This window comes from Juglans regia, chromosome 12 (assembly GCF_001411555.2).
Source record: "Juglans regia cultivar Chandler chromosome 12, Walnut 2.0, whole genome shotgun sequence".
Lineage (NCBI taxonomy): Eukaryota > Viridiplantae > Streptophyta > Magnoliopsida > Fagales > Juglandaceae > Juglans > Juglans regia.
In genome coordinates, this window is record NC_049912.1 from 11,894,074 (window position 1) to 12,026,727 (window position 132,654).

The 132,654-nt window shown below is 37.5% G+C and overlaps 3 protein-coding genes, 1 long non-coding RNA gene and 1 other non-coding gene across 8 annotated transcripts; 4 read left to right on the plus strand and 1 right to left on the minus strand.

Annotated features, from left to right (window-relative positions):
* The first annotated feature begins 17,380 nt into the window (after positions 1-17,380).
* On the plus strand, positions 17,381-30,172 carry LOC108992448. 3 transcript variants are annotated; one of them, XM_035683552.1, is made up of 6 exons: positions 17,381-18,257; positions 18,338-18,490; positions 18,591-19,302; positions 19,637-19,972; positions 20,295-20,386; positions 29,144-30,172. In XM_035683552.1, the coding sequence occupies exons 2-6, from the start codon at positions 18,342-18,344 to the stop codon at positions 30,009-30,011; spliced, it is 2,157 nt and encodes a 718-aa protein (XP_035539445.1). In that variant the 5' UTR covers positions 17,381-18,257; positions 18,338-18,341; the 3' UTR covers positions 30,012-30,172. The 3 variants fall into 3 exon arrangements, with proteins under 3 accessions (XP_035539445.1, XP_035539444.1, XP_018822545.1); XM_035683551.1 differs by having other exon boundaries at positions 17,381-18,490; XM_018967000.2 differs by having other exon boundaries at positions 18,338-19,302.
* Positions 30,173-32,401: 2,229 nt separating this feature from the next.
* On the plus strand, positions 32,402-33,220 carry LOC108992416. Its single transcript, XM_018966974.2, has 2 exons — positions 32,402-32,839; positions 32,930-33,220. Exons 1-2 carry the CDS (start codon positions 32,402-32,404, stop codon positions 33,218-33,220), a joined length of 729 nt encoding a protein of 242 aa, XP_018822519.2.
* Positions 33,221-54,206: 20,986 nt separating this feature from the next.
* On the minus strand, positions 54,207-56,532 carry LOC108992451. Its single transcript, XR_001996324.2, has 3 exons — positions 56,502-56,532; positions 55,368-55,406; positions 54,207-54,220 (listed from the first exon to the last, which is right to left on the minus strand). It is a non-coding gene; the product is annotated as an uncharacterized LOC108992451 (long non-coding RNA).
* Positions 56,533-62,565: 6,033 nt separating this feature from the next.
* On the plus strand, positions 62,566-87,385 carry LOC108992449 (probable hydroxyacylglutathione hydrolase 2, chloroplastic). 2 transcript variants are annotated; one of them, XM_018967001.2, is made up of 8 exons: positions 62,566-62,705; positions 63,833-64,015; positions 83,967-84,170; positions 84,752-84,875; positions 85,753-85,853; positions 86,279-86,362; positions 86,462-86,560; positions 87,012-87,286. In XM_018967001.2, exons 1-8 carry the CDS (start codon positions 62,658-62,660, stop codon positions 87,156-87,158), a joined length of 990 nt encoding a protein of 329 aa, XP_018822546.1. In that variant the 5' UTR covers positions 62,566-62,657; the 3' UTR covers positions 87,159-87,286. The 2 variants fall into 2 exon arrangements, with proteins under 2 accessions (XP_018822546.1, XP_018822547.1); XM_018967002.2 differs by having other exon boundaries at positions 62,567-62,705; positions 86,288-86,362; positions 87,012-87,385.
* Positions 87,386-100,922: 13,537 nt separating this feature from the next.
* Positions 100,923-101,030, plus strand: LOC118344124. The gene has a single exon (XR_004797889.1). It is a non-coding gene; the product is annotated as a small nucleolar RNA R71 (small nucleolar RNA).
* The last annotated feature ends 31,624 nt before the right edge of the window (positions 101,031-132,654 follow it).

Consider the following 132,654-nt stretch of genomic DNA (forward strand, 5'->3'; position numbering starts at 1 on the left):
TGAAACAAAATAACATGGAGTGAAACACGATTGAGTCCGTGTTTCACTTAACTTGTGGTTAACCACGCTTGAGTCCTTAGCACTATCTTTAAATCTCTTTTATCTTTCTAAATGCATGAGAATTCATTAGGCTTCCTGAACTTTTCTTAACATGGCATATTCTTGTTCATGACATAACATAACATGACATATTCTTGTACATGGCAAAGCATAACATGGCATTTTATTGTACATGGCATAGCATAACATGACATGATATAACATGATTTGAACATTTTATGACATTCCTGGACATACATGATCTAAATGTTATATGAACATGGCATACATCATCTAAGTATTACATGAATATGGCATACATAATTTGACTATTCTATTACATGGCATACTAGACCTAAATTACCGCATGAACATCTCATGGCTTCCATGTGATTTTGGTAACATTCATTCATTCAAGCATAATCTCATATATCAAAGATAGTGAAAGGAAATCTAACCTTGACTTGTCTCTTAGCGTAGCGTAGATAACCAACATAAACACATCATATTTTCATACATAACAATAATGTTCACAGTATGCATGCATTTATATGATCATACTATTTACCTCTTAGCTCTGCTTCTTGATTTCCAACTTGTAACGCGTTACCTATACAAGGTACTAGATGTTACTAATTTCTTAGTGAACTTGTCTAGCTTTCTAACTACTTAAAATCATACCGTAGAGATAATATAATACATATTCAATTAAAAATTACTACAGATTAATATTATTCAAGACCCATAATATAACTTAATAACTATATTAAAATATAGGAAGGCCCAAGGCCAATTGGGGAAAACAGTCCACTTTAAAAGAACAAGGTTTCATCAAGAGGGTTTATGGAAGCCTGTAAAAAAAGCTATCAGATGTTTTATGGGTATTTTGGGAAATTATCTTAATGGGCATGGGTATTTTGGAAAAATTGGGTATAAAGGAAGATATAGGCTTATGAGGGAAAGGCTCTCATCGTGTAACATAGGGATAGAACTAAGAACAAAGGGAGTGGTTGTGCGATGCTCACCGAGAGAAGGAGGCTAAGGCGACGGGCGGCTCTGGGGTGGTTGGAAGCGACCGGTGACACAATTGGGTCATCTGGGCAGTGGTGTGATGCAAGTGAGAGAGAGAGAGAGAGTTAGACCGAGAAGTGAAAATCGCGAAGAGAGAGAGAGAGATCCCTTCGGGGACTTACCGAAAATGAGTGGGTTCAACGGGGTTGGGCTGGTTGGCGATTTCTGGGCAGCCGGGGTAGTGCTTCAATGTCCTAGGGTGGTCGACGGTGGCTGGGTAGAGTATATACGGCTTATGCGAAAGTGAGTTCTATGTATTTTTTTGTGTGTTTAAAATAGAGGGTTTATGTGGGATTTTATAGACGATGGGGAGGAAGTTGGCTACACTTGGAAAATTATTCATACGAGGATATGGATTTTGAGAGGATTTTGAAGAGTCGAGTTGTAGTTTAAAACTAGGAAACTAATCTAATATGGAAACTAATGGATAACTATACAAAGGTTTTGATAGGGAAAGAATCATTGTTTTAATTTATCAGATAGCATAATTCCTAAAATGATAATAAAAATAATAAAGACAATAAAAAAATATAAAATATAAAATACTAGTTTTAAGCCCTAAATTTGGACCCGTATGTTACAACTAACCTTAGGGTGCAAATCGTTTATTAAAATTTGACTCAAAATTCCTCGAAATAAACAAAACGCGTTTTCAAACAGACGTTTCGTCCATAAATTGAAAATGGTTTTATTGTGCTATAAAGTCCTAAATATTCAATGAAACTAATGGCGCAGACCATTTCCCATTCTGAAACTTCTAGGTACCTCAAATAAATAAATCACACTTCCGGCACCATAGTGAGTGACTATACTATCTATGCTGACAAACTAAAACCTATGCGATTGAGTCGATTCGTGAAAACTTTCAAGTTTTTATGAAATTCCTAAAGCCTAAAGAAATTCATCCCTTAGATTTTTGGCTGGCTATTACATCTTATAACTGACTTTTTAATTCCTTCCACTCCAAGGGTGTCATCTTATAAGGTGTCTTGTGTACTAAAGTTGTCTTTGGCTCCAATTCGATCGATAACTCAACTTCCCGAAATGGGGGTAATCCCAAAAGATCATTAGCGAACACTTTTTGGGAATTCCTTTACTATAGGGATCTTTAACACTTCCTTATGTTCTCTTGGTTTCACTACTACTTGTTTTAAATAAGCTTCTACTCATTTCTCCAAATTCCTTTTTGTTTGCAATGCCGAAGTTACTCCAGGCATCGTCATTAATCTACTACCCTTAACGTCATTTCTTCTTCCCCAAGCGGTTGAAAATTCACAATCTGCCATTCACAATTAATGCTCGCATAGTGTTCGAATAATCAATCCATTCCTAAGATGATATCAAACCCAAGTAGATCAAACAAGATCAAGTCTGCCTTCATCACCTTCCCCATATTTCAAAAAGACAACTCAATGATACCCTAGTGTAAGACACTACCTCTCCAATCGATAAAATTATTGTTTTGCTTTGCCGCATCAGTTCCACCGGTAGACCACATATCCTAGCAAATGTGGTAGATACAAATGACTGAGATGCACCTTATATGAACCCGTGGGGATGGAATCTCTTGAACCCACAATCAATTTGAAAACTCACCCAAGAAAGTCAAAATCAAGCCAATGGAAAATTTAAACCCGTTGAGGAACTCATTTCAAGAACCTAGATTATATGAAAATCTAGACTCGTTGAAGAACCTGTCTCAAGAATGTAAATTATAAGGAAGAACGCCACAAAGGTTGTAATTTGCCTTTGATAAGTTCAAAAGTTAATTCAAGAACAAGAGAAAATAAACTCAACTCACAATGAATAAATTCATCAAATTTCATAAATTGATTAAAATGAAACTACAAAGAGTATTAGACCAAAACCTAATTAAAACCCTAACTAAAATAAGTCTCCATCTTTCAAAAATATCCCTGAGTGAATAGTGTCATGGCTACAGTAACTTACATATCTCAATCCCCCAAAAACCCGAGGTTAACATAAAATCCTTTCTCAAAATACCCTTGGGTTAAATACAAGGCATTCTCAAAAGAAATCCTAGCTGTAAATTAAAACAACCCCTAAACTACCCTTAAAAACTTCTCTTGAAATCCTAGTTCATAAAACATATGTGGGCCAAACATCCTCAAGCCCCATTATTCTAGACTAATTCCTATAACTAATAAAATAAGCCTTTTTAATAAATTAAACAATGTCCGAATAATAACTCTAGCTCATGTTTTTCATAGCTTGTATCAAGTGGATCAAAATTGGATCTCCTTCTATGAAGCCCATCTTGAGTGTTGGAGTCTTGCTAGCTTCATCCCAAGTGGATTGCACTAATCCTTGCATTGTCTCCTTGATTTTCTTGGTTCTTGTCCTTTTAATTGGCTCATCTGGAACTTGCAAATGATCTTTAAAACTAGGTTCATCTTGGTGCCCATCAGCACCCAAGTCAAAAGAAGTGAGTGCGTAGTACCCAAATATCGAGACTCTATAATAATCAAACCTTCTGATTTTTATAGCTAAGTTTCTAGCACTTACTATTGGCCTATCTAGGTCTAGGGGTCTGTACCTATAATGATGCCTTCCTCCTAGATCTCTAGAGCATCTTCATTGACTTTCCCCTGAGTGTTAAAGTGTATACCCTTGCTTACATATAATACCTTTTGATCCTCCATGCAAACGCACACTTCAAAGGTCTTTTCAATATCCGTAATCCATCTTTCCACCTTTGTCGCTACTTCATTACCAAAGAAATCTGGATACCGATAGCCTAAGAATCATTCATGCATACATCCTAGATGTTCGACACGTGCGTGGTTAACTTGTTGTATCTACAATTGTTGTTAAAACAATTCCTACCATCGCTACAGCATGTCCGTCATACAGTCAATCACTCAAGCCATTACATATTCTCCATCATTACGAGGTTAATCCTTTGCGTGATCACCTCTGAGTCATCCGTTACTTGGAACTCTTGACTGCACCATAACGTAATATTGCCGCACAACCTAAGCCTATCACTCTCTAGCTTGATTCCGCTCACTTACCACACAAATCAAGCCAATAACACTTAGAGATTCAAGCCTATTACGCCACAAATTGTATCATATTTTTCTGGTACTGTACCTAAGTGACATTATGGATTTATCTAGAGCCGTGAAAGCTCTTATACCAAGTTGTGGTGCCCGCGGCCCTTAGTAGTTCTCTGGCGAGGGAACCGCGATGCCTGAGATGCGAACTAGTCGGTCATATCCCTTTCGATCGAGTGAGGGTTGTGTGCTCATATGCAGATCACACGTGTGTAACAAGAATTGTAGCGAAAATAGTAAGAGGGATTAGCCAGAGACTAATCTAGTAATACCATATAGGTACACAGTTGCACCATCATTAATAGTTATAATATCCACATGTCACTATCATTTTATCTCATATAGTTGCAAACCATCATAAGCTTACATCAAAATATACTAAACCGTAAAGTGTTCGTCACCTAATTACAATAAACATCTTAAATTACAAATTATAAACTAAACAATGTCAGTCCTCCTAGCTATTTCTCAGGCCAGGCTGGTATTTCTTCCTCGAGATAATTCTCCTAGGCTACATTTGCATCAAAGTATATGGTTTCAAAGAATGAAACTGCAAGGGGACCACCATAGTGAGATTTCATTGAAATCTTAGTTAGTAAAACCCATATCTTAGTACTCAAAATAAAAGATGATGACAATGAATATGCATGCACCAATTCATGTAAATAAGGCTAAGAGCACACATATTTCAAGCATGGCAAGAAATCACTCTCTAAGCAAAACACATATATTCATAAGTATGGCGAGGAAGAAATCACCCTCTAAGCAAAACACATATATTCATAAGCATGGCGAGGAATTACCTCTAAGCAAAACATATATCCAGGAACTTTCATAAGAACACCAAATACGAGGAGCCATTCGATATAGGGAATCTCTCCACTCAGTCAACACATGAAACATATTCAGCAAAACACAAAGGAAAATCACTCCACCCGTTCGACATGGAGAATCTCTTTACCCAGTCAACATGTGGAACACCTCCACCAAATCACTACCAAGAACACTCCACCTGATCAACACTAGGACTCTCTCTAACCATGATATCATGCAAGTCCATACAGAAATGCCCCACCCAGATCATCACAGAAAAGTCCTATACCTGTATGAAACTCATGTTAACGTGGCGCCCAGGAATGATACGAGGAATCTTCAACCAGATCCCATGAGTACATAGCACATTGAAAGCACATCACTTTAAATCACATCATCTTGAAATCACATCATCAAAGTAATCAATAAATATAGTGAGAAAAGTATGCACTTTCATATGAGAGAGAGAGAGAGAGATGGGAAGTAGAATATACAAATTCTGAACATACAACATTTACCTCACACTTCTAGTATAATAGTAAGAGTGAGGATAGTATTCTAAATACTAATGGTATGGTCGCATTGGAGTGACAATCCTTAGATTCATGAAGACTTTAAGCTTTCAACATCCTTAAAGTCTTCAAATAGAAAAGAAGTAAATAGTGTTGAAGTCTTTTATTATCTCTAGGGTGGGATGTTTACTATTGTTCATTGTCTTTTATATGGTAGGACTTCCAATTATAGCGTTGACGAACATGACGCTCCCTCTTATCTCTATCTTTCTTGAATAAGAGATCTTCAATTTCGGCCGTCCATTTGCCCTTTGGACTTGAAGAATGGTGGAGATTGAGTGACTGATGGGACAAGGCACGCACATCTCTACTCAGCTTGCTGGGGACCAAACCCGCAGTCTTTCTCCTCATGAGTCTCCCATGTGGCATTAGGCCATACTTTTGAGGTCAGACAAAATGGCTTGCAGGTCCATATTCCCCCTTCCTAGGCATGCTCCTGCTATGCCATCTTTAATGGAGCATAGGACTTGGGTATGACACTTGTTGCCCTTTAAGCTCCTTCATGTTATCTCGAAGTGCTTCCAGCTTTGCACTAGACTTTTCCTCACCCGTTACTCGACTTTCATACAATCAACAAATTCTTTGCTCACCTGATGTAGGGTGAACCTTCCTTTGTTGTCCTGTGTTGTCCCACACATGCCAGGCTCTTTACAATGTGTTGTTCACCTTACTTCCACTATGGTCGCAAGTTGCTTACCCAGCTACCTCCTTGTTGCCAACATTTTACCTGTGCGAGGGGATTCATTCCCTCATTTTGGTACAATCCTCACACTTGTTGCTCTAGAGAATGCTTTAGTGCTCGCCCATGAGCTTTGCACCTTTCTTAGGTCAAGCTTCATTACTCACTTGTGATTCTTGTCTCTTAAAGAGAGCATCGTTAGTCGCACGAGATTTTTGTTGCTTTGAGAAGGGTTTTCTTTTTGCCCAGAAGCTGTGGTCTTTGCTCGGGGGAGCTCTATTGCTCACCCGTGATGCCTATTGTGCGAGGCAGGCTAAGTACTCACCTCTCTTGCACTCGAGGGTGAGCTACATTGTTCACCCACAATTATTGTCGCTCAAGATGGGTTGGTGCCTTCCCTGCCTATTGCTCACCTGAGCTTTATTCCGAGGGCGGGCTAAGTGCTATCATCTTGCTTGTGCTCAAGGACGAAACATTGCTCACCCAGGATACAAACGGGCTAAGTGCTCGCCATGCCTTTTGCTCAGGGCTAGCTACATTGCTCACCCTACGTGTTGCTCGCATGAGCTTCATGCCTCCCATGCAGTGTATGCCATATCACTCTCCACTTGAAACTATAAATCATAAAACAATCAGAGAGTGGTGAGGGATTTATTTTGGTAGATGTCTTAACACATTTTCCTTTTCTATCTTAAACTCTCTATTCATTCTCTCTCATTATAATCCATCGTTGAGTGTAGTGCCTCTTTTAAGTTGAACTAGCTTTCATTAGGTCATGCGACCTATTGTTCTAAGAGTGATTTGTCATGTGACGCAACCAGATTCTGCTTTGGATTTTACGGACTCTGAAGCGTCGGGACATGCAACACAAAGTCACCTGCCATCGTTCATGATAAATAAAGATGCGATGCATCTAGCATGCATCTAACAATATGCAATATTCACAACGGATAATTTTTTTCTTAAAACATACCATGTACTAGAAGTAACATATCTCAAAGACATAAACATACTTCATAAAACCCACATAACAGATGTCCAAATGTTACAGTGTATGTCCAAAGATTAGTAACATCACGAGTATTAGAGATAGCTCCTTAAGTACATGTAAAGACTACTAATATATATACTAGGCTAGTCCTTCAAGTAGCTCTCGCAACTCAACAAAGAAGCCAACATACTATTGATGAAACGGAGCATCGAAGCTACAAGCTCTGTGTCGTTGCGTTGATGCCTAATCGACCCCCTCCAATTGATCGTCAGTTGCGTCTCCTGATCCTGACACATGATCTACCATTCTAGGGGGAATGGTAGTTGGGGCTACCAAGTGAGATTTGATTACAAATCTCAGCAAGTTAAAAAATAACTTTAACTAGTAGTGTACAAATGCATGCATGACAGGAAAAATATAAATGCTAACATGAACATGAATAAACGTGACGTAACTCGACAAATAACGTGACATGAACTTATATAAATTGGAACTGACGTGAACTGAATTGACATGACATGAACTTGGACTGTACGTAAGATGGCGTGACATGAAAATTGAACATAACGTGAACTGATCTTGAAACTAAGCATGAACTTAGAATCTTGTTCCCATAATAACTTCTTGATTAAACATGAATTGTGGATGCTACACAGGCCCTCTTGAGCCGTGCACCCTACCGATACCGCATCACATCACAGGTATCTCCACCAACTGTGAGTACGTAATGTACGCATCTCATGATAGGTATCTGCACCTGCACAAGTGCGTATAACATGAACGTGAACTGTGATTGGTACCATCGATGCTGGCGCCTGACTTCGCTCAGGCGACCAATTACTTTGTCAACCGAGAGAATTTCACACCAGTTTAGACACCCCAGCGAGAACAATAGAGTTCCATTAGGATATTGCCCCAAGTATTTTCTCACAAAGTACTCTTCACAAAATTTGTTCATATTTGAGTCTAGTTTCTATTGGTATGTTTTGTGTTAATTCTCAAGGTCATTTGGTAGGTAAAAAGTTGGTTTAATCATAAAGAGATCATTATGGACTATAATCTAGACAGTGTGTAATATTTTGATGATTTTGACCAAGTTATTGGCAAGATCTTGGTTTATTTTTTTATGGAGTATAGTTAACATACTAATATATAAGTTTGATGAAGATTATTTGCATGTTATAAGATTTTGATGAGAGTTTTACTTAGATAAAAAAAAAAAGTTAAAAACTATAAGGTTGAAAATAGATTCTATTTTGACTAAACTTGAATCTTTTGTTGTGAAAATATGCTTCAATGGCTTTAATATTTATATACGATGCTCCTAATACTTTGATTTACATGTTAGGATGTTAGTTTAATTAAGGATTTATGGTGTTGATTTTAAAAATATGATTTTTTATATATGAAAAGGTTCATATAGGTCATGTATTTGAGGCTTTCGGGTAGATTGATGTTTTGATATAAATTTGGCTATGTGATCTTGAGTTTCATTCTTGGATCTATTCTAGGCCTAACCATATGACGTTTTTGATTTGTAATTTATTTCATGAAATATATTAGATTAAATGGTTTGATCAAAACTAAACCATATAGGAATCTATTTTGGTGAAAGTGTTAAGGCCGAATGCTTTATGGAGGATTTTTGTGGTTTTGACTTGATGATTCAAAGCATAATAGTTCTTAGGAGTGTGTTATGAATGTATTAGAAGTATGTTATTAAACTTTTGGAGTTCTTGAAATTGTTTTGAAAAGAGATAAAACCTTGATCATCAAGGGTTGTGCTTAAGGGTAAATACTTGAACTTTTGTATTGAAAGAAATTGTGATTTTTGTGATGAAACTTTTGTTGGTTTTTTTAATATGTTATTTGAGCATAGGATATGATTGTTTCTTATGTTTCAATATTTCAGTTTAAGCATGAGAAATGAGGTTTGATAGAATTGCAACAAAAATCAAGAGATTTGGCCTATGTATGTTTTGGCCTAGGCATGTTTGACATAGTTGTGATATGTTTTAAATTTTTTTTAATTAGATATTTAGATTTATGACAAGATTTTGATGAGTTTTGGAGTTAAGATATTAAATTCTTAAATTATTGGTAAAATAGTCATTTTTCTACATGTAGAGGGGTAAAATGGTAATTTTAGTCTAAATCCGTATTTTTATGTTTCTAAATTTTTAGTGATGAGTTTTTGACGTTTAGAAATATTTCCTTACAATTTTACTCTACAATCACTATGAGTTAGTTTTTAACTTATTGTATATATTGTTTGTGTGTTGGTAAAAGAATGGTTGCTCATGTTCATATCTTCTTATATATGTCATAATATGTCATGTCACAAAATGTTTATTTGTTATTTCACATTTTGTCATGTCATTAAATGTTTATCTGTTGCACATTATGCCATGTCAAGAAACGTTTGTATGTTGCATGTTATGTCATGTCATTCATCTCACGTACATGTCACATTACGTTACATCAGGTCATCTATAATTTTGTTTCATGTCACATCATATCTTGAGTACCGAATGTGTCTCGAAAATAATTTTTCCACTTCAAGTCAAGTCTATATATAGTTTCATGATCCTAAGTGCTAGGATGGGGTAATATCTTAGTGGAACTTCTTTGTTCACGCTGGAGTGTCTAAACTAATGTGAAATTCCTTGGGTTGACAAGGTAAAGATCAATAGGCTTCAAATTGGGCCTAATTAACTGGTCATCGGAGCAAAGTTAGACACTAATGCCGATAGCGCCTCCCACACTTTCAATCTCATGTTATAAGTACTCGTGTTAGTGTAGATACCTATCACGGAATACGTACATTACATTTTTTATAAGAGGTGCAAATACCTGTGAACTGATACGTATATTAACGTACTCATAGTTGGTGCAGATACCTATGTTGTGATGTGATAATCGATAGGGACACATTGCTTAAGGGGAACCGTGTAGCACCCAATTGGTCACTTTTATTAATCATGCTTAATTATTGAACAGGATTCCAAGTTCATGTATTTCACGTTCACGTTCATGTTATTTAACATTCAATTCAATTCATGTTCTATCTCAATTCAATTCACGTTCAGTTCAAGTTCAATTTATATTCAGTTTCATGTTCAGCTTTATGTCATGTTCGTTTCACGTCAATTTAGTTCTTTTCATATCAATTCAAGTCATGCCAGCACATGTCATGTTATTTGTCAAGTCATATCACGTTATTTGTGATCACGTTTTGCATTCATGTTTTTACTCTCATGCATGCATATTTAAACTATCAATTTAAATTGTTTGTTAACTTACTAAGATTTGTAATCAAATCTCACCATAATAGTCTCAACTACCATTCCAATGGTAGGTACTGTGACAATGATCGATGGAACCAAACTGGACCAAACTAAGATTGACATGACCAGAACTTTGTAGTACTGATTTTACTATAGGCGATCACTTATGACCAATAAGTTGCTACATGAATATTACTATACTTCTAGAGAAGGATACTGTGGGAATTTTGGAGGAGATCGAAGAACTTTTGAGAAGTACAAGATGAGGACTAACATGTTAGAATATGTACTAAGTACTTCTCTTTTGAGGTTTGAGAGGGCCCATGTTGTAGGGGCCTTACTTTTGATCATACATGGTTTAAACTAGTCTCTAAATGGTTTAGGTGAATTCGGTATATGTGAATAGTTATGGATAAGTATTTAAGTCTGGGATTAGCATTCTAGTACTTTATGTATTGCTCAAAGAAAAAAATTATACATTGCAAATATTGCATATTGCTATATGCATGTTAGGTACACTACATCTTTAATTGTCATGAACGGGGGTAGGTAACCTTATGTATTGCTCAAAGAAAAAAACTATACATTGCAAATATTGCATATTGCTATATGTATGTTAGGTACACTGCATCTTTAATTGTCATGAAAGGGGGTAGGTAACCTTGTGTTGCATGTCTCGACGCTTCAAAGTCCATCGGATCCCAAGTAGAATCTAGGGGCGTCATAGGAGGAGTCTCTGTGTGTCGAGAAGTTTGGAAACTTGTAGAGATCTTCTCCTTTTATATAGGCTTATTTCATTATTTGGAGAAGTTATACTTGCCTTATATAACTTTCTTTATTTCTTGACTTTATGTCTTCCTTGTTTTATCTCTTTCTTTATTATTGGTGATAAGTTTCCAAAGGGCCCGACCCCGTTCATATTATATCCACCAGGGACCACTATCTATCATTAGGGATCCAATAGTAATGGCTTTGAAGATGATTTGAACTTTATCACCAGGGAGAAGAGTTAATTTCTCATATGGCCATCCCGTGCAGGCACTGTAATAGATGGCCATGCCGAGGCCATCCATGTGAGCATTGTAACTTATGACCAAAGATACACGTGGAGATTTGCCAACTGATCCACTAGTTCTTACTCACGCTCGCATAGAAGGAAGATGGGATTTCTTCACTAGGTTTGGGCATGATTTTTCGGGGTCATCGGTCCTTAACCATCTTCGAATGGAGGGAATATGGAAAAGGCCATCCTCTTTGAGATTGGATGTGATTGAGAGGGGATGCCTATTTGGCTAAGATGTGATGGAAGCAAGAGTAATCGGTGGAAGCGATAAAATGCCCATAAAATCATAGATCTATCCAAACGGACGGTGGATGGCAAGGGTAAAGATGGAAAAAAAATCTACCAATTTGATTTGAAGCAAAAAATGACTGCAATATTGCACTAACCGACTGGACCAAGCGAGACTACGTGACTCCTCATAGGGCTGCAACCCGATACCATCCAAGCGGGTATGGACCCGGTCCGACCCGAACCGATACCTTTTGCGCGCCAAACCGGTCCGACCCGACCCTTAATTTACGGGTCGGTTCGGGTTTTCGGTCTTCCTTTTTTTTTAATTTTAAAACGTTGGTGATATCTTCAACTGATTTTTCTCTGCTACCTGCTTTTTTATTTTGAAATTGAAGAATGAAGGACGCTGATAATAACCCAAGAAATCCCAGCGATGTATCCAAAGAGAACAACAAAAGAGAAGATGAAGGAAGTGAAGGGTTGGGCTTCATTTCTCAAACCCCATCGTTAATCAAGGATTATGGTTCATGGTCAGTGAGTTGTCATTAATTTGTGTTGTGTGATTGTGTGTTTATCTCTGTTTTTGCTTAAAGTTTTAGGATATGATCGATCTGCAGTTTGACAAGCCATGGAACGCCACAGTCGAGCGTTACCTAGATTGATCCCTCCACCCCTTTTGAAAATCCTCTCAAAGGATTCAGCAGTAGATGATAGGAAAATCTCACTGTTTATGCAAGTGATTTTGATCGCATTCTGTCAGACCCAAGCAGAGAGAGAGAGAGAGAGAGAATGCACCTCTGCGATGACCTCTGCGACCGGCGACGGCGAACGGTGACGGATAACGGCGATAGGGTTTCCGCAGGGGAGAGAATAGTGTTTTCGTCTTCACTTCAATGTGTTTTCGTCTTCAACGTCTTCAGTTCAGTGTGTTTTCATCTTCAGCATATTTAATTCAATGTTTTTGTCTTCGGTAATCGGTTTCGATGGATTTGACGGGTTGTTTTATTTAAAACCCGTTATCATGCATTTGACCTGATGAACCCGCCTTTCACGGGTTGGGGATGTCGGTTCTTTCGGACGGGTAGGGCTTACGGCCCATTCTGCACAGCCCTAACTCCTCATATGAGTGTGAGAAGACTACGTATACAACACTTTGGGGGAAGTTAGGAACAACAGATGACCATGCCAAGGCCATCCTGTGCAGGCAATTTAACAAAAAACCACAGATACACGTGTAGATTTTCCAACCGATCTACTAGTTCTTAATCGCCCTCAGTTGGAAGGAAGAATGACTTTTCTCCGTGGGTTTAGGCATGATTTCTCAGGACCGTCTGTCCTTCCTCTAGTAATAATGCCTAATTACAGAAAAGGTAATCAAATAAGCTCAAGCTGGACCGCATATTGGAGGATATTTTCGTCCATTCAAGTACCAAGAAAAAAAAAATACAAGCTCCCTCTTTATTTACAGAGAATAGATACGCTTTAAAGTTCTACCTCTTATTTTTACCCTTAAGCCTTTATTTTTAATTTTTTTTCTTTTTACTTTTTCATCTCTCTCAATTCTTTACTTTTTCTGCAGATTTGGTAAAACTTGTTTTGGAGATTTTTGTTGTAGTAGATTATCCTAACTAACATCGACCTTTTTTGCATAAATAAGTGTGATTAGGAAGCTAAGCTTCTTGCTTCATCTTTAGCTTACTTTCTAAAAACATATAATCACAAACAGCTTTAATCATATCCAATATTTTAGACTATACTTTATACTCTGTTTTGATTAAGTGGAGCAATTTCCCTGGCAAGATTATGATTAGGTAATAAGTCACCAACTGATGATGTGTCTGCAAAGCTTTTGGTGGAAAAATGATCTCTCGAAAACTCTTTCTGACCCTTTGATTTATTTATTTATTTATTTTTATCTGAACTTTAAATTCTTTTCTACGATCTATCTTTATCTTGGAAGTTTTTATCACCTCATTATATCATTATTATTTTATAAAGAATTCTACGTACAACACCAATATTTCACTCTTATTATTTTTAAGTTTTTGTTAAAAAAATAAAATACGTTCCAACAGTGATTGAAATACCACATTTACAAGCTTACAAGACACACATAAACAACATCATTCATATCACTTACACAGTAAATTTAAATTGTAAGATTCAAATTTTAAAATATTTTTTACAAATCAAATTATGTCATGTACGCTTTGCTAGGTGTGTTATCTAGACGGGCTGGAAAATAGAATTTTTTTATTATATTATTTGAAAAATTCTACATACTACACCATCATTGTAGTCTTATTCAATTATGATGATTATAGCAAAATCAATTTTCTCGATCCCAACCCACCTTCATCTTCCCAATTAAATTAAAAAGAAAAGAAAATTGGAAAAACTGAATGGTCGTCTGCATGTTGATGCTGGACCGACTATGTTATGTATGTATTTCCCTGTGAAATTCGGAATTCTAGATAGCAATTTATTTTGGAATAATGTTATTTATCATTCTTTTTATTATGAGAAATTCTATTTATCATTCCACACATCACACCTTAGAGACAAAATTAACCGGGTCCAACCTATTGAAAATCTATTACTAATATTAAGGGAAGAGATCAATCCAAGAAATAAGATAGGGAAGAGATAAGACAAGGAATAGATAAACCAAAAGCATTTGGCTCAGGCTCCTAAAAGGAAAAAGTTTCAAAAGGTAAGTTGAACTCAATCATTCCAAAGAAGAAAATAGATCTCTATAAAAGGAAGAGATATCTACAAATGAAGGGGACTCTCCACAATACAAACTCTACCACACATAGCAACTCCACCAGATCTCTCTCACGAGAGGCATCGTCTTCAACCTCCTAAAATTTTATATTTCTCCATTGTATTGAGTGATATATAAGATCATGAGAAATTGTAAAATCATCTATTGTAGTGGATTTTGCCCCCAAACAACCCGTAGATGTAGGCTTTTATGCCAACCATGTAAATATTTGTGTCTCTCTTTATTTATTTTTATTTGATTATTTATTGTTATTTTATTAATGAACGTGAAGAGCACCATATCAATGCCTGAATCATCAATGTGGGCGAGAATCATTATTTTCTCCCTTCTAGTATGTTGTGCAATTTTTGGCATTAACACCTTTTTATTTTTATTTTTCTTTTTTCTTTTTTCTAGTAACAAATATGTGGTGTATGAATGATAAGTATAACAACTCAATTAATTTAGTAAAAATAAAATAAAATAAATAACTTTTTTAAATATTTAAAGTGTGTGGTGTGGGATGATGAGTAACATCTCTATTTTATTATTACCCTCTCATTATTCTATTATGTGATATTAAATTATTGGATATTATTTATTATATTTTATTTATGAATATATCATTTAATATCACATCAAGAGATGTTGAAAGAATGATAATAAAAAGAATGATAAATATTTATTTATCTTTTATTATGCGGTTTAAAATATGAGTTCTTTAACAGTCCTACACCACAATCTATTGAGAGAAAAGAAAATAAAAAGATAAAAAATAAAAGTAAGGACTGCTATTTTTCTTAAAAGGTAAGCATGTAGATAAAGAAGGGAATTGCGAGTGGGGTAGTTGAATTATTAGTAATTACAGCCTTTCAGCGGTGCTTGGATTTGGAATCATAATAAACCATAGATTGCACTCATGTTGTGAATAAAGCATGCCCTGTTTGTTTTTTATGACATGATAACATTAGCATCCCGCGCATTAAAATGCCTCCTTAGATATATTTTAACCAAAAAATAAAAAAAAACACAAGATACAAACTCCATTAGGCAATTCTAACAAAGCTAAAAGTTATTAAGTTGTTAAATTTTAATAATTCTAGCAAAGCAAAGCTAAAAGTTTAAAATTTTAAATTTTTATGTACTTAACATGTGCGTTTTTATTGGTGTGGGTGTGAGTTACTATCCATGTGATGCGCATGTGATGGGCTTTTCGTAAATGGGTTTAATATATGATTAATACTAGATATAGTCTTAGAGTATGTAAATTTCATACCCTCTTTTTTATAAAAAAAGAAAAAAAAATAGAGTGCAATGATTTTTTTTCATATAAGTCCTAGAGTTTTCCACTTATTTTAAAGGAAATGGGGAGGGGGAATTAGGGTTTTGGGATTTAATCCCAACCCTTCATCTAGAGATCTCCAGATTGATCAAACGGTGGAGATTTAACACTTGGAATTAAACTAACTAAATAATATGAAAATGAGATAGAAATGCAATGTGACTAAATTTAAAACCCAACCTTCTTTTATTTTTCCCAAAATACTATTTTGGTTCCAAAAATATGAAGATGTTTACTTTAAAAATTAGGCTTGGTTCAATAATACTAAAATACTCCCATTAAAAATGATTTTAGGCATTTAACATATTTTAAATATTTTAAAACACTTGGTTTAATTTAAAATCATCTACAATATTTAAAACAACGATTCGATATTTAAAACGTAAATACGAGACTAGTGACCAATCGAGAGAAAAATGAATAGTTGGTCACTATTTAAATAGAAAGATTTGATTTGTAAGATTCAAATTTTATAATTTATTTTTTAAATCAAATTATGTCTTATAAATATTGAAAAATTTTAGACATAAGCCTCACACTATTTAAAAACATATGATTTTATTTTTTTTCCCTCATATTTCATATTGAATTGAAGTATAAAATATAAAGATAAAAAAGTAAAATCATATATTTTTAAGTGATGTGTAGGGGTGTAGAGTTTCTGTGTAGCATAACTCATAAATATTTTACTATATATGCTTTGAGAATAGAAAATTTCAATTAGCCAAAAAACTACGTGCGTGTATATAATAAGTAATTGGCTAATTGCCATCCAACTCAATGCTATATTAAAAGTATATTGATTTAGAATGTTCAGATATAATGATATATCAAATAAATGTACCGGACTATACCATATTACCATGGTGATGCCAGTGCTGCTTTTCTGGTTTGGCAGTATTTTTTTTCTTGTTTTTCAACATTTATTGAATTTCAAAGATACAAAAAAAAAATAAAAAAATTTGGTACTTTAAAAAAAATTAACAATTAATATATACCTGACTGTTTTATTTGTATTTTTAATTTCTTTTATAGATAAGTAGTTTGATTGGGTCCACTACTGTCTACTGTTGTGTGTTGGAAGTGGTTTGAGAATTATAGACCTCACCTCATGGTTAAAAGCAATAAATGATAAATAAACAAACGAGAAAAACGGAGGCCTCGTCCAAAACAAAACAAAACAGAGACAAAATGAATAAAATAATAGAAGCTTTGGCGATGTGACATTGTTCCTACCGCCCCCATCACATACGGCACATGCACCCATTTGCGTGAACTAGAATAAATAAATAAAGAATTAAAGCCCATAAATAAAAAAATAAAACAATGATTAAAATTAATAATGATTCAAAAAAACATCCTCCTTGCACAGAATTCTGAAAGTAAATAAATAAGAAGTTATATAACTTCTGAAAATTAGTAAAGCTTTTAAAGTTTTTCTGCCAATGTCCTCGTTCAGTTCCAACCAACAATTCCTCCTGTGACCCTTTTGGCTTCACTTGCTCACCAAAACTCCTTAAGCACCCGCTCAGAAAGAATGGAACCCAACGAAGCCAAAGTGGGTCAGATTCCAATTCCTGTATAACTTCCCCCATCGTTTTAAGTGCGTGTGCACATGTTTGTGTGTGTCACCGTCTCGTCTCAGCTCAGAGAGTCAGGCTCTGACATTTTCTTGTTTTTATACATTAAACAATCGTATTATAAGCCTGACATCGATGATACCCTCTTGCACATTTTTCTCTGTTTCCTGCAAATTTTCAGCACATCCCATGTTCGGTACAGACAATTTTCAAGACCCTTCTCCATATTTTCTTCCAGAAAAGTGCCTTTTACCCTTCCGTATTTTCTGTTTTGGCTCTCTAGACTAGAGTCTATGACTCTATAAGACTTCATTTCATGCCCAGCCAAAAATTTTCCCGCACATTTGTTCATCTATAATTTTGCAAAGAAGAGAGTTCAATTTTTAATATCAGTCTGAGTACTTTTCCCCTCTTGGTTGGTTAGTACCTTTGTTCTCCATCCCCAAGCTGTAGACAACTATTACTACCCATTGGTAGAACCAAATATATAATTTCTGTGTATTGGGTTCTATCATTAAGGGTTTTTTTTTTCGGTTTTTGTACAAAAAGTTCAGACCTTCCAAATCTGCATCTCTAACCATTAAGGGCGTGAGGTTTTGTTTCAGTTTTCCATGGTAAAAACTGTTTGTGAAACGGATTTCATCTGGGTCTGAATTATAATCCCAGTTTGCCTACTCTGCAAGCCGTCAAAGTCCACAGATTTGATTCCTTGTCTCAAACCAGGGTATTGAGAGAAATGTTGAAGGTATCTAAAGTATAACACTTCTGCAAGATTTTTGTGTTCACATCTGAAATATTTAAGATTTCTGCGTCTGGGGTTTTCAGTCTAATGCAAATTGAAGGCCCCGAACATGGCCAATCTTGTTCCCGGTGTCCTCCTCAGGCTTCTGCAGCACATGAACACAGATATAAAGGTTGCCGGAGAGCACAGGTCGTTGCTACTTCAAGTTGTGAGCATTGTTCCGGCGCTTGCAGGCGGTGAGTTGTTCCCAAACAAAGGCTTTTACCTTAAGGTTTCGGATTCCTCTCATGCCACTTATGTATCTCTCCCTGATGAGCATGATGATCTGATTCTTAGTGACAAGATCCAACTGGGCCAGTTTATTCACGTTGACCGCCTCGAAGCCGCCTCACCTGTCCCGATTCTTCGCGGGGTTAGGCCGGTTCCAGGGCGCCACCCTTGTGTGGGCAGCCCTGAAGATATTGTTGCGACTCACTCATTGGGATTTCTGAGTAATAATTCATCTCCAGGCTTGAAATCTGAGAAAGTGAAATCAGCTAAGAAAATCTTGCGGAATAACCATGTTGGGGAAAAGGAGAAAGTGAGATTGAATGGTAGTGTCAAAGAGGAGAAATCGGATAAGAAAATTGGATCTTTTGCAAAATCAAAGTCACAACCAACGAAACCAGCTTTGAGTTTGGATGTAAAGAAGGAATCTTTGGCGAGATTGAAGTCGCTTAATTCACGGTCTATTCCTTCGTCTCCTACAAGTTGTTATTCGTTGCCGACGTCTTTTGAGAAGTTTGCCACCGGGGTCAAGCAGCAGGCAGAGATTAAGAGAGCTAAGTTGGGAGTGGTGGAAAAGGCGAATGCTTTGCGCACGGCGAGTCCCCTTCCCTCTGGAAGGAAGGTGTCCATTGGAAACCCGATTAAAACTTTTGTCCAAGGAATTGAGCTGGGGGCCAAGGCTCTGAGGAAGAGCTGGGATGGGAATATGGAAGTGAAAAGTAGAGAGAGTTCCAAACTGAGGGCCACCAAACATGATCTGAAGCCTGACGTACGGAGTTCTGTAAGTTCTATCATTCTTTACAAAGATTTTCAATAGAATTGGAGTTGGATCAATTTACTCATCCTTTCAAATGCTTCTGAGGCAAACAATGCAAGCAGTTAGAAACAAAAAATAGCCAAGAAAGCCAGTTTTGCCCCTATCTATAATTATCATCTATGTGTGGGTAATCCATTTTTTCATTTTGATATGATTTCCGACTATGTGTGGGTAATCCATTTTTTCTGAATTTCTCCGATGGTTTTGTTGCCTTCTTTCGCTTTCTTTTTCCATCCTTTGCACTTCTTGTCAAACGACTATAATTATCATCGTCCATATATATATATATATTTGCCAGACTCCTAGATTAAGCACGTCATCAAGGATAAGTACATCATCAAGAATAAGCACATCAAGCGACAGATTACCGCCTAAAGAGGAGAATACGGTCCAGTCATCTGCTAGGTTATCTAAAGGAGAGGTTAGGGTTCAAATGTCTCCAAAAAAGGTTTCTGCGACTTTGGGGGTTCAAGAAAAAGTAAGCAAGCAAACTTCTGCTGGAAAGAAGTCATCAGAAGTTTCCAGTAATGGACTGCCAGGAAACATGGTTAAGGTTTCCCTAACTGGTAGAAGATTGATGGATGGAAGTGCTTCATGGGCTTCACTCCCTTCTTGTCTTGCAAAGCTCGGAAAGGTATAAACTTCCTGCCTTTTTGTAGATATCTATTACATATATAGCTCAAGCTATTGTATATGAAATGATCCTCTGATATAGCAATATTTTACTTCATTACTGGAATGGGTCTTGATGGTCAAAAGTTTTCTAAATCCATCTGCAAGTGAAAAAGAAAGTTGCCCCCGAGTGTTTATGTTTGCTGTCCCACGGATCAGATATTTCATTCACCCTGTACATTATATTATAAATTCCTACTTAAATGATACCCATTTTGGAACATAAGTTCTACGACTTCACAATTTCTGTCTCTTATCCTATTCTTCCACATTCATTATGACAGGAAGTTATGAAGAACAGAGATGCTGCACAGCTGGCAGCAATAGAGGCTATACAAGAGGCTTCTGCTGCAGAGAACTTACTTCAATGTCTGAGGTACACATACTTAAAGTACTATTTAGTATCATATGCTAGATTAAACATTACTGACATTACCCTGTAGGCATCAGCATGTAAATTTTGTTTTCTGAATATCTTGAACTTATAGGACATATCAATTGTAGTGTGAGAGTTAATTGTAGTCCATCATGTCACAGATTACTTCAGTTCCTCTTTGGGTAGTAATAGGAGTTGATCGGCTAGTATATATGAAATTGTCAATGCTGTTGGGGTAATAATTGTTATACAGAGCTGTACATTGTGAAAAATGGTGTTGACTCTGCTTGATCCAAATGCTTTAGTGTTTGCATTGAAAAACATAGGCTTAAAAGTGAGAGTTAGCAGAGAAATTGGTGGTTTTGGTGGAACTATGAATATAGTAGTGCATTAACATTTTGTTGTACTGTATGTGATGGCAGAAAGATTACTATATTTTGGTAGAGTGAAAGTGACATCTACCAACCTAGGAAAGTAGGCACAAACATGAGTTTCTAGCAGCCCAAAACTGAGCAACTTGAGATGGCTTAATTAGGGTAGGTTTGGGTAATGAGATGAGATGAGAAATTCTCAAAACTTCTCACAATTTCCTTCCCAAACATCACTCAAACACAAAACACTTTAATTTCAAATCTTCAACTTTTTCATCTAATCATTACCTAATTATTACAACTTTTACAAACTTCAAAACAAAACCAAAAAAGCAATACAACTTTTTCAAACTTCAAAACAAAAATTAAATTAAAAAAAATATATTCAAACAATTTTTTTAACTTTATAATATTTTATTCAACTTTTTCTCTCTTTTCCCAAAACCCAATAAACCATCTTTAACTCAAATCATTTCACTGCTATTCACAAAATTCTAAGATACTCCAAGTGTCCAAACGAGCCTAGGCTTGCAATTATATACGGATGATATTGCCATTGTGCAGTACAGTAGCAAAATTATTTGAGAAGCTTTCTTAGCCCATATTTAAGACAAGTATTATAAAAAGTTTTTTCATAAGATAAAGTTAATAATCAAGAAAGAGAAACATTTCTTGTAAGTTTAAAGGAGGCACCCATCTGCCATAAGAGAGGGTTTATTAATAAAATTGCTCTTTCTTTCCTCCTAAAAGGGGAAACAGACATTATCAAGGTACCCTAGGGAGTATACTTCAAATACACCTAATGAGGGAGGGAAAAGAGGTAAAAAATGTCTGGAAACTAAAGATAGGAAGACAAAGGCGGGCTGCCATCTGGAAAATATAAATCCTCGAGTTTTTCCACAGTTCTTGAGTTATCTTCAAAACTTCGATAATTTGTTTCCCTGCTAAGCAAATTAAGATCATTTTTCATGATGCTTCCATGGGAGGACTCTCAAACCGCCCTTTCCAATATGCTAACAGATCCACCACCTGTTTAGGCACCACTCTTTTTAGCCCAAATAGTTTAAGCACAGCTTGCCACAAAGAGGTGGCTACCTCACAGTGAAATAAGAGGTGATCCATTGATTCTCCATCCCACTTGTGCATACAACACCATTCAATGTAACATCTCTTCCTAGAATTGTCCAGGGTAAGGATCTTCCCCAATTCAGCCGTCCAGACAGTCTTGACAAAAAATTGCTGATCTTCAGGGAGTCTTATTCCTCATAATGGTCTTCCATGGAATAAAGATGTTCTTCTATGGGACTAACGCATAAAGGAATGACTTAAATTCAAACACCCTTGGCTTGGATATGCTCCAACATAACTTGTCTGCACTAGCTTGTCTCTTTCTGAACGCATAAAGCTAAGCATGAAAAGAGGTATAGCAATCTACCCCCAATCATGTGCTGCGCGTGTAAACCCTACTTCCAATTGAGGAGAGCCATTAAGTGAATGCTTGAATGTAAAAATGTTAGGAAGTTTTTGATGAATAGTGAAGAAATCAAGTTGAAAAAATTGAGAGCCATTAAGATGAAAGTTGTGGGTCCCACCCAAAATATGTTTAAATGATGAAACATTTATTATTTAAATAAAAAATTAAAAAAGCAGAAAAAAGGAAAGACGGTGGCCACCCCTTGGGTGGCCCAGACAAGCTGCCCATGCTGGTCCCGTGGTGGCCCAACCACCAAACCACCACCGGGTGGCCATGCAGTGGCCAGATTCAATTTTATTTGAAGTTATGCATTTTAATGGAAGAAAGGATAAATTTTTGAGTGAGGTGTTTTTGAGAGTTTTGTATGTTTGGGAAAAAATTGAACAATAGATGGAAAATATCTCTTGCCAAACATGGCCTAAAAGCTGTATTCTACCACTGATGCCTCCTTGATCCTAGCCAGGTTGAAGAGGTCTGGGAAAGCTTCTTTGTGGGGCTGATATTTGCACCATACATCAACTTAGAACATTGTCCAAGAACCATTACCCATCTGAAATCTATTTTCAATCTTGATACTGCTTCAAAAAAAAGGAACATGCAGCACAAAGAGAATAGGTGTTCGAGGTGTGCCTCACTAAATTTCAGTGTATCATCCGTAAACAAGTGTGATATAAGAACATATCTAGCAAACAACAATATAAACTGGAATTGGATGGTAAAAAACTAAGTGGGCATTTGGAGTTTTTTTATCTCTAGCAAATTGAAGTCTAGACTCAGACACAAACCTCCCTGTCTCAAGCAAGGCAGGTCTTTTGGAGGCCTTGTGCATGGCTTCTTCCAAAGTTGGGAGGTTTTCTTGCATATGAAGTGATTGAATACTGTTTTTAACCCTCTAAGATCCAATAATGTCTTGACTTTCTTCTCTTATGTTGTGATTTAATCTTTGTGCTCTTGAACTCACTTGTTGCATTGTAATACATCATCCATCTATGTGATACCTCGAACTTAGAATACATAATTAAGAAAACTTACAAAAACAATTAAGGTCATACAGCACCACTCGGCATTGGACCTTATAAGAATCCAAACTTGAAGTAAACAAAAATCGACAATGGCACCCTGGCAGGGACACAAACACTTGACCTAGAACAAGCCACGTCTCTTAAACGACATAAGACACGTAATTGTTGAATGATGATCAAATCTTCTGTGCGTGTAAAGCACAATAAGGCACGGTATGGCACAGGTGATGGTCAAATGTCAGGCACTGACAACCAAACATTGCCTTGTACCATCTGGATATTTACAAGCTAGAATGACATGTTGCATACCATGTTAAACAAAATGGTGTAGCATTCTATGCATGACAGACACTGACCTTCTGAATGTTAACGTTCAGCACCCAGACACCGTCACTTCAGCATAACCCTCTGCCGCAAGTTAGGCCTGACACGTTCAAGCATCATGATATACTATCTAGACATTATATGAGCCCCAAGGCTGATTCACCCCATACTCTCGTTCAAAAATTCTCTTGGACTGCCATTATGAGTTTTGTTTTAAGTGAAAAGTAATCTTATTGATAGAAGTGAAAATAGGCGTAGCCCAAGTACATAGGACGTATATAAGAAGAGAAAACACCTAATCAAGAACTAGAAATAGGTACAAGAAAATCATGAAAGCTGAGTCTGTTAAAATCTATAGCAATTGCCCATGACATCATTATGAGTTTTGTGCAAAATTTTTAATTCCTGTACTAGTGACCTTTCTGGTTAGGTATCAGAATATTTCGGTACCGGTAAACCCCTTTTTCTTTTTGGTGTATGGTTCATACTGCATATAATAACAATAATTCCTCATTATCTATCAACTTACAAAAAAAGAAAAAACGCACCATTAAATATAGGAAATTCATATTTCATAAAATTTAATTTGTCATTTGTAAAACAAGTAAACAACAAATAAAGTCTTCTATGATACTTCCCAAGTTAAGTCTTAAATATGTATGATGTCATGCTATTCAGATCACATTTGGTAGTAGTTGATTGTTCACTTTAAAGTTCTTGGTCAAGAATAAAAAAGCATGGCCTCATAGACTTCATTAAACACCATCTCTCCATAATTATACTACCATAGTTTTAGTTTTGGGCTATTCATTGAATACCCTTCTTCTAATCAAAATGGTAATTTAAACAAATTGAGTCCTAATTGCCTAAAAAGCTGCATGAAGTTTCAAAACATTTGCCCTGATTTCTGTCAGAAAAAAAGTGTCTTGATTTAAGTGACAAATGAGTAAAACATTGGAAACATATCTTTACTTTTGTTAAAAAAAAAAATTTTAATTGTATTTCTTGTGTGGTCAATGAGACATGTGAAGACAACTTTTTGACTTCAACCCGCATTTCATTAAATTCGAGCTCCATTTACAAATGTTGCTCTGTGCCTTCCACAAAATCATCTCTTCCACAAAATCATGTTCGTCACCGAGTGAAAATCTCAGCAGAAATTTTCAGAATTCGAACAGAATGGTTAGAACAGTTTGGAATAGTCGGAAATTTAGAGCAGTGGTACGAATGACCCAAAAAAAATTTAAAACATAAGTTTTGAGTGTTCCTTGCGAGTCTGTGTATAAAGAAAAGTTGTAACACTTGTGGTGGTTGTTGAAGGAGCATTGGAAAAAGATGGGAGCGCCATCTTCACAAAAAGGAAATTAATATATATATATATATCTTTGTTTAACAGTTTTTCACAAAAAAAATTATCTTTACCCCCCTGATTAACTACAAGGGTGAGTAAACTCTTGCAAACTGACCATTTTTCTTGAGTATGATCTTAGATTAGGTTTAATGCTTAAAATATTATCATTTCATCATGCTCATAGTCACATTTTCATTATAAAACACAATTTTGTTCTAATATGCAAGGCCAATGTAGAAATATGATGTTTTTACATGAAAGTGAGTGGCCCTAGGACTCAGAATGTAGTCAAAATGGAGTTTTGGTTGGATTTTGAACCCAAAACATGTCAAACCTGAGACTTGGAAGAAGTATGAACGGTCTTCGAATAAGTAATGTAGAAATTGGATAGTTACTGTAACGCCCCAATGGAAGACCCAAACCACATGGCCTATACTCCAAAAGGACTAGTCAATGATACAATTGGAGTCCCATTGGAATCTTATAAAGAGCAAGAACTTCTCATTCCCAAGCAATGTGGAATCTCATACACCACCTACCCTTATCCATATCATATGGAGTATCATAATCCACCCCTCTTAAATTCCCGACGTCCTCGTCGGGCCTGTCCATTGTAGGTGGCACGGCTCAAGTCCCACATTTCTGGTTGGGAATATGCTTTGATACCATTTGTAACGCTCCAATGGAAGACCCAAACCACATGGCTTATACTCCAAAAGGACTAGTCAATGATACAATTGGAGTCTCATTGGAACCTTATAAAGAGCAAGAACTTCTCATTCCCAAACAATGTGGGATCCCATACACCACCTACCCTTATCCATATCATATGAGGGTATCACAGTTACCCTTTTTGAAGTCGTCTGTCCGAATGAGAATAGTTAAATATTAGACAAAACACCTTGGATGGAGCACTGTTTAGACTTGGTCAAATGACCCAACTCCAAAATGAACAATAACACTGTTTTGAGGAGAAAAGACCAGTTGAAAGGTAGTGTAGGATTCAGATCATTCTTTTAGCTTTGAATATGTTAATCAAGTATTACCTTTTGCAGATGAGGTATGATTTGAAGGGAATACTTTTGAAGGAGATAGGAGAATTGCAAGTGTAAACATACCGACCTACTAGTTACAAACTAGTTTTAGATAACATGCTTTTATATAGTAATTATGCATTTTTACATTCGGTTACCAACCTTGTTAATTTTATTTATGATCATGACTTATGCAAGAAAATACCAAATACCTCTATGAAACATGCTTTCAAACATGCATTAAGTATGATAATTGTAACACCCCGCTCCCCAATAAAGTCCTTTTTAGAATAAAATCAATAAAGTCTCATGTGCTTATAAAAAATAACTTATTAAACTAGAAATCATAAAACCGAGCATAACATAAATTGTCTAGGCCACTGTGACGCCTCCTTGGACTAAGTCCCGTCCTGTAGCTCTACCTTCATAAATATTCTGACCTGGGGTGGTTTAAAAACATAAAACAACTAAAATGTGTCAATGATTCAGTAAGAAACCCATCATAACGTAAACATACTTAACATAAGGTTTTATAAAATATTTCATGCTGAGAATTAAAATCATGACTTTATAAATATGCTGATGATATGCATGACTTATCTATATGAATTAACTGACTTATCAATCAGTAATGATTTTAAATTGAAATAAACTGCTAATAGCAGATCTTTAAATTCTAAAAGGAGTATAACTCGTTCAATAAATATTAAATGAGATTATCTTAGTTGTTGAGTCTAATATTAAATGAAGTACGCTGGGCAAAAACTCAGAGGCTAAGTGGCGTAATACGCTCTGCAACCAACCTGAACATGTGTTACATGCTACTGTCAGTATGATATTTGGCATGCATATTTGCCAGGATGTTTTAAATTATCTTGTCTTCTTAAATTGTTATGTTGAAAATATAACTTTTACAAAGAGGGCTTATAATCACTTTGATTGGTCAGTTGGTATTGACATACTAAGTTGTGGACTCATCTTTGCACCTTTAAATCGTGGTAGTTTTGCAAATGAGGTGGGCGAAGCTGTAAGAGAAGAAGAAGACCTATTTTGGTTGATAGATTTTTAACCTTAAGGCTGATAGTCTGGCCTTGATTATATTAAGACTGGATTCTATGCCCATGGTCGCATTTGCATCAAACTCTATTTATTAATGAAGTATTTTAGTTCTGGTGTTATCTATAGTTTATGTAATGTTTCTCAAATGAAAAAAAATTTATAATTTTCCGCAGCAACAATTACTCCAAAGGACTTATGGTTACACAATTAAATAACGGTAATTGTACGGTCATGCCAGCCAGGCGTTGCAATCAATGTGCTTAACTTCCCATGATAACTCAATGACTGATGTTTTTAGATAATTTTATTCTAAGGAATCTAGGGCATGGAAAAGCTAGAATTGGAAGGGATGCTTAGAATTTGAAGTTCTTTGGCATCACCTGAATGGGAAGGACTCACTTTTCTCAACCTCTTCGATCTTGATTCCAGTTAAGAGCAGTATGTTCATATAATAGAGTCGTAGAAAAAGATTATCTTTGGTTATACGGGTGAAAATACAAGATAGAAGAAGAAATGATCAAAAGTTCAGGTGAAGTAAATGTAGCTCTGGTTGAATGGAAGATTGTACAAAAGAATCGATGGCTTGATCTTGTCAGGTGAAAACTTATTGCTATACAATTACAGGGTTCTTTGTATGAAGTGAATAGCACTACAAGGGGTTAAGAATGTGGGTCAAGACAGGGAAAAGGCATGACTAATGAAAAAATCAAGGATATCATTCACACGAAACATATTTGTATGAGTGAGTGCATTCACATGAAAACATGGAGTTGGTGCAGCCATATTAATCAGGCGATAGAGCTTTTTCTTATATGGATAGGGGTGATAAATGGTCGGTCTGGACCGAATGGACCGACCGTTTCTGTCCGGATTGGACCGGATCGAGACAGAGACCGGTCGGTCTCGGTCCACGTTTTAGAGGACCGAAAAGTTTCGGTCCGGTCCACAGTCTAGGGTTTTTGGGGACCGGACAGGACCGGACCGAATGAAAAATAAAAATAAAAAAATATTTTATATATATTATTTATATAATAATTGTACAACTAACAATATAAAATTTTAAATATGTTATTAACACTTATTAATATTCTATGAATTAACTAATATATAATATCAATTAGTTAATTATATAGTAATTATATAAATTAATAATGTAATTTTCATCTAATTTATTATCATTGACCATATAAAATATTTTTTTATTGAGTTTGTTGCATAATCCACATTAACAAGTCACTTAGTTTAATTTAGTATTTTAAATAAATTTTTTTTATTAATTGATTTAAAAAAAGAACAAAAGAAAAAAAAAATTAGGCCGAACTGAATGGACCTACCGGACCGATAGCTACTGGTCCAGTTTGGAAAAATGATGGACCGAACACCCATAGGGACCGGACGGACCGACCGATTTGCACCCCTATATATGGAGCTAACTAGACTGGTTTTGAAAATCAAGGATAGCATTCACATGAAACATGGAGTTGGTGCCACCATTTTGAGGAATTGGGTGGTAGAGCCTTTTCTCATGTGGCTACAATGTACAAATGACAGGTCTGCAAAGCAGAAATCCCTATTATTGCGAGTGGTTGGATATAAAAGAAGTATTGGAATGGTTTGAGGAATATCTGAATTTCAACCATCCTGGCATTTCCTCTCCCATAGTAGGAGCAAAGGTAGATATCTTTGCTCTGGAAGCCTCAGTAAACTTGGGAATCTGACGGATTGATCCTTTAAGAAGGGAGAACCTTTAAGATCCCATAGAATAGTGTAAGGGCTCAAGTAGAGGGGTGGACCAGCCTCAAACAGATTGATCCTTTCCTCTTTAGTGTGCTAATTTTGGGGCTTTGTTCATCTTGGGATACTACTCAATATTCAGCTTACCTTGTTCTGTAGATAAATATCAGTTTTCTACACATGATGGAAATGTTGGGACTCTGATAATTAGGCAAAATGAATTGTGCTTTTATTTGTAGCTGAAATTCAATCCTACGCACCTGTCACCTTTTATATTCATTTTTTGGAAGGGTATTCGTATGTTTACATTTTTCGTTATCATACAACATCTGTAAACTGCTTGCAAATATATTATTTATATTTCTTCTGACATAATGTTTCTCTGCAGCATATATTCTGAGTTAAGTACCTCTGCTAAGGAAGATAACCCTCAGCCTTCAGTTGAACAGTTCTTGACTCTTCATGCAAGCTTAAATAATGCTTGCATGGTTGCTGATTCCCTATCAAAATTTCGTTCTGGGGGTGCATCCCCAGATCATGAAGAAAACCTGTCAGAAGAAGCACTAAAGTTGATATCCAACAGGCGAAAACATGCAGCTTCATGGGTCCAAGCTGCATTGGCAACCAATCTGTCACTCTTTTCAGTTTTTAGCAAAGACCCTACCTTGACTCGAGATGCAGCTCCAACTCCCACTCAAAGTCAAAAGGCCATTCCAGTAAATCAACCAGTATTAGTACTAGAAAATTCTACCAAGAATACCTCAGCAAAAAGCCAAGGCAAAGCCCGCCAAGCCATCGGTTCTAAGTTTGCCCAAGGAACTCCTCGCCGGCTAGGGGATGTGTCATCCATGAGCCAGAAGCCGCAGGCCCAACCTCCACCAGAGTGGGTTAGAGGAATTGGCATTGATGAGGCAGTTGACTTGGCTGAAATGTTGCAACTGCAGTCCCAGGATTGGTTTTTGGGATACGTGGAGAGGTTCTTGGATGCTGATGTGGACACATCAGCCCTATCAGATAATGGTCAAATAGCAGGGATGTTGACTCAGCTCAAGAGTGTGAATGACTGGCTGGACAAGATTGGATCAAGCAAGGATGGAGGAGAATCACCCCATATTTCGGCTGAGACAACTGACAGGTTGAGAAAGAAGATCTACGAGTACCTCCTTACCCATGTTGAATCAGCTGCTGCTGCACTTGGTGGTGGTTCACAATTGTCACCACTATTCCAAACACAAGAAACCAAAGTTAGAAGGTGACATAATTTTAGCTTAAATACAAAAGTGGTGTTTGCATTTCACTGTGGTACAACCCCATGGCATCCTAGTTCAGTATATTTGTTCGTGTAAATATATCCTACATGGGTTTTGGGTATATATGGGGTAATTAGTTTTTAACAGGAAAAAGAATTTGAAGAGCATGGATTTTTTTATTTTCGTTTGTTGGGTTTTGTTCGATGAAACAATACAAGATTGAAGCTATCCAGAAAAAGTTATCTTAACAATAGGTTCATTGCCGGGAGAACTGATGTGGAAAAGATAATTAAACATTGCTGTATTACAATGGATTTGAACATTCCTGTCTATCATATTTTAACGTGAGAAAATTAAACGATTCTCGTGAAAATACACATCATAAGTAGGAATAAAACTCTTCAATGCTTGCCTCTCGTTAAAAAACCATATAATGACTTTCTACTAATTTACTTCACTGGATAAGACCATCTCTGATATTTTAAAAGAGTAAAGGAATATTATATACAGTCATGAGTTATGCAAATGTTGTATACTTTTTTTGAAAAAGATAGGATTTATTATTAAAAAATTATTATTTTTTATGTAGATTCTTTATTTACTCAATTTTTTAAAAGAGTGCTAAATTTTATGATTGCAAATATCATTTTCTACAAGAGTAAATTATCCTTCACTCTAAATTTTATCATTCAAAATTAAACTAGAACTAACTTAATCTCAATGAAAGGCACAAGGTCTCGGGTGCAATTAGATAATGCAAAAAAGCGATGCAAGGGATGAAGCATAATTGAAGTAGGATGAATAAAAAAAAGAGGGAAAGAAGCGAATTGAGATGATGACATTGGATAAAGTTAGATAACGATCCTTAAAAATTAGATGATAGATCATCCCTTTTTTTTTTTTTTAACTGCCCTTATAGATTTTAAAATTCAGCTATCTAGATCTTGATTAAAGGAAAACCAAGCATCAGACAAAACTTAGGAACTTGTTGCAAGGTTAAAACCCCTCAAAAGGCAGAAAATAAACCTTAACCAAAGTGGGAAACTCGAACGATCTGACCATCCACATCTACCTGAACTGAGCTTCCGTTAGCATGAAGATCTACTACGGATAATTTACCTAAAGAACTTGTTCACATTGACCACTATCGTGGACAACTAATATGGGACATGTTAACTTCGACTCAATTGATGTGAGAACTTTATAAATGGGAAGGTTCGTCACGATCTTGATTGATCTCCCTTGATCAAGATCAGAAGATACTACGACGTAGTGGTGGAATTTTATCTTATTAGAAGTCTCCTAAGGCAAATTCACAAAGTTATGGTTCTTGCACAAAACACTAATTATACGTCCCACCAAGGATTGTGGATATTTTCCACGAGCAAATATGGACAATCTTCTTTAGGTAGCAGGGCAGGAAATAGATTTACCAATGCTGACGGGGGTTGGTACCCCTCAGCTATAGGCAAGTTAAAGGGAAACCTCGAGTTTCCTCAAACATATCACCATTATTCATTTTCTACCCATGGATGTGTCTATGTTAGAGACCCAACCAGTTTTCCCCATTTGCTAACATCAAATGACTATTGATAGTAATCATGATTCATCAACAATACTCTGTTATGTGCTTGAAAGTTGAGTGGAATACAATGGAAGGCTGCTGTATCGAAGGTGAAGTGCAGAATGATCGACAGTTATGTTAGTTGTTAATACATTGTCGTTTTCTTTTAATGAATTGGGTAAATACGGTGTCGTTCTCCCACTTGTATTGACAGTGGTGATTAGTTTACATACGGTGTCGTTTCTTTTAATGAGTTGATTGAGTACGGTATCATTTTGCACTTGTATTAGCAGTTATGTTAGTTAGTATACGGTGTCGTTTTAATATTCATTCTAGGAGATTAAACACAGTCGTGTTTAATCTTTCCTATGCATTGTATTTTCATAAATGCAGTATAAAGAGGTAGCCATGAGTTGGGATGGATGCCAACTCTGGTATTCAAGTGTTAATTCTCTTCTTCCTACTCTCTCTCTCTCTCTCTCTCTCTCTTTTACTTTACACTCTCTCTCTTCTTGATCATCTTTCTAGAGGCCTGACTCCCTCGAAGCAGTCATCACTAATAAAGAAACCATTTACAGACTAAGGGTCTATTACAGATGGTATCAGCAGTCAGTACTTATGGCAGAAGGTACAAGATCGTATGCTCAAATTGTGGATACAGTTAATCAAGTCAGACAACAGCAAGAAAGACAACAAAAGTAGTTAGAAGATACAATTTCTATTTTATTTCAATAGCTAGAAGCAGCAAGATTGGAAAGGGAAATTCAAGAGAAAAGGTTCTTGGATCTTATCCAGCAGATTTTAAGAATTTCTTGCAACCATTATGAGGGAAATGGCCCTGAATGTAAGGAATAATCAAGACAATCATCGTGGCGGCAGAGAAGGTGATAATGAAGAAGTGCACACTCGTGACATGGATGACAGATCTGTTGCTAAAGGGATTAAGCTTGACTTTCCAAGATTTTTTGGCAAGAATCCTGCAACATGGATATATAGGGCAAATCAGTATTTTTTGTATCATCAAGTTCCTCCTGGACAAAGAATTTTTTTCGCTTCATTTCACATGGATGAAGAAGCCCTTGTTTGGTTTCAAGATGCTAGTGAAGCTGGCACTTTTCATTCCTGGGAAGAATTTACACAAGCTGTTCAAGTGAGGTTTGGGTCATCAGCTTATGATGATCCAATGGAGGCACTAACATGTTTAAAACAAGTTAATTCTGTTACTGTTTACAAGACAGAGTTTGAGTTACTTTCAAATAGAATTAAAGGGGTTTATGAAAAAAACAAGCTTAGTTGTTTTTTGAGTGGCCTGAAGGATGCTTAATCCAACTAATTTAAATGATGCCTTTGCTTGGCCAAGATGCAAGAACAATATGTGTGGGCAACGAGAAGATCTTGGAAGGGCACTAGTAGTGATCTTGGTGGGCATTCTGCAGGTGGGTCAATATTAGGAATACCTAAGGTGTTATCTAATAATAAGCTGCCTTATCAGAAAGTTTCTGAAGCACAGATGCAAGAAAGAAGAAAGAAATGTCTTTGCTATTTTTGTGAAGATAAGTGGCATCAAGGCCACAAGTGCATTAAGCCAAAGATCTATGTGTTAGAGGGAATGGATATTCTTGAGGATGAAACTGTTGACGATCAAGATTAGGTGGAGATTGTTGAAGAAGAAATGCAGCATGGTGATATTGCTTCAATTTCTTTGCAAGCAATTGGAGGAACTCCAAATCCTAAAACAATGAGGATTGTGGGGCAAATTAATAAAAAAAGGGTGGTCATTTTGATACACACTGGTAGTACCCATAACTTTGTGGATACAACAATGGCTGAGAAGTGTGCTTTGGCAGTTGATAAAGATCAATCCATTCAGGTTCGAGTGGAAAATGGAGATGTTGTTGAAAGTTTGGGTAGAACTACTGTTGTAACAGTACAGATGCAAGGTACACATTTTATTGTTGATTTCTTTACTCTTAATTTGGGAAGTTGTGATGTGGTTATGGGAGTGCAATGGCTATTATCACTTGGTCCCATACTTTGGAATTTTGCTGAGTTGTAAATGTAGTTTTCTTATGGCACAAGAACTGTGGTTCTTAAAGGGCTGACATAAACAAATGCTGAGTTGGTTGATAACAAGGAGTTAGCTACTATTTCTTAAGTGGGATCAAAAGGGTTTTGGCTCCAATTAATGACAGTGGAGCCTATTCAGAAGCAGTTTATTATAACCCCCCAGATTGATGAGCTATTGCAGAATTATCAAGTGGTTTTTGAGGAGCCTAAAGGCGTTCCCCCCCATAGATCTCGAGACCATCAAATTATTTTAAAGAATGAGTCTATTCCAGTATCCTTGAGGCCATACAGATACCCACACTTTCAGAAGAGAACATAGTAGTTGATTTACTTAAAACTAGAGTTATTAGACAAAGTCAATCTCCATTCTCATCACCTGTGTTACTGGTCAGGAAGGCAGATGGTTCTTGGAGGATGTGCATAGACTAGTGAATGCTTAATGAGGCTACCATTAAAGATAAGTATCCAATTCCAGTAGTTGATGAACTATTGGATGAATTATTTGGCTCAACTATTTTTTCAAAACTTGATTTTAGATCTGGTTACCACTAGATAAGAATGAGGCCTCAAGACATACACAAAACTGCATTTAGAACACATGAGGGATATTATGAGTTCCTTGTTATGCCCTTTGGACTCACTAATGCTCCCTCAACTTTTCAAGCTCTCATGAATGATGTTTTTAAACCATTCTTGTGAAAATTTGTAATTGTGTTCTTTGATTATATTTTAGTGTATAGCAAAGACCTAGAATCTCATTTGACACCTTTAGCTACTGTTTTGGGAGTTTTGAAGCAAAATCAGTTATATGCTAAAAAGTCTAAGTGTCATTTTGCATGCCAAGAGATTGAGTACTTGGGCCATTTAATTTCTAGGGAGGGTGTGAGGGCTGACCCAAGGAAATTAGAGGCAATGGTTAACTGGCCAGTTCCAAAAACTCTTAAAGCTTTGAGAGGTTTTTTGGGGTTAATTGGTTATTACAGAAAGTTTATTAAACACTAGGGTAAGATTGCGAGCCCTCTGGCTTCCTTGTTGAAAAAGGATGCCTTTTTGTGGAATGAGGAAGCTACTATGGCCTTTAAAGAGTTAAAGGAAGCTGTTGTGACTCCTCCTGTGTTAGCATTACCAGATTTCACTGAAAAGTTTGTCATTGAGTGTGATGCATGTGGAGTTGGGGTGGGTGTTGTGCTCATGCAGAATAAAAAACCAATAGCTTTCTTAAGTCAAGCTTTAAAAGGAAAAAATTTAACACTCTCTACCTATGAGAAAGAGCTGTTGGCATTGGTTTTAGCCATTAAAAAATGGAGACCTTATTTAGTGGGATCAATTTTTACAAGAAGAATTGATCATTTGAGCTTGAAGTATTTGTTGGAGCAAAAAGTAGGTATAGTAGCTCAACAAAAATGGATCTCAAAATGTTGGGCTATGAGTTTTCCATTGAATACAAAAAAGGGATAGAGAACAAGGTGGCTGATGCCTTGTCTCAAAAAAATTTCCAAGAAGATGAAGCTGCAGTGTATGCCATTTCATATCCTACACCAATTTGGTTGGAAGAACTTAAACAAGCTTATGCCTTAGATCCTATAACTCAACAACAGCTATCCTTGTTAACAGATGGGGTTACTTCACATAATTCTCTTACTATGAGACATGGAGTGTTGTTCAGAAAAGGCAAGATTTATGTCCCTAATTGTCAACAGTTAAAGTTGAAGTTACTGCATTTTGTTCATTCCAGTCCATCTGCTGGTCATTCAGGATTTCATAAATCCTTACAAAGGGCAAGGTATGACTTTTATTGGCCTGATTTAAAAAAAGATGTGAAGACCTTCATTCGAGAGTGTGAAACTTGTCAGAGAAATAAGGTAGAAAACATCCACCTAGCTGGTTTGTTACAGCCCTTACCCGTACCACAGACTATTTGGACTGATTTATCAATGGACTTTGTGGAAGGCTTACCAATTTCTAAATGATACTCAGTGGTGATGGTTGTTGTGGATAGGTTGTCAAAGTCCTCCAATTTTATGGCCCTTAAACACCCTTTTACAGTAGAGAAAGTGGCTTTATTATTTTTTGACCATGTTTTCAAATTACATAGTATGCCCCAGAATATTGTTTCAGATAGAGGAGCTACTTTCACTAGTTCTTTTTGGAAAGAATTGTTCAAATTACAAGGTGTCACCATTTCCTATTCATATGCTTATCACCCTCAAAGTGATGGCCAAAATGAGGTAGTGAGTAAATGTCTTGAACATTTCCTGAGATGCTTTGCAGCTGACAAGCCCAGATCATGGTTTGATTGGTTGACTTTAGCTGAATGGTGGTATAACACCACGTTTCATACATCTACCAAGTTAATCCCTTATGAAGTGGTTTATGGCAGAGCTCCAACCAAGTTGCAATCTTATATCCCTGGGTTATCACCTAATCAAGTAGTGGAATAGGTGCTTAGAACAAGAAAGAAGTTATTAGCTACTTTAAAGTTGAATTTACAAGTTGCCCAAGAGAGGATGAAGTACCAGGCTGATAAGTCAAGAGTTGAAAGAGAATTTTAGGTGGGAGAGTGGGTGTTTCTCAGGTTACAACCCTATAGACAACAATCTTTGGTGGTTAAAAGGAATATAAAATTATCTCCTAAGTACTATGGGCCATTTCAGATACTGTAAAGGATTGGGTAGGTAGCATACAAATTGAATTTGCCTCAGACTTCGAGTTTGCTTCTAGTGTTTCATGTTTCTTGTTTGAAAAGGAAATTAGGCCAGTTGATCTCCTTGCTGTCCATTTTACCACCAGTCAATTTTCATGGAGAATGAGCCCCAGAACCTGAGTGCATTCTGCAGAGAAGAACCAGGAAAGTCAATAACAGGCCATTGGTTGAGGTTCTTGTTACAATGGAAAGGAGCTGCTATTGAGGAAGCTACATGGGAAGCTTATTGGAAGTTGTGTGAAAAATTCCCTCACCTTGTGGGCAAGGTTCTCTAAAGGAAGAGGGTATGTTATGTGCTTGAAAGTTGAATGGAATACAATGGAAGGCTGTTGTATTGAAGGTGAAGTGCAGAAGGATCGACAGTTATGTTAGTTGTTAATACGGTGTCGTTTTCTTTTAATGAATTGGTTAAATACGTAGTTGTTCTCCCACTTGTATTGACAGTGGTGATTAGTTTACATACGGTGTCGTTTCTTTTAATGAGTTGATTGAGTACGGTATCGTTTTGCACTTGTATTAGCAGTTATGTTAGTTACTATACGGTGTCGTTTTAATATTCATTCCAGGAGAATAAACATAGTCGTGTTTAATCTTTCCTATGCATTGTATTTTCATAGATGCAGTATAAAGAGGTAGCCATGAGTTGGGATGGAGGCCAACTCTAGTATTCAAGTGTTAATTCTCTTCTTCCTACTCTCTCTCTCTCTCTCTCTCTCTCTCTCTCTCTCTCTCACTTTATACTCTCTCTCTTCTTGATCATCTTTTTGGAGGCCTGACTCCCTCAAAGTAGTCATCACTAATAAAGGAACCATTTACAGAATAAGGGTTCATTACATACTCAAGGATAACTTCAAAAGTAATTCTCTTATTTTTTAATGAAATCTGCTTGATAAAACCTAACCGCACCTCCGTAATTGTTGCTTGATAACTTCAACGATAATTGGCACTCATGCACTCCCACAACCACCAGGAGGTGCGAAAACATTAGTGTATACTTCAAACTATCCCCATCAAATACCTTGCCTCATAAATTACTCCAGGGACAACTTTCTTGCCTTTAGCCCCAATTTTTCATTTCTTCGTTTCTATTCCTGGGACCACCTGTAATACCCTACTCATTCTTTCTTACGTACGCTTCTCTATTTCTGACGTACGTTCCTTCTTATGACGTAAGCAAATTTCGAGGGCAGAGATTATGTGATTTATCTGCCCCTTCTATCTAGTGACTGCGAGACCCATCATGCGTGCTGAACCATGATGGCTTATTTCAATAGATATCTTGTGACTTCTAGGGCACGTCTAGTGTTTTAAATATACTGAAAATATTTATAAGGAGTATTTCCAGTGTTATTGAACTAAGTTTGATTTTAAATACGACAATTATAATATTCTTGAAGAGCTCCAAAAATATTATATTTGTCGGAAATCATTTTAATATCATTATTAAAATGAGACTTCATCATTTTAATCATTTTAATATCATTATTAAAATGATTTCAACTATTTAAAATATTATGAGATTTAAATTATGTTGAAAGCTTTTATTAATCAAATGGTTTTATTCTCTTTAATATGTTAAGTGAGACTTCATCATTTTATTAATGTTGAAGAATATTATTTTATAAACTAAAGTTAGTTTAAAATAATATTCTACCTTAATTCCTCTAAGTGCTTTTAATTAAGTTAATATTTATGCATTTTAAATCAGTATTTGAGATCCACCATTAGATCGTTACGTGGATCCCCAGACAAAGGGACTGGGTTAAATACCCAGACCCCCTCTCTTTCTCCCTCATTTCCCGTAGCTCTCTCTCTCTCTCTCTCTCCTCCCTCTCCCAAGCGTACGTTGTATGTAGTCCATCTCCACGCCTCAACCACGCACCGCCGTGCGTCGGCAGCTCTCACCGCCGACACCACCAGCTGCAACTCACTCCGGTGAGCCTCCCTAGCCCAACCTCTCTCTCTCACACTCCCTCTCTCTCTCCGCTGGCCGTGCACTGCCCGAGTGGGCTTGTGCTCACTGAGCCGCCGTGCGCCGTCCTCCGGAGCCACCAACTCCACAGCAGCTTCTCCTTCCGCCGGCCATCACCCTCCTGCGAGCTCAGCCTCCCTCTCCCCCTTCGTCGCACACATGCACCATACCCATGAAAATGGGTTCACACGGCTTCAAGGCCACCGATGCTCCTAGCGCCGCCGTGCGCAACCACCTTGGCCACTGGACACCACCACGAGCTACTCCTGGTCTCCCCTTTCCTCCTCCACCTGATCCGAGGCCCATAGCCTCCCTCCATCGCCGGGCTCTCTCCCTCCTTCACGCACGGTTTCACACCCTCCACCACCGTGCACTGCCACCCACGGCGTGTAACTGCCACCTTCAGCCTCCTCAAACCACCACCAAGCCATCCCAACCATCCAATGTAACGCCCCGGTCCCGGATGGGTCAGAGAGTTACCTTTTAACACTTAAAATCATATCTCATTGTACAAATGTAAACTCCAATTCCTCATTTACTCATATACCTCATTGTTTTAAACCATCTACTCCAAAATAAATAACTAAGATTACGAAGAAATCTCAAAATAAAAAGTCAACTTTCCAAAGTACTGAGTCAACAGAACGAAACTATTCCATAAAATTCTCCAATATCAAATACCCTCTTTGTATATATAATAGACTATGCCCACAAAGCCTTACCCATGCTTCCTATTCTTGAACCTCCGCTGAAGTATCCAAAATATCTGAAAAATATTATGGATATAAGGGGTGAGTTATCAACAACTCAGTAAGCATAAATCATATGCTAGCGTGCAAACATGAACATTTACAAAGTAGAGCATGCAGAACAAAATATTTCCCAGAGTTAACATGCAGAACAGAACATATTTTCAAAAGTAACAGAGCGATGGTTTTAAGACAAGTAAAACCCTTAGTGCTTTGGCATAACATAAACTAAGTATCATCATCAGATCAAAACAGAGCATCAAACAGAGCAGAGACCATGTTTCACCCCCGTGGTAGGGTTGTGCTAACCCCGGTGGCCAAACCAGGCAGAGACAGAGGTGAAATCTTTCCTTTATTCTTCTCGGAGCCCCGAGTGTGCACACAGGAAAGACCACAATAAAACCACTTTGTTTCCAAAGTGGGTGCACTCAGAGACAGAGAAGTTGGTACCAACCCAAACAGAGCAGAGCAGAGCAAAGCAGAGACATAATCAGATACGAAAACCAGTACACCATGCCAAAGGTTTTCAGATGTTATATCAAAATAATACAGAATATCGAAACAGAAACAGACAGTTTACACCCGCTGAACACAAAAGCCAGAACATCTTTCTAAATAAATGTACAACTTTTCATATTCTCAATATCGCTATTTTTCTAGATTTCAGAAACCACATGACAGAATTTAGCTCATGTCTACACAATGCATGTCAGAACATATTTTTCTCTTTTTCGTACAGATTTCATGAGTATGCAAATAAACGACCGAGATTGGTTTTGTTTTTCCCAAGTTCTCATTTCACCACAAAAATATGCAAAGTTTTCAGAAATCAACCTCAGTCTCAAATAATTTGTGTAAGGCCTAACATAGGAACCCCGCTTACCTGGACTTCTTAGCCCTTTCAGAATTTTCCTCAAATATGTTGAACAATTAACAATCGTCACCTATAAAATAATCAAGTAATTCCTGTAAATTTCCAATCAACCACTTATTTCGATATTTAAACCTAAAAATACTAAAAGAACCTATTTTAAATCCACAAAACCTAAAATTCCCATAATTCCTAAAATATCATCCTTTCTAAAACCATCAATATTTACTTAATCCCCCTCACTATTATACTCTAAGACATTTCTAAATTGCATAATAATATTTTGCACATACTATGTACTTCTTAAAAAATTTATACAATATCACTAATAAAATCTCAAATCTTTCTCTATTCCTTTATAAAAATAATGTATTTTAAAACAAAACCTACTAATATATATAAACCGAATCATGCTAAACTATAACTAGTCTGATATAAGGGTATTATAGGGATTAAACAAAACACAAAAGGGACCCCTTTCGGAAACAGAAAGGTTCATAAATCACAGATTAATTTCGTATGGAGCCATACTCACCGAGCGATGGAGGGCACAAAGGCGGCGAGCTGGGCGGTTGCTTACGGTGGTGGGGGCGGCGGCAGCACACTGGTTAGAGAGAGAGAGAGAGAAACCTTACGTAGAAAAGAGAGAGAGAGGCGGAGAGAGAGCTCGGCGCGAGAGAGAGAATGAAGCTCACCGTGAGCCTAAGGTGGCGCGCGGCAGACCAAAAGGGCAAGGCGGAGGTCGACAGAGGTGAGCTCGATGGCTGGGCAGTGGGCACGGTGGTTTCCAACGTGAAAGATGGCAGTTCGCAGTGGCTCACGGTAAAATAACACCGAGAGAGAGAGAGAGTTGTACGCATCATGCGGCGTGCATGGGGCTTCGGACGGTGGCGCTGGACATCACTGGGCAGTGGAGGCTTAATCTCCGGCGTTATCTGTTGCCGTTGACTGTGACGTCGCTGCCCAACTGAGGCTAGACATGGCTCTCGGTTTGGACGAGGATGCTCTGTCTCCATGGCTTCAAAACAGAGCAACAGCAGTTTCCGCTTCCCACGGAAGTCGGTGATGGTGGCAACTGTTTGGGATATTTCCGAGGGTGGAGAGGAAGGCTACGGCTACTTCAGGTGCTGCGTCAAGGGTCTTCGTGGGGCTGGGTTGCGTAGGTAGTTTGGGGTGGCCGAGGTTCTGTTTCAGGGAGCAAAAACAGGGGAATATCGTGGTTTGCAACAAAGGCTACGGGAGGCGTTGGGCGGCGGCTTCGTGTGGCTGGGCACAATGGCTTATGGTTTCACAAGGGGCTGGGCCAAGGCCAGAGGCTTCCGTCGTGCAGGGGAAACTCACACGGGGGTGGTTTCCGTTCGGTTGAGCGCATACGGGCGTGGGCTTTTGTGATGGTGAGGTCGTGTAACTGGGCTGCAAACGAGGTCTAACGCCATGGGTGTGGAGGTGTAGCGACAGCGACGGTACTGCATGGAGGTTGTGGAGGGTGGCGGCTTGTGGTGGATGATGCTTTGTGGATGGAGCTGCTTCTGTGCGTGCGTGGGGTGGAGATTGCCGTGGGAGTTTTAGCGGCAGTTATAGGCTTGGTAAACTAACATGCAGGTACGTATAAATATATATTGGCGATGGAAAAACCCTAGAGAAAAGAGGGAGACGTGTGTGGGAGTGAAAGCTGAAAAATAGAGTCGTGAGTATGTGCAAGTCGTGGACGAAAGGAACACTACGGTGAAAAAAAGAAATATAGACGGAAAGAAAGAAAGAAAAAAAAATAAACATGCGGGGAGAAAAATAAAATAAACAAAAATAAATAAATAATAATAAAAAAAAGAGTTTGGTTGGATCCGGGTGTTACATCCAAGGCCCCGATCTGCCACCCATGCACGCACACTCTCTCTCACTCTCCCACGGCTTCTCCCTCTCCCTTACACGGCCGTTCCTCCTTCCTCAGCCGTGAGCCACCATGGCGCCACCCCAGTGCCACCAGGAGCTCCACCAGCAACCCCTCAGCCCAACCCTAGGTCCAAACCTCCACCTTGAGTGGTGGGTAGTCACTGCACGTGATGGACAGCCACTGCGAGTGGCTGACTGCCACTGTACATGGCTAGATCCGCCGTGTTACGCTCCTTTCCATCATCACAAGGCCTTCACGAGCCCTTCCAAGACCACACCTAGCTATCCAGACGCCTAAACAGTTAACGTACGTGGGTTAGCTGCCACGTACGACACTTCCGACATCATCGGCTGTGACGATCAACGAGCAACGCATGGGTTACCCCGTCGATGGTATAACCTTCTATCCCTCGTTAATTATGCTAGATATTGATTAGTTGACTAGATTGTGGACTGTGCTGTTGGTATTTGTGGAGTTGTGGTATTGTGATGTGGTGCTGTGTGATGAAGTGTTGGGCTTATCTGTGTAGTGAGGTGATGTGATGTGATGCGTATGTGAGGTGTTGGGCATATATGTGTTGGGTGGAGATGTGTTGTGTTGTGTAGTGTATTGTGAAGTGTTGGGCGTAATTGGGAAGTGTGCTATGTAGTGTTGTGGATTGTGTTGTAATGGTGGTGTGGTGTATGTTGAATGGGAACAGTACACTCTGAGTGTACTCTGTGTGTGTGGCGTAGTGTGAGACAAGGAGAGTATATGTAAAATATACCCTCCTGACATATTGTGGAACGAGATGAGTACAAGTGGAGTGTACTCCTTGTGTTGGATTGATGCACCATATGGCGTGTACGCCATAGTGGTGATGTGGCATAATGCATGTGAAGGGAGTACACAGGAAGTGTACTCCATATGGTGGAATGATGTACCATATGGCGAGTATGCCATAATGGTGATATGGCATGTGGAACGGGAAGAGTACACGCTGAGTGTACTCTGTGTGGGGTATGGTATATGAAGGGAGTACATGTGGAATGTACTCCGTATGGCGGGGTGATGCACCATGTGGTAGATATATCATAATGGTGATGTGGCATAATGCAGGTGAATGGAGTACACGTGGAGTGTACTCCATGTGGTATAGTGATGCACTATATGGCGGGTATGCCATAGTGGTGATGTGGCGTATGTGAGGGGAGTATACGTGGAGTGTACTCCACTTGGCAGCGACACTCCGTGTGGGGTGTCCCAGAGATAAGGATGATTGTGTGATTGATGGGCGTGGAACGTGATGAGTAGTGTCGGGAACTGTGGAACAGTGTCCCGAAATAGTTATGGCGTAGCTGTAGTCTGAGGTGGCAAGTGTCACCGTGATGGACTTATGGCTAGGAGTATGCGTCAAGTAGTAGAACAAATGTAAGAGTGCGCAGCGGAAGCATGACTAGGGAATGTTACGAAGTGACATGACTATTGACAGTTATGTTTGTGATGGGCGAAGTAGTAGAACAAGTGTAAGAGTACGCACCGGAAGCATGACTGGGCAACGTCACGAAGTGACATGGTTATTGGCAGTCATGCTTATGATAGGTGAAGTGTTAGAGTGTAGGAATGGCGTAACGGGAATGTGATAAGATGTCACGATGTGATAGGAGTATGTGAGGAACCGTACTCATGATGAGTTAGGAGTTGACGTATCAGAATGTTGGATGACGCGACAAGGTCATGGTGTAGCTTGAGTGTAGTCTCGAGCTATATGACGTGACATAAGGCATAGTGAATGGAGTCTTGTAGTGTTAAGTGTTGGAATGAACTGTCAAAAGGGACGGGTAACGTGAAGAGTCATGATAGCCGGGTTAAGAGAAGGTTGATATCGAAGTATGGTGCTTGTTTATACAAGCAGGTGATCAACGTTTCATATGTTGATCTTAGGTGATAAAGGGGTACGGTACATGCATAATCTGGTTAGACACATGTGCCGGACGGATTCACCATATGTAATGGGCAATCTGTCCTTAGCACAGTTACACGGTACTTAAGCCTCATAGTGGGCTTAGAGCCGTGTGGCTTGTATGGATGGGAATGAGGATTCAGTGTGGGCTAACGTGCATGAAGGTAGTGACGGGTGTATTGTTTGGATTGGGGTGCGTGATTCCATCGGTTGGATTCATGCGTCGAATGTGGTTAGTAAGAAGAGTAAGATGAATGTCTTAGTATCTTAATCCTAAGGTGAATTATGGGTTCATTTTAGTGGATGAGTACTCGAGGCAAGACTTTGAGTTGGAAGATGTGGTGACTGTAAGTGGTTCTTGAAGGGTTTAACATAGTAAAGGGCACGTAAGTGCACGGAATAGAAGGAGAGTGTTCTAAGTAAAGCGTAGTTTTATTTATAGTTTAAGTTGATTATGCCTTAGATAGAGAATGACGTTAAGGTTATGTGTATGCATGTAGGTTGCCATCTGACATGCATATGAATGGACTGCATGACATGCAAATAGCATGGAGTCCAGGTAAGTGTTACGTTCATCCTCTTCTAGAGTTTTCCAAGATACAAGAAACGCTTTTCCTTTAAGACGCTCACAAAAAGAAACGAAAGATGTTTTAAGAAAGAAAATGCTAAGTGTTCGAAGGTATAAGTATGTACGGCCCCTCCTTGGCAGCCCATGTTTACGCACCCAAAGTATTAATTGTACGCATGTGAATGGATGACTATACGTTGTATCTATTGTATGTATTTTCTAAGAAAATCCATGAACTGATAAAAATGCATGAAAGCGGATGCTTTTATGGATCCTACGAACCGACGCTTTCATGTGCACCATGAGGTGATGCTCGTGGACGCCGTGAGAGACGACGTTCAAGGTGACGCTTATGGATGCCACGAAAGCTGACGTTTAAGCCCATGTATGTTCTTAAGTGAAGTTTTTCACGAACGGACTGTTAAAGAAATGATAGAACTGAAATGAACTGAAAAAGGAAAAGACGATTTTCGGGCTTACGCCCTAAACGATGCTTTCTCATGAAAATAAATGTTTTCTCATGAAAGGACTGTTAAATGAAAGAATGAATTGAATGAAAGCTCTAGCTCTCTAGAGCTGACATGAACGAATGAATGAAAAACAAAAAAAGACATGAAAGCATGAAATGTATGAAGATACGTAACGGCCACATGAATGAATGAAAATGGTACCAATGAATGGGCAGATTGCAATGCTGGGTAAGTAGTACTGGAAGTGCACCCAGTGCTACCCCTTACGAAAGGGATTCCCAACCTGTGGCCACGGGCGGAGTCCGGGGTCCAAAGGAAGACCGCTAACCCCAACACACGGGGCGTAATAGTGTGTACTTGCCTATGAAAGTGATAAGAACGAATGGATGTATGAATGTATGCAAGAACACAAGAATGCACGAATCTTTAAGAAATGAAGGCACTGACGGAGGACACGTTTTAAAGAAAGGAAAGCCTTGTAAAAGAAAAACCTTGTCCAGTGACGTTTTCAAAAGAACGCACGTATGTATGTAAACATGCACGAACTCTTGAAGAAATGAAGGCACTGACGGGAGAAACGTTTTACGAAAAGGAAGCGCATGTCTAAAAGAGAAAAATCCTGTCCAGTGACGTTTTCAAATGAACGCACGTATGACACGTATGCATGCACGTAATAGTACATATGAATGATGAATGCACGAATGAAAACCTATATTGTTATATTTTAACTGTATGAAGTAATGCTTACGAGTCTTCGACTCATTTTAGTTTTTATGCATGTCCCTCCCCCGACAGGAGCTACATGATCAGGACAGACACGACCCATGGGGAAGAGCACGAAAGTCTAGGCACGAGTTTTAAATGTATGAGAGGCCTTTTTATTATCAGATTAATGTTTTCCAATGTAAACCTCTTTTATTCTAAAGCACATTTTAATTTATAAACGTGGAGTCTTGCACCCTGGGTATGCAATTGAAAAGTTTTAAATCGGACTGTAATCCCCGTCGTCCTTTATAAAAATATTTTGTAAAAAGTCCCACCACAAGGACGGGCGTTACACCTTCCTATGCTTGTGAGTTGGAGGTGTTTGGAAGGTAGGATAATATGGTGTTTGGCTAGCTCTTCCTAAGGTGGATGAAAGTGAGAGAGAAGAGAGAGGAGGTAGAATCTGAAAATTGGACAAAATGACCTTTGGGTGTCTTCTGATGGGGTGTAGGGCGCCAACCCCTTTAATGAAGCCCTTAAATACCTCTTCAATTCCTCACACACTCTCTCTTATCATTACTCTTGAGGGTGACAACCGAAGGGCACTTATGCATGGGTGCCATGTGGCATGTTGCTTATTATTCTCTTGGCAGAAATCTTCATTCTTCCTCGTCATCATTTCCCTCTCAAAAATGCCAAATGTTTCTCTAGCATGGATGATAAGTGGCAAGGTTCTTTGCCTTAACCAAAATCCTAAGTGGCACTTGCTATTCCTTTTTGTGGTCTAGGTTCAATGAACCCACACTATGAACAAAGGGCGTGTAGGTCTTTATGTCTGAAACCCTAAGTGCTTCTCATCATGACCAAAATCATCATGGTCCCTAGGCATGTGCATGGATTTCATTTGGCATATTGCGTGTGTGTGGTTGCCCTAACCGAAACCCTCTTGTCTTTCTTTCCCAAAGCTTCTTCTAGAAGCCATCATGGGTGGCGTGTGGCCCCTTCTAGAGACTCTAAAGTCCTGTGCATGTGTGGCAAGTGGCAAGAAGAACATTGGCTTTTATGTTTAGGCGTGTTCATTCCCTTAGTCGAAACCCTAAATGTCTCCTAGAGGCTTGTGTCTTCAAACTTTTGAATTTTTCCATGTATCTCTTACACGTCGGGGGTGTACGAGACACATGGGGGAATTCAAGACTTAAAAAGAAAAGAAAAGTGTGGCGTGTGGGAATGCTGAGTAAAATTTTTAATATTTAATAACTAAAGTAGTTAGCATTATCTAATAGGATATCGGTAAATGACCTAACATATGTAAATGTCTTTCCCTTACATTATTAGTTCTTTTTTATAGCTATATTTGAGTCAAGTTTGGATGAGTTGAGTGTGTCCAAATTTGGCTCAAATTTCTAATATTCCCTCCCAACTTGAGCTTGGCTCATATAAGAGTAGCTTTAAAATTCAATTCGAGCTTAGCTCGATTTGTAGAAAACTCAATTTGAACTCTCCTTAAAGTGCAAATTGAAAGATGCCCAATCAAGCTTAGCTCAGCTCGATTAAAAAATTTGTAAGATGCATAAGGTAGCTTTGGTCCAGTCGGAGAGCGATATGCTTGTTGTACCATGCAAGCAAGCTCGACCGTAAATAATATGGGGATGTTTGGTAATAATTCTTATTATATCTCATCACATCTTATCTCATCTCATTTCATCTTATTTCTTTCCTAAACATCACTCAAATACAAACACATTTAAACTGATCATTACAATTTTTCCAAACTTTCACAAAAAAAACAAAAAATCAATTTTTTCAAATCCCAAAATAAAAATAATATAAAAAATTATATTATAACAATATTGTAACTTTATAATATTTTTTATTCAACTTTTTCTCTCGCATTTTCTAAAATCTAAAAAATATGTAACTCAAACTATCTCACTACTATTCACAAACCATTTTACTACTACTCACAAAATTCTTATCTTATCTCATTTCTCAAGCATTCCCTTAGAGTTTTGTCTTTGCCTTAGACAAAGGAACAACTGGTTGAACACTTTTTTAAATCCCAAAACAAAAATAATATAAAACATTATATTATAACAATATTGAAATTTATAATATTTGTTATTCAAATTTTTCTCTCTCATTTTTAAAATCTAAAAAATACTTAACTCAAACTATCTCACTACTACTCATAAACCATTTTACTACTATTTACAAAATTCTCATTTCATCTCATTTTCCAAGCATCCCCTTACTTTGCCTTAGACAAAGGAACAACAGGTCGAACACAGCAGAACAACCTTTTGAATGTTTCTTATTTTCTCAATTTAGAAAATTAAAAAAATAAAACAATAAATAAAATGAATCAAAATTTTTGTATAAGTCAAATATAAAAATTATACTATATAATATAAAAATTTGTACTTTTTAATATATTTCTAACTAATGAGAAACAATAATAATGAATATGCATGCACTATTTTATATAAATAAATCTGTGAACACATATTTATGCATGGCAATGAATCACCTTCCGCTCAAAAAACATGTATTCATAGGTCATAGCGAGGAATCACCCTCTCGGCAAAACTCATGTATGTATATCATTACCAAGGCAAGTGTGGTGCCTTGTTCCTCGGTAAGGGACATGGTGAGGATTAGTGGTGCCAAAGATGCCAGCTAATCGGTCAACACCCAAGGTTTAGTTGAGTTAGACATGCCTCATCCAAATCGAAGTGCACGTGTGAGGTTACAGAGGAAAAATACAATGAAAAGATAAAGGTTTAGTCGGTAAATTAAGACCTTGCAGTACCAGAAGTCTAAATCACATCATAGAAACGAGTGATATCATTCTTGATTAATTTCATTCTTAGAAATACATACAACCGAAGTACATTGTTCTTCGCCTAAAGGGCGGCATACCAAAATACAAGAGGTCTCCCAATTTATAAGGAATAAATACGATTCGAAATGATACAAGGCTCCTACCACGGAGACAAACCTCTGTACTCAAGGTTCAAGCAGGATCGACTCTTCTTCCTCAAGCATCACCCCTGAGTCTAATTCTACATCAAAGTTATGGTTTTAAGAATAAAACCATATATAGGTTAGGCAGCTTTGAAAATACAACTAATGAGAACAATGATTGTGAATACGTAGTGAATAGTTAGTTTTATGTGGTAAAAAAGGGTGAAGGCATGTATTAGTGCATGGTGATGAATCTCCCTCTCTTGAATAACACGTCTTTGAAAACACAATGAGGAATCACCCTCTTGGTAAAATATAGTTATATAAGTATATCGAGGAATCACCATTTGAGGAATTACTCGTCGTCACCAAACTTAATACATATATGGGTAATTATGCATGCCGCCAAGGTGAGGAATCACCCTCTTCTCAAGCTCATAAAGTCTATAACACGAGTCACACAACAGTTCACAGTTATCACATAAATATTCTTCACACAGACATAAGTCATCTGATGGGCAAATAGGGGATGCGTGCTCCATCATTCAAAATCGGGGAATTTCTCCCACCTGACTAACATGGTGCAAGTCAACTCGCCTATACCCTAACATAGGTTGACTCTTACACAGAGATAAACATGTTGCACCAAAAAAATGCTTGCCCAACAAATCAACTCGAAGACACCAACACGTGATATGCTAGGGAATTTTTCATCTTAACTATCAGGTGAGGCCAACACAATATGACGCCACCCTAATCATTCATGGGGACTCTCTCTACCCTTATGAAGCTCGTGACAATGTCTCGCACGAATGATTCAGGGAAGTCTCCGTCCCATCCCAGGATGATTGACACACGGTACACTTACTAACACAGAGATATAGATACTCACACAGAGATTCCATGAAAACAATTGCAACTCAAAACTCAAGAAATACGAAGTGAAAATATTCGTAAATATAAATGACAGAACATTTATTATTTTATGATTAGAAAGGGGGAGATTATAGAGTATGCATGAACAACATCCTCACACAACATTTACCCTCCATTCCTCGACACTATCTTAGAATCTAGCCTACCTCTCAGTGTTGGGATCACTACGTTGTTTCCTTCAAAGAATCTGACTTCACAAGATCTCAAACATCCTTTTGACTTTTGTCCCATGTCTCAGAATCTAGGGTGGGATTGTCCTGCGTCCTTCTAACATAGTTCTAACTCCAGGTATACTTGGATATGAGTATTTTAGCCTCAATTGTTGTACAACAGAATGACAAAGATAAATGGCCAGGGCATGGTCTGCACCTCTTTACGGCCTACCAACTCCTCAATTTGTCATTGAATGAGGGTTTTTTCATGTGGCAATGGGCCATACAACTGGGTTCAGATGATATGACATGTTGAGTCGTAACCTTTCCCGTAGACACCTTTCAAATGTAGTGTGGGCTTCTGTATTCGGCACTGCCACTCGTCTAAGCACTTTCGTGTTATCCCAAAAAGCTCCTATATTTGCCCCAGTCTTTCCTAGACCATTGCTCACCTTGGGTTGGTAACTTCTGTCTCATCACAGTCATTGGCCTCTTCAACTCCCCATTCTTGCCTTCATAGTAGGCGACTTTTCTAGTTTGCGTACCATAAGGCAAGACATTCATTTCCGTCTCGCATTGGACTAGCTACACTTCGTTGCACCCATAACTATTTTTCACCAAACCAATGGAGTGGTCCTTCATCTTTCTTTCCACTCAACTCTAGTGGTGGTTTGTCTCATTGTACTGACAAAGCCCTCACAACGAGGAATCACTCTCTTATCAAATAAAGTACACAATATATCATCATATAAATTCTCAATGGGAAGTCACTCCACCCATTCGACTTGAGGACTCACTCTATCCGGCCAATGTGTGAGTTCATTCACCCATTCCAAACCCATCGATTTGGGAAATCACTCAACTCAGCTCACAAACCTGAAGACAACACACATGATCAACCCGGTGAATCTTTCTACTTGGTCAACCGACTCAAAGACACCACACATGATCAACCCAGAGAATATCTCTATCCATGCTATCAAGTGAGACCAATACGAAGACGTTCCATCCCGATCATCACAGGGAATCCCCCTACCTATACGAAACTCATGGTAACGTGTTGTAGGAATGGTGTAGGAACTCCTCAACCCATCCATGATGATCGACACACGGTAAGACTCAACACTCGAAAACCACAATATCATCAATTCCCATCATTCAAACTCATCATCTCAAATTCACCACGTAAAGGTAAACAATAAACGTATTGAAGAAAATATATTATTTTCATGCAGAAAGAGGTGAGTTATAGAATATGCAAATCCTAATCTTATAACATGCTCATAAACATTTATCCCACATTTTCAATATGACCATAAGAGCTAACCTACCTGAACAATATTTCTATTATTACAGTAGTGCTAGCCCCGTCCATCCATTTGACCTTTAACCTTGTAGGATGACAGAGACTGATAGGAACAAGGTGTGCACATCCTTAGTAGTTTGTCTTTGGTCAAATCTCACATTCCGTCCTCTAATGAGAGTCTCCCACGTGGCGCTAGACCAAAGCTTTGAGATTAGACGATATGACCTGCAGACTCGTAATCTTTTTTCCGTAGGCTCACTCTAGATGTGACATCTCATATGGAGCATGGAGTTCTGTGTACGACACATTCCACCTTTGAGCACCTCCATGTTGTTTCGAAGAGCTCTCACGTTCATATAGTTCTTGTCCTTGACCATTGCTTGTCACAACCCCTAGCCCCGGAAAGGGCGGGATCATGACGTACATACCTGTCCTTTTCTTTTTTTTTTTTTTCTTTTTTCTAGTTACATGCAATTGGCAGGGACATGACACACGTGTACTCTAAATTTTTAATTTAATAAAGGGAATACCTAATAGACATTCGTTTCAACATTCACCCATAAGAAACTCTCAGAGTCCATCTCCATATAAAACGTCTATACATAAACATAACCCATAATCCAGATAAGGTCAAATAGAATGTTCGACCATAAACATAACTGTTCTAGTTAGGAAAGATACCAAGCGTCTGTGTAACGCCCCGTCCCTGAGGGTCCGGAGAGTTAACTCATGTTACCTGATAATCAACTCCAACATTGCTAATATACTTCCAAAAGCTCCAAATCAAACATAAACACTTCAAATTTAAATAACCACACATACTCGTATATAAAATCCTCAATACAGTAATCCAAAAACTTACCAACTTCTCTACATGTCACTTAAACTCACATTTCAACAACATAATTATCAAAATCACCAATACTCATCGAAAGCTTTCTATTCTTAATCCACTATTCTTAAGTCATCTCACCCAATTCTTCGTAGTCCTGATCATCAGCTGAAATATCCAAAAATCATCTAAAAATATTGGAGATAAGAGAGGGGTGAGTTATTAACAACTCCATAAGCAGAGAACATATACTAGTATGCAAACATGAGCATTTACAGATTTTAAAATGCAAAACAAAATACTTTATTTTCAGAATGTAGAGTCAAACATGTTATCAAATATATCAGAGCGAAAGTTCAAAAATATTCTTGTTCAAATTCTTTTGACATAGCATAACTGACCACCATCGTACCAGATTATCATATCACATCAGAGGCCATGTTTAACTCCCGTGGTAGGGTTTTGCAAACCTCGGTAGCTAACTAAGCATAAACAGAATGTGAATCTTTCCCTTATTTATTCTCGAAGCCCCGAGTGTGCACACAGGAAAGACTACCAGAAAACCACTTTGTTTCCAAAGTGGGTGCACCAGAAACAGAACAATTGGTACCAACCCAAACAGAAGCCACTACTAGCACCCGTGGTAGGTCAAATAGGTCACCATCCACAAACCACATCCTGATTCAGAATGTCATGCCAAAAGTTTTCAGAAATTACATCATATCAGAGTACAGAACATCTTTAGAACAAAACAGAGTTTTCAAAAATCACATCATATCAGAGTACAGAACAGAACAAAGTTTTCAAAAATCACAAAACGTAATTTTATGCACAAACTTTCATATTCGCTCTCTTTTGCACAGTTTAGAAGCAAAATGCAAAATAGCTCATATCTACACCAGTCATGTCAGAAAATACTTTATTCTTAAACAGAATCTCATGAGTAATGCAGAACAAATAACTGAGGTAGTTCAAATCTCTTTTCATAACAAAACATGCATATTTTCAAAAATCAACCTCAGCCCATTTTATTTTTATGCAAATCTAGCATAGGAACCCCGCTTACCTGGACAACTTAGCTTTTCATAATTTTCCTAAAAAATGTCGAGTCGACTATAAATCGTCACCTATAAAAATAATCACATAATTTCCAAAAGTTTTCAATCAATCACAGATTTCGATATTTAAGCCTAAGCTTCTAAAATAACATATTTTAATTCCTCAAACTTAAAACCCTCTTAATCCCAAAATATATCATCACTTCGTAAAAGTCACCAATATCCACCATAACCAACGTCAAACTCAAAACACCAATATTTAAACTTGAAACAGCCAACAAATCTCATAGCATAAACCAATCATACAAACAACTCCATCATCCAATCCAACCGACCTCCTTACTCCTCGGACTCAGTCTGGCATAACTAACCAATTCACAGTAAATATGAGTTAGTGCGAAAATACATTTAAATCTCAAAAGTTCTTTGGAAAAATACTTACAATGCCATAATATAATTTTTGAAAGATCACGGAGGTGCCAGAAGTGCGGCACAACAACGGAATAGTGCAAAATGCACTGTGGTCATGGGTCTCAAAAACCCACTTTTGAACGGGGACAAACCAAGACTCGAGATTGATAGGGAATGGCTTAGAGATGTCGGTGAAGCCAATAGTGGTGGTGGTTGGCCGTGGGTGGCGGCGTAGAGGGTGGTTGAAGACTAAAATGTCCAAAACGGAAATGTTGATGAATGTGCTTCACCAGTGGCAGATCGGAGCTGGGGTTGAGTGCATTGGGTTGCTAGGAGGTCAATGATGAAGTGATGAAGAAATGGTGGCGCGACGGCGGCGCGCGAGCACATGGAATGCTGCGGCTTAGTGTTGCACGTGGGAGCAAATGGCGGCGCGGGAGGAGCTGGGATTGGAGGGAGGTGGTCGCCGGAGGGTGGGGAAGGCCGTGGGCTGGGCGGTGTCGCCGGACGGAGGCACACGACGACGGGCTGGGAGAGGAAGGAAAACGCACGGGGAGAGAGGGGGAATGGCCTAGCGCATGGGAGAGGAGAGAGAGAAAGGAGAAAAGAAATGGAGGGAAAAAGAAAAAGAGGAAGAAAAGAAAAAGGGGAAAAGAAAAATGAAGAGGAAAGAAATGAAGTCCAATCCTCACATCTTGGATTACAAAAATGATCAAACGAAAAAGATTTCAAAACAGCATGTTAAATAAAATAATTCAAACATAGTGATTAAATGAAAATAAAATAATTAAACCCAACAATATACTAATTTACAATAAAGAGAAATTTAAATGCATAACAATTATTAATATTAAGAAAACATATCAAATTTAATTTTCACAAATTAAAAATCATAAAAATAAACCCATTAAAATCTGACAAATTTAAAACAAGAGAATCAATTTTTAAATTAATAACAAATAATCCTTCAATTAAAATACACTAAAATACAGGGTGTTACAGTCTGCCTCTCCCTTTGCAGTAATGCCTTGCTCTCCAACCTTTTCATCATTACTTGGACGTTTAAAACATTTAAAATAAAAGTGAGTCGAATACTCAGCAAGTAGTAAACCATGCAGTGAACATACTAGGCATCTATTCTTTTCTTTTGAAAACATGCATACATAAACATTTAGCTAATTCTTGACAATGATTTCATGCATAACAGTTTAAGTGATAAGCCGTACTTTCATGCATAAACATTTAAGAAATAACTATGCTTTCATGTATAAACATTTTAAGAAATAACCATACTTTCATATTTCATTTTCATTGACCGGTACACACTATTACGCCCCGTGTGTTGGGGTTAGCGGTCTTCCTTTGGACCTGGATTCTGCCTGTGGCCACAGATTAGGAATCCCTTTCAGTCAGGGGGCAGCACTGGCTGCACTACCAGTATTATTTACCCGGCATTGCAATCTGCCCATTCCTTTGGTATTCTTTTCGTTCATATGGTCGTTACGTATTTTCATACAATAAGACATTCATTCATTCAGTCCTTTCTTTCATTCCTTTCAGTCCTTTTCATTGAACAGTTCATTCATGGAAAACGTCATTTAAAAGCATGAACTTAAATATCATATTTTCATTTCACAGTGCATTCATGAAAAAACATCAATTTAAAAGCATGAGCTTAAACATTATTTTTCATGGCATCTATAAAGTGCCAGTTCATAGGGACAATTTAACATAATTTTATAGGGACATCTTAAAACATTTTCTTCGCATCATTTAAAGAATTAGTTCATAGGAAAATTTTAAAACACGTTGTTCACGTCATTGAAAGCATCGCTTAAAGCATAAGGCATGAGACATTCTTTTCCTTTCCTTTGCAATCAAAGCATTTTCATCATCTTTTTTACTCCGATGCACATACATTTTTATGAACAAGATATATTTCCATGTTATACTACATATAGGATTAATCAATAAGTTTATTAAGAGAGCATTATGGAAATCTCATGACTTAGAACCTACGTGCATGCATTAACTTATACTCATACACACAATTATAATCGATAGGGTGCTTAACCGGGGCTATCAAGAAAGGGCTTGTACATACTATATGCATTTGCTCTTTTCTTTGGAAGAACATTTGCAATAAGAGAGACATTCTTTTATAAAGAGAATTTGGTGTAAGAAGCATGGTCAAAACTACTTACCTCTATGCTCCTCGATACTTCCATCATTAATATTCCTATTCCAATAAATAGCATAAGCGTGTTAATACTTGTACAATATTCTTTAGCCCTCCCTTTAAAAGAGAAAACCACGATATTACAATCTAACGTCTCTTCTATGCTTAACATTAACCCAAATGACTACTCCTTACCTCAACTTACAAGAGAAATAACTTAAATTTAAGACATGCTAGCTGTCTATGGAGAGGTTATTTTTAAAAGCTTACATGAAAAGTAATTAAAAATTCATAGGCTTCAAGTAAGGTTTCTTTAGTTCAAGCTCACTTTGGGTTGTGAATATTAGGAGATAAAATCTAGAAATTCTCAACAATGGGCTTTAAAATAGATTTAGGCATCTCAAATAGGTTAAACAAGCTTAGGAAACATGCCCTTTAAATCAACTTGTAGTCCCTCATTATAAAAATGATAGCTTATCATTATTTTGGACTCTTGGGTTAGATAGAATTTAACCAAACGAGGGACAACATAAATAGGCTATTTTTACATCAAGACATGACGTGACATGAGCTTAGGGGTACTTGGACAACTTTGCATATCATAATATATCCTGCACAAACAATCTCTTATATCTAAACTAACTAAGCTATAACCTATTCACTGAAACAATATTTTAATTAGTTTAAATAAAACCTCCCATTAAAATTAAAGTAGCATAAAGTATATCAAAGTTACCCATTAAGAAACTTTAAAACCTTTAAACACTTAAGCTTATGATTTACTCACTTAATACCTTTTAAAAGCAAAATGTAAAATTATAGAACCAAGCAAGACCTTTAAACCAAACCTCTAGTATCCTAAAAATAGATTACCAACCAAATCTCAACACAAGGCACATGATACTAACATATATAATTTAAAACCACTTTAATCATCACCCATGATTAAACCAAGTTTAATAACGATTTAGTATTTTCAAAATATAGGGAAATGCATAGCAAAACAACTATAATACCATTCGGTTTGGGCCAAAAATAGGACATACATATTTATTTGTAATATAGGAAATTAACTACATAAAAACACAAGCTAAAACAAATTAGTGAGCTTGCAAAATCACATTAAAAATAAATAAGTCAAATTAGAATTTTTACCTTAAGCTCTTAGCCCCTTTCAAAACACAAGTGGAAGAAAATAGAAGGACAACCGTATGGATGAACAGCAACACAATATCATTGTTTTAAACCCCAAAACTGAAACATCATAGGTAAGAAAATGGTGAAACTCGAAACCCACATGTAAATCACACTAGAGAATAAACCAAAAGTCTATTATCTTCAAGATTTCACCCTTTGAAAGGTGAAATGAAGCTTGAGTTCTAAGCTTTGAGGCAAAAAACTGAAAATGAATATGGAGAGAATATACTAGTATGGCTTGGAGAGGATGAGAGGAGAATATTTTTCTTTGTCCCTTACTATGGAGTCACAAGTTTGAAGGAGATGAGATGAACTTGCTTTCTTGAAGATAGAAAGAGAAGAGGAAGGAAATAGGTGAAGGTTGGCTATGGCTTGCTTGGAGAAGAAGATGAAGTTTTCTATTTTCCTTGGGTGTAGGGTAAGTGTAGAATGCCTTAGAATTAGTTTTTTTTTTAGTTTTTTTTTCTTCTCTCTTTTTGATTTGCCTTGACCGATGGGTCAAAGGAAAGAAAGGGATTTTGTGGCTTATACTGTAAGCCTACAGGTGAAAAGGGATGGGAGGAACTTTTACCTTTGTCAAAGCTTATCACATAAGCTTGAAAGATAGATGGTGGAGATCTATCCACCTCAAGGTTACTTTTCACCTGCCAATATAATGGTAGAGATTAATTGGGTCATTTCCTAAATAAATAAAATTAAAAGGCTTATAGGAAAATATTTCAAAGTCTTAAAAATAATACTCTTGATTTATTTTAATAAATCATATTTTTAAAATAAAACATATTCATCTTAAAATAAAATAATTGAAAGTAATAAAAATCTTTATATCAAAATATTTAACTTAAGGAATTAATAAAATGACGTAGGGAACTACATAGTAAGACTCGAGTATTACATTGCTTGCCCTTGTCCTGCAAGCCATCATTTTCTAGAACTACCAGCATCTTTAGCTTATTCTCACCCTTGTACGATCGGCACAGTGTTTGGTGCCCGACGCAGGGTGAAAAGTCATTTATCAACTGGTGTTGTACTGTATCAGCCAAGCTTTCTACAATATGATACACACCTTACTTTTGGTTTGGCCACACATTGCCAGCCCAGTTGCTTCTTTTTTGCTAACCCTTCGTCCTTGAAAGTGGATCTCTTCCCTTACTTCGGCACAATTCTCACAATGTAAATATACAACATCAAAGCCATGCTTGAAATAGTTAATATCCGTTATGCACCAACATAAAGGAGAAAGAATACGCAACTCTTTTTCTTTTTGTCGGAAGTAAAAGGGAACCAAGAATTCAAATTGAAGAAAGAAGACATGAGATGCTTGTCATGTTGGCCACTTTCTAAAAGCAGTTGGTGAGGCATACACATTCTGTGTTGGTAACAAACTCGTTTCCTGATAAGAAAAAAGGAAAGAAAAAAATTATCTTTCCAAATTGTACATTCCCTCTACTCTGCATATTATGGAGAATAACTTCACTACGTGAGTCTGATTTGAGAAGCAGGGCGATAAGCAAGAGATTGGGAGGTAGAGAAAGCGATGAGATTTATTTTTTAAGGTGAAATGGATATGATCTTAGGGAATTATAGGATGCATCGGATTTTCTTTTTTAGAAATAAACGAGAATTAGGGTAGAAAGTCAATATTAAAAAAAAAAAACACACAAAAGTCCAAATAGGAAATAGAAAATCTTCCCAAAGTTTGACGGGAGTAAAAATATGGTTTATTACTTTAGAAGGGTTTTTTCTTTATTAAACTAGCAATCAAGCATGTATAGGTGGATCGTTCTCAATATATATATTTTTAAAATATATGGAGAAATATAGATCTATTTATTAAAAGAGTTCTGCTATATATAGTCACTTTGGCGTACTCCTTGAGCACATCACCTCCTTGCGCATACTATTGATGTGATAAAACAATTATTTTATATTAAGAAAAGTGACTCAGTCAACCACATTAGTAAAATGCACAATAAGTATGCAAGAGTGACCGCACATAGAATTTTTATCATTGAAATACAATGTTGGACATATTAGAATTGGAGTTATTCTAATAGTTCAGTTTAGAATATCTCAAAATTTAGTAAATAATAGTTAAATAGTTTGTGAATAGTAGTGAAATTGTTTGAGTTAAAATATTTTATTGGATTTTATAAAATGAGCGAGAAATAACTGAATACAAATATTATAAAGTTAAAAATTTATTTTTATTTTGAAATTTGAAAAAAGTGTATTATGTTTTTGTGTTTTATTTGAAAGTTTAGAAAAATTGTATTGAGTTTTGTGTTTGGATAATGATTATTGAAAAGATGAAAAAATTTAATATTTAAAATTGAAAAGTATTTTATATTTGAGTGATATTTGAAAAGGAAGTTATAAGAATATTTGAGAGTATCCCATGTTCCCAAACAAGGCCTTAATGCACTACCATGACTTTCAAATAGAAGTTAAACTCAAACTTTGTATAAAAAATTATAGAGATATAACTTTTTTTTTTCTAACTTCTATTCAAAATAAAGATAACTTTTATAAAATAACTAAAAAACATAGCAAATTTTCCTTTCTATTTTGGAAGGTGCATCTATTACTACTTTCACTAGTTTAGAAGTTGTTTCTTCAAATATTGAAAGGCATATTATGATTCGGCCTCGTTCACTTTCACAAAAATTTTCATCTCATCTCATCTCATCTAATCTAATCATTACAATTTTTTTAAATTTTCGCACAAAATAAAATAAATAATTTAACTTTTTCAAATCTCAAAACAAAAATAATGTTAAAAAAATATATTCTAACAATATTTTATTCAACTTTTAATTTTTATCTTAGTTTATCTCATCTCATATGAGAAAACAAACGAGACTAAATGTTTCTATTTTTGTTTAGGAATCCCATGCTTTGGAATTATTTGGATTTTTGATATTTTTTATGAGAAGTACTACAGTCACAAGTGGACTTTATAAGAGTAAACTTATCAACTGATGTTTCATGCTATTCGTTGATCTACTTTTTAATTGATCTACTTTACAACAAGAATAAATTTACAATGATGTACCATATCAAATTACGTCAATTTGTGAATTTATTTTTATGAAATCCCTTTATAGTTAAAGTATTTCATTTTTTTAATAACAAATACTCCGTATTAATATTGAAAATGTTAGTCATTACAATTACCGAGATTCTCCAACAAAAACATGTTTTTGTTAGATAACTGATAGCTTTCATTCCATAGAGCTTGAAAGATGGCTTTCAGCCATTACAAGGGTCTAGAAACATGGATTCACATTGTCAATGTCTATTATCTCATTACAAAGTACAACAACTTCTTTCGCTAGTCTATTTGCTACATTATTAGCTTGTCTTTTGACATGTTTGATTTTCCATCTTGTATCAGTAATTATATTGTGAACATCCTCCAATAAGCATCCAAACTTTCCATTTTGCTTGCCTTGATTTGAGAGAGCATTAACAACCTGATTAGAGTCACCTTCAAACCTGACATTTTGTAAACCAAGTTCCTTGCAAAAGAAAGCAGTTGAAAGTAGTCCTCTTGCCTTTGCTACTGTAGGATGTGAACAAAAATTTAGTGGCTGCATTAAAATAGTTTGGAGTTGCTATCTTGAGATCCTCTTGCCATTACTTATCATGGAAGCAGCCCTATTGCCATTACTTATAAAATTCCAGCTTTTCAGTGTAGTTTAGAGTTGTTATCTTTAGATCCCCACCAGAAGTTAGACATTATATTGTTAAGCTTTTGGCACAATGCCTTTGGTAGTAAAAATACACTCATGGTATATATAGGAATGGTTTGGATAACTGCTTTGATCAATATTTATTTTTTGGCTTGTGAGAGAAATTGAATTTTCCAGTTTTCAACCTCTTGCTCACATTTTCAATAATTCTTTGAAAAACTATCATTTTTTATCTAGTAATAAGAGATGGGAGGCCCAAGTATTTCTTCATATTTAAAGAACCAATATGTTTGCTTAACCACATTGGAAAGGATTCTTTATGAATTTTCAAGAAAGACAAATATTGTGCCGACCTTAATATATATATATATATATATATATATTGAGTTGAGGAGGGGGGTTTCGAACTCTAGACCTCCATTTTGGAGGCTAGAGGTTATGCCAATTAGGCCACAGGACTTATAATATTGAATGGGTATGAGAAATGCTTAAATGCTTATTTTTTTATTTTTATTTTTTAAAAAAATTGCCATGGTCTGTATTGATTGCTGTTAAACAAGAGTCTGAATATAAATTGGTATTGAATCAAAAGAAGTGGTATAACCACTTATGCATAGAGCATCATTACTTAAGGCATGAGCAAAATAATTATTTGCTCTAATAGTATGCCTTGCTGACCGATGAGTGAAAGAGTTGAGAGTTTCCCTGGTATCTGCCATTAACTTGCATGCATAAGTGATTGAGTCATTTGGTGAGTTGAGACCTATTGCAACCTGCAAGGAATCACCTTCCATGATGATGTCTTTGTAGCCCGAGGACTTGCAAAATAATGAGGCCTGTAGAGTAGCACAGGCCTCTGCTGTTAATGGGTCCGAGTAGAGATCATGCTTCATTCTGAGGGTGGCCAGAACTCGACCCTGCCCATCTCTAATGATTGCTCCCACTCCTATCTTGCAAGTTATTTTGTCTATGGCTGCATCCCAATTCAGTTTTAGGTTGCCTTTGGGTGGAGCTTCCCATTTAGTTAGCTGCTAGCAGGTGGTTGTTTGTATTCTCTTATGTTGTGAAATCTGATGTAGCTCCTCCACCAGTTGTCTTGATTGCTGGCTAATATTTGTTGGATAAGAGAATAGTCCATTGAAAACCAAGTCATTCCTCCTTTTCCAAATGAGCCACAATGTAATGGCAAAGGACATCAGGTCCTCTTGTTCTAGGCCTTCAACAAGACCATCCACTAACTCTGCAAAAGTATGAAAGAAAGGACTTGTTTTCTACAGTTTCTGAGTACTCTGAGCCCAAGTGTCTCTTGCTGAAGGGCATTCACATAGAATGTGTTCAATAGATTTAGGTTGTTGCTTGCAAATTGGGCAGGTAGGATCTTCAATGACTTTTCTCCTCACTAAATTGATTCGGGTAGATAAAGAATTTAGGCAGGCTCTCCAGAGGAAGGATTTGGCTGCATTAAGGATGTTTAGATTCCAAAGTTTTGTCCATGGGGCTCGTGATGTTTGGAGAGTTGAAGATTGACCTTGCTTTTGATTTTCTAACTTTGTCAGCATATGATAGACACTTTTGACACTAAACTGGCTTGAGGTAGTGCATCTCTGTTGTAATCTATCTGGGCTAGGATAAAGACTTACTGGTATTGTTTTGATCAGGTCAGCTTCCTCTTTTGTGAACAAAGTTGAGATCAGGTCCTCTTTCCATTGGTTTGTTGGTTTGTCTATTAGGAGGGAGACTTTGGTGTCAACATGCATGAATCTGAGAGAGTTTTGGGGCTTGAAAGTGCTCTGTTTGGGAAGCCATTTGTCCTTCTAAATGCTAGTTGTTTCCCCATCCCCTATTCTCCATATCAGACCCTCCTCATTAAACAAAGGTCTAGCCGCCAGAAAACTTTACCAGAGAAAAGATGAATTTTGGCCTAGAGTGGCAGTGAGGAAGTTTTTTTTATGAAAATACTTCTCTTTTAGCATCTGAGCTGCCAAAGATTCAGGATTAGAAATTATCCTCCAACCTTGTTTTACTAGAAGAGCTTGGTCGGAATTTTCAAAGTCCCTTATTAAATGTTGCCGAACTTATAAATTTGGTCTATCATCTTCTAAAATCTGTCATTTTTATTTTCCGAAGTTTCATTTTCTTTTCTTTTTTAATTTTTTCTGTATTATTTATGTATTTTTTTCGGCTATAAGATGATAAAAGAGAAGTGGACGTGTAATATTTAAGAAGCTATTAAAAAAATGAAGAGAAAATTAAAATTAAAACTAAAACGGGTGGTGTTGGCTGGTGATGGGGGCGTGTGTGGGAAAACAAAGACGGACTAGAAAAAAGAAAAAAAAAATGAGTTGCCTGCCGAGTGCCAACTACAAAAGTGCCAACCCAGCCACGCGTAGGCACACTCCGTCTCTCTATCTCTACGCAGATGATTTCCAAAGCCTCCACTGCCATGGCTGTCTTTCCTTGCTCTAGGGTCTCTCTCTTTCTTTCTTTTACCTCTTTTGTTTGTTTTGTATATTATTTTTTCGCTTTTCGTCTGAATATGTGCAGAGTTATAACACGCCTGTTGCAAAATTTCTTTTTCCTTTCTTTTGGGTTTTGATTGACTGTGATTTTGCGGTCTTTCTTCTGATCGTTATGGTGGAAATGTTATGATATGCCTTGAGGTTTTTGCTTTTTGTTGGCAAACATTTTTACCCACTTGAGAAAATTACGATGTGGACTGGAATTCATGAGCAGTAAAATGCATGCTATTACTTGAGGTTTTTCCTTTTCTGTTTGGGTAATATTTGTAACCTTTTGAGAAAATAACGATCGGAGTTCTTGAGAACAGTTCGATAATTATTTTTTTAATGTCTTATATAGTTCAGTTCCTTTTTTCTATCTAATTATCTTGAAATGGTGGGTGTTTGCTACTGGAAATAGAATCAGTGAGTTGGATTTGAACTACTGTTCATATTTTGTTCATTATGAACTGTAATCTAGCTTAGCAGTCAATCAAGTAGATTGTGACGATCCTATCATACTATTTCAGTAGAATGGTTGAGGAAGCAATGAGTTTTTTTAGTAAGGAGTAGAGTTTTTTGTGCTTAATTTTACAATGTAACTTGAAAAGGTAACTTTGTTAGAGTTTTGGGATTGTATGGGAAAATGGTTTTTGTAATTGAAAATGACTTCAAAAAAAAAAAAAAAAAATCTATTTTATCCTTTGGCTTACTTTATACAACTGGGTATAGTTTGGGATTCGGTAACAATTTCGGCATAGTCCAGCAAATGGTTTTTTAGCGATACAGCATCTTCCCCAAGTTCTAGTTGACTCTACATGTAATTTTAAAAAGAGTGTGCAATGCAATGTGCATTCACAAGTCCACTAAACTCTCTTTGCTATCTTCATGCGTAATTTTATTTTCAAATGGAATCAGCTATCTGCTCGTGGTCCAATGCCATACATTGAAGCATATTGATTTTGCTATTTTCATGTGTATTCTAACATGGTTTTTCTTTTGATTCTATGATACAGCCACTCTTATCTTCAACCTTAGTTTTGGAAAATATTAATTGTAACTCTCTAGTTATTTATTTCAAAGTGCCTTCTCCTAGGTGAGGAGTGGTCTTCGCGTATGGCCAGGTGTGAGACAACTTTGCTTCAGAAAGGGCCTTTTGTATGGGTTTCTTCGATTCTTCTCGACGCCATTAAAAACCTTGCGGGGAGCTAGTCGATCACTTAGAGTGAATCAATTTTGCAGTGTAGTTAATCTGTCTTCTGCATTGCAGATTGAATTGGTAAGCAAATCTCTTCATCTTTTTTTTTTATTTTATTTTTTTGGTTCTTTCAATGTCTTGGTAATACCTGTGCATAATGATTTGCTTGCAAATTGTATACAAGAGACGACGTAACCTCAATTGACAGGAAGCATACTATAGTCCACCTATTAAACACAAGGAAAAAGTGCTAGAAGTTCATTCGAAGTAAAAATAGAAGACTTTACACTGTTGTGGACCATTATCCAATAATACAGAGTATTAAGAATGGTTGACTTGAGTTCCAACTCTGTTTTTTTGTAGTCATCGAAACTATGCTCATTGTTTTCCCTTTAAAACACACCACAACTAACAAATCAGTGTCATCTTCCATAGCAGTGCACACTGATGGCTGTTAAAGTGTCCTTACCATCACGCTAGGAGATCCTTTACCCTGAAAGACATAGCCCACTCTATCCCAAATGGGCGAAAAAATCTGTCGCATAATGAGATCCCACATTACTTTGGAGGGAGAAGTTCTTCCCATTTATAATGATTTCAAGGGGCTTCGATTGTAATCTTGACTGGTCCATTTCAAGTACAGGACTCGATGTGGCTTGGTCTTTCCTTGGGTTGTTATAAATGGTATTTGAGAAAATCCTTAACCAGAAATATGCGACATGAGCTGTGCCACCTATAATGAAATGCCCTGATGAGCATGTCAGAATTTAAGAAGAGGATATTGTCATAACTTAGATTGAGAATAGAAGTTGGTGAATTGAGGTTCTCCACATTTTTTTTTTGGGGGGGGGGGTTATGTTTTGAAGGTGTTCCAATATATAGTCCTTTTGGTGTACAAGCCCATATATGGCTTGGACTTTTTCTTGGGTCATTACATCCCGACATCACATATCATGCTAGAAGTAGATCTTCAACCTATCACCCACCACAAATGTAGTAAAGAAAAATGACTTCCCTCAACCCTTTGTAAGAGAACATCGACCTCTGGTTTAGTTCCATTCTTTACGTTCTCAAGCACCCTCTAAGTGCTTTCTCTCTCAAAAGCATACCGTCATAGCTATTTTCCCAAACCAAGAAGTGACATCTTTCAACTCCGAAGATGATGTCAACAACAGCTCCAATACGACTTTAAAATGTTTAGATATCCTGATGAGTATGGATTGATTGATCATTAAGTGGCAAAACAGTCCATCAAACCACTGACAGCAAACACCATAGCAAGATATACCATCCAATGCATGAGTAATGCTTAGAGCCAACACTAAGAGTTCCACTAGCCTTCAACGGTGAGCATTAGGAATGAGTTGGAGACACATTGACTAGAGGAGAAATATATAAAAGAAAACTAGTTATAAGAATATAACCCTAGTATCGATGTTCATATACGATGTTGAGACTAGGGTTTGCAATGAGAAGAGAAAAGTTTCTCCTAACCTCGCCTTTCTATGATTATATACATTAGAAAAGATTTGCCTTTCTATGGGTTGTAGGTCACTATCCTAGCCCCAATATCTTATACCCTAAAATCCTTTTGGGGTCAAACTTATAATAGTTTAAGCTAATCGCGCGTTTTCTCCAAATCTCTCAACCGACCTATAATAGTTTAGGTAATAGTGTAAACTTCCTTGATCATTAATCATTAGGCGTGCTATGTTTTATGCATGGATTTCTTGGGTTGTCTAAGGCCTGATTTGGATAGAGAGATGCTTCCATCTCATCTCAATATCCAAACACTACAAACAAACACTTTTCAATTTCAAATCTTCAACTTTTTCTTCTAATCATTACCTAATTATTACAACTTTCCCAAACTTCCAAATAAAACACAAAAAACAATTCAACATTTTTAAATCTCAAAACAAAAATAATATTAAAAAATAATATTCTAACAGACTTTATAATATTTTTCTTCAACATTTTCTCTCATTTCCCAAAATCTCATAAAACATTTTAACTCAAACCATTTTTAACTTATCTAATCTCAACTCAAATATCTCACTACTATTCACAAACCATCTCAACTCACTATTCAAACCTGGCCTAAGTCTCTTCGTTGTCACTATTCCTCACCTACATTGCTCGCCTATCACTAACTCTACTCAGTGAAATGCTCATGGTATGTTTGGTGTAGTGCTTGTGACATGCTCGGGTTAGTGCTAGCCAAGCAATGCTTGCTCGGTTTCATGCCCATGTGACTCTCTCTCTCTCTCTCCTATTTACACCAATACGTCATGACAACCCTATGGTTGTAATACATCTAATGAAGAGGGTGTTTACCTTTTTTTTTTGATAAGTAAAATAAGTATATATTCATCCAACCAAATGTCAATTACAAACAAATGTTCTAATGCTCGCATCCTAATCCTTTAGGATGCGAGGGTTAGGGCTTGTAACCCTAATTCCGCATGGCTTGTGGGGAGTTTAGGAGGTTTTGACACCCTGGATTTTTCCTAAGTTTCCATTCGTAATTCTTGTGGATATTATTTATTTATTGGATTATTGGCTAAGTGTTGGAAGAATTCTTTAGGCCACTTTCTATTTTGTTGGATTGGATCTTGGAGTTCTAAGTTAGAAAGCCCACAAGAGGGAAATAGAAGAAAAAGACCCATGGAATTTAGCCCTTAAGGATTTTGGCCTTGGAAGGCCCAAGTTGACCCATTGGATAAGGAGGAGATGCCACTTGGCATTGGGAAAGAGTTTTTGGTCATTTTGGAAAAAGACATAAGTGACACTTGTCAACCATGCATTGGATCCTTAGATGAAAAAGTAGAAGAAGCAAAAAGGGACTTAGGGTTTCGGTTGGAAGGTGTTAGGCGCCACTTTTGCAAGGCACAAGTTTCTAAATGGACACATGTCAAGCTTAGGGTAAAAAGTGACTTTTAGAGTTTAAAGATGTGTCACACTTGGGAAGACAAAAAGCATGTTCTAGAAGGATTTTTGTAAGGGACATGGAGCATATAGCCGACAGCAACAAGAGGGGGGAGAAGAAGAGATCCAAAAAGTAACATTGAGAATGACACAAAAGGTCACCTCAAGTGACATGGCCATTTTGGCACCCAAGAACACACACCCTTACGCCACATGTCAACCATGCACACTAGAAGAGTGTCTTAGAAGATTTTGGTTTTGAAGAAATTACCTTTTGACCGTCTAGTGCATTGAACCTAGACATGAGTAGAAGGGCATGATGGAAAATGGAACAAAAGAGGGATTCAGATGAGAGGAGGAAGGGCACACGACACCATGCAACTTTTGGTCTTCTCCATGAAAGTCCTTGCTTGAGGGAGAAGGGAAGAAAGCTTTGCCAAGTGTCCTTCAAGCATTGGTTGGTGAAAAGCAAAGGGAGGCACAAAGTGTAGCCGAAAATGGAGTGCACTTTTGCTCAAAACCCTAACCTTCCTAAGATTTTCCTCCAATGCATGAGTGACATGTGGCATGAGGAGTGTGTGGGTTCTTGGGCTTGCTGAAATCACCATGTCACTTGAGGTGACTTTTGTGTTATTCCCTAGGCAGTTTTTGGGTCTTTTTCTCTCCCTCTTAGCCGTTGGCCACGTCCTTGCTTTTTCCTCAAAAAGTCTTATAGAAACTTGCCTTTTTATCTTCTCTAGTATGACGCATCTTGGAACTCACAAAGTTTCTTTTTGTCCTAAGCTTAACATGTGTCCATGAGAAGCTTGTGTCTTGCAAAAAGTGGCGCCCAACACTCCATCATCCGAAAATCCTATCCTTTTGGCTTCTTCCACTTTTTCTTCCAAGGTTCTAATACATAGTTGACAAGTGTCACCTTAGTCCTATTCTAGAAAGACCAAAAATTCATTTTCTTGCCATGTGGCGCCTCTTCCTTGTCTCATGGTCTAACTTGGGCCTTCTAAAGCAATACCCTCATGGGCTTACTTCTTTGGGCCTATTTCTTCTATTTCCTCTTGTGGGCTAGAAAACCACACACTAAAGATCCAAATCCAACCTAAAAGTAGAAAAAGGCTTAATGAATTCTTCCAACACTCAGTCAAAAATCCAAAGGTAAAAATAATCATCCATACAAAAATGTAAACGAGGTTCCTCATGAAAAATCTGGGGTGTCACATCCTCCCCCCTTAAAAATAGATTTCTTCCTCGAAATCGGCACGTGATAAAACTCGAAATAACGGTAATCACTTGGAATTGCATACCTATAGCACTTGCTGTCGTGGAATCTTCTGATGACAATAGGGATGGTACGTCATCCTCTTTTGTCACCAAATCTTGTGAAAAATAGAATATCGCGTCTAGATCATAATCAAAATACATGTTCACTCATATCTTATTCAGCTTATGCTCTATTTCAAGCTCTGTATCTTCAATAGGTTGACCTGCTTCACGGAAACGAATATCATTCGTAGATGTATCTGAGGTCTCAAAAGGCAATGTACCTCATCTCTCGTTCCTCTGCTGCGCAACTCGATTCTGCTTCTTGATTAAAATTGTGCAAATAGGCTCTTTCCAGCTACATCGAGGTTGTCGCTCCTCATGTGTTAATGCTTGTCGTAAATAGAGACTTCCTCGAAAATCCGCATCCATCACATGCGTACGTTGGTGTTCGGACTTTTCCATCTACCTTGATTGAGCTACCATCATTTGCTCCCTTCTAAGACAATTTCTGAGACAACGCTCTCTATGCTCTCTAATTTGTGCCACTGAAGTCACATACATTCGTGGGGTTCTCCTAGGTCATGTCATGCCCTGTTTCAAGGGTATGATAGGTCAACACTGTGTGCACTACAAGTAATAAATTCGTACAGAAACATTTCATTCATAACAAGAACAAGCACAATCAGTCATCCAAGATGTTCAATCATGGTAAAAAAAAAGTCTTAAGTTACAAACAAGTGAGGATAGTTAGTCCTCATCACATATTCTCGTTCCCAAGTCGCTTCTTGAAATTCGGGGTTAGTCCAAAGCACTTTGACTAAGGATATCTTCCGATTCCTCAGCTTTTGTTCCTTTTTATCCACAATCTGCATTGGCCATTCCTCATAAGTTTTGTCGTAACCAAATACTGCTAGGTTCCATCCCAACAATTGGCCTTTCTCCAAAACTCTTCTTCAAAGATGATATGTGAAAGACATCGTGCACTCCTTGCATGTCGATTGGTAGATTTAATCAATACGCTCCTGCACCAATCTTTTCTACCACTTCATAGGGTCCAACTTATCTGGGACTCAACTTTCCCTTCTTGCCAAACTGCACAACTCCTTTCATAGGTAAAATTTTCATGTACACCCAGTCACCTACAGAAAACTCTAGATTTTTGCTTCGTCTGTCGGCGCAACTTTTATGTGGACTTTGGGCTGCTTTCATTCTTTCCTGATTCACTGCTACTTGCTTTCTTACTTCCTGCAAATATTCAGGTCCTAGCACTTTCTTTTCTCCTACTTCATCCTAATACAGCGGTGATCTGCACTTTCTCCCGTATATCGCTTCATAAGGTGTCATTTGAATTGTAGCCTGGAAATTATTGTTGTAGGCGAACTCTATTAAAGGTAAATGGCTTTCCCAATTGCCATTTGGTTCCAACACACATGCCCGCAACATATCTTCCAGTATTTGAATAGTGCATTCTGTTTGTTCGTCTGTCTGTGGATGATATGCACTACTGAACTTTAAATTTGTGCCCAACATCTTCTATAGACTCTGCCAGAAACGCAAAGTGAATCTTGTATCTCTATCGGAAACTATAGACTTTGGCACTCCGTGCAAACGAATTACTTCCTTGACGTAAATTCGAGATAACTTCTCCATGGAATCCGTGTTGGTTATGGGCAGAAAATGTGCACTCTTTGTTAGTCTGTTGACTATAACCCAAATCGAATTCTTTCCTGTCGACGTTCTTGGCAAACTTATCACGAAGTCCATCGACACATCTTCCCATTTCCATTCGGGAATAGGTAATGGTTGTAATTCTCCTGCTGGTCGTCGATGTTCCGCTTTCAACAATTGGCATATTGAACATTTCGCAACGAATTCTGCCACATCTTTCTTGATTCCTTCCCGCCAAAATCTTTCATTAAGATCTCAGTACATCTTAGTGCTGCCAGGGTGAGCTGTATAAGGGGTGCAATGAGCTTCCCTTTTAGTTCCAGGGCACTAGGTTATTACCTTCCTTCCCTTGAAATATATCATTCCATTCTCCCCATTCATGAAGTGTTGTGGTCCTTTGCCTTCGGAAATTCTTTGTTGTAAGCTTTCCAGCTTATCATCCTTACATTGTCCTTCTCGAATCTATTCCTCGGTTAATGAGACAATTTCTTGCACTACTGTCATGGCAACCCTTGGTGGATTTCCAATCAACAAACTTTGCATCTCCACCAATAACGATGGCGATTTAGCCTGGACCTTGCAACTAAGGGCATCCACAACTACATTAGCTTTTCCAGGGTGATACTTAATCTCACATTGAAAGTCACGTATTGTCTCGATCCATCTTCTTTGTCTCATATTCAGGTTCTTTTGACTGAACAGATACTTGAGGTTTTTATGATCCATAAACACCTCACATTTTTCTCCATGCAGGTAGTGTCTCTAGATCTTCAATGCAAAAACTAATGTAGCTAATTCCAGATCATGAGTAGGATAATCCTGCTCATGATTCTTGAGCTACCATGAAGCATAAGTGACTACTCATCCTTCCTGCATCAGAACACATCCTAATCCCATCTTAGAAGCATCATTGTACACCACGTAAAGCTTATGGGGTTCAGGTAAAGCCAAAACCGGTGCTGTGGTCAGCCTCCTCTTAAGTTCTTGAAAACTCTTCTCACACTCTTCGCTTCACATATACTTGTCATTTTTCTTGGTTAATGCTATTAAAGGACCAGAGAGTTTAGAAAATCTTTCTACAAACCTCCTGTAGTAACCTGCCAAACCAAGGAAACTACGTATCTCATGGGCATTAGTCGGTCTCTGCCATTCTGTCACTGCTTCTATCTTTGCTTGGTCTACTACAACTCCTTTGTTAGAGATAACGTGTCCCAAAAATTTCACTTCTCAGAGCCAAAACTCACACTTATTGAGCTTAGTGTAAAGCTGATGCTCTTGTAGAGTTTCCAACACAATCCTTGAATGTTCCTTGTGCTCCTCGTCATTCCGAGAATATACCAATATGTCATCTATGAAAACTACCACGAAACTATTGAGGTACTGCCTAAAGATTCGATTCATCAATTCCATAAATGCTGCTGGCGCATTTGTCAAACCAAAAGGCATTACCAAAAACTCGAAATGTCCATAACGAGTTTGAAAAACAGTTTTTGGTTTTTTATCTTTTTTAATTTTGATAAGTAAAAGTATTATATATATGTATCAATAGGAGTAACCAAGTACACTGGATGTATAGAAGAAAATCTCTAACCTATACTAGAAAGCTCCTATTGCCCCGAAAGCCCATGAAAAACTACCCAACATACATCAAGCCCGAGTTAGAATAAATCACACCTCCACAACCCCAACCCAATGTTTCCGATAGCTCAACCACCATCCGAACTACCCTCTATTCGAAAGACTACCCAACATACATCAACCTCTATGCCCTCGACTTGAGCTTCCACCCTTAGTGTCATTGTTGATTGCACAAAAAAGATGCTTCAACTCCCTGCTTTTCTTAAAGCTTAATTTGGTATCACGCGAGTGGTTCGCCTCAATCTCAGTGATTAGAGCTTTAAACTGGTCTTCACATCCTTCACGTGAGATTCCCACAATATATTGAATCTCATTAACCTTTTGCAAAACCCAATCCGAAGATGATCCATTTATATTGTTTAATGGAGGAAGAGATACCAAGGGGACAACGTCTTCCCCTAATGTAGCGCCCAACGTAGTTCCAAACGGTACCAACGATAAACCCTTGTTCAAATCTTGTGCCTCCTCAACAACACCAATGGTACTCTCCATTGGTGATTCTGGGTTGGCAGCAAGTCCCTTCACCTCTGACAACCTTGTGTGTGCAGCTTCGACGGACCCTACTTTAGATGTCGGCGTTACACCATCATCACATGACAGAAGCCAAGGGTCCCATCGTTGTTATCTGTGTTTGCCGACCGTGCTCCAAGCCTTCCACAGACTCTGCTCCTGTCGTGGACTTCTTTGATACCAGTCGCCTTCTCCGCCAATATGACTAGGGACAAGTTAGAAACCTCCTCCGCGTAGGAGTTGTTGTCACTGGGGCCAAGATAAGGGTCTCCTCCGGCCTAGGACTTTCGTTAGACCGTGAAACTGACCCAGAAGTGGAGCCCTTCTCAAACATGCGCAAATGGAGCTTCGGCCTCCATTTTAGGTTTGGAAGGCGAAGTGGGCTTATGCGGACTTCCTATCGTTGGGGTGAGACCCCAAAAAAACCAGATCTGTGCGGCGAAAAAAAACCAGATTGCTCAAAAACTCGGTTGTCGGAGATGGTACCAGCGTCAGAAGTCCCTTGCTGAAGTCACTGGTGTTGTCTGTGTCAGTGGAGGTGCCGAGAACATAGATTAGCCGCCTGAGGAGAAATGACGGAACACAAAAACCAAAAACAGATCTAGTAAAAAATCGTGTCGCCGGAGGCCTGCCAACGCTAGATGTCCCTTGGCGAAGTCGCCTGGGGCCGGTGATCTTGTCTGTGCTGGTGGTGCGCAGTCACTCACCGGACTAGAGTGGGTGGGTGAGTGTCGACGTTGACATTGGAGTTATCTCTGTGCGAGAGAGAGACGGTGGCGAGATCACAGGGATGGAGGCTAGGGTTTAGAAAGGCCACCGACTAGAGTGGGACGTCGGCAGAAGCTTGAAAGGATGATGGAGGCTAGGGTTTTTTGGGAGGGAAAGGTTGTGTACGGAGAAAATTTTCAAAATAATACAAAGAGGGGCATTACAGGGTGAAGCCCTCGTACCTGGTTTTTTTTATCTTAAGTTGATGATATCCTTATCTCAGGTCTATTTTCGAAAACACCGACACTCCTTGCAATTGATCCAACAAATCATCTATTTGTGGTAATGGTTACCTTGTTCAGATCTTGATAATCGATGCACGTCCTTAGGGTACCATCCTTCTTCTTCACAAATAAAACAGGCGCTCCCCATGGGGACGAAGTAGGACGTATAAATCCCTTCTCCAAAAGCTCCTCTATCTGCACCTTCAATTCCTTTAATTCTGCCGGGACCATTCGGTATGGTGCCTTATGTAACGGGGCCGTAGTTGGCTCTAGCTCAATTGAGAACTCCGTTTCACGATCCGGGGGTAATCTAGGTAGATTGTCAGAAAAGACCTTGTGAAAATCCTTTATTACTAGAATCCCTTGGACTCCCTTATGTTTCTCTATCGATTCAGTCATAACTGCGAGGTAAGCAACTGCTCCATCTCTTATATTCTTCTTAACTTGTCCTGTCATTACAATTGATGGAATTGACCCAATCACTTCCCCCATATAACATATCCTGTCTTTTGACGGCAAGTCAAAGACTATCTCCCTTCATCGACAATCTATCTTAGCATAATGCTTTGATAGCCAATCCATTCCAATGATCAAATCAAAACCCATGAGATGGAAAACAATTAAGTTAGCAGTTAGGGTCAAACCTGTGACTTCCAATCCACAATCCTTAACCATACGGGTACACCCAACTATCTTCCCATTGGGTATTGCTACTAGAACCTTCCGAGACAGAGTTTCCATACATAGCCTACACCTTTGAACATAGTTGTTGGAAACAAAAGATCGTGACACTTCAGAATCAAACAAAGCATACGTCACGTGTTGCATCAATCTTGTCAAGTTTGGTCTGAATCACTCTTTCCATTGTTTTCCTTCATTTATATAGAAAAGGGTTACAACCGAGCACTGATTCTAGCGCTTAATTGCGGCTGGTCTTACTATACACGTTAGCTGATATTTACACGTTAAGTCTATTTACTATACATGTTATCTATTTATCTGCTATGCTATCTACATATGGAAAGCATCTCTATAAAAGTATCTCTGTAACATCCCCCCTTAAATTGATGCTGGTGGATCAAGAAGCATCAATTTGTCAATTTGTCAACCAAGAACTGATGTTGGTGCCGAGAAAGAGTTTTAGTAAATATGTCTGCAGTTTGAAGTTCAGTGGAAATATGAGGGAGTGTAATCACATGTTTGTCAAAAGATTTACGTATAGAATGACAATCGACCTCGATATGTTTCGTACGCTCATGGAAGATAGAATTAGTGGCGATCTGAATAGCACTGGTATTATCAGCATGAAGAGGAGTGTGATGTAGCTAAGGAAAACCAAGTTCATCCAATAAACCACGAAGCCATGTGATTTCAGAGCATGTGGAAGACATAGCACGATACTTAGACTCAATAGAGGAATTGGAAACTCTGTCTTGCTTCTTACTCTTCCAAGAAATGAGTGCATTGCCTAAGAACATGCACCAGCCAGTAACAGAGCGACGAGTATCTGCACATCTGGCCTAATCAGCATCACTATACCCCACCAACTGTAAGGAAGATTCTTTAGGAAAGAACAACCTGCGTGTAGAGGTGTCCTTCAAATATCGGATAATGCGACGGACAACGGCTAAATGAAGATGTCAGAGAGCTTGCATAAATTGACTAACTTGTTGTACAGCAAAAGAAATGTCAGGACGAGTAATCGTCAAGTAGTTCAAACTCCCAACAAGTTGCCGATACAAGGATGGATCTGATAGAAGCTCCCCTTCTTCCTGACGAAGCTTAAGATTTACCTCTAAGGGAGTAAAAAAAGAGTTATCCGATTGGAGACCACCCAATGAAATAACGTCTTGCGTGTATTTGTGCTGGTGTAACAACGTACCAGTTGGAGTAAGCTGTACCTCAAGGCCAAGAAAATACTGCAGGGGACCAAGATTTTCATGTGAAAAGAGGTCTTGAGATGCTGTTGTAATTGCTTAATTAACTCAGTATTGGAGCCAGTGATCACAATGTCATCGACATATACGAGAAGCAATACGATTCCTGCAGAAGTCTGGCGAAGAAAAAGAGAGGAATCAAACTGACTCTGAGTAAAATGAAAAGCAAGCAGGTTAGAGCGAAATTTTTCAAACCATGTACGCGAAGCCTGTTTCAGTCCATACAATGATCGACGTAGCCGACAAACCTCCGAGGAAGGTGTAGCAAACATGTCGGGAGGTGGGGACATATAGATTTCTTCCTTCAAATCCCCATGTAGAAAATCATTATTCACATCCATTTGCAGGAGAGACCACCCTTGCGACGCGGCAAGTGCCAAGATAGTCCGCATAGTAGTCATTTTGATAACAGGTGCAAATGTTTCTTCATAATCAATACCGTACTCCTGTCGGTTCCCAAGAACCACGAGACGGGCCTTATATCTGTCCAATGAGCCATCAGCTAGAAACTTGATTGAGTATACCCATTTACAACCAATAGGTTTCACATCAGAGGGACAAATTATAAGATTCCAAGTATGATTGTCTTGAAGAGGTTGGATTTCCTCTTACATGGCCTGCTGCCAACAAGCTTGGGTGGATGCCTGGGTATAAGAGTGAGGAACAGAATTAGTGTCGAGAGTGGCAGTAAGCGAGATGTGAGGAAATCCATACCTATCTGGTGGACGTGTAACCTGGGTGGACTGTCGAGATATAGGAACCGCAGAATCAGATGACGAATCAGTGTCTGGAAGGGGCGTTGAAGAAGGGGGAAGACGTCGATGATACACCATACCTGGTTGAAATCGCTTAATAGAAGAAGACACATCATCAAAAGCGGGAAGAAGAGTAATAGGAGGATTAGAAATAACCTAAGACTGAAATAAATATTGATTTTCGAAGAATATCACATTCCGTGAGATTCAGGATTTATTTGCATGAGCATCATAACAAGCAAATCCTTTTTGAGTAGGACTATATCCCATAAAGGCACACGTGACAGATTGTGCAGCAAGCTTGTGACGCTCAACAACTGGCAGATGAACAAAACAAACACACCCAAAGGTATGGAATGATTGCTACTCAGGAGATATGCCAAATAATCGAAAATATGGAGAATCATAATCTAGAGTAGTAGTAGGCAAACGATTTATCAAATAGACAGCAGTAGATAAAGCTTCTACCCAGAACTTAGAAGGTATAGAAGAATCAATCAACAAAGTACGAATGACATCTAAGAGATGACGATTTTTACGCTCAGCGACTCCATTTTGTTGAGGAGTATAAGGACAAGAACGCTGGGAAACGATCCACTTTTGCTGAAGAAAAGTTTGAAAAGATTAAGACATGTAGTCTCCTCTTGAGTTGGAGCGTAAAGTTTTAATACAAGTACTGAACTGTGTCTCAACAAGCGCAACAAATTTTTGAAAGACAGAAAATACGTCAGCTTTAGAACAGAGAAAATATATCTAGGTGAATTGACTATAATCATCGATAAACGTTACAAAATAACGATACTGACCATGAGAAATAACAGGACTCACACCCCAAACGTCAGTATGCACGATCTCAAAACAGCTAGAAGCACGACTACCATGCACAGGAAAAGGTAAAGTTTTACTTTTACTAAGACGACAAGTAGCACAATCAAAAGATACAGGAGAAGAAGAAAAGTAATTTTTATTGCCTAAAAAACCATGTTTCATAAGATGAGTCAAGACAACAGAATTAGGATGACCTAATTTCTTATGCCAAACTTCACTAGTATTGGTAGTAGCCGCGAAACAACATTAGGAACAGAAAATTGTAATGGAAATAAACGACCTATTTTAGGCTCCTTCGCGATCACTGTTCTTGACACCTGATCCTGCACAAGACAACCATCACGAGAAAAGTGAATATTGCAATTATTATCTACCAATTGTCCAACAGAAATCCAGGAGAGACAAAAACATCGCGAAATGAAGAGCCCAAAATACCAACAACAGTAATAGGAAGAGTACTGCCATCAACAATCTGAATATTTTGCTTGCCTCTATACTTACGAACACCATGGAGACCTGTCGTAGTACCAGTCATATGTTAGAAGCGCCCGAATCAACAATTCAAGAAGTTGAGTTAGTACCTGTACCTTGCAGGCCTAAGACCGTAAAAGCAGACACAATCATCTGTTGGACCATTGCTGGTGTGAGAACAGATGAATCAGGACTTACAGTAGGCGGTGCAGAAGATGAAGAAGGAGACTGTACAGCAGCTTGAAAAGCTTGGGATTGGCAATTCTGAGGACACACGCGACAGTCTTTGATGAGATGTCCCTCTTTTTTGCAGTAGTTACAAACTTTCTTCGAACAGTTGCGAGCAATGTGACCGAACTTCTTGCAACTAAAACACTGCAATTTGTTTCTCCCTCTCCCTTGTGCTGCATAGGTGACATTCACAGCCTCAGAAAAGACCTTCTCAGAAGTCATACCCATCTAAGTATATAATCGTTGTTCTTCATGCAATAAATCTCCCAAGCAAATATCCAAGGAAGGAACCGGATTACGGTTCAATAAACTGGCTCGAACAGGCTCAAATTCAGGTTGAAGCTTCATCAAAAATTGATCGCGTTGACTCTCAACATGAACCGCTTGAAGAGCCACGAGGGCCGCGGTGGGAACCTTAGCATGAACAATAGCAGAATACTCGCTCCAAATATTAATAAAAGTATAATAAAATTGCTCAATGGTCAAATTACCTTGAGTGTAATTGCTAATTTCCAATTCCAATTGGAATTTTCGAGCGCTATGATCTTGGTGATAAATACGATGTAGATGGGCCCACATAGCTTGAGCCGTAGTGAAACACTGAAGAGTGGTGACAAGATGGGGCTCAATCGTTTCCAATAGCCAAGAGATCACCTTAGTATCCTTGACCTCCCATTGGGCAAATTCCTTTTCATTAGTGGAAACTCAAACAGAACTATCAATATGATTTGATTATTCTTTCCCTTTCAAGAACATTTTAAATTGAAATTCCCACGTAGGAAAATTCTTTCCAGTAAAACGAACAATAGTATTTTCAATAGACATAATGAAAAACACTTAGAGAAATATGCTCAAGTAGTCAATCCAATGAGCGACAAGCCTAACTCAAAGTCACGGTAACAAGGGGGGGGGCCCAAGGTCCTAAATAAGTCCACGCTCAAAATAAAAGGCCCAGACTAAAAATAAAGGGCCCAAAGTCACAAGAATAAAAGGCACTTACAGACAAAGGAGAAATACTTCGAAAGCTGCCCAGAAAATTACGGAAACCAGCAGAGAGACCCGACTGCAACACAGCCACCCAGAAACTTTCGGACTGCCACAAAAAAAAAGAAAAAAGAAAAAAGAAAAAACCTCCACAGAAATTGTCGATTCTCACCAAAGGTGACACCCGCATGTCTTCAGCCACTAGAAACTACCCAGAAACTGCCGACAAGCACCAACAAACCACCATAGACGTAGCCGACCACCACACAGCCACCCACAGAAGGAGTCGACCTCACAGAAACTGCCTTCTGCCACAGAAATGGCCGACTGCCCCATAGCTGCCCAACCACCACGAGAAGGCACCAAAAGGAGCCCACAAGGCAAAACAGTGTTCGCAACACCCAAAATAACTCTGACAGCCACCAAATACTCGAGCCCACAAGTGAAAACACCACAGACACCACAAGTGAAAACACCACAAGAGAAACTTGCGGAAACAGCGAGAGAAAAAAAAATTCCTCCCGTCGCAACACGCCAATGCTCAAGGATTAAGATCACAGAGATGAATATCAGAGTAGTGGCTCTGATGCCATGTCAAGTTTGGTCTGAATCACTCTTTCCATTGTTTTCCTTCATTTATATAGAAAAGGGTTACAACCGAGCACTGATTCTAGCACTTAATTGTGGTTGGTCTTACTATACACGTTAGCTGATATTTACACGTTAAGTCTATTTACTGTACACGAAGAGTCTATTTACTGTACACGTTATCTATTTATCTGCTATGCTATCTAGATATAGAAAGCATTTCTGTAAAAGTATCTCTGTAACAAATCTAACCTTACCTAAAAGAGATAACTACAATTACTTAAAACTCTTAGCCATTCTATCTATTAATCAAGATAGGGTTTGGAAATATTACCAGTAATCACTCCGACATTAGCCGCCTCGTTTGTTTTCAAATCCACCGCTCTTGGTGTGATTGCATAAACTTTGGCTTTCACGAGGGTTTTCACCATGCCTCCTGGCGTGGTTGTTCCTCCAGGTGTGTTCTGCGGACATTCTCGGATCATGTGACGAGTCTGGCTGCATCTTAAACATGCTCCCGTTGCGAGTCAACATTCTCTACTATGCCTTCGTCCACTTCTTCTACACGGTGGTGGTGTAACTGGTATTGCGTTCCTGACTACTTTCCTTTTTCCTTATCCATAGTATGGGGAACCTTCCTCTTTCTCGCATCTTTCCTGGGTGAGTAGGGTATTCCTCTCTTCTGGTTCATATGAACTTGAGAAATTAGACTTCTTTGTAGACGCTACATTCACCAATTCTTGGAAATTCTCGATCTGCAAGCACGCAACTTGATTCCGAATCCTCAGCTGCAATCCATCCTGAAATTTCGTAGCTTGTATCTTTTCCGTTCCAATCAAGTGGGGCAAACCTTCCCAACTCCATGAATCGGGCTGAATACTGTTCGACCATCGTATTGCCTTGTACCAAGTTGGCAAATTCCAATGCCTTTTGTTGTGTGGTCGTCTCCGGAAAGAACTGATTGTCAAATTCCTTCTTGAACCGCTCCCACGTGAGCGTAGCCACATCTTCCAACTCTTGTGCCAATAATTGACGTTTTGTATCCCACCATATGCCGGCCTCTCCTTGGAGTAGATGTCCAGCATGTTGAACCTTCTGTTCCTCTGTACATCCACTTATATCATAGGTACGTTCTAAATCAATGAGCCACTTGTTGGCTCGCAACACTCCTTTCGTTCCCAAGAAATTCGGGTATCGATAGACCAAGAACTGCTCAAATGGGCATCCCCGAACATCTCCTCTATGGGTGTCTTGCCGAACGTTTTGTCCTTGCTCCATTTGATTTCTCACTACTTTTGTCATTTGGCAAATAGCCTTCGCTATAGCTTGACCGCCTTCCATTGGTTGGTTTCCAGTATCTTACTCCCTACGCCTGGGAGAAGCATCGTCTCATCGGTTTCGCACCATGACTTCTTCTTTCTCTTAAAATGCATAAAGTCAACCGTGAGTCAAGCTTTCCTAAGAAGGAAAACACCAACTTCCATCCATTGCATCCATGAGTTTCCACGCGTACTCTTTCTCGATATGATTCTTCCAAGATTTAAGCCTATAGCTATAAGATCAAAGCCTATAACTACAAGATTGAAGCCTAGCTTTGGTACCATGAAATTCCCTAGGACAACTTGTAGGTTTATCCAGAGACGTAATTGCTCTGAAACCACCGTCTGCGACGCCCCCAATCCCCTCGCTCGGGATTTGACGGTGACTGAATGCGTCGGGACATGTAACACAACGATACATACCCCTCGTACATGATAGGTAAGATGCAATGCACCTAACATCTAGCAGTATGCAATAAAAATCGCAGTGGAAAATTTTTTTCTATCTACTTAAGCACGGTGGCGAAATGAATAAGACACATGGTACCAATAAGTGCAAATATCTCAAAAGCTTTCATATAAGCATAAGTGCTTCAAAATAAGAGTTGTGTTACCAAAAGATTTCCAAAATAAGTAGTCTATCATAAAGTTATTCCCAAAACACGGGACTCTTCAAAAGTATAGAGGCCATAGATAATCTCCTAATTTCTCACTTTGCAATTTTCCCAATACTAGAGATCCATCAGGGGACAAAACCCAAAAGACTCCATGAGACCGCATCTCGGGTGAAAAAAGTCCTACTTCCCTAGCAAGTTCCTTTCCTTCAACATACGCCTCGCTAACCTCCGTGAGGATACACATGATTTGATCCAATTTTTGTGAAAATTGTGAAGTCTTTATCGGGTCAGCGAGCAAAGTACTAAATCTGGGATCTTTTAGACTAACTAACAAGTCCTAAAGAAGCGGGGCTGTCATCTCCAAGGCAGCTGCAGCATAGAGGCATCATCCCTTAATGGTGTATTTGTCCTCTATTCGGGTGCCATCTAAATTCATGGTTCAATAGGGTTTTGTACACCTGCTACAACTTCTACCATTCCGGATGGGGAATGGTAGTGGAAACTACCACAGTGAGATTTTGATAAATTTTAGCAAGTAAACAGTCAACACACCACAGATAACAGAAGCATATAAAAGCAAACTACAAATGAATGCATGGACATGTACTAACCTTGACTTATGCAACTTGACCCTTTCCATAAAACAACTTTTCATCTTTTAAACTCTTAACACATGTTCATATATCATTTGAGCTCGGGTTCCTATTCATATCATAACATATCATGCCATTTCCTTATCATTTCATATCATATTATATTGAAATCACGTCTCATCATTTCATATCATGTCATAACATATCATGGCATTTCCTCCCAAATCCGAAACCCATCTTGCCTTCATTTCCCCATCTTACCCTTCTTCTTTTGTCTTGGTTAAAAGCACTTAGTGGTCGAAAGGTCATTTCCTCCAAAACCCTAACCTTCCTAAGATTTTCCTCCAATGCATGAGTGACATGTGGCGTCAGGAGTGTGTGGGTTCTTGGGCTTGTCGAAATCACCATGTCACTTGAGGTGATTTTTGTGTCATTCCCTAGGCAGTTTTTGGGTCTCTTTCTCTCCCTCTTAGCGTCGGCCACATCCTTGCTTTTTCCTCAAAAAGTCTTCTAGAAACTTGCCTTTTTATCTTCCCTAGTATGACACATCTTGGAACTCACAAAGTTACTTTTTCTCCTAAGCTTGATATGTGTCCATGAGAAGCTTGTGTCTTGCAAAAAGTGGCGCCTAACACTCCATCATCCGAAAATCCTATGTCCTTTTGGCTTCTTCCACTTTTTCTTCCAAGGATCTAATACATGGTTGACAAGTGTCACCTTAGTCCTATTCTAGAAAGACCAAAAATTCCTTTTCTTGCCATGTGGCGCCTCTTCCTTGTCCCATGGTCTAACTTGGGCCTTCTAAAGCAATACTCTCATGGGTCTACTTCCTTGGGCCTATTTCTTCTATTTCCTCTTGTGGGCTAGAGAGTAAGGCCCCGTTTGGTTGCAAGACTCAGTTGAGATCTTCAGTCTAATTTTAAGTTGAGTCTAACATCCAAACATCCAACTCTCAAATTACTAAACTTATTTCAACTCAAAATCTCCTTACACGTGGGATCCACAATCTTTTTCAACTTAACACATCTTTATAAGTGGGACACACAACCTTTTTCAATTTTCTATAAATAGTACTAAATTCATCTTAACATCCAAACACATTTAAACTCATTTTAGATGAGCCTCACATAACTCACTCCATCTACTCAACTCACTATTATTCATAAAGAGCTCATCTCAGCTTAACTCAACTCAACTCAACATCCAAATGCAGCCTAAAAGATCCAAATCCAACCTAAAAATAGAAAAGGCCGAATGAATTCTTTCAACACAGAGTCAAAAATCCAATGGCAAAAATATCATCCATACAAAAATGTGAACGAGGTTCCTCATGAAAAATCCAGGGTGTCACAGGTATGTAGTTTTGTGTTATATGTCCTGACGCATTTAGTCACCGTCAAATCCCAAGTGGGGGGCTGGGGGCGTCGCATAGGTGCTCTAACAACTTTAGTGGCTGGAACATTCAATGGATATGTGGTTGAGGGTCATGGTGCCATAACGTTGGTGGGTGGTGGTGTGCTAGGCATGTGTGTGAGTGCTTGGGTATGTGGTGGTTTAACCTAGGACGTGTGTGCTTGAGGGTGTGAGGGAAAGGCAAGAAGACTTACAGATGGAGTGGGGTGGTGCACGGTGTGGGGAGCCTAGGTTGTGGTGGCCAAATGAGTGATTTGTAGAGCGTGCAAGGGGTGCGGTGCAAATCTTGAGGAGCAAAGTGGGTATGCCGACTTGTAAGGTTCTATAAATAGGGTTTTGTGGATTGCGAGTCCAACTGGGATAAAACTTCTAGCGTTGTGACCTAGGGGTATCCAAAATGGGCTTGGGGTCTTGGTCATCCTAGGGTTTTCGGCTAGACTTTGTCATCCTAGGGTTTTTTGGCTAGACTAGGAGGTGTGATTACCTTAAGAGTTATGATTAGGTTGGATATTGTGATTGGGTTAGGAGTTGTGATTGGACTAGGAATTGTGATTGTAGTAGGTTTTTTTATCTTAACCTAGATGGCTTACTCCCGTGGGGCTCTTAATGGGCTTGGGCAAGCCTAGTACTTGGGCTTGCTCGCCCTCCCTTGGTTGTTGTGGGCTCGGCCCTAGTGGGCTTGGGCCTAGTTGTAGTGTCAAATCCAAATTTTGCTTTCTAAAAATAGAACCCTAATTCTAGTATAACCCTAACTTTTCTAAATTAGAAACTTGAAGGTTCGGGGTGTTACAGGTCTTATATTGAGATTATCTGTTGTCACTACAGTGGAGTTTGGTTGCCATGATGGAAGACGATTTGTAAAACAATTTCAGGCTAAAAAACTCCGTCCTTTCTTTCCTTCGATAAGTTCCATGGACCTGGTACACAGCATTGAGGGTGAGGCCCAATGGTAGAACCTCTTGCTATTTTCTAAAAGGACCAGACTAGCACAATGAAGTGAAATAATATCACTTAGACAGGTGTTGGTGTGTCACCAGCTTTGCCATTCGCGCTTTGACACTGTTCAGTTTTGTCTCTCATACTGGCCTTACTAGATTCTGCCTTATAAGGCAGTTAATTGACATATTTCATTCTTTTAATTAGTAGCTTTACCCACACAAGCAGGGGATTGTTTATCATATAATGTGTGTTAGTGTGGTTGAAGGTCTGTATGCACCGTCACCCAAAGTTTCTTGGTTTTAGATAATGAGGTTATCCACTCCATCACTGGTTCAGATGCTGGATTTGTTTTCATTTTCAGGTACCATGTCTCAAGGACAACTATGCATATCTTTTACATGATGTAGATACAGGCACAGTTGGTGTTGTTGATCCTTCTGAAGCTGTACCCGTTATAGATGCCTTGAGGAGGAGAAATCAAAATTTGACATACATATTGAACACTCATCATCATTATGATCACACTGGCGGGAATGCAGAGCTAAAAGAAAGGTACGGTGCAAAGGTATGATATATATATTTTTTTTTTGGGCAAGGTCTGATATTGTTTTGTCATGCTAGATGTTTTCTTCTTCAATATCGTTAACTGTTGACTCTCAAAAGAACATAGCATGGCCTCTTTTGTGTAATACAAGGACCCATTGCGGAGAAGCCTTTGCCATGGAACTATAATACTGAAAATCTGATACTCATCAATTCAACTGCATAGTATTTGAAAAACCTTTGCTAAATTGCAATGAGTCTAAATGGATTTTTTCTACTGTTAAGAATTTACTTTGCTTTTTTCATATGTCAAATTGTCATAATTTAGCAGTACATTTGAAGAATTGCTGAGAATTGTTTTAAAACTGGTATAGCTGCTACTCTTAGGACAATAAGAATTTTCTAGAAATTTCTTTGTGACATATATTTCTTGGAGCTAATTTGGCTGCATTGGGTTAGGATTGAATGATGGATTGTATGGTGTCTGTTTAGAAGATTTCCCATGAACTTCACAAAAGTCATCTTGCCTTTCTTGAACCTATTTGATTTTTATATTGATTGCAATGGTCATAAAGTTTTCCTCTAACTCTTTGTTACCTGTAGGTGATTGGTTCAGCAATAGACAGGGATAGGATTCCTGGTATTGATATTGTTCTGAATGATGGAGACAAGTGGATGTTTGCAGGCCACGAGGTGCTTGTAATGGAAACCCCGGGACATACTCGAGGTTGTGCTTATTACCTTGTTAAATTAGAAAATCCAATGGAAAAGCTTTCATTCGGCCAATCATGCTAGATTATTGTCCTTGTGTTTGGTTAAAAGAATGTTTTTTCTTCCCTTCTTTTCTTTTTCGAACAATTTGCTAAGAATTCTGTAAGGAGCAATTTTCTTGTTACTTCAATTTGTAATACTTTAATTATGTTTGTTTTATTGTAATTATAAATGTATAACATTGACAGTGATGGAAATAATCTTGCAATTTATATGAAGTGTTGCATAGTGGTTTTGATGATCATGAGTTGCATTTATACAAGTTGGAACTGAAGTAAAACTTTTTCCATGTCTAATTCTACCATCATATATGATCTTATTGTTAAACAAAGGTTTTTCTATGTCATTAGGCTTTCCCTTCATGGTTAAAGTTTGCAAGAAAAAGAAATGACTTTAATTATGTGATTTCCAAGACAGTAGTTCCATTGTATTGTAACACAAAATGATCCATTCCCCTTTGTGTTTGTAAATTTAAATAAACTACCTGGGAGTTCCACTCTCTCTCTCTAAGTTTTTTTCTTGATATAAATTAAATAACAAAATTGCCTCGCTTAAGTTTGCTAAACATTTTGTATAGATTTGTATTTGTTAGTTCTTTGCCTGAACCATCGGATTGGTGGATGACAAGAACATTTGGAAATTTGCATGTATAGGGTGTTTTAGACTTTTTAAGATATATAGGTTTATGACCTACCTGTAATTCTAGTTACTTTTATTTGCAAGTGGATTCATATCTCCGCAAATTTCACCATTATTCTGGACCTATAGCAGATGGTTCTAGTTTTTCTGCCTTGATTTCCTTTTATCATTCTCTACTCTTCTGTTGCATGCAGGCCATATTAGCTTCTATTTTCCTGGATCTGGGGCAATTTTTACAGGAGACACTTTGTTCAGCTTGTCATGTGGCAAGCTTTTTGAAGGAACCCCTGAACAGGTAAACTTGGATTCTTTATTCTGCCCTGTTCATAGATTTGATATCTGCAGAAGAGGGTGCTGTTACCTTTCTTATCATCTTAGGTTGATGTTGTATGGTCATTTCATCCCTTTGTTTATAAATCTGTTGTAAATTTGATATTTCTCGTGTAGGGAGAACATAACTGATAACTATGAGTGGTGGAATTGAAGTTTATCATTACTAAATTTTTAAGACATTCATGTTAGAAAAGCTTGAATAATAGTTAACTGATCGGCCATGTAGTGACTTAGGAATTGATTCTGTTTCTCATGTTCTTCACGTCTCATCTGTTTTGGCTTGGTAATAGCATATTTTTGCAAAGATCAAAGTTTAGTTACTCTGAGAAAACTGGTAAAGATTTCATGCTTTTGTCATTATTTATGCAATGTAACAGTTGATTGTAGATGTTACAGATGCTATCTTCCCTTCAGAAGATCGTGTCTTTGCCAGATGATACAAACATATATTGTGGTCATGAATACACATTGGTCAGTCATCTGTCATCAACCTTTAATGTTTCCTACTCATTTTTCTCGTGAATCTTAAAAGTTATAGAGGCCCTAACTATGAGATCTGCATTTTGACAGAGTAATTCAAAGTTTGCTTTGTCTATTGAACCCCAAAATGAGGCACTCAAATCCTATGTGGCCCATGTAGTCCATCTTCGAAGCAAGGGCCTGCCAACGGTACTCCCCCCGAGACTTCCTTTCCTTCATAATTAGTAGGAAAGTCTTTTCAGTATCAAAATTTGAAGCTTTTGCACCATAAATCTTGAGAGATCCTTAATTCAGTTACTAGGTCACATGATGTGAATATGTATTGTTAACGTGTTTTTCCAAGCTATTTGTATTTTCTATTTTGTGCATGCCTTGCCGTTGAATTTGATCAACATTTTATATAGGAGCAATGCTAGATACAGTCCCCATTTGGGGACTGCAATACAAGCCTAGGAAATTTTATCTTTAATTTTTTTTAAAATTACAAAACTATCCCTCTTGAAATGATGCTTTTTCTCATTTAATAAAGGGTCTGCACATGCAATCCCCAAGTGGGGACTGCAAATAGAATTTCTCTTTATATAGTCCTATCATTATATATTTTGCTAGATCAATGCTGACTCTGTTTCTGGTTTCTCAGATTCCTACTACATTATCGATTGAGAAGTCTTGTAATCCCTTTCTTCGCACTTCAAGTATGGAAATCCGACGGTCCTTAAATATTTCGGACACAGCTGATGATGCAGAAGCCTTGTGTGTCATCCGTCAATCAAAGGATAATTTTTAATATGTTTTTGGAGCCTATTACTTTTGTTGTATAGGAAATGGTAAGCCATCTGTCGTAAACTCCACAGATCTTTATGTCAATAGTGTGACATATATTTTTCTTTGAAATTTCTTAAGCTAGACTACTAATTATGTTGCTTAAAAAAAGTGATTGCTGCATTCCTGGAAGTAAATACAGTAATCAAAATTTAATTGTTCCATTTTAATGAAAATTGGTTGATGATCAAACCAAATGTTACACTAAAAAACTTAAGTTTAGAACTTTTCGACCATTTTGCTGCTGTACGTGCCCTTAATCGAGCTATACAAATAAGACATCAAGATTGGACTCGGATACTCTTCTTTGAATTATATTCATAATCAAGTAGAGCACACCACTTTTGTCTTTCGAAACAACTTGCAGAGCAGAAATGGGTAGTAGCTCCAACTCAGGGATTTGTTAAGGTAGACTGGGGAGTGACAATTTTAAGTTGGTAATGGGGTGATTGCTCGTGATCCAGAGGTTCAGGTCTCGTTACTTTGGTGGTGCCTAAATAGTTTTGCATTGATCCAGTGGTTGCTGTGATTTGGGTTTGTAGAAGTTCATTCTTGAAAGGGAAGGCTCTTCAGGTTGTTTAGGCATTGCAGTGAGAGGAAGATAATGGGGAGCAGATTCGGACATTCAGTATGCAGTGAAAATTCTCTCTTTTTTGCAAGGATGGGAAGTTCATCATGCTAAAGGAGAGGCCAATGGCCAGTGGGGAGCCACACTGACACTGGTAGTTGAATCCACTAGAATTTTTAGAGATTACCTAGTGTGTTATTTATTAAATGTTTTAAATTGTGAGTTTTTTTTTTTCATTATTGCACCATTAAAATATTTGCGAGATCAATTATGATGACCCTTTTGTTTTAAGTTGCCCGCAAATAAATTGTGGTGTCAATTATGACAATTAAATTTTAGTCATTTAGTAAATATGTTTTCACACAGCAAAAGTACAAATCACTTCTAAGTAGTCTTGATTTTGTCACTGCATAAATATTTTTAGAAATAACTTTCTGTACTATAAGTTAGTACGAAAGGGGGGGGGGGTTAGTTTTTTCTATGTATGAATGTTAACTGAAACTTCATTTTTAAATAATTATAAAAAAAAAGTAAATTTTTATGAGAAAAATAGTTTTAAAATTAAATCATTAATACAAAAACTAATTAGTTACTTAGTTGAAAAAAAAAATAATAATATACACAAGGGTCAAATTCTAAATACCCTATTGAGCAGATGGTTTGATAAAAATTAAAAAAAAAAATGTAAAACATGCTAAACCACCTGATTACGCCCAAAGAATAACGCGATAGTTGTAGCACAACTTTAGTGTAACAGCTCGCTCAAAATTCATTAGTGGAATTTCTATTGACTTTAGGAATCTCGTGAAAATCTCATAAGTTTTTACGAATTGACCAATCGCACAAGTTTTAGTCTGTCAACATAGTCAATGTTATCACTCATTATGGTGCTAGAAATATGAGTTTAATTATTTGAGGTAGTTAGAAGTATCAGAATGTGTTATGGTCTAAGCCATTAGACTCAGGGGATTATTTAGGGTTTTATGGCACAATATCCTATTTTCATAATTCCAAACAAAATGTCTGTTGAAAATTGTGAAATTATTTTTAGAGGCACTTCGGGGTTAAATTTCGTTAAACGATTTTCACTATAGGTTAATATGAATATTTAGAATTTTTTAGTACTAAGTTTATTATTAAATTTTTTGAGTGAATAGTAATCTCGATAAGCCCACCCAGTGCAGTGTTTTCAAAATCACAGTGTGAATGTCCAAATTAGGTTGGAGGAGTTTTATTTGGACACTTGGCAAGATCTTAGCCACACATAGTGAATAATATTAGAGACTTGGTACAAAGAGGAACCATTAGATGGTTTTGTGAAGGAAGTCAAGGTGTGAGATCATGCCACCTAAGCAAAGCTCTGTTTTATCTGATCAACTAAATTGTGCCAGACCAAAGAGGGTTTCAACCCTAGCAAAATCCTAAATGGTTGGAATCCAATTGAAACCCCAAAAGCTTGGTTGAAACCAAAACCCTAAATGGTTTTCCCAAACCCTAAAGTTGGTCTCCAAACCCTTTTTAACCCGATTTCTAGCATTGTGTTTAATCACTTGATTAAATCGCTTCCACATGCTATTAATTAATCAAATCCTTGTTATGACATCATTATCCAACCTTTTAAACCTTGATTTGATTGGGCCAAGAAAAATTAGTTTTGGGCTTGATAGCATCTCAAATCCTAACCAAACCCCCTTTAAACCCCAAATTGAAGCCCACTTGGTGGGGCCCACCAAGGCCCACGAAATTGGCCACCTTGGCAAAGCTTCTTGGAGAAATTTCCTCCCCCACATGGTAGACCATCCACTGCCATTGGCTGCACCCAATAGTGCCTTGATGTGAAGGAGAAATCCACTCCATCAACCTCCATCTTTCACAGCTGCTGCAGGCAGTCTCTGCCCCTCACTATTCTCCACTTTATGTCACATAGCCACCTCCAATCAAGGGTCATTCCAGCCCACAACTTCCCCCTCCAGGAGTCTATAGTCGTGCAAGGCACTTTTCATTCCATTTTATCACTTCTTTTCCCCCGTTCTTAGAGAAAAACCCAAAAGAGCTCTCTCGGACAGATTTCTGGGACATTTTGCGTGGCCATTTTAGACCCTTTGTAAGTATTTTCCCAAGATTATTCCTTCACATAAGTTGTTCTTCTTTGAGTCTAGTTTCCGTGGATATCTTATTAGTCTCATTCCATGGTCATTTGGTCTGTAAAAAGTATTTTTAACCATGGAAAGGTAATTCTGGGCGTGAAACTGGAGAGTATGTTATGTTTTGGAAGTTTTGACCAAGCTAATGGACATATCTTGGTCCGAAAATTTTATGGAGTGCTTTTAACATGTGTTTATGAATGTTCATTGAGGTTTTGTTGCATGAATAAAGCTTTTGATGGTAGATTTTCTTAGAGTTAGAAACTTGAAAACTGGAAGTGGAAAAACAGTTTCTGTTTTGTGAAATTTTGAATATTTCGTGATTTAATCTTATTCAAAAGGCTTTGATATTTTTATAGGATGATCCTAACCCTCTTATATACATGGTAGGATGTTATTTCTAAGATATTTAGTATTAATTTTAAATATATGATTTTCTATACAAGAGGATTTCTATTAGGCCTAAAGTTTGATGTTTTTGAGTTAGATCCATGTTTTATTAAATTTTAGCCATGTGATTTTAAGTTTGATGGTTGGATCTTCTTTAGGACAAATTTTTAAACCATGTGATGTGTTAGTTTGAAGATCACATGTCTTTAAGCTATGGATCAAGAAACTGATCAAAGTTAGTTGGGAAAAACAGTTTCTGTTTTGGACTAAGTTTAAAACCAAAAACTCCAAGTGTTTTTTTGTGATTTTTGGTGAGTTTTGTTTGATGATTTAAAGCTTGTTTGATATTGGGATGATGTTATGAATATGTTAGAAGTAAGATTTGATTTTTTGGAATTCTTGGAGATGTTTTTATTAAGGTCAAAACTTGTGATTTAAGGTTTACTTTTTGTTAAAAAGTTTGGGTCTTTTTACAAAAAGTTTGGTGTTGATAATTAGCTTTTTCTTAATGGATATTTTTTAAGTGTATTTTTAAACTTAGGATAGGAAGATCTTTGTTGCAAGATTTTGATTTATTCATGAGTTTTGAAACTTGAAAGAATTGCAACCAAAATCAAGACAAATGGCCTATGTAGGTTTCGGCCATAGTGAGTTTTTCATAGTTGTGATTGGTTTTAAATTTTTCTGAATTGATATTTGAGTTTGGGACAAAATTTACATGAGGAATGTAAATTTTGGTAAATTTTGGAATTAGGATGTCAAATCCGTAAGTTAGGGGTAAAATGGTAATTTGCCCACATGTAGAGGGTAAAATGGTAATTTTACTCTAAGTTGTCTCTTTTCATATTTCTAATTGTTAGTAATTAATTTCTAACTTTTAGAATACTCTCTTACAGTTCCTCGTGTTTCGCGCTTTATTCTAGTAGAACGCGACGATCGAGGTAAGTTAACTTTTAACTTACTATCAGTTTAATGTGTATGAGTGATAAGTAAGGGAATTAAAGATTATGTATGCATGTTATCATATGTGCTATGCCAAGTCATTACATATTTATCTGTTACATAAAATTTATTCCGTCATGAATTATTCATCTGTTACATTTAACTTACAGTTTAATGTGTATGAGTGATAAGTAAGGGAATTAAAGATTATGTATGCATGTTATCATATGTGCTATGCCAAGTCATTACATATTTATCTGTTACATAAAATTTATTCCGTCATGAATTATTCATCTGTTACACAAGATATTATGTCACGTATTGCTATACATTGCAAGTATGTCATGTAAGTATGCCATCTATTACATGTATTTCATGTCACGTAATATTTACTATCACATGTTATGCCATGTTAAGAAATGTTGTCTATTATATGGTATGCTATGTTACGAAATGTTGCATATTACATGTATGCCATGTTATGAAATGTTCTTTGTTACATTTATGTCTCGAAGTATGTCATGTCTGTCGTTTTACGTTCATGTCACGTTATGCTACGTCAGGACTTCTGTCTTTTATATCACGTTCATGTTACGTCACGTTACAAAATGTCATGTATGCCAGTTAAGTCATTCATGTCAATCACGACCCTAAGCGCTAGGATAGGGTAATATCCTAGTGGAACTCCTTTGTTCATACTGAAGTGTCTAAATATGTGTGAAATTTCCTGGGTTGACGAAGTACAGTCAACAGGTGCGAATGGGGCCTAATTAGCTGGTCAATGGAGCGCGCCAGGCACTAATGGGGCCTAATTAGATGGTGCCACACATTATGTTACGCGTGTCCACAGCAAGTGTGACACAAACAAATAAGTCATGGGGCCACAACAACTGTAGAACATGAAGTATGGGGCCACAACAACTGTGGAGCATACACTACATGAGACACAACAATTGTGACACGTAGAATACGTGGGGCCACAACAACTGTGGAGTACGTATTAACGCACTCATAGCTGGTATAGAAACTTGTGATGTGATGCAGTAATCGGCAGGGACACACGGCTCAAGGGGACCTGTGTAGCACCCATATGGTCACTTTAATGATTAAGTCTATTGAATAAGATTCCAAGTTCATGCATTTCACGTTCAAATCATGTTTCACGTTATGTTATGTTCAAGTTTACGTTCACGCAATCATGGTAATCCCATGAGATAAGACTACTTTATCATGGTGACCCTATAAGACAAGAATATGTTTCAAGTTCATGTTATGTTATGTTCACGTTCACATTATGTTTCAAGTTCACATTTATGTTATGTCATGCTCAGGTTCATATTATGTTCAAGTTCATGTTTAAATTTTGCTTGTTCACGTTCATGCTATGTTTCTAGTCCATGTTATGTTTCAAGGTCACGCTCATGCTATGTTTCGAGTCCATGTTATGTTTCAAGTTCACGTTCATGCTAAGTTTCAGTTTTAGCTTAAGTTATGCCAGTTATGTTATGTCGTATGTCAAGTTATGCTATGATTACTTATGATTTGATTATGCATTCATGTTTTTACTGCCATGCATGCATCATTAACTTGTGTGAAGTTTTTTTGTTAACTTACTGAGATTTGTAATCAAATCTCACTGTGGTAGTCCCAACTACCATTCCCCCCGAATGGTAGATCATGTTACAGGATTTGAAGGAGAAATGAGAATCGACCAACTGGAAACGATCCACTAAGCGATGGTACGACGTAGATAGTAGTACAGTAGTTACCTCAGATTACTACTTGTATTTGTGGAGTTCAATCTCCAGCACTCTTTTGATCACAACCATATGGACTATTATTATGATCTTAGTTGTTTAGTATGTCGTTAAGTATGAAGTATGTTTTAAGTATTTGGGATATTTCAGTTGGTGCATAGTATTCCTAAAAAAAAAAAAAAAGAAATTTATTATCCGCTGTGAATATTGCATAATGCTAGATGCATGTTAGGAACATTGCATCTTATATGTCATGAACGGGGGCAAGTAACCTCGTGTTGCATGTCCCGACACTTCAGATGTCCGTCTGATCCCAAGTGGAATCTGGGGGCGTCACATTTAGGGTGTCAATTTCAAAGAGAGACAAATTAAAAGAATAGCAGAAGGAATAAAAAAACTAAAAAAAATTATTAAATGATTAATGGAGAACAAAAATTATTTTTAAATGCAAATTAAAGTGAAGCAAAGTGACTAACGGCAAAAGTATTCAAATTTGACGAATAGTAAAGCGTCGGGAAACCCTTGCACAAATCCGATATTTTAATTATTCTTAATTCATTGAATAACTCAATTGGGAACTCAATTTCCAAAATTTACAATCGGAAAATATAGATTTATAAACCAAAATTAAACCAAATGTAACATTTTGAAAAATCATTCACCATTTTTAAAATACATAAATTATTATCCCTATTGAGAAAATCTAACGACGACAATATACTCAAGGAGTAATATTGCAGCAAAGAATTAAATCAATATAAATAAATAATTGATCCAAAGATAATTAAAGAACTAACCCATTCAATAGAAAAAACATGACTGAATCCATAAACATAATAAATTTTATGATTATTTGGGGAAGAAAACATCAATAATGAGTTGATAATGATAAAACGAAAGAGTTTAGTAATTGAAAATCAAATACATAAATTAAAAATATCATCTAATGTGCAAGTTCATCCCTAGTCTTACTTGAGAATTTAGTTACCCATAAATATAATGGAAAATAAAAATCTCAAGAGAAAAATAAAGCAAATGGCGACTATGGAAATTAATTTCGTCTCCTCTTTCTTCAGTACTAAGTTGTCTCCCCTCTTTTTTAAAACTCTCAATTTCGTATTAATGAAATGCTTCTATAGGATAGCAAAGAAACCATAAAGTCTTCATATTATCGCATACAAAATCGCCTAAATTTTATGTTTCATCTTGGCAGCCACATACGCACTTCAGAAATTCAAATTTAGAAATCCTTATTAGAGAAAAATGTGTAGCCCCTTAAGATAGCTTTCCAACACATCAAGAATAGTATCAATCCGATATTGGAGTGAAAAGTTAAGATCAAAATACTGAAATGGGGCATCTTTAGCTAGGAGGTCACATAGTGGTCTAAATATGGTGAAAAAATTCTGTATGAACCTCCTAAAAGCCAGCATGACCAAGAAAGGATCTCACATCCTTTACTGTCCTAGGTGTAGGCAACTTAGAGATTAATTTAATCTTTGATTGATCAGCCTCTATCTTCCTAGAAGAAACAATATGCCCTAAGATAATATTTGAAGGTACCATAAAGTGGCATTTCTCTCAATTCAAAACCAATTCCTTCTCCTTACAACGAGTCAACAATCTCTCTAAATTCAATAAGCATGCATCAAAAGAAGATCCAAAAATAGTCAAGTCATCCATAAAAACTTCCATGCAATTTTCAACCATGTCACTAAAAATGCTCGTCATGCAACGTTGAAAAGTAGCAGGTGCATTACACAATCCAAGTGACATTCTACAAAAAAAAGCATAAGTACCAAAAGGATAAATGAAAGTGGTTTTATCCTGGTCTTCTAATGCAATTTCAGTTTGATAATAACCATCCAAGAAATAATAGAAAGGATGACCAGCCATACGCTTAGTAATTTGATCAATAAAAGGGAGAGGAAAATGGTCTTTCACGGTGGCAGCATTCAATTTTCTGTAATCAATGCACATCCGCCACACAGTCACAAGTTTTGTAGGGACTAACTCTCCCAGGTCATTCTTCACCATAGTAACACCTGACTTTTTAGGAACAACCTATGTAGGACTTACCTATTTACTATCAGCAATAAGATATATGATTCCTATATCTAATAGTTTCAACACTTAATTTTTCACCACTTCTTTCATAATGGAATTAAGCCTATGCTGGAGCTCTCTACGAGGGCTAGTTCCTTCCTCCAAATTAATTTTATGAGAACAAACCAGGGGACTAAACACATTTTATATCAGCAATGCTCCAACCTAAGGCTGACTTATGATCACTTAGGTTCAGAATTAATTTCTCACCTTGAGACTCAGACAATTCATATGAGATAATAACAGGAAAAGTATCACCTGGACCAGGGAAAGCATGCTTTAAACCTTTAGGCAGAGGCTTCAATTCAATTTTAGGTGCTTCCACAGTTGAAGGAATTTGTTTTTCATCTTTCTCAGGCAACTCCTCCAACTTCGGTTGCCATGCCTGAGTGCCATAATCCAGAGTTCTATAAAAAATAGCACAAATATCAACTACATTAGATGGATCACTGATAGAATCAAACTCAAAATTAACAATAAAATACTCAAGGGAATCAAAATCATGAGCTATAGAAACTCCACTATCCATGAGTGAGTTAATCATGTATATCTTGTGGCTCTCGTCATCATCTTTTGGTTGTTTTGCAATATGAAAGATATTCACCTCGAGAGTCATGTTTCCATAAGATAGCTTCATGAGCCCATTCCTGCAATTAATAAGAGCATTAGCAGTAGCAAGGAAAGGCTTACCTAAAATCAAAGGAATTTTAGAAGTAGTATCAACAACTGAGCTAGTTTCAAGGATTAGGAAATCAACAGGATAATAATATTTGTCAATTTGAATTAGAACATCCTCTACCACAACCCGGGGTACTTTGACTGAACGGTTAGCCAATTGCAATACCACAGTGGTTGGTTTGATTTCTCCCAACCCCAACTCCAAATAAATAGAATATGGCATTAGATTCACGCTAGCTCTTAACTCTAGCAAAACTTGCCCAAATTCATGATTTCCAATGTTGCATGTAATGGTTGGACAATAAAGATCCTTGTACTTGGGAGGAATCCGTTGCTCAATTAGAGCACTAACTTGCTCTGTTAGGAACGTGTTCTTCTTGACATGGTGCTTCCTCTTAACTGTACACAAATCCTTGATAACTTTTACATAAGTAGGAACTTGTTTAATCATATACAAAAGAGGAAGATTGATTTTTATCTGCCTTAGATTCTCTAGGATTTCATTGTTAGGATTTAGAGTTCGCTTGTGATTTTAATAATTGAGGGAATGGTACCTTAACAGGACTCTGTCACCTTAGGTTCCTTGGGCAGCTCGACATCACTACCATCTTGATTCTATTCCACATCCTCAAATTTGTTCGTTGTTGGGATGTGTAATAATTTACCTCTTCGTGTCACAATGGCATTCACATCCTTCAAATTATCTTGATCCATGTGTTGACCATGGGGTGTGGACTGAGCTTGCGAAGGGAACTTACCTCGCTCATTCACACTCAAGGAGCTCATCAACACTTAGCACTTTATCTCCTTGTTTTCTTCAATAATCTGAGTAATCAAAGATTCAAACTTTTGGTTAGTCTTACCCTGTGACTCAATAAAAGCATGCAAAGTATCTTCTAAAGGACTCCTAGAAGATGAAGGTGCATGATATGGTGCAGAATATGATCTAGGGGTTTGTGTAGGCAGTTGGTTTTTAAACTTCCAACTAAAATTGGGGTGATTACGCCACCCTGGATTATAGGTATCAGAGTAAGGTGTAAAAGGCTTTTTGTACATACCTAAGACATTATATTGTTCCTCATACATCCCTCTCATCTCAGCAAGTGTGGGACACTCTTAGGCGAGGTGATCTATCCCGCCACAAACAAAACATGGTCCAAAAAACTCTGCATGATTGGCCACATGTTTTGGCATTAAGTCCTTAATCTTTAACACTTTTTTTTTTTTTTTTTTAAAGAAGAGCAGGAAATCACATGTCTAATAGTGACCCCTCCCAAAATTTATTAATAATGCTCTCACTCATGGCGGAGGAATACCATGGTGACAATAAAAGACCATGGAATCAGGGCCACAACCAAGAAAAACAAATCTAGAACAAAATTATAAGATCACTATTTAAACAATACCCACCAAAAACCCGAACAAAAACAAGGTTTACAAATAACCCCAAAAGTTCACAATCTAAACTCTCAAAGATGGAAAACCCAAAGAATCCAAACAGATCAGACCTCTAAGAACCCGAGACAAATTATAACTATTAAAAAAATCCCAATCAAAACCTGAAGCCCCTACCTTAGATAACCAATCCGCCACCCTATTACCTTCACGAAAGACATGCTGAAACTGATATTGAACCATGCAAGCTAAATCAACAATTTCCTCCCAAAAATCCTCAAGGTACCACACACCACATCTCCCTCTGAGCTACCAAGAGATAACTACCATAGAATCCATTTCAACTATCACATTTGAGATATTCAACGATTTGCATCTTCTCAACCCATGAAGGAGAGCCATAAGCACCGCCTTATTATTTGAATCAAAACCAATATGAGAAGCATAAGCCTGGACCATTCCACCGGAAGCATCCCGAATAACCCCGCCAATGCCACAAGAACCAGGATTACCAATACTACTACCATCCATATTCAATTTAAACCACCCCAGCTACGGTTTATCCCACCTCACCACTTTACAACATGGAGCTTTCGGAACCACCATAATTATCCGCAAGGCCTCAAGAATCATGCCATCTCGACGAGACAGATTCTTATTTTGCTTAGCCACTTGTAAAAGCGACCCTAACCACACACAAATAGAATGAACAACAAAATTATGCGATTCCAATATACCTTCCATCCTAGCAAGACATCTCCTCCTCCATAGAAGCCAAGTAACAATAATGGGAATGATGCCAACAATAAAGCCCACCTGTGAGGAAGAGCTAGCACGCCTAAACCAAATCTCAACATTTTGTTTCCAAGTTCTACCAAGAGGTATGCCAATAAGATTTCCAAAAGAAGACCACACTCTTTGTGGAAATTCACCCTAAAAAAGCACATGATTAATATCTTCAATATGACCACGATTACAACAATCACATTTGGATACAAGAGGAATACCAATACGACATAATCTATCATCCACACTCAAGGCCATAAACCATGACCTCCAAAAATGGATAGACATTTTTAATGGAAGATTCTTATGCCAAATCCATGCATGCCAATCCATAGAATTTCCTCTAATACGAATACAATTCCATGCAGATTTTGTAGAGAAAATACCTGTATCCGTAGGAGTCCAAATTAGAACATCATTCCCATTCTCCGGCCCTGCTAAAGCAGTTACTATCTCATCCACCTTATCTTTCCCTACTAACTCCTCCAATAACTCCACATCCCAAATATCCGACAACCTACAATCTTTAACTTTCAAAAGGGGAGAACCCATAACAATCATCTCATTAATCAATGGACCATTATCCCTCCATTTGTCATACCAGAGAAAAAGATCACCCTCTCTAATCTTCCATTTAGAATTTTTTAACAACAACAGAATACAATTAGCAACCATTCTCCAAAATCGAAATCCTTTATTATTTTCTATAAGAGACCATGGCTGGGTTCCAACATATTTGGCTTTGACAAAATTAGCCCATAAAGAATTACCTTGAAAAAGGTTCCAAGCAAAGCGCATATGCAAGGCTTTCTGAACGTCCTCAAGGCTTCGTAACCCAAGTCCTCCTTCTTCCATAGGCTTACAAATCTTATTCCAAGCCAACCATTTCTTTTTGTCCTGCCCATTAGCTTCTCTCCAAAAGAAAGAACTCATCAATCTATGAATCTTGGCAATAGTAACTTGAGGTACCTGTAAAACAACAAGTAGATGGATATTCATACTAGAAATAACATGCCTCAAAAGAACAAGTTTTCCTCCCGAAGAAAGAAGCCTCATCTTCCATCCATTGATCTTTTGCCTCACTTTATTCACCATGTCTTCTAAATGAGCCTGTTTCAAACGCCCTCGAATTATTGGCACACCAAGATATTTGAAAGGGAAAGTCCCTTCCATAAAGCCTGTCTGACGTAAAATCCACTGCTTACGCCGATTTGGAATTTTATTAGAACAATACAAAGCAGATTTATGAACATTAATAGTTTGTCCTGACCACCTCTCATATTGAATCAAAATTTGTTGAAGAACCCGCACCAATCTTTGAATTCCATTAGAAAAAACCATGACATCATTAGCATACATCAAGTGAGAGATAATAGGCGTACCTCGGGCCTGAGAGAAAAGGCCAAACTGATTCTCTTGCACACTCCTATGGATCAAATAGGAAAGGACCTCTTGTTGAATGATAAACAAATAAGGAGATAGAGGATCACCTTGACGGAGACCTCGACCACCCAGAAAGAAACCCTTAATAGTGTCATTCATCATGACTGAATACCAAGGGCCAGAGATACATGAATAAATCAAATCACAAAATTGAGAGGAGATGCCAAACCGTCGCAAGACCGTTATCAAGAACCCCCAATCCACCCGATCATAAGCTTTCGCCATATCCACTTTTAACAGAATATTACCCCCATGTATTCTTTTATTAATAGACTGCACCAACTCCTGAGTGAGGCTAATGTTTTCAAAAAATACTCCTTCCAGGAATAAAGGCTCCTTGCTCCGAAGAAATCAAGCGAGGTAAAATACCAGTTAATCCAGAGACAATAATTTTGGAGCAAATTTTATAAAACACAGAACAAAGACTGATAGGACGAAACTTATCAAAACCTGTGGGTGACTCCATCTTTGGTATAAGAACAAAATATGAAGCCGTGAAAAATTTAGGAAGATCCTTGGTCATAAAGAATTCCACTACTGCCTTCCAAACATCAATCTTAACCACCTCCCAACTATTTTTATAAAAACCCGATCCAAACCCATTAGGACCCGGAGAGCTTTGATTTGGAATGGATGATAAGGCCTCAAACACTTCCTCTAAAGTAGGCGGCCTAAGCAAAGAAACATTTTCCTCCTCTAGTATGACGGGATCAATGAGTCCTTCCAGGCTAGATTGCTCTATGGGTGGCTCTCCTCGAAGTGAATTATGAAAAAAACTCCACCACCCCTTGGTGTATGCTCTCCGGGCTCTCATAAGCTACCCCATTCAATCTCATTTCTAGCACTCTATTCCTTCTCTTATTGGCAAGACAAGCATGAAAAAATTTTGAGTTACAAAAACCCTCCAACTTCCATTTAAGCTTAGCCATTTGTGCCAATCTCATCTCTTCCCGATGCCTCCAACCAGCTAGATTTGAGACTGCCTCATGTAGTTCTCTCTCCAAATTTACCTCCCAATTTGATTGAAGCTGTAGCTCAATCACCTCAACCTATTTTTCAAGGGCATCAATACGCCCTATAGTGTGGCCAAATACTCTTTTATTCCATTCCCGAAGCATCACCTTTCTATGTTTTAATTTCTTACTTAAACACAGGATCGGAGAACCTACCATCTGTAAACTCCAAGCAGCTCAAACACAATCCAGGAAACCAGGATGACCTTAGTCTTTAACACATCTAGCTCCCTAGTGAGCATCTCAATCTTAGCCTTTAGGTTATCCTCTTCCATGAGATGGTAAATTCCACCACTATTTGGGTTTCCTGCAGGTCATGACCTATTTGTGCTATCAGTGGCTCTAGGTCTAGTCCAAGTGTGAGCTTTTTCAGCAAACTCATTGAAGTATGCTATGGCCTCATCAGGATCTTTCTATAAAAACTTACTATTACACATCATCTCCACAAATTGGCGCTCTCTAGGTGTAAGTCTCTCATAAAAATAGCTCACTAAGCGCCAATTCTCATACTCATGGTGAGGACACATACTCGACAACTCCTGAAATCTCTCCCAAGACTGATGCAAAGTCTCACTGTCCTTTTGTGCAAAGGTGAAGATTTACCTTTTTAAAGTGTTGGTCTTATGTTGGGGAAAATATTTATAAAAGAAGACCTGGGTCATCTCATTCCATGACCCAATAGATCATGGTCTCAGCGAGTATAGCCAACTTTTAACTCTATCATTCAAAGAGAAAGGAAAGAACTTAAGTCTCACAACGTCATTAGTTGCATTTTCACTATAAAAAGTCGCAACTACTTCCTCAAACTCCCTAATGTGCACATATAGATTTTCATTTTCCAAGCCATGAAAAGTGGGGAGTAATTGTATCATCCCTGTTTTAAAGTCTTGTTGGCGAGTATTAGCTAGAAACATTATGCATGATGATGTGACTATACGTGTAGGGTGGAGGTAATCTTGAAGAGTTCTAGTGGGTTGATTTTTGTGTTCACTCATTTATTCGGGACTAAATGGATTGTCAAATAAAAGATTGAAAAAAATTTGATTCTGACTCAAGCACAGGCCTACAAACAAATCTACCCAAGGCGTCTTTATATTTGTGTATGCAAGGTAAAAAAGAACGCAACACTAAAAAAAAACTACTAAATGAAAAAGAAAATAAAATAAAGATGCAGCAAGCTAAAAGAGAGAATGAAGTTACCGCCTTTACAAACTACTGAAAAGAAAAACTATCTATCAATTCTTCTACCGTCTCCCTGGTAATAGCGCCAAATTTTGATTACACCCAAAGAATAACGTAGTAGTTGTAGCACAGCTTTGGAGTGTTGATTCCACAGAGAGACAAATTAAAAGAATAGCAGGAGGAACAAAGAAATTAAAGAAAAATATTAAATGAATAATGGAGAACAAAGATTAATTTTAAATGCAAATTAAAGTGAAGCAAAGTGACTAATGGCAAAAATACTCAAATTTGACGAACAGTAAAGCGTCAGGAATCCCTTGCACAAATCCGATATTTTAATTATTCTTAATTCATTGAATAACTCAATTGGGAACTCGATTTTCAAAATTCCCAATCAGAAGATATAGATTTATAAACCAAAATTAAACCAAATGTAGCCCTTTGAAAAATCATTCACTACTTTTAAACTAAATAAATTATTATCCCTATTGAGAAAATCCAATGACGACAATATATTCAGGGAGCAATATTGCAGTAAAGAATTAAATCAATATTGATAAATAATTGATCCAAACATAATCCAAGAACTAACCCATTCAATAGAAAAAGTATGACTAAATCCATAGACATAATGAATTCTATGATTATTCGGAGAAGAAAACATCAACAATGAATTGAGAATAATAAAACAAAAGAGTTTTAGTAATTAAAAATCAAATTATCTAATGTGCAAGTTCATCCCTAGCCTTATTTGAGAATTTAGTTACCCGTAAATATAATGGACAACAAAAATCTCAAGAGAAAATTAAAGCAAATGGCAGCCATTAAAATAATTTCATCTCCTTGTTCTTCAGTACTGAGCCATCTCCCATTTTTTTTAAAACTCTCAATTTCGTGCTAATGAAATGCTTATATAGGGTAGCAAAGAAACCCTAATGTCTTTATATTCTCGCATACAAAATCACCTAAATTTTAGGTCTCATCTTGGCAGCCACGTACGCACTTCAAGAGTTCGAATTTAGAAATTTTTATTAGAGACAAATTTGTATCCTTTTAAGATATCTTTCTAACGCATCAAGAATCTTATTAATCCAATATTTGAGTGGAAAGTTACTATCAAAATACTAAAGTTTGTACAGGTTGTCTTCTAGCGAATTCCAGACTGACTTTTTCTCTTAATCCGAATTACTCTCAACCCATCGTGCAATTAACCATGTGATCTAATTTCATCTTTGCATAAGATAAAGCTATTTGGTGCAAATGCGAATGAACAATCGAATGAAATTATATGGCTATTGTCTAAAACATTGTCGAGAGAATATTTTTCGATGATAGAAGAAAGAATTTCAAATGAACAAAGAGCGCAATGCAGAAACAACTTGGATTGTTTTTTTTTTTTTTTTGCACACTCTTCTGCTGCAGCATATCACATTCATGACCTAATTCATGCTAACACTAATGAAATGTGATAAATTGGTTTGCATAAAGTACAAATTATTAAAAGACATAATTGGAAAGACAAATCACCACATGTCCTGCCGTATAAAATATATTTCAACGATAGTCTTCATCTCACTTTCGAGATCATTAAGTACTTCAATACACTCATTTTTAGTTTTGTTTGGGACATCAAGAGATTAAGGCTCTACTTGGATGCTAAGAGAATTTCAGATTATCTGAGTTTATTTGTAAATAGTAGTGAGTTAAGATGTTTGAATGTGTTTTGTGTGTCTCATTGAGATATGTTTGGATGTATGAAATAAATTGAGATATGTTTTAACTTTTTATAGGAAGTTGAGAAAGTAGTGGATCCATCAGTAATTGATTTGTTGTAGTAATGGAATAATAATAAAAGTATCATCAATGAAACTGCTGAGTTAAGATGAAAAACGCGAGGTTATTTTCGATGAAGTAAGTTGTGTGTGTATGGATGGAGAGCATATCCATCCATACGAAACTATTTCAAATTATCTGAAATCACCTTAGCACCCAAATGGACCCTAAGGGCTCAGAGTTTTCACCAACGAGAAGATTAACAACTCCAGCATAACCTTTAGTATTTTTAGTTATTGTCCAGGTAAGTTCACTCCTTCGACTACTCTAGTAATATGGGATAAATGTCTATGGATATGTTCATGATTTTATATTCTACTTCTCAGCCCCCTTCCTCTCATGAAAGTGCATATTTTCTCATTATGGTAATTCACTACTTTAATGATACAATTTCAAGTGATGTGATTTCAAAGTGCTCAGTACTCATAGAATGGTTGAGTGACTCCATGTACGTTCCTGGTGGCACATTGCCACGTGTTTCACTCGGGAAGAGGGATTCCCCATGCTGATTAGGTGGCTAGAGAGAGTCCCCATGTTGATCTAGTGGGATGATTCCCGTATTGTCTTGGTGGATGTATTTCATGTGTTGATTAGGTAGAGAGATTCTCTGTGTCGAATAGGTTGAGTGATTTCTGTATTGTTTTGCTAGATGTATTCTATGTGTTGACCGGGTAGAGAGATGCCCTTCATTGAATGGGTGGAGCAATTCCTCATACTTAGTAATGTGTATGATGATTCATGATTATGTTGTTTTACTTAGTGGATGACTCCTTATGATATATGTGATTACTTATATTATATGTGGTTTTGGCCTTTATTAATGGCGAAACCAACAAGTTTTTGGAGGGGGCTAATTTTCTACCGTGTGACACATTTCTAGAAAATAGAAAGAGATTACAAATTCATAAAAACATAATTTGCTACATACACATAAATAAAATTCTAAAAACACAACTTAATATATGTTTAAGATTTCTAACGATAATGCTTTATGAAATAATATTCATCCATTATTATTTTTGTTATGAAATATTTAGAATTTATTTTCTTCATAGAAACTATCAAGTGATCTCTTAGAAGGTCATCTTTCATTCTAATATGTAAGCTAGTTTGTCAAGTTTAATGTAAAATCTAGATATTTTCGTGTCACATTAAACATATAATGCTAGGGCTGGGCTCTGACTCCCACGGAGTCGGAGTTGTCACTTCCGACCTCCGACTCCAACAAGAGTCGGAGCCCAATTGTTACTCCGACTCCAATCTTCGACCTCCGATTGGAACTCCGACATCAGATCGGAGCTCCGACCTCCGATCGGAGTCGGACCGTTTATTTCACTACATTTCTAACAGAAAGGTTCGTTGGACTTGCGCTCGACGTGGCGCTCGAGCAGAATCCATACGGAGAGGTTTGCTCGTATTGCGCTCGACTCAGCGTTCGAGCATAACTCATCCAGAGAGGTTCACTCGACGTGCGCTCGACGTGGCGCTCGAGCAGAACTCTTCCAGAGAGGTTCGCTCGATTTGAGCTCGACTCAGCGCTCGAGTAGAACTCTTCCAGAGAGGTTCGCTCGAAGGGCGCTCGACGTGGCGCTCAAGCAGAACTCTTCCAGAGAGGTTCGCTCGACTTGCACTCGACATGTCGCTCGAGCCAATGTTAAAAAAAAAAAAAAAATCAGAGTCGGAGCTCCGATTCCGACTCCGACTCCGCCTATCTATTTGGAGCTACTCCGAATTCCAACGACTCCGACTCCGTCGGAGCGGAAGTCGGGCGGAGTCAGAATTGTCAGAATTTTGCACACCCCTATATAATGCTATAATTGAAACAATAAATAAATTTGCTTTTGCTCAATGAAGTCTAGAGGATAAAACCTCTTAGCTATTTTTCATATCGATCACCAACCTTAAATAATTTTTCTTGTATTTTCACTTTGAATTCCAAATTAAGAAGCTCAGTATTATATAACAAAAAACTTTGAGATCTATATTAATAAGTTTATTATTTCTCCTAAATTTAGTTTAAATTTAACTTTGGTGAGGCCACATCCTTGAAAATAGATAATATAGAAATTATACAAAATTTTGGGTCTATAAGAAAAAAAACTGGAGAGAGGCATTTCTAGATTTTCTATATTTATAGAATTATGAATAAATTCTAGGGGGTGTTTTTGAATTTTCAAAAAATATTGGAGGGGGCCTTGGGACAACATGGGTCGGCCACTGCCCTTTATTTATATGAAACTGGGCATTCATATTCATTACCATTATCTTGCATTGTTAGTTTTGTTATGGGTTTTAACTGACTGGAGTTTCGTTGAAATCTCACCATGATAATCCCACTACTGTTTCACTACCCAGAACCGTCGACTTTTTAATGCAGATGTAGTTTAAAAGGGTTACCTTGAGGACTAGGTGCTAGTGTAGCAAGAGGAATAGTCATGGAGGCCTTTCCCCCATTAAGTTTATAATCCTTTGTGAGTTTTAAGATATTTATTATAATTAGGTGACAAATAGTTTATGGTGCTTTATAATTTTTTAGTTGGGAGTAGAACAAATGTTGGTATGTAATTATATTTGGGATGAAGGAATAGTGACTTAGGATATATTTACTAATGGATGTGTGATTACGCCCAAACTATTACGCGGTGGTATTGGATAGTTCAGGGCGTCGATCCACAGGGAGTCAGACGAAACACTATAAGATGCAAACGTAAGGGAAAAGATTAAATGACAATATGACAAGAATATGAAAATTCTATCTAAAGCACACAATTAAAATGAGATTAAGGCACATATAAAAAGGCAAGTAAAGCTTCAGGCTTCCATCAACCGGATCCAATACTCTGACTTTTTCGATCCAAACTGTGTACACACTTAAGATTTATAGCACCAAATTCCTAATTGGAAGATATGACATTATATTCATCTATTTTATCAAATTTAATTTTACAATTTATTCTTCCTTTACAAACCCCAATTTTCATATATAAAGATTAATATCAGATCAAAAGACAACACTATGTTCACAAATAATAATATAGCAAAAGATCACATCAATGACATAAAACATTACTGTTTAAGTCACAATCATATATTCATAATCCTATAACTCAACGATATTAAATCATAGCAATATTTAATATAATTGTCTCAAACTTATAAAAATCCAAAACAAATAGAGAATTCAATCCTAGAATCTTAAACAATAAAACTTAATCTATGAATTGAAATAAAGTCAAAGTATTTTCACCAATCAATTTCTACCATGTGCTTTACCCAACATTTAGTTCTCTATGAAAGAACTAAAAAATAAAAATGGTATTTTTCTCTTCTCCAAAACTATGTCGTCTGTCTTTTCCAAAAACTCCTAATGATATGCTTCTCTCGGGTATAAAAGAAACCCTAACGTTTTCCTAATTCTCCCTTAAAAAACTAGCTAACTTTTCAGAGTTAGATTGGCATCCACGTAAGTGCTTTAGGAGTCAGAATTTAGACATCCTTATCAGTTTGTAGCCCTTTAAGACAACTTTCCAATGTATCAAGAATCACATCAATCGGATGTGTGAGTGGAAAGTTATGATCAAAACACTAAGGTATGTCTAGGTTGTATCCTAGCGCATTTCGGACTTGGACTTCTTACAGTTTCCTTTGTGATTTGTTTCTTTTTTTTTTAAATCCAAATTACTCTCAATCCCACCTTATTTGAAATTATCATTTATTTGATAGTTTGGAAAGTTTCCTCAACGTTGAAGTCTTCTCATATTGAAGCATCCTTGTTTTGCTGAAAGTCCACACATCTATCCACATTGAAAGCCAGCCCACATTGAAAATGAAGTCCCTATTACTTGAAAGTCTTGCTCAATTCAAATGTCATACTGTGTTGAAAACTCTTGGGAATTATTCCAATTCAAAAGTTCATTTGAATTTGACTAGGCTTTAGCTCTCTCTTTTATGGATTATGAAATTGAACATAAAAATGTGCTTAGAAATATCTAAAATAAATAGAACCCAAGTTAAAAAATACAAATTAACTTCTATGATTTCTATTCACATTTTAACATTTTAGTTCAATAATTGGGTATTTATAGTGCACTTTCGTACATTCATCAATGTGTAACGAACAATTTCTTCGATACTACTATTGTTAGCCTCAAACTAATACCCTTTACTAATTCTGTTGTGATTTTGATACATGTGTGTGTTTGGCATATGAACATACAAAGTTCCCATGAATGCAAGGGATGTGGTCGTCCGGCTTGCATCTTGAGCATGCGACTCCTCGGAAAACCACAAGCAGGGTTTCCATAGCTTGATATAAGAGCTTTCATGTCTCTAGGTACATACAAAATGTCAATTAGGTATAGTACAAGTATGAGGCTATGATATTTAATGAGTTGGGTTTGAATCTTTAGAATCATAGGCTCAATCTACTAGCGAGTAAGTCCAAATCTTGGTGGTTTGGTATCGAGTGGGAGAATGACGATTGTGGGTTTATTTGGCTGGAAATACAATATGGTATGACATAGAGTTCCCCATAACAGAAGACCCGGGGGTGATCATGAAGAGGATCAACCTCATAAAGATGAGAACCATGCCATGGCTCGAGTGATCGACCATATGAAGGACATGCTGCAACGGCATTAAGAATTTTTCAGTTGCAACCGCAAATACAACATGTTAACCACCCACATGTCAAACAAAGAGGCTATACGCATAAAAGATTCTTAGCCTACTGATATCCAGGATTCTTCAAGAATGAAAGGTCGATGAAGGAAGCAAAGTGGATGAAGGACTTTGAAAATGACCTTCAAAATATGCAGGTGCATGGAGGATCAAGGGATGCTATACACCATCTACTTATTTCAAGGAGATGCAGCAGTTTGGTGGGATACAAAGAGATAGCTACTGATCATGGAACTGGGGTTCATGGAAGCCACTACCTAGGTGAGGTTTAAGAAGAAGTTTGATTACCGATACTTCCTTGACATTGTTAGACAACATAAGTTAAAGGAATTTGTCAATTTGGTCCAAGGTGGCATGACAATTGAGTAATATGCCACTAAGTTTACAGAGTTGTGGATGTTTGCCCCACATCTCGTCACCACAAAAGAGATACGTGTGGAGCAGTTTCAAGATGGATAGCCGCGAATACGTACCCAAGTGGCTTCTTTACAGATACAAGACTTTTAGAGACTTGTGAATGTGGCATCAATTGCTCAGTGTGAGCATCATAGTCTGGCAGTCGTGATGACGAGCCAGAAACGAATGACATGTGTTGGGAAGGGAGTAGTTCTGGATCAGCCCAAAAGTTTGTTTCCAAGACTAGGGTGTGTCCACATACTATTCTTGGAATGAGCATGTGAGGTCGAGTGCCATTGTGTGGCCAATGCAATAGATCCCATGAAGGGGATTGTCGCCAGGTTTCACTTTCAAGCTAACAATGCGGTCAAATCAAGCATTACACCAAGGAGTGCCCAAGAGTTGCCAGGGAGGAAGGATTGGCCCTATCAAAAGAAGACTGGGCCAAATGCAGGCAGTGCAGGTGAGGATGTATGGATTGACACTAAGGGAGGTTGATGAAGACAGTCTTAGGCCCAGGATGTGATGCCCCCAAACTTCGCTTGGGTTGACGGAGATTGAAGCGTCGGGGTATGAAACACAATGTCATATCCTCGTTCATGACAGTTAAGGATGCATTGCACCTAGCAAATATCTAACAATATACTGTATTCGCAGCGGATAAATTTTTTTTTTAGCAATACTTAATGTAATAGAATGCTAAATCCCAAAACATATCATAATTTCATAATATTCACATCTCAAAAGTTATCCACAAGTCTGTATTAAAACAAGTACTAAAGACAGTGTTTTATAAGTATATAGATGAAATAAAACTATTGAGCTAAATCACTAAGTTGCTCATGCAGCTCGACTATGATCTCCAAAATAACTTCCAGAAAATGGAGGATCAACTCCATCAGCTCCTCGTGTGTGCTCCATGGTCTAATCGACCTCATCTAGTTGGTCAGATCTTCGATCTCCTGACACATCATCTACCATTCTAAGGGGAATGGTAATTGAGACTACCAAGTGAGATTTATAAAATCTAAGCAAGTAAAGCTACTAAGCTACCAATAGTATAAGTAGGCATGCATAACAGTATTATAACATGTATGCTTCATGACATGAACTTGCACGTGATGTGGCTTGAAAATAACATGACTTGACATGGAAATAACTTGACTTGACATACACCTAACATGACTTTGACATGAACATAACATGCTTGCATGAACATTAGACCTTGTTACAAATACATGTTTTTATAGATTTACTCGGACACAACAAAATGCCTATGTTCTTCTGTTTCATTAGAAATATTCAAACAAAGCAGACTACCTTCGCCCAAAGTATTCTATTAGAGATACTCAGACAAAGCCGAATTGCCTACACCATGAGTATTTTATTAGAGGTGCTCAAATAAAGTATAATGCCTCCTTCATGAACACTTTATTCAAGTTTTTGTTAGGGATACTCTGACAAGCAGAATGGTTTTGCCACGAGTATCCTATGCATGCTTGATTCATAAAATATTCATGATGGATATGTAGCACTTGGGGTCATAATAATATAAAAGATCCATGCATGACTTTGAAATATTTCATGACATACTCGATACTTATGACATGGCATTCATGGCATGTAAAAGATAATCATGTAACATAAGTGATGACATCATGTGAGAGAAGTGATGATGTGTGGCATTCATGACATGTAATAGACAATCGTGTAAAATAAATGATGATGTGGCATTCATGGCATCTAATAGACAATCGTGTAACAAAATGATGATGTGGCATTCATGGCATGATGATCATGACATGTGATAGATATTTGTACTTGATATACATAACATGGTATGGCATAACATAATTCAATTTAATAAACTTAAAGGAGATATGAATAACTTGCATGGATCTTACCACCATACATACATAAGCATACAATAGATAAGTTAGAAGCTAACTTACAAACAAGCATATACTTCATGACATGACGTGCTTGATATACATAACAACATGGCATGCTATAACATAATTCAATTTAATAAACTTAGAGGAGAAGTGAACATAACTTGCATGGATCTTACCACCATACATACATAAGGATACTATAGGTAAGTTAGAGGCTAACTCACAAACCAACATATGATTCATGATATGATGTTCGTGACATGTGACAGATAGTCGTGCTTGATATACATAATAACATGGCATGGCATGGCATACCATAATTCAATTTAATAAACTTAAAGGAGACATGAACATAACTTGCATGAATCTTACCACCATACATACATAAGCATACTATAGGTAAATTAGAGCCTAACTTACAAACAAACATATGCTTCATGACATGATGATCGTGACATGTGATATATATTTGTACTTGATATACATAACAATATGGCATGAAATAACATAATTCAATTTAATAAACTTAAAGAACACATGAACAGAACTTGCATAACTTGCATAACTTGCATGGATCTTACCACCATAGATACAAAAGCATACAATAGGTAAGTTACAGGCTAACTTACAAATTTGAGAAATTACAAATTTGATCCTAAAAGCAAGAATTTTGCAAATTTGCAAACGAACTCCAAAACTTACCAAAATTTACATTCTTCATGTAAATTACATCCTAAGTCCAAATATGAACTTAGAAATTTTTAAAACTAATCCCAACTATATAAACTTCCTCTTGGCCGATTCATGTATAGGCTAAAATCTAGGGTTTTGTCGTTACTTGCCCATTTAACACTCAGATGCTTAAACAAAAAATGAAAACTCTAAAAATCACATCCTTAGTTCCAAAATCATGTTAAAATACTAAATCACACATTCCATAAAAACTTGGACTCACTATATCAAAGAAAATGCCAAAACATCAAGATTAGGTCAAATAAAACTAACTCTTGATGTTCTTGGTCCAATACTTTCATATCAACTCCAAGGACTCCAAAAGTCCATAAATAACCCTTCTACAATGTTCATCATTCAAATCTAAGTGATCTAATGCTTTAATAATCAACCAAAAATCACAAAACACAACATAGAACATAGAACACTTGATTGCATGAAAACTTAGAAACTGAGCATGCATGCTTTTGGACTTAAAACAAAGTAGCTAGATCCTTGATTTTCATTCAATGAATCTTGAGGCAACACAACCATATAGCTCACATTCAAGTTCTAACTAGATCTAAGCATGAAATCTATCATGACATAGTAAATATTTCATTAAAATCAAACTCTTGCATGTCCTTCAAATATCCAACAAAGACCTAAATCATAAAATTTTGAAAGCTCATTGTTAATTCATATATATAAGCTTTAAAAACAAGATTGATAAAAATCTTGGCCATAGAATCAAAATCCTAAAGCTAAAAATCACAAACTACACCAAACAAAGCTCCTTTTTAACCAATCGGTTTCTACCATTTCAAAAATCATGCAAAACTATTTTATAAAAATACTAACATGTGTTGAATCAAACCATAACTTGCTTATAATCATGTTAGAACTTCATCAAATCTAGATCTACCCAACATTTCATCAAAATCTCACAAAACTTCCAGAGTTCATCAACGATCAACATAACTGAACCTCTCCATCATCGATACCAACTTTCATCCTACAAAACTCCAAGAAAATTAACCAATGCTAACCCAAGTAATCTAGACTTAACAATAAACAAAATGGAATATTTTAGAGCCATAGGAGACAACTTACAAAAGCTTGGAATGAAGAACACGAAACTGTACTAACACAAAGTGTGGCGTATAGGTGAAGGGCTGACTTGGTGGGTGAGGGAATGACCATTTGATGTAATTTTGACTTGTGAAAAGAGGGTGAAAAGCTTAAGGAAGTGGCTACTATTTTTCTAGCTGTTGCAGGACAAGTGGGTGAGGAGTGATGGTGGCTTGTTTGACCTGCCATCAAGGTAATATTTATGAGGTGGCATGACAACCATGGTATGGCCTTGTAAGGTGGTGGCAGCTTGTTGAAGACGCTTGGGGTAATTGGTGGTTTTTGGTGGACTAAAGGGAGGCTAATCGAAATGCATCTAGTTTGGGGTTCCATGAGATTTTCGGTTAGGGTTAGTCCAAATGCAACTTTTGTTAGTCAAAACTGGGCAGTTTTGTTCTCCTCATTCCAAGCTTTTGTAAGTTATTTCCTATGGCTCTAATCTCTTTCAAATTTATACAGCATTGAATCTAGTTTATTTGGGTGTATGCTGGTAAACGTTTCTTGGAGTTTTGATGGATGAAAACTAGTATTGGAGGAAAGGTTTGGTGATTATGGTTTTTGGTGTTTGTGTTGAACTTTGGAAGTTTTGTGAGATTTTGATGAAATATTGGGTAGAGCTTGATTTGATGAAGTGTTAACATCATTATATGCAAGTTATGATTTGATTCAAAGAATGATAGTGATTATGCCCAAACTAGTACGCGGTATAGTTCAGGGTGTTGATCCACAGGGAATCGAAAGAAATACAACAAGATGCAAGCTTAAAAGAAAAGATCAAATTATAATATGACAAAAATCTGAAAATTCTACCTAAAACAAGTAATTAAAATAAGATTAGGGCACGGATAAGAAGACAAGTAAAGTTTTGGGCTTCTATCAACCAGATCCAATACTATGACTTTTTCAATCCAAATGATATACACAATTAAGAATTATAATACCAAATTCTTAATTGGAAGATATGATATTATATTCATCTACTTTTTTAAATTTAATTCTAGAATCTATTCTCCCTTTACAAACCAGGGTTTTCATATATAAAAATGAATATCAGATCTAAAGATGACCCTATGTTCATAAACAATAGTGCAACAGAAGACACATCAATGGCATGAAAAGCTTGTTTAAGTCACCATCATATATTCATAATCCTATAGCTCAACAAAATCAAACCATAGCAAGATTTAATATAATTGTCTCAAACTTATAATATCCAAAACAAATGGAGAATTGAATCCTAGAATCTTAAACAACAAAGCCTAACATATGAATTGAAATAAAGTCAAACTATTTTCACCAATCAATTTTCACCCTAGGCTTTACCCAAGATTTAGTTCTCCATAGAAGAACTAAATAATAAAAATGAAAATTTTCTCCTCTCTATAATTGTGCCTTCTCCTCTTTCCAGCCTCCCAATTTCGTGCTAATGAAATGCTTATATAGGGTAGAAAATAAACCCTACTATCTTTCATATTCCCGCATACAAAATTGCTTAAATTTTAGGACTTATTTTGGTAGCTACGTATGCACTTCCGGTGTTCGAATTTAAAAATTCTTATTAGAGACAACTTTGTAGCCCTTTAAGATAGCTTTCCAACTCATCAAGAATCACATCAATCCGATATCTGAGTAGAAATTTATAATCCAAATACTAAAGTATGTACATGCTATATTCTAGCAAATTTTGGACTTTTTCTCTTGATCTGAATTACTCTCAAACCCCATCATTATTCTTATTTGAAGAGTCCTACACTTGTTGAAAGTTTTTAGGTTATTCCAACGTCTTGCCCACTTGAAAGTCCTTTGAATTTGACTAGGTTTGGACTTACTCTTTTATAGACTCTGAAATTAAACATAAAAATTTGCTTAGAAGTATCCCAAAGTAAATAGAAACTCAATTCAAGAATACACACTAATTCATATGATTTCTATTCACATTTTAGCATTTTAGTCCAATAATAGTGTATTTAGAGTGCACTTTCGTACACTCATTACACCTCCAACTTGCTTATTGCTAGTCTCTAGCAATTTTCATGCCAAAACAATGAAGAAGACCAAAGAAAATCACACACAAAGGCCACCAAGTCACACTTTCCAGATTCACATATCAAAGCAATCTTAGAAATTCATAACCCTATCACAAGCAATCCACCTATTGCAATCCACAAAGTGTGTGTGTGTGTTCCATATATTCATCTAACCAAAAGCCCTGGCACATGCAACATCAAGAACATCTCAAGCGAAAAGATTCACCTCCATAACTGACGGGTATAAAAGTGTTTCATGTGAGGATTCTCTCTATGGAGTTGACAATGGGTGTACACACACTCTCATGGGGATTTAGGTAATTATGAATAAGCAACAAACAAACATTGATCTTATGATAGGAACACTAACAAATGAAAATTAAGGGTAGGTTTGGGGGGTGAGATGAGAATTTTGTGTTTTGTTTTGAAGTTTAAAATATTGTGTTTTAATATTATTATTGTTTTGGGATTTGAAAAAAGTGTATTGAGATTTGAAAAAGTTGAATTGTTTTTTATATTTTGTATGAGGATTTGAAAAAGGTGTAATGATGAGATGAGATAATATGAGAATTTTGTGTTTTGTATTGTGTTCCAAACCTGCCCTAAACCATTCTTTCCACAGGCTTACTTGGGATCAGAATGATCAAAACAAAAGGTTGTAGTAATGTGGCTTAGGTTTGGCTATATGACAAGAAAAGTAAAAGGATTCAAAGACTTCCAAGTACATACCTAAGAAATCTTATTGAACATCTCAATAAATCACATCTATCACTTGATGTACTCTTCAACCTTTCAAATCATTGAATAATGCCTCTTTTTCTTTTTCTTTTCTTTTTCATCATCATTTTTTTTTTATAATTTGATGAACAATTATATGTCACCTTGGTATTTTTGCTATTTTTACCCAGCCTTGATATTTTTGCCTTTGAAGCTCACTCACTTGAACACCTTGTAACTCATGTTCTTCCCTTTTTTCTCTCTCTTTTTTTTTTTATTCAATACAAAAAAAAGAATTCCACATCTAGTACACACTTGGAAGTAACAAGAGTAGGAAAAATTAGTGTATAGGTTATACTCCAATGTGGAGAGGTATGGATAATGTAGGTATATGAAGAAAAAGTTACATGTGTTTATTGGCTCAAAGTTGGCTACTAGGGGTCTATCATGGAAAAGGGTTAGCTTGAAACACTCAAACATTGATCCTAAGTTGACCTTCGTCATATTTCAAATATATCCACCATCTTACCACAAACCATGTAATGATATTCTCAAAAGAAATGCCCAATTCAACAGATCAATCAATGCTTATCACAATTTACTGCATTTGTAGGCTCGCAATTCTCTCCAAAACTCACATGAATACTTGAGCAAAAGAGTTCTCTAGCTACATGTCTTAAACCACCATCTTACCACAAAGTTTGGATGAGGGAATTAGGGGTTCTGTGAATGCTTCAGCAAAAAATGATTATGGTGAATTTGGTGAATTCACGAAAATGGCTTTGAATGAGAATGAGTACACGTGAAAATGATGCACATGTGATGCAAATTAAAAAAATTTGACACATGAAAATATGCCACAAAGTTCCAACAAGCATTTTAAGTAATGAACTTGCACCACAACCCCCCAACTTAAATGAAACATTGTCCTCAATGTTTAAGATTCAAATTTGAATGTGGAGTAACTAAAAATGGTAGAATACACCTGATAAGTAACGTGGGTAGCTTGCTAAGCACCAAAGATGGTGATCTAAAATGATAAAATGAAACTAAACTGCAAACAAAAATAATGAAAACAACAGCAAACAAAAAGGAAAAGAAAGAAAATAAAACAAAACAAAAATAAAACAAAACAAATAAAGAAAAACATACCTGCATGGTGTTTTCAAGATTGATAGACCAGGTCCACAAGCGAAATGTCTCAACTTCCGGAACTTACCTATCAATTAATACTTTAAGGTGTTGACCATTTACTTCAAAAATTCGACCATCCTTAGGATCCTCTATTTCTACCGCCCCATTTGCAAAAGCATTCTCCACTAGAAAATGGTCAGTCCATCTAGACCGAAGTTTTCCTGGATGCTTATGAAGTCTAGAATCATATAAGAACACTCGATCATTAGGTTTAAACATTTTTCTCAAAATATTTTTATCATAGAACGCTTTCATTTTAGCCTTATAGATTCTAGAGTTCTCATAAGCATCATTTCTCAACTCCTCTAACTCGATCAACTGAACTTTTCTAAGCTTACTTGCTTCTCCCATGTCAAAATTGAAATGCTTGTGTAATGCCCGTCCTTGTGGTGGGACTTTTTACAAAATATTTTTATAAAGGACGATGGGAATTACCGTTCGATTTAAAACCTTTCACTTGCATACCCAGGGTGCAAGACTCCACTTTTATAAAATAAAATGTTCTCTGACAATAAAAGAGGTTTACAGCAGAAAACATAAATATGATAATAAAAGGCCTCTCATACATTTAAAACTCATGCCTAGACTTTCGTGCTCTTCCCCATGGGCCGTGTCCGTCCTGATCATGCAGTTCCTGTGGGCAAGGGACATGCATAAAAATTAAAATGAATCGAAGACTTGTAAGCATTACTTCATACAGTTAAAATATAACAACATAGGTTTCATTCATGCATCCATCATTCATACATACTATTATTTGCATGCATACGTGCTTTCATTTGAAAACATCACTGGACGAGATTTTTCTCTTTTAAACATGGGCTTCCGTTTCGTAAAACGTTTCTCCCGTCAGTGCCTTCATTTCTTCAAGAATTCGTGCATACATGCGTTCTTTTGAAAACGTCACTGGACAGAGTTTTTCTTTCAAAAGTCTTTCCTTTCTTTAAAACGTGTCCCCCGTCAGTGCCTTCATTTCTTAAAGGTTCGTAGATTCGTGCGTTCGTACATACATACATGCATACATCCATTCATTCTTATCACTTTCATAGGCCAGTACACACTGTTACGCCCCGTGTGTTGGGGTTAGCAGTCTTCCTTTGGACCCGGACTTTGCCCGTGGCCACGGGTTGGGAATCCTTTTTCAGTCAGGGGGCAACACTGGGTGCACTACCAGTACTAGAGGTGTAAGTTGAAACCGGAAAACCGGAAAACCGGACCAGACCGGACTGGTTTTATCGGATTTGTACCGGTCCGGTCAGGGACCGATTCTTAGAATGTGAAAACCGGCCGGTTCCGGTCCGGTTCCAGTTTTAGGATTTTTCGGACCGGACCGGACCGGTTGATAAAAAAAATATATAAAAAAAATATTTATATTATTGTATATATAAGTTTTATACAAAATATTATTTATATATATTAATATATATAAGTTTTATATATTATGTATAATTATAATTTTTTATGTGAAAGTTTTATATATAATTATATATTTATATATGAAATAATTTCTTATTATAATTTATAAATTGTTACATAAAATGTTAATACTAAATCACTAAATGTTTATAACTAATACTAATATTAAATATATAGTTTATAACTAATACTAATATATAACTTATAATAAAAGTATAAAACAATATTTTCTTAATTAGTTTTTTTTTTTTTTTTTTTTATAAACAAACTTATAATGACAAATTGTGAAACTTACATTTTAAAAAACCAGAAAAACAGGACCGGACCGGACCGGAAACTGGTAAAACTGGAAGTACAGGTTAGGAGGGTAACCGGTGCGTAATCGGTTTTGAAACATACAAAACTGATACATACCGGTTCGGTCCTAAATTTTATCCAAAACCGGACCGGACCGGACCGGACCGGACCGGTTACACCCCTAACTAGTACTACTTACTTGGCATTGCAATCTGCCCATTCATTGGTACCCTTTTCATTCATTCATGTGGTCGTTACGTATCTTCATACATTTCATGCTTTCATGTCTTTGTTGCTTTTCATTCGTTCATTCATGTCAACTCTAGAGAGCTGGAGCTTTCATTCAATTATTTCTTTCCTTTAACAGTCCTTTCATGAGAAAACATTCCGTTTCATGAGAAAGCATTCACTTTCATGAGAAAAACATCGTTTGGGGCGTGAGCCTGAAAATCGTCATTTCCTTTTTCAGTTCATTTCAGTCCTATCCTTTCTTTAACAGTTCGTTCTTTCATTTTTCAGTTCATTTTAGTCCTATCCTTCGTTTAAAACATACATGGGATTAAACGTCGGCTTTCATGGCATCCATAAGCATCACCCTGAACGTCGTCTCTCATGGCGTCCACAAGCATCACCTCGTGGCGCACATGAAAGCATCGGTTCGTAGGATCCATAAAAGCATCAATTATCATGCCTTTTGTGCATTTTGATCAGTTTATGGATTTTCTCAGAAAATATATATAATAGATACAACGTATAGTCATCCATTCACATGCGTACAATTAATACTTTGGGTGCGTAAAAAGGGGCTGCCAAGGAGGGGCCGTACATACATATACATTTGAACACTTAGCATTTTCTTTCGTAAAGCGTCTTTCATTTCTTTTCGTAAGCATCTTAAAGGAAAAGCGTTTCTTGTATCTTGGAAACTCTAGAAGAGTATGAACGTAACACTTACCTAGACTCCATGCTATTTGCATGTCATGCAGTCCATTCATGTGCTTGTCAGATGGCAACCTACATGCATACACATACCTTAGCGTCATTCTCTATCTAATGCATAATCGACTTAAACTAGAAATAGAACTACGCTTTATTTAGAACACTCTCCTTTTATCCCGTGCACTTATGTGCCCTTTACTATGTTAAACCTTTCGGGGACCACTTACGGTCACCACATCTTCCAACTCAAAGTCTTGTCTCGAGTGCTCATCCACTAAAGTGAATCCAAGATTCACCTTAGGATTAAGATACTAAGACATTCGTCTTACTCTTCTTACTGACCACATTCCGATGCATGATTCCGACCAGTGCATCCCAATCCTAACAATACACCCGTCACTATCTTCATACACCTTAGCCCATACTAATCCTCATTCTCATCCATACAAGCCACACGGCTCTAAGCCAACTATGAGGCTTAAGCACCGTGTAACTGTACTAATGACAGATTACCCATTACATATGGTGAATCCGTCTGGCACATGTGTCTAACCAGATTACACATGTACCTTATCCCTTTATCACCTAAGATCAACATATGACACATTGATCACCTGCTTGTATAAACAAGCACCATACTCTGATATCAACCTTCACTTAACCCGGCTAGCATGACTCTTCACGCTACCCGTCCCTTTGACAGTTCATCCCAACACTTAACACGACAAGACTCCATTCACAACTACGCCTTATGTCACTTCATAGAGCTCGAGACTACACCCAAGCTACACCGTGACCTTGTCACATCACCTGACATCCCATTACGTCATTCTTACATCAACCCTTAACTCATCATGAGTACGGTTCCTCACGTACCCTTTCACATCATGACATCTCATCACTATCCTGCTACATTATTTCTACACTAACTCCTCACCCATCATAAGCATGACTATCAGTAACCACGTCACCTCGTGACATTGCCCAGTCATATTTTCGCTGCGTACTCTTACACTTGTTATGCTATTTCACCCATCATAAGCATGACTGCCAATAACCATGTCACTTCATGATGTTGCTAGTCATGCTTCTGCCACGCACTCTTACACTTGTTCTACTACTTCACTCATACTCTTAGCCATAAGTCCATCACGGTGACACTTGTCACCTCAGACTACAAGCTACACCATAACTACTTCGGGACACTGTTCCACAGTTCCTGACACTACTCATCACGTTCCACGCCCATCAATCACACGCCCATCATTAGCTCTGCGACACGCCACACGGTGTATCGCTGTACCTCATGGAGTACACTCCACGTATACTCCCTTCACATACGCCTCATCACCACTATGGCATACCCGACGTGTACTCCCTTTATACGCACTACGCCACATCAGCATTATGGCATACCTGCCATATGGTGCATCACTCCACCACATAGAGTACACTCCACGTGTACTCCTTTTACACGCACTACGCCACAAAATACACTCCACTTGTACTCATCCCGTTCCACAATATGCCAAGAGGGTATATTTTATATATACTCTCCTTATCTCTCACTACGCCACACACTGAGTACACTCAGCATGTACTCTTTCCATCCCACATACACCACTCCACTATTACAACACAATCCACAACACTACACAGCACACTTCCCAATTACGCCCAACACTTCACAGTACACTACACGACACATCACATCTCCATTCCAATACAAATATGCCCAACACTTCACTACACAGAATGCCCAACACTTCATCACACAACACCACATCACAATACCACAACTCCACAAATACCAACAGCACAGTCCACAACCTAGTCAACTAATCAATATCTAGCATAATTAACGAGGGATAGAGGATTATACCATCGATGGGATAACCCGTGTATTGCTCGTTGATCGTCATAGCTGATGATGTCGGAAGTTTCGTACGTGGCGGCTAACCCACTTACGTTAACTGTTTAGGCGTTTGGATAGCTAGGTGTGGACTTGGAAGGGCTTGTGGTGGCCTTGTGATGATGGCATATCCAGTCGTGTACAGCGGTCAGCCACGAGTAGTGGCTGTCCATCACGTGCAGTGGCTGCCCACCACATAAAGTGGTGGTTTTGGACCTAAGGTTGGGCTGAAGGGTTGCTGGTGGAGATCCTGGTGGCACTGGGGTGGCACCATGGTGGCTCACGGTGGAGGAGGGAGGAATGGCCGTGTAAGGGAGAGGGAGAAGCAGTGGGAGAGTGAAAGAGAGTGTGTGTGTATGGGTGGCAGATCGGGATCATGGATGGTTGGGATGGCTAGGTGGTGGCTTGAGGAGGTTGAAGGTGGCGATCAATCACCGTGGGTGGCGGCGTACGGTGGTGGAGGGTGTGAAACCCATGCGTGAAGGAGGGAGAGAGCTCGTGCAGTGGAGGGAGGCTATGGGCCTCCAGTCAGGTGGAGGAGGAAGGGGGAGGGAAGGGGAAGCACATGGAGGTGCTTGGTGGTCGTGGGTGCCGAGTATGGCGGCACTAGAAGTAGCGCACGAAGAAGCCGTGCATGGGTCTCTACGTGTGTGCTACGGGGAAGGTGGCTGCAAGGTGGAGGCCAAGTTCGCTGGAGGTGATGGCCAGCGGAAAGAGAAGCTGCTGTGGAGGTGGTGGCGCCGTTGGGTGGCGCACGGCGGTGCAGTGAGCACAAGCCCATTTGGGCATTACATGGCCAGCGGGGAGAGAGAGAGTGTGACGCCCCCAAATTCCGCTTGGGATCGGACGGACATTTGAAGCGTCGAGACATGCAACACAAGGTTACCTGCCCCCGTTCATGACATATAAGATGCAATATTCCTAACATGCATCTAGCATTATGCAATATTCGCAGCGGATAATTTTTCTTTTTAGCAATACTATGCACCAAACCGAAATATCCCAAATACTTAAAACATACTTCATACATAATGACATACTAAACAACTGAGATCACAATAATAGTCCATATGGTTGTGATCAAAAGAGTGCTGGAGATTGAACTCCACAAATATAAGTAGTAATCTGAGGTAACTGATGTACTACCATCTACGTCACACCATCGCTTAGTCAACCGTTTCCAGTTGGTCGATTCCCAGTTCTCCTTCAGATCCTGTAGCAAAATCTACCATTCGGGGGGAATGGTAGTTGGGACTACCACAGTGAGATTTGATTACAAATCTCAGCAAGTTAACAGGAAACTTCCACACAGGTTAATGATGCATGCATGGCAGTAAAAGCATGAATGCAAAATCAAATCATAAGTAATCATGGCATAACTTGACATACAACATAACATAACTGGCATAACTTAAACTGAAACTGAAGCTTAGCATGAACGTGACTTGAAACATAACATGGACTTGAAACATAGCATAAACATGAACATGCATAATTTGAACTTGAACTTGAGCATGACATAACATAAATGTGAACTTGGAACATAACGTAAACGTGAACATAACATAACATGAACTTGGAACATAACGTGAACGTGAATATAACATAACATGAACTTGAAACATATTCTTGTCTCATGGGATTACCATGATTGCGTGAACGTAAACTTGAACGTAACATAACGTGAAACATGACTTGAACTTGGAATCTTATTCAATAGTCTTAATCATTAACGTGACCATATGGGTGCTACACAGGTCCCCTTGAGCCGTGTGTCCCTGCCGATTACCGCATCACATCACAGGTTTCTATACCAGCTGTGAGTGCGTTAATACGTACTCCACAGTTGTTGTGGCCCCACGTATTCTACGTGTCACAATTGCTGTGTCTCACGTAGTGTATGCTCCACAGTTGTTGTGGCCCCATACTTCATGCTCCACAGTTGTTGTGGCCCCATGACTTATCTGTTTGTGCCACACTTGCTGTGGACACACGTAACATAATGTGTGGCACCATCGGCGTTAGTGCCTGGCGCGCTCCGGTGACCAGCTAATTAGGCCCCATTCGCAACCTGTTGACTGTACTTCGTCAACCCAGGGAATTTCACACCTATTTAGACACTCCAGCGTGAACAAAGGAGTTCCACTAGGATATTACCCCATCCTAGCGCTTAGGGTCGTGATTGACATGAATGACTTAACTGGCAGACATGACATTTCGTAACGTGACATAACATGAACGTGACATAAAAGATAGAAATCTTGACGTAGCGTAACGTGACATGAACGTAAGACGACAAACATGACATACTTTGAAACATAAATGTAACAGACAACATTTCATAACATGGCATACATGTAACAGGCAACATTTCGTAACATAGCATACCATGTAACAGACAACATTTCTTAACATGGCGTAACATGTGACAGTGAATATTACGTCACGAGAAATACATGTAACAGATGGCATACTTAACTTAACATACTTGCAATGTATAGCAATACGTGACATAATATCTTGTGTAACAGATGAATAATTCATGACAGAATAAATTCTGTGTAGCAGATAAATATGTAATGACTTGGTATGGCATATATGATAACATGCATACATACAATTTAGTTCCCTTACTTATCACACATACACATTAAATTGATAGTAAGTTAAAAGCTAACTTACCTCGATCTTCGCGCTTCGAGACAAAACTCAAGTGCGATCACGGGAAACTGAAAGTAGTGATTTCTAAAAATTAAAACTTAATGACTAACAATTAGGAATATAGAAAAATATCAACTTAGAGTAAAATTACCATTTTACCCTCTACATGTGGGAAAATGACCATTTTACCCCTAACTTAAGGATTTTGCATCCTAACTCCAAAAATCACCAAAATTTACATACCTAATGTAAATTTTATCCTAAGCTCAAATATCAATTCAAAAAAATTTAAAACTAAACACAACCATCAAAACTCTATATGGCCGAAACTTACAAAGGCTATTTCTTTGCTTTTTGTTGTAATTCTTTCAAATCTCAAAACTCATGATTAAACCAAAATTTTTCTTCTACTACACTCATAACATATTCTTAAGAATAATCATGTTTTGAATCATGAACAAAAGTCATCAAAATCACTAAAACCATACTTGAACTTTTGGTTTCTCTTCTAAGTTCAAAACAGAATTTTGTTTCTAACTTGTTTTGATCAACCTCTTGATCCATGACTTATAAAGAAGTGATCTTCAAACCAAAACATCACATGATTCAAAAATGTGTCATAAAACAGATCCAAGCTTCAAACTCAAGATCACATGGGTAAACATCAACCAAAACATAAATTTAGCCAAGAACATCATCACTTTGGCCTAACCGAATATCTCCTTGCATAAAATTTCATATGTTCGAAACTAACATCAAATATCTTCAAAATAACATTCTAACATGTATATAAGATGCTTAGGATCTCCAATAAAAATATCAAAGCCATTGGAATAAGATTAAACCATAAAAGATTTAAACTTTCTCAAAACAGAAACTGTTTTTCCTCTTCCAGTTTCTAAGTTTCTAGACCTAAGAAAATATTTCACCAAAACTTTTAATCATGCAACAAATCCTCAACCAATAATCATATACACATGTTAACAGTACTCCATAAAAATTTCGGACCAAGATCTATTCATTAGCTTGGTCAAAAACTCCAAAATATAACACACTCTCCAGTTTATCGCCCAGAATGACCTTTCCGGGGTCTAAACAACTTTTGACCAATCAAATGATCTCCAAATGGAACGAATAAGTTATCCACGTAAACTAGACTCCAAAAGAAACAACTTTCATGAAGGAATCTTGGCGATAAAACACTTACAAAATCTTCGAAACAGGCATTCAAAAGAGGTACGAAAAACTGTCCGAGAGTGTCTTTTGTGTTCTATGAAGGAAAAGTGTAAAGGAGAGCTGCTTTTCGTGGGAAGTGGACTGAAGAGCTTCTTACACAAGCTATGTAAAGTGATAGGACTGAATGAATGGTTGAGTGTTGGCCTTTTCTTCTCATAAAAATCAGACCAAGATCTTTTCTCAAGGTGGAGTGTGAGAGTGAAAGAGTGAGGTGGCCCTTTTGCTTTGTCTTTCTAGAACCTTCTAGGACCTTCTTGTACAGATCTGGCCAGCCAAGTGGGGGTACAAAACTTAGCCATGAAGCAATCCTATGGTGACCAAATTCGTGGGCCTTAGTGGGCCTAAACCGAATGGGCCTAAAATTTGGGGTTTAAAGAGGGTTTGGGTTGCTATCAAGCCCAAATCCAATATCACTTGGTCCAATCAATTTTTCAAGGTTAACAAGGTTGGATAATGATGTTCTAACACAAATTTGAAGGATTAATAGCATGTGGAAGTGATTTAATCAAGTGATTAAACACAATGCTAGAAATCGGATTAGAAAGGGTTTAGAGGCCAACTTTAGGGTTTTGGGGAAACCGTTTAGGGTTTCGATTTCAACAAAGCTTTTGGGATTTCAATTGGATTCCCACCATTTAGGGTTTCACTAGGATTGAAAACCTCTTTGGTCTGGCACAATTTGGTTGAGCAGATGAAACAAAGTTTTGCTTAAGCGACATGATCTCACACCTTGATTCCTTCAAATCCAACAAACGTTCCTTATGGTGCCAAGTGTCTAAAATTATTCACTAAGTGTGGCTAAGATCTTGCCAAGTGTCCAAATAAAACTTCTCTAATCCAATTTGGACATTCCACACTGTGATTTCGAAACACTGCAATTGGTGCGCTTACCGAGGTTACTATTCACTTCGAAAAAGTGAATCATAAACTTAACACTAAAAATTCCTAAATATTCATATTAACCTACAGTGAAAATATTATACCGAAATTCAACCTCGAAGTGCCCCTAAAAATAATTTCACAATTTTCAACAGACGTTTCGTCCGGAATTATGAAAATAGGATATTGCGCCATAAAATTCTAAATAATCCACTGAGTCTAATGGCGTGGACCATAATGCATTCTGACACTTCTAACTATCTCAAATAAATAAAACTCATATTTCTAGCAGCATAGTGAGTGATAACACTGACTATGTTGACAGACTAAAACCTATGCAATAGGTTGATTCGTAAAAACTTATGGGGTTTTCACGAGAGTCCTAAAGTCAATAGAAATTTCGCCAATGAATTTCTAGCGGGCTGTTACATCCTCCCCTCCTAAAAAAAAGATTTCGTCCTCGAAATCGACGGAAGTACAAACATAAAATACGCTCAGAAGGAAAAGTTGCTTACCAACGTATTGCCCATCACTGGATGCCTCAACACGCCCAAGGAGCAGGTCTCGTTCTTCTTTAGGTATCGCCTTCTTCTCGTAGTCAACACTATTCTAATCTATAACCATCACATGGTTATACAAAATAACTATCACTATAACATTAGGGTATAACAATCCCAAATGTTATTGCCTAAACTTAATGACTTCTAGGCTGACCTTTTAGGATACTGAATCCTTGCTTAAAAGAAATCACTATTCTCTTCACTATTCAAAGAATTATCCACAACGTGTATATATATCTTCCATTCTTAACTCTCTTTCTCTCAAATCATATCAATTTGTACTGGAATAATTCCACCAGGTAGGTCAAGTCGTACCAGCATACACTCTAAATCTAAAACTTCAAGTATTCTTGCAGTTCATTTTGGAAGAATTTAATCCATACACAACTGAATTCTCATTCTCTATTTCCTCAAGGAATTATATCTGCCTAGGACTAGCTTACTCCTTCATAATCACCACGAATCGTTCCTCCTCCTAGGTGGTACCTTGATAAACGATCAGCTATTAACCTCAACTCAAGAGTTTCTCTCTTATGATTAACATAGCTCTTCTATCCATCATGAGTTGCCTCTTATTCTGACTCTAATCCAAAGAATTTGTTCTTACTGCTCACGTAAATCCTTAAGACAAGCTTTTACTCCCCATATAAAAGTCTCCAATATAAGGGCAATCTAGGTTTCCACAAACACGGTGCTTTGCCAGAAACCATTTATTCGCGATTGGATAAAACTATTATCATAAGTGAATCCTACTAAGGCCAAAGCTTCTCCCACACACTGTACTCTTCCGAACACAAATTTCATTGTAACCTTCGAATCAAAACAAACTCCAAATACTTGGGATACTAATTCATCAACCTTGAATATCCTTCCTCGTACTACTAAAAGGTATTCCATATCTACACTGGTATGAATAGAAATACTCTTAATGAAAAATGTTACTCTTACCACCTGGTAACAATTCAGAGTACGAACTAAACGTACAATACCACAATCACTAAAAATAGGGCCTCGCTTGAATCAAACTGCGTACAAGTTATAAACCTCAATGATTTAACTTACCCAAAGTATCAATAATGCACTAGTACCATCAATTGTAATCTAATCAACCTTAGATAAGCTTAACAATATAGAGGTCTTAGAAAAAATACCAGTGACGGCGCCAACTCCTTTAGTTCCTGGGGCGTCAGCATCTGCGTCTCTAGAAGTACCTGCATACACTTAAGCTAGTACTGGAGGTCGTGGCATTGGTTTGGAATCTCCAATGGGAACAGTTCCATTTCTCCGGCCTCTTTTAGGACAATTTCTGATCAAGTGGTCAGGTTGGCCACATTTGAAACAGAGTCCTAAGGTAAGTTTGCACTTGCCTCCATGGTTCTTTCCGGACATCCCACATATTGGATACGTGGTCAGTATTGAGCTTCCAGTCTCGATGCCTTCTCCCTTATCTGGTCTAGTAGACATCTTCTTCATTTCTAGATTTTCTTTAGTAGCATACAATGAAGTTCTCTTTCGCTCGGTATTGATCTGGATCGCTAGACCTCTCTGCACAGCCTCTGTTATCGCGGCCACGTTTACTAACTCTTGGTAATTCTTTATTCTTAGGCAAGCTACATGGCTACGGATCCATGGCTGAAGTCTAGCTTGAAACTTTCGTGCCTGCATCCTTTGAGTAGAAAACAAGTGTGGTGCAAACCTTCCTAACACCATAAACTTAGCGGCGTACTACTCTACGGTCCAACTGCCTTGAGTTAAAGTCTCGAACTGCTGCGCCTTCAGCTGTTTGATAGAATCTGGGAAGAATCCATTGTCAACTCTTCCTTAAATCTCTCCCAAGACAAAGCATCCAACTTCCTAGTTCCCTAACTAGAAGCTGCCTTTGTGTATCCCACCATATTCTAACTTCTCCTTAGAATAGGTATACAACATATAGAACCTTCTGGTCCTCAGTACATCCACAGATCTCGTCTGTCCTTTTGAGATCCATAATCCATTTCTCGGCTTTTAGTGGCTCTTCATTACCAGAAAAGTTTGGATAATGATGGATCAAGAACTTCTCACACAAACAATCCCTGACTTCGGGTCTGGGTACATGTGCTTGCTGATGTTGCTGTTGTCTAAGCATGTCAGTCATCAAACGTACGGTTTCAGCTAATCCTCCATCTATTGGGAAATTCTGATTATCCTAATTTGTGACTCCCTCAGGGTTTTGAGGTATCCTACCTCGAGTCATGTCACTTCCTAAATCACACGAGTACACATGTTACAATCACATACTATCTCTTATACTTCAAGAAATTCAAGCCTAATGAAGACTAAAATTCCAAGCCTAATATTTGGTGCATTTCCTAAGGACATGTGGATTTAAACCCAGAGACGTATTGCTCGAGACATGCAACACAAGGTTACCTGCCCCCATTCATAACATATAAGATGCAATATTCCTAACATGCATCAAGCATTATGCAATATTCGCAGCGGATAATTTTTCATTTTAGCAATACTATGCACCAAACCGAAATATCTCAAATACTTAAAACATACTTCATTCATAATGACGTACTAAACAACTAAGATCACAATAATAGTCCATATGGTTCTGATCAAAAGAGTGCTGGAGATTGAACTCCACAAATACAAGTAGTAACCTGAGATAACTACTGTACTACCATCTACGTCGCACCATCGCTTAGTCAACCGTTTCCAGTTGGTCGATTCCCAGTTCTCCTTCAGATCCTGTAGCAAAATCTACCATTCGGGGGGAATGGTAGTTGGGCCTACCACAGTGAGATTTGATTACAAATCTCAGCAAGTTAACAGGAAACTTCCACACAGGTTAATGATGCATGCATGGCAGTAAAAGTATGAATGCATAATCAAATCATAAGTAATCATAGCATAACTTGACATACAATATAACATAACTGGCATAACTTAAACTGAAACTGAAGCTTAGCATGAACGTGACTTGAAACATAACATGGACTTGAAACATAGCATAAACATGAACATGCATAATTTGAACTTGAACTTGAGCATGACATAACATAAATGTGAACTTGGAACATAACGTAAACGTGAACATAACATAACATGAACTTGGAACATAACGTGAACGTGAACATAACATAACATGAATTTGAAACATATTCTTGTCTCATGGGATTACCATGATTGCGTGAACGTAAACTTGAACGTAACATAACATGAAACATGACTTGAACTTGGAATCTTATTCAATAGACTTAATCATTAACGTGACCATATGGGTGCTACACAGGTCCCCTTGAGCCGTGTGTCCCTGCCGATTACCGCATCACATCACAGGTCTCTATACCAGCTGTGAGTGCGTTAATACGTACTCCATAGTTGTTGTGGCCCCACGTATTCTATGTGTCACAATTGCAGTGTCTCACGTAGTGTATGCTCCACAGTTGTTGTGGCCCCATACTTCATGCTCCACAGTTGTTGTGGCCCCATGACTTATTTGTTTGTGCCACACTTGCTGTGAACACACGTAACATAATGTGTGGCACCATCGGCGTTAGTGCCTGGCGCGCTCCGGTGACCAGCTAATTAGGCCCCATTCGCAACCTGTTGACTGTACTTTGTCAACCCAGGGAATTTCACACCTATTTAGACACTCCAGTGTGAACAAAGGAGTTCCACTAGGATATTACCCCATCCTAGCGCTTAGGGTCGTGATTGACATGAATGACTTAACTGGCAGACATGACATTTCGTAACGTGACGTAACATGAACGTGACATAAAAGATAGAAATCTTGACGTAGCGTAACGTGACATGAACGTAAGACGACAAACATGACATACTTTGAAACATAAATGTAACAGACAACATTTCATAACATGGCATACATGTAACAGGCAACATTTCGTAACATAGCATACCATGTAACAGACAACATTTCTTAACATGGCGTAACATGTGACAATGAATATTACATGACAAGAAATACATGTAACAGATGGCATACTTAACTTAACATGACATACTTGCAATGTATAGCATGTATAGCAATACGTGACATAATATCTTGTGTAACAGATGAATAATTCATGACAAAATAAATTCTGTGTAACAGATAAATATGTAATGACTTGGCATGACACATATGATAACATGCATACATACAATTTAGTTTCCTTACTTATCACACATACACATTAAATTGATAGTAAGTTAAAAGCTAACTTACCTCGATCTTCGTGTTTCGAGACAAAACTCAAGTGCGATAACGGGAAACTGAAAGTAGTGATTTCTAAAAATTAGAACTTAATCACTAACAATTAAGAATATGAAAAAATATCAACTTAGAGTAAAATTACCATTTTACCCTCTACATGTGGGAAAATGACCATTTTACCCCTAACTTAAGGATTTTGCATCATAACTTCAAAAATCACCAAAATTTACATTCCTTATGTAAATTTTGTCCTAAACTCAAATATCAATTCATAAAAATTTAAAACTAAACACAACCATCAAAACTCTATATGGCCGAAACTTACAAAGGCTATTTCCTTTGCTTTTTGTTGTAATTCTTTCAAATCTCAAAACTCATGATTAAACCAAAATTTTTCTTCTACTACACTCATAACATATTCTTAAGAATAATAATGTTTTGAATCATGAACAAAAGTCATCCAAATCACTAAAACCATACTTGAACTTTTTGGTTTCTCTTCTAAGTTCAAAACAGAATTTTGTTTCTAACTTGTTTTGATCAACCTCTTGATCCATGACTTATAAAGAAGTGATCTTCAAACCAAAACATCACATGATTCAAAAATGTGTCATAAAACAGATCCAAGCTTCAAACTCAAGATCACATGGGTAAACATCAACCAAAACATAAATTTAGCCAAGAACATCATCACTTTGGCCTAACCGAATATCTCCTTGCATAAAATTTCATATGTTCGAAACTAACTTCAAATATCTTCAAAATAACATTATAACATGTATATAAGATGCTTAGGATCTTCCAATAAAAATATCAAAGCCATTGGAATAAGATTAAACCATAAAAGATTTAAACTTTCTCAAAACAGAAACTGTTTTTCCTCTTCCAGTTTCTAAGTTTCTAGACCTAAGAAAGTATTTCACCAAAACTTTTAATCATGCAACAAATCCTCAACCAATAATCATATACACATGTTAACAGTACTCCATAAAAATTTCGGACCAAGATCTATTCATTAGCTTGGTCAAAAACTCAAAAATATAACACACTCTCCAGTTTATCGCCCAGAATGACCTTTCCGGGGTCTAAACAACTTTTGACCAATCAAATGATCTCCAAATGGAACGAATAAGTTATCCACGTAAACTAGACTCCAAAAGAAACAACTTTCATGAAGGAATCTTGGCGAGAAAACACTTACAAAATCTTCGAAACAGGCATTCAAAAGAGGTACAAAAAACTGTCCGAGAGTGTCTTTTGTGTTCTATGAAGGAAAAGTGTAAAGGAGAGCTGCTTTTCGTGGGAAGTGGACTGAAGAGCTTCTTACACAAGCTATGTAAAGTGATAGGACTGAATGAATGGTTGAGTGTTGGCCTTTTATTCTCATAAAAATCAGACCAAGATCTTTTCTCAAGGTGGAGTGTGAGAGTGAAAGAGTGAGGTGGCCCTTTTGCTTTGTCTTTCAAGAACCTTCTAGGCTCTTCTTGTACAGATCTGGCCAGCCAAGTGGGGGTACAAAACTTAGCCATGAAGCAATCCTATGGTGACCAAATTCGTGGGCCTTAGTGGGCCTAAACCGAATGGGCCTAAAATTTGGGGTTTAAAGAGGGTTTGGGTTGCTATCAAGCCCAAATCCAATATCACTTGGTCCAATCAATTTCTCAAGGTTAACAAGGTTGGATAATGATGTTCTAACACAAATTTGAAGGATTAATAGCATGTGGAAGTGATTTAATCAAGTGATTAAACACAATGCTATAAATCGGATTAGAAAATGTTTAGAGCCCAACTTTAGGGTTTTGGGGAAACCGTTTAGGGTTTCGATTTCAACAAAGCTTTTGGGCTTTCAATTGGATTCCCACCATTTAGGGTTTCACTAGGATTGAAAACCTCTTTGGTCTGGCACAATTTGGTTGAGCAGATGAAACAAAGTTTTGCTTAAGCGACATGATCTCACACCTTGATTCCTTCAAATCCAACAAACGTTCCTTATGGTGCCAAGTGTCTAAAATTATTCACTAAGTGTGGCTAAGATCTTGCCAAGTGTCCAAATAAAACTTCTCTAATCAAATTTGGACATTCCACACTGTGATTTCGAAACACTGCAATAGGTGCGCTTACCGAGGTTACTATTCACTTCGAAAAAGTGAATCATAAACTTAACACTAAAAATTCCTAAATATTCATATTAACCTACAGTGAAAATATTATACCCAAATTCAACCTCGAAGTGCCCCTAAAAATAATTTCACAATTTTCAACAGACGTTTCGTCCAGAATTATGAAAATAGGATATTGCGCCATAAAATTCTAAATAATCCACTGAGTCTAATGGCGTAGACCATAATGCATTCTGACACTTCTAA

Bases quoted from the DNA above. Each gene is read 5' to 3' on its own strand.
- LOC108992449 (XM_018967001.2), top strand. From the start codon at position 62,658: ATGATTTCCAAAGCCTCCACTGCCATGGCTGTCTTTCCTTGCTCTAGG. The intron at 86,363-86,461 runs GTCAGTCATCTG...GCATTTTGACAG, and splicing joins GTGGTCATGAATACACATTG to AGTAATTCAAAGTTTGCTTT. The intron at 86,561-87,011 runs GTACTCCCCCCG...CTGGTTTCTCAG, and splicing joins GAAGCAAGGGCCTGCCAACG to ATTCCTACTACATTATCGAT.
- LOC108992448 (XM_018967000.2), top strand. From the start codon at position 18,364: ATGGCCAATCTTGTTCCCGGTGTCCTCCTCAGGCTTCTGCAGCACATG. The intron at 19,303-19,636 runs GTAAGTTCTATC...TATATTTGCCAG, and splicing joins AGCCTGACGTACGGAGTTCT to ACTCCTAGATTAAGCACGTC. The intron at 19,973-20,294 runs GTATAAACTTCC...TCATTATGACAG, and splicing joins GTCTTGCAAAGCTCGGAAAG to GAAGTTATGAAGAACAGAGA.
- LOC108992416 (XM_018966974.2), top strand. From the start codon at position 32,402: ATGGCCCTGAATGTAAGGAATAATCAAGACAATCATCGTGGCGGCAGA. The intron at 32,840-32,929 runs GTTTATGAAAAA...TGCTTGGCCAAG, and splicing joins TTTCAAATAGAATTAAAGGG to ATGCAAGAACAATATGTGTG.